The following is a 144,179-nucleotide window of genomic DNA, read 5'->3' as shown; positions in this document are numbered from 1 at the left end:
CCATCAGAGGGCATTGTTCTATAATTTCAGGCTCACTTAAACTTTTGGAATAAGATTGTCAAATGATTTATTATTTTTTGATAAAATATTCAAGTGATTTGTGTACACACAACTGTTACAAAAACAAGTTGACCTAAAAAAGTGAATGACTGGATCATGAAACATAATTCTAATATTTGCACAACAGAACATTAATTGACTTGTGCCACCAAACTTTATAGAAGCCAAACATAATGTGAGTCAGTTAAAGTTTCAGATGACAAGTTCCTAAATATTTGGGAAAGCCATTAAGGTGTTTATTTGCCAGAAAAGCAAATCAATATCCAAATTGCAAAATTTAGGCTAAAGCTAATTTGGAAAAATTCTACAACTCAGCAATCAGCAATACTAACAGTTTAGCTGTTTTAGCTATAACTTTCAGATGAGTGAAGAAACCAAAAAAAAAAAAAAAACTGAAACAAAGGAATTGCTTTGAATGTATTGACAATAGTATTATTGCAGAAAGATTTCGCTTATACATATGACCCAAGGGTTTATGTTTCAATATTTTTATTTTTCATTTTGTTTTATGTCCTATTAGGTATTGATAATGGGATGTGTGGCTTCTAGAAGGCACTGTTCCATCACAAAGAAGAAGTATACCAAACTTTAATCCGCTATTTTTACAATTGGCATTATTAAAGTTGACTAGAATTTGCATATAATAGACTAGTAGTAATCATTTGCTCCAATTAAGGTGGTATAAGGGCACCAAAATTAGAAGAAAGGATCACTTTCCACAGAACAGGCTGGAGGAATGACCAAATGAAGCATTTCCTGACCACCATCCCAATGATTTTAAACTACACACCAATGATAGGTAGGAATAGATGGTCCTGCAGTGCTATGCTATAGTTAATAGTGAAACCTGGTGGGACTTATTTACTTATTTTTTCTCATTCACCTGCAAAACCTTAGATGGTAAAAAGAGAAGTAATTTTGTGCCATTGTAGGATCTCAGAGAAGCTCATATTTATTAGTATTTTAACACATTAATTAAGAGAAGAAGAGTGATCTGGTCTTGTAACAATGAGTATATAATGTGGTCTTTGGGAACCTTAATAAAAAGTTTTGTTTGTTCTGATTATATTTATATATTTTTGTCTGTGAAAGGAAAATGAATATTAATAGCTGAATGCACCTGTACCCTAACTTAGTATTATGTAAAATGTAGTTTACAAAAATCTGCAATGTTAAAGTCATTCATTGCTGTTGTAGATCAAATAAATTGACTTAACTGTGAACATAAATGTGACGGAGCTCCAGTACTCCGACCGAGTACCTCCACCAAGTCTGCTTCCTTGTAGCTACCAGGGACCCTGGAGCAATTCATACCCAGTCGCCGAGGCTTGACTGGGATCGCTGAGGGTCTTTTTTACCAGGGCAAAACTGGGACAAAAATTCAGCCAGCGCAAATAAAGACAGAGCAGCCCACTAGGAAGGGCAGGGCCAGAAAGGAGGCGTGTAATGTCACCACCATTAACACGCACCCCCACCAAATGACTATTTGTGTTGTATTGTGTGTGTAAAGTTGTCTGTTTGTGGTGTACTACATGTGGCTTGGGGTTATAGTGTGATTGTGTGTGTGCTTATACGGCCTGTGGTGTTTGTGGGCTTAGGGGAAGTAGTGTGTGCATGCAAGGGCTGTACTGTACGTTTGTGAGTGTATCTAGGGTCTCTAGTGTGAGTATGCATATAGGGGTTGTAGAGCACATGTGTATAGGTGTGGTAATGTATGCATAGGTGGTGTAGTGTGTGTATTTATGGTGGATATACTTGAGTGTGTGTGCATGCAGGGGGTGTAAAGTGTGTGTTTATAGGGGAATAAAGTATGTGAGTGCAGGGAGAGTAGTGTATGTTTTGGGGGTATAAAGTGTGTTTACTGTGTGTATGTGAGTGCAGGGGGTATAGTGTGTGTATATAAGGGGTTTAGAGTGTGTGTAGGGTGTTTGTGCGAGTGTGTGTAGTAATTATAGAGGGATATAGCGCCTGTGCAGTGTGTTTGTGTGTAAGTGCAGGGGAGAAGTATGTTTGTGTGTTAGTGCAGGGGGTGCAGTTTGTAGTGTGTTTGTGTGTTAGTGCAGGGGAACAGTATGTTTGTGTGTTAGTGCAGGGGGTGCAGTGTGTGTAGTGTGTGTGTTACGCAGGGGGTGCAGTGTGTTGTGTGTTAGTGCAGGGGGTGTAGTGTGTGTAGTGTGTGTAGTGTGTTAGTGCAGGAGGGCAGTATGTTTGTGTGTTAGTGCAGTGTGTGTAGTGTGTTAGTGCAGGGGTGAAGAGTGTTTGTCTGTTAGTACAGGGTAGTGTGTTTGTGTGTAAGTGCAGGGGGTGTAGTGTGTGTAGTGTGTTTGTGTGTTAGTGCAGGGGAACAGTATGGTTGTGTGTTAGTGCAGGGGGTGCAGTGTGCAGTGTGTTTGTGTGTAAGTGCAGGGGGTGTAGTGTGTGTAGTGTGTTTGTGTGTTAGTGCAGGGGAGCAGTATGTTTGTGTGTTAGTGCAGAGGGTGCAGTGTGTAGTGTGTTTGTGTGTAAGTGCAGGGGGTGTAGTGTGTGTAGTGTGTTTCTGTGTTAGTGCAGGGGAGCAGTATGTTTGTGTGTTAGTGCAGAGGGTGCAGTGTGTATGTGTGTGTATGTGAGGGGGGTGTTTATAGTGACTGAATTTGAGCTTAAATTAATCAGTTAATATATATATTTTTTTTAAAGTAGAACAAAACAAACAAAAAGTCCCATTTATAACTTTTATAACTTTGCAGGGGGGAGAGGGAGCATGCAGATAACTTGTGGTCCAGTGAGAGAGGGGCACGCCTCACACAGATCACTGGTGGTCCAGCTGGCAGGTAATTCAGTCTGTATCTCCGAGGGTACGAACCACGTCTCACTCCCCCTAGCGAGCACCGTTTTTTCCATGGCCATGGGAGAGAAGGAAGCTGCTCGGCATGCATGGAGGGTGACCGGCTCACTGCCCATTCTCCACTCCAGCCCATGATGGGACAGAACTCCATCTTGGGGTTGGTGCTGCCCTGCATGGGCTGGCATGGGAGATCTCTTGATTTTACCTGCCGGTCTCGGGCCATGGCCATCATGGCCCATCAAACATTTACCACCCTGGACCAGGCTACTGTGTTTATAGCCCTGGACACACTTCCCATCAGCAGATTTCTCCAAACACCAGGCGACACTTGGTAAAGGTTAAAACAGCAACTTTAATAGACAAAGCACACATATTTAAGCCCCCATCAGCCTCATTTACATCCAGTAGAGTGCATAGAGTACTATAGTACAAGGTAGGGTGGGGTCAAACAATAGCAAGGGCTGATGGGAGATTGAAGAGGGACAGGGCAGCTAGTTTAAACTGGTCTGCCAGTATCCCTGGGACAATGCCCTGCTGGGGAAACAATAGTACAGGAAAAAGGGGGAGGGTAAAAGGCACATTTCATTCAACATACCCTGCAACAATAATGGGCACAGGGTGACCAAAACTCAAAAGGGACACACACATAGTGTCTGTCTTCCTACCCCAGTGACAGTGACTATAGTCACAATAAATATATTATGTCACTGGATTATGACAGACATACAGGCATGAACTTTGAAGATACAAAGGAGTTAAACAGTATCACAAATACAACAATTATGTTCATTTAAGAATTGTAGTGAATCAAAAATTACAAATGTAAAACTAAAAGGCACTGCCGAAACACAATACACATCTTCCTCAGCCTAAATGTTCTGTGGCTGTCCAATCCCAGACTTCTCAATACAGCTCAATGAGACGTCTTTGCAAGGAAGATGTTCTTGACAATTAGTTGTCTTTTGAGTTTAGTTTCACTGAGCTAAACAGCCCAGGAAATAACAGGACCAGTTGTCTGAATGGGGTGTTACAATTTGTATTAAAAGTTGCAATTTTTGTAAAATTAAAAAAGAGGATATACTCTTCACAAATAAAACACTTTAACAAGCTAAACTGTGTTAGGAGTGTGTAGTTGTCATTTAAGGCAAAACTAGGCAGACTGTGACCAAGGTTCAATGGAAAAAGTTTTTGGCCTTGCCATTTTTTGATCACATTGGCCAAGTGGGAAGGGGGTTTGGGCAATGGGGGGCTTTTGTGTCATCACCAATGACAAGCATGCCCCCTCAAAGTGAGCATGTTGGTTCCATGGTTTAATGTTGTTCCAGGGCTTCCCATGTGTAGGGCACAGCCGAAGTGCTGTCACATGAGAAAAGGCCCTGTATTTGTTCTGTGCAGCGCAAGTGGACACTCTTGCACTGTATTTGCTTGTGGCTTGTCTCTGGTGTCTTCATAAGTGGGATACCAGAGTACAAAAGGAACAGGAAAGAGTAGTGTTTAGAGGCTTCTTGTAGGATTGCATGAGTAAGCAGATGTAATGTTTTGTGTAAATAGGTTGGATTCTGTTATGTTGTGTTTGTGGTGTAATATGTGTGGCTACAGGTTGTAGTGTGTGAGACTAGTTGCTGTAGAATGTGTTTGTGTGTGTGTGTATAGGTAGCATTCTGTGTGTACAGGGGATGCAGCAAGTGCATGCATAGGGGCGTTTAGCGTATGTGTGTATAGGTGATTTAGAGTGTATACGGGCTGTAGAGTGTGTGTTTAGGGAATGTAGTGTGTGTTTTTACATACTAAGATCTAGTGTGTGCATAGTACATACAGCGTTTTTATTGGGGATACAGAGTGTGCGTATAAAGAATGTAGTGTCTGCAGTGTATAGAGGGGTGCAGAGTGTATGAAGGTTGCAGTGTGTGTAGAGGTGCAGTGTGTGTAAGATGTGCAGTATGTGTAGGAGTCTAGCATGTGTTAGGACTGCAGTGTGTATGAAGGGTTCAGTGTGTGTGAGGGGTGCATTGCATGTGTGAGGGAAGCAGTGCGTGTGAGGGCTGCAATGTTTGTATGAGGAGAGCAGTGTGTGTGTGTGAGGGATGCAGTGTGTGTGAGAGAGGTGCAATGAGTGTGGGTGATGGGTACAGGGTGCGCAGGGGGTGTAATGTGTGTTTAGGGGCTGCTTAGGGTGTGTTTAGGGTGTGTGTGGAGTGATGTATGTGAGGGGTTCAATGTGTGTAAGGGTTGTGTAACGGAACCTTCCGTTAATGGACGCTTCCTAGCTTGTGCCGAGGACCACAAGCACCGCACTGGACACCACAACCACCGCAGACTCCACAACCGCCGTAGCTTAACTGGAGCCTCGTCGTCTTTCGTCCACCCTGGATCAGCTTCTGTCATCCAGGACCATGTGGGGAAGACCTCTCCTCCAGGAGAGCGTATCAGGAACAAGCTCTTAAAAGAGCTAAGTGATTCAAGCTCAGGGGAGTATGCAGAGCATATCCCCAGCAATCCCCAGTGTGATTATAGCAGCTCCCTCCAATAACGAGACAAGGCTACGTATTGAGGGTCAAACAGGATCTCATTTACTTGGCACCAAAGGGCAATCTTTTATGCAAGTTTTCCCTGCATAGGACCACCCACAGGGTTTTACAGAACAACCAATAACACATGTACATTACAGAAAACACTCCCAACAATTATACACAAAATCCTCCCCTCTGCCTGTGATATAATTATGGTACACAGTAGGTTAACATAATTATCACAAGCAGGAAAAATACAGTTTTTATACATAATCAGCATACTTGAAATATGAACATACTCAAAAATCATGCAGATCCTTCCATTAGTTCAAAAGTTAGTCGGAAGTCCTTTGTGACCAACCGCAGGCACATTTTCCTGCCGAAAACAGTTGCATAGATTTGGGCTGTGCGGTCGGTCAATTTCACACTGAAAAAATGATTAAGTCCCATTTGAGTGTGTGTTCGAATCTTCGAACGGGACTTAGTCTCTGTGGCTGAAAACTCAGTGCAGAAGAAGGTAAGGGTCAGCGTTGTTCGTTGAAATGTGTAGCCGATTTCAGTTCCATGGATTTGGCTACACATACCGCTGACCTCGTTCGAATTAACAAAGATGGCCACCGCCACGTGTTAGTTTGTTGAATGGCGACTACTTTGGCACTTCGGCTGCATCTGAAGTGCCAATTTAAAGCTGCAGATACAATTTAAAGGAGCAGCAAGAGTCTTTTAAAATCCAATCTGCTAAAACAGTCTTTAACAGGCAATCTCTTCCAGGGGCCATAGTCTTAAAGGGGCATTGTTCTACAAAGTCACAATGTGCCCACCGACGGGTTTTAAAGGGCCATACACAGCATAATAAACTACAAAATGCCCAAATGCTGATTTAAGAGGGTACAATCTCCCCGGAGCCATAGTCGCAGGGGAGGAGGCAGGCAAGCAGGCCTCTCCAGGACAAAGTGGTGAAGGGCACTTCGTCACAGGTTGCAGTGTGTGTGAGAGTTGCAATGTGTGTGAGTGGTTCAGTGTGTGAGGGGGCAGTGAGTTTGTGTGGGATGCAATGTGTGTGTGAGGGGTGTAGTGTGAATGAGAAGTACAGTGAGTGTGAAAGGTTCAGTGTGTGACTGTATTCAATAGTATAGGACCTATATATTATGTGGTGGGTAGGGATTGGAGAAAATATGCATTATTTTTATTTTAAAAAGCAAACAAAGAACCCTTTTTGTCCCCTTACCTTACCTTACCTTTTTCTCAGGGAGGGATGAAATTGCCAGCCCTGGTAGTCCGGTGCCGGTAAATAACTGCAGCGCTTTCAGAGTTCACTTCTTTTAGAAGGAGATCGAAGGATTGCCATCATATCCCACGGCAACACTCTGAATTGTCCAGCTTGCATGAGGAACGTTTTGCCTCCAGGTCCTTGTCTTCTCTCACACTACTGTAGTGAAGTGCCTGTGGGCCGGTGAGGGAGATCTTTGAGCCACTGATGGCACACAGCGAGGCCAGTGCTTTGATAGTGCTGGCTTAGCCTATGGCCATTGAGGCCCAACGAGCATTTGCACGGTTTGCCGGATGGCCAACCCAGGCCTGGCTGTGAGTTTTTTTTAAATTAGATATTTTATCTTGAATTTTGCAGTCCTTTCAGTTCACTACAGTTTTCTGTTTAGTGAATGAAACCCATGGTTCATTGAACAACTTTTCAGATGCTTTCAGTGCATTAAATGTTAAGAGTATTGGTTATAACGCTGTGGTTAAACAGTATTGTAAAAAAAATATATGATTCTAGATTTGTAATTTTTTATTTGTCTCACTCTAGAACTTCTGTTAGAGCATTTATTTATTTTATTAAATAATATAAAACATTAGACAAAGTAACGTTTTGCAGCACATATAGGACATTTTTCTCACATTCTACGTTTGATTATTTGAAGTGCTGACTTGTTTATGTCTACAAGAAGATGGCACAAAAATCAATCCACACTATCACATACAATTTTTACCAGCCAAGCAGCTCTTTTAGTTACATCTCTAACCTTTCTCCTTTAAAGAGTTAAAAACCAGAATTATGAGTTATAAACAGCAAAGATGCATGTTTCCATCTCTGTAGCACTCAAAGATTCAATGCATACACAATCTTAGCAGAGTGAGACCGATCTATGGCTCCTTTTTAACCATTTCTAATTTTCTTACTGTCTAGCATCAGAAGGCTGTAACATAATGATCTCTAAATTAATCGGTAGTAATCATGTGCTGACACAATAATGGGATGCTGGGGAGATCAATCAGTGTGTCTCCTCTCACAGAATCTTTTGTGAAATGCAATTTAAAAATATCTTGCTCTGACTTATGAAACAGAAAGATGAACACATTAATATTTTCTAGAGCAATAAAGACAGCCAAGAATAAGGTGACCAGACCTTCACTTTAATTCAATGTGCTCATGAAAAATTAATTCAGCAAGACTGCATTTAAAACAATTCTCTTCTATAGCATGCTAACCTTGTGCTTATGGTCTGGTCACCCTAATAAAAGCGATGACATTCATATTATTTCTGTTCCCGGATGTTAACATTGTGATCGTCATCACAATAGCTTTGTACGTCCCCTGTAGTTTGCTGCAGATCAAAGTCTGAAATGTCAATAATCTGAAACCTGCAATATTTATACAACATGTTTACTCATCATCATCTGCCTCTATTATTTACATATCTAAAAGCAAAATGTTATCTTGTGTCATCTTGTGTACACATCATCTGTTTTCTGCAAAATCATATGGTAATATTTACCTATACTCTTGACAGAACAAAGTATCTCACCAGAACCAAATGACGTAATCTAAAATATATATTACTGTGTATACGGTATAGATGAGCCAGTAAAATAATTTAATTAACACATCATCCTAGAACAACCAGATCTAAGCTATTATTATTACTAATGCCACTTATTATTATAATTTACAATTACAGACTAATGTGAAAAGAGGTAATGAGGTCTGTTCAGTGAGTTTACAATCAAGAAGTGCTGTGGATGTGGGTGGGGAAGAGCATAGGTGTCCAGATTCCTTAGACAGCCTGCCAGCAAGGTATGGATCAGTCTTAGAACAGATGGAAAAGATAGAACCATGCTACCAAGCCTTAGGATGGTCAGACTTAACCCACAGAACCTATGAAGAGGTGAGAGGAATTATAGTTAACACACGCCTAGATCAATTGAAACTAGAAAATCACAATCATAAGTGTAAGAAAACCAATAGCATGGGAAAGGCTTTATAAGGAACAACTCAGTTTGTGGCAAGCAATTGTTTGATTATTATTATTATTATTATGTTATTTATATAGCACTATCAAATTCCATAGCACTTTACAATGGGTGGACGAACAGACATTTAGTTGTAACCAGACAAGTTGGACACACAGGAACAGAGGGGTTGAGGGCCCTGCTCAATGAGCTTACATGCTAGAGGGAGTGGGGTAAAATGACACAAAAAGGTAAGGATAATATTAGAAGAATGATAAATTAATTTTATTGCACCATGTTTTTCTTTTTTTTTGGCTTCTAGTTTGCAAATATTTTTTTTTCATTTTCATTAGTTTTGTCACCAATATTATTAGGGTGAAGGGGTAGGTAGGTAGAGGTATTTATTTTTAATGGAGACTGGTCATATTATAATAACCTCCACACAATGACCACTGGTGGGGGCAGGGGGGTGGCGAGTGATCTGTCCACCCACCATCATTTAAATTAAAATATTCTACCTAGAGTCCACATGCCCCCCAGATATTTAACAGGCCCCAGCCCCACAATTTTAAATATATAGTAGATATGTCCCCACCTACAACATCACATAGGAAGGTCTTATTGACCTCCGTAAAGTTTTTATGTATTTGTAACTTTTATTTTTTTTTGCAGTTTTTTCAAATGCACAGTACATGTAAAATATATAGCAGGTTTTGTACATCATACAGAGATAATTGTTTGTAGGAAAAGGCTGTTATGAACAGTGGTAACAGAACAGTCATCATATAATGCTTGTTTTGTTTTAATGCGTTGTACATAATCAATTGTACAGTTGCACTGTGCAGCCATTTCATGGGTAATAGGTCATGGGTGGATGTACATAGTTGTTTTTACATAAGCAGAACTTCCAAACAGCTGAATGTCAAAGCAGTAGCTCATGGAATTGCTGAAGCATGCCTGCCCAACCCTCGAATTGGCATCTGAATCCCTGTGTAGGGTCCAGTGATTTAGGCATTTTTTGCTCTTTGTACATTTATATCTACATTTTCAGTGATAGCTGGAGTTACAGTTGCATTTTCATGGGCACAGTTACAGTTGCGATTTTATGGGCACAGCTATCGGATCTGGGCAGTGGTATGACAAGTATATTGCTTTCTTGTCGATGTGTGGGGTTAGGAAGTAGGGCTCATGTGTGTTTCCCAGAGGTCCCAGGAGGGGCTCATGTGTGTTTCCCAGAATCTCTTTTGAGGTCTCACTTGATGAGCCATTATTTTGTATCTTTTTGATGTGTGTACATTTTGTCTACATGCCTCAATTCACAGGAGGGAGCTCTTCAGCCAGGATCTACTGATCTACTGATAGCAGTTAGTGCCGCTATAATAATATGGTATATCAAGTATTGTTTGGACTGTGGCATGTCTGCAGGGAGGAGGTGTAATAGATAAATCTCTGTGTCTTTTGGCAGTACTAGTTGAACTGAATGCGTAATAAGCTTTTTAACTTTGTCCCAGAATAGTGTTACCCGGGGACATGTCCACCAGATGTGGTACATGGTGCCGGGTTGTGTTAGGCATCTCCAGCAGACAACCAAAGAATTGGGGTTGATATGTTTCAGCCTGGAGGGCACGAGCGGTATAAAACTTTTCTCTAAAGTTCTATGTGGAATGCACAAAGTGTGACTTATTTATTTTCTAGAAAGATCCTGGACCACTGTGTGTCATTGAACTTTTTTTGGAAGTCTTTTTTCCGAGGCTGTAATAAACTGTGGTCGGATAGTATCTTTTTCTAGGCTTTCACTATTATAAATAAAGGATATGATTTTTGGGGGGACTGTCTGTTGTATGCATAAGTATTCCAAATCCGACAGCTGTTTCTTATTTACATATTGTGTCTCTTTATTGTTGTTTTTCCTGAACCAGGATTTCATTTGTAGGTATGAACATTTTGCTGAGTTGGGCAAGTGGTACGTAGTCGGTAGGTATTCAAAGGTGTGGAGACCCTGGTCTTGGGTTAAATGGTGAAGGAGGGAAATGCTGCATGTGGTCCACACAGCGACGTTAAAGTCTGGCATGAGGGTCATTAAGGCTTTTATTGGCATCGCAGGGGAGATTTTGTGACTAGCTTGTTTTGTGGTTTGATGTGCATCCCACACGATTAGGGTTAGGGATGTTGTTGGAAGGATGTGGTGGTATTTCTGCCTTAGGTGTTGCAGTGTCCATGCCAGTGCTGCTTTGTCTTGTCCCCATGTGTGTGTGGCCTATATTTGAAGCCAAGTAGGTGGGCTAAACTGGGCCGCTTTATAATATGTGGTGAGGTTAGGTAGACCCATCCCACCTTTTTTAAAGGGGCTGTATAGAATTAGAATGGATTCCGCTACCCTTGGTTTTTTATTATCCCATATGTACATATTGAGTAGCTTCTGAGTGTCTTTGATGTAGTGAGTTGAGAGTCTTATTAGGAGTATGCAGAACAGATATTGGAGCTTGGGGAGGATAAGCATTTTTACTGCCGCTATGCGTCCCATTCATGACACATATTTGCCTATTTGCCTTTCCAGCTGAGACATTGGTGTTTTATGGCTTTATATAGCTTAGTGTAGTTGGCATGAATCAGGTCCTGTGAGTTAGAAGTTAGTGCTATACACAGGAAGGTGAGGTTGTCAGTCCTCCAATCATAAGAGTAAATGTGTTGCTGTATGAATTCCACTAACAATTCTTTCCGATCGGCATGACTGGGTTTTCGCCGATCCAACTCCACCCATGCGTCTGACATCACACGCTTCCATGGTAAAAGGAAGCCATGGGAAATATGAAATTGCTCAATCAATTTGTTTCCACGTTGTTGCCAAGTGCCGTCTGAGCTCGTTCTCTCGCTAGCTGTGTACCGAACCTTTGAAATCACTTACCGACCTTGCTGCCTTCTCAACCCCCCAGAACACGGAATGGACTTTGGCTCTAATTCCCAAATTACTTTCGGTGAACTACAATCTTCATGATTCTGGAAAGGACTTTCACTTATAACCAGCTTCCACCATCAAGCTAAGTCCTCCAGTTTTCTGGGGTTACTATTTAGTTCATACTTTCAGTTATTTGGAGGTATTCTAGGTAATACTTAAGTCTTCCTCATATATATACTCCTTATACTGATTGCTTTACTGAGAATAACCTGCACAGCTGATGTATGTTTACTTTAACGTTTCTACAGAAGTCTATGGACTGTGTTATACTATCCTAATCAGGATCTGCTTTACATTGATGTTTCTACTGAAGTCTATGTACTGTGTTAAACTACCCTATCAGGATCTGCCTTCTTTAATATTCCTATTGAAGTCATTGGACTGAGTTAATCCATCCTAATAAAGATCTGCATTTACTTTATGGAATATTGTTTACAATTCATATTGCTTCAGAAGATTGTTAAATTCAAAATACCTAAAAAAAAAAAAAAAATCAAATATTCTTAAAGTGACAGTATTAAACATTTTTACTCATCTGCAGTTGAGTTCCAAATGCACTTTCATTTCAGAATATTACATATTGATTGAGCCTAAAAATGGAACCAGCGGAACTTAACTCACAAATAATGTCACTAACCCAGAGAGCTGAATTCTTAACCCAAGGAATACAAGATCTACAAATCACTAATGAAAGGCTCCTTAATTACGTAAGGGAGACACAAAACCAGATCGTAACAACTGCATCCTTTGTCTCTGCTCATCAAGACTCATTTGAAGCTGTTGCTTGCAATCCTGAAAAATGTTCTGGTGATCGTTCTAAATACAGAGAATTTTATAATTCATGTAATCTACTGTTTTATTTAAAACCAAGATCATAACCCAATGACAAGGATAAAGTTTATACAGTAATTTCCTTCCTTAGAGGTGAACCTCTGGCTTGGGCACACACCTTCCTGGAAAACAACAATACTCAATTCCATCACTGAATTGTTCAAAGCCATGGCCCTTTTATATGGGGACCCTAATAAACAAGCCACTGCGCATATGAAAATCAGGAGTCTTACACAAGGTAAACGTTCGTTGGAAGATTATATAGCAGAGTGTAAAAGATGGGCATTGGAAACTCAATGGAACAATATTACTTTAAAAAATCAATTCCGTTTAGGTCTCTCTGATGCTGTTAAAGACAAACTCTCATGCGCTGAACTTCCACCTTCATTGGACGACCTCATAAAACTTTTAATCTCCATTGACAGGAGAATTAGAGAAAGACAAGCAGAAAAAGCTACCAACCTTTCTATTCAGAAAAAAAACATGATTCCTTCAAAAACCGCTGGGAAAACAAAACACTCATCTAAACCTATGGAGTTAGCTATATTCAGAAATCCTCTAACCCCTGCGTAAAAAGACAGAAGAAGAAACCTGTGACGTCACCCCAAGTGAGGAGGGGTATCTACCACCAGAGACATCCTTTCCCCCTATTCTGAGTAGTGCTGTAGCTGTCACGGTTCTCATTGTGACATCCAGGTATGGTCACTCGAGAGGTGTCCAGCAGGAGATTTGAACCTGAGGCCTAGCTTGTTTTGTGGTTTGATGTGCATCCCACACGATTAGGGTTAGGGATGTTGTTGGAAGGATGTGGTGGTATTTCTGCCTTAGGTGTTGCAGTGTCCATGCCAGTGCTGCTTTGTCTTGTCCCCATGTGTGTGTGTCCCAAGCCTGCATTCCTGCCTCTAAGCTACTATTTCAGCTCATGTATCAGCCTGACGTCCAATCTTGTCTATTCTGCAGCACTAGGGGGCTGGACTTCACCAGTAGCTCTCACCTGCCTATCTAAGCTCACCTGAAGCAAATCAGTATTAGCTGGGTATTTAAGCACTGCCTCTCACCTGCCTATCTAAGCTTACCTGAAGCAGATCAGTATTAGCTGGGTATTTAGGCACTGCCTAAATACCCAGCTTTGTCAGTTAGTTGTTTCCTGTATCCTAAGACTGACTTGGCTTGTGACCCCTGCTTTTGGATTATTTTGTTATTTCCTGTTTGCTGCCTGCCCTGACTTTTGGAACCATGTCTGACTATTCTCCTTGATTTGCCCTTGTCTGTTTCCACATACCCGGTTACTGTTCCTGCCTCAGCCCCCGTTCACAGTCCTGGTGGTTTCTAACCTTATCACCTTGGACTGATATCTGCAAGGGTGAGCACAAATCTCTGCCTACCTGACTCCCAATGAACATGACAGTAGTATTCTCCAGTTGATATCCAAGCCAACAAGGAATCCAATATAGCTGTAGAGCTCTTATAAGAGCTAGTGGTTATAGCAGTATAGCGGTTTCCTACAATCACGAGACGAGGCTACTTGTTGAGGGTTAATTGAACTGGTTTAATGGTAGCCACACTGGCTTTTTATGTAATTCCCCATGCAAGGGGCACTCCCACATGGACCTTGTTGGGGACTACAATACAAACTTACAAACCAATATGGCACTCCTTCACATGGCTCTGCCTGGGAGATAATTGAGCCAATTACTGTCAACTCAATTATCACCAGGCGAAAAAAGAACATAATTTACAGACAATCTGAAAGTACCCAAAAAAACATAAACCCCATAAAAGGTATATCCCCTGATAGCTCCGATCTGGGTGAGCAACATATAAAAAAAATAATGTGTATGGAAGTCTTATTTATGACCGATCGCACACGCGGCTCCTGCCCAAAATAGTTCCATAGAATCAAGCTGTGCGGCTGGTCTCTTTCACAGGCTTCAAATGTAACAAAATATCCCAAATAACTGTTTGTGGGAAAGCTAGACGTGTGCCACTCGTTCGGGAGTTTGGTTTCACTGATCGCCGCCTCTTTCGGATGACTTGCAACGAACTTAGGTGATCCTGGAAGTCTCAGCATTGTTCAGGTCGTTGAGTGTCCGAAAGTAAATCCATTCACTCATCGACCAAACCCAGCTGGACGCGTTCGACCAAACAAAATGGCCACCACCACATGTTCGGACATACGAATGACGGCCAGTAGTTCCCAACCCAGTCTTCAAGTACCCCTTAACAGTCCAGGATTTAAGGATTATCCAATTGTGTCTAAAGTTTTTTTTTTTTTAAATAAACACTTAAATCCTGGACTGTTAGGTGGTATTTGATGACTGGGTTGGGAACTCCTGACTTAGAACATCCATTGTTGTGGTTAGAGCAAGTGTTAGTAAGGTCAATTGGAGGCACACAACTGCTTTGGGTGGTCAAAGTGTTAGGTATACGAAATCTGTTAGGTTGGATTCGTATACCGATCCAGGCAAAGTAAACAATAATCTCCAGGAACAGGGCATCTGTTACAAAATATTAACCTTTGTACGTATTGTGCTTCAAATTAAAATCTCATTGACTCCTGTCATCTCCTCAAAAGTTCAAAGAAGGGTAAGAAAAATATGAATCCAATATATTGAATGTGTCTCCTAAACCAACTCCTCATTGTGTTGTCTCTATCATTTTACAGTGGGACCTAGAAATAATTCAAACTGAAGCGATCATTGACTCCGGTGCAGCAGGAGTATTTAATGATTCATCTCTCATATCAAAAAATAAAATTCCTTCAATTCGAAAAACTTCCTTTGTCTCCATTAGAGTGGTTGATGGTTCTACCATTCCATCTGGTCCTATTAAATATGAAACCATCCCTCTAAAGATTACTTTATACATTTTACTGATACCAATCACAATGACTGTTTAAAATTTGATATAGTGAAATCTCCTCTATTTCCCATCATACTTGGTATGAATTAGTTACAACTGCACAATCCTCGTATTCAATGGTCTCCTATTACTGGTCAATTTAATTCCAATTTTTGTCAAGATAATTGTAATAGAAAAAGGAGATCCACAAAAAGGCAGCGGATCCGCCACGCAGCTCCCCTTTAACCACAAGCCGGCATACACAGTCTGATCACAACGGATTGGCTTGAGGATGTCTGGGGGAGTACTCTGGGATCACTTCTCCAGGGCCGTCTGTCTTGACAACACGTTGGAGTTCGCATTTTGCTTACCAGGTCTATAGTCCATATGGTTACAGGGCCAGGCTCCACCTTAACAGCCGGGGATTGTCTCCAGAAACCCAACTAAGCCACACCAACAGGTTGTGAAGTATTAACAAGCAAGGTGAATTGCTGTCAATAGAGGTAGGGCTGCAGTTTTTTGAGCACCCACACCACAGCCAGGCACTCCTTTTTGATGGCGGTGTAACTCACCTCCCGTGGTAACAGCTTTATGCTGAGGTAAGCCACGGGATATTCTCTGCCATCGTCCCCAACCTGGCTCAGCACCGCCCCTAATCCAAACATAGAGGCATCTGTGTGGAACGAGAATTGTTTTTGGATTAGGAGCAGCCAGGACAGGGGCATTTACCAAGGCGTTCTTAAGGGCCAGTCCAGTCTACCTGTCTGGGCAAGGTTTTTCGAGTCAAAGGGGCTTAGCTAGGGCTTAGCTAGGGCACTGTAATAGGGGACACTTTTCCTGTAATAGCCAGCAGTCCCTAGGAAGGACATCACCTGGGTCTTAGTGCGGGGGTGAGGCCAGCTAGCTACTGCCTCAACCTTGGATGGCTTGGGCTTCTGTGTTCCACACCCTACCCGGTGTCCTAGGTCCCTCATACCTAGGTCCCTAATCCAGTCTAGTACAGCTCCTACATGTACCATACTTTCCTCCCAAGTGTCGCTGTATATGACTATGTTGTCCAGGTACGCGCAGGCATAATCCTGGAGGCGCTCCAACAGTCGGTCCACCATCCTTTGGAAAGTGGCTAGGGCATTCTTCATCCCAAGGGGCATCACCCTAAATTGGTACAAGCCAAACAGGGTGATGAAAGCCGACTTGGGAACAGCATCAGTCGCTAGGGGAATCTGCCAGTACCCCTTATACAGATCTACAGTGGTGAGGTACCGGCCACCAGCCATCCTATCTAGCAGCTCATCTATAAGGGGCATGGGGTATGCATTCAAGACCATCTTGTCATTGAGCCTCCGGTAGTCTACACAGAACCTGGTGGCTCCATATCATTTCGGGATCAGTACTACTGGGGAGGCCCAAGGAATCTTGACCCCTAGCCGGAGCATCACCTGGATCTCCTGCCTCATATTCTACTGTACCAACTCTGGTATTTGGTATGGGGTTTGCCTCAGGGGTTCATGGTAGGGCTTCAGCATGTTGACATGTAACAGGCTACTAGCCCCGGGACCTGAGCAAGGACCAATCCCATAGGTAGTGTCACATTTTTGTTCCACTACCCAGCAAGGGCCCTGCCAGGTAGACTGTAGCCTGTCCAACCTGAAAGCTACTGCTCCTGGCTCCTCGATCATACCAAGTGTGCTGGCACTTCTGGTCCACCTGGAGGTTTCCACGCACCAGGTGAGTTCCACCAGCTGGTCCCTAAACTCCAGCACATATGGGATGATGGGGGTCCCTTACTGTTTCCCAGTGCTCCCTGATAAGGTCTAGGGGCCCTCTAAGAATCTGACCCAACATTAATTCAAACTGAGAAAATCCTTGGGCACCTCACGATATGCGAACAGGGGATGCGGCAGGGATCTTTCCCAATCCTTGCGAGTCGCTGCAAAGGTAGTAAGCATCTGCTTTAACGTGCCATTGAAGTGATCACACAGGCCATTAGTCTGGGAGTGATAGGGGGAACTTAGGATCGGTTGAATGCCGCATAACCTCCACAGTTGGCTAGTCATTTTGGCAGTAAACGGGGTGCCTCGATCTGAGATGATCTCCCGAGGAAAGCCAATCTGGTAAAACACTCACATCAGTGCTTCAGCCACAGTCTCTGACGAAATGTTGCTCAGGGCGACTGCCTCGAGGTACCGAGTCACGTAATCCACAATGGTCAGAATATACTTCTTTCCAGAGGGGCTAATCTTCAATGATGGGGAGGAGCTGGAGCTTGGCCTTGTATTAGGGAGGATAATGTAAATATCAAATGCAGTGCCAAGTAACTATACATCTGTATAATCGTTATGACTTGTATTTACTGGATATTTAACGCTCAAACCCAAGTTTAAGCATGTTGCCATTTCAATCCTACACACTGGTCTTTTCTATGTGTCAGAGTGGACATCAACTTGCACAAACTTTGTCTAGCATATGCTGTAACAATGGAGAAACACATATTATAGACATTTAATGGCGTTGAAGAGTTATCCAATCGTTTTAATTTCCAGTTTTTATTTGTAATGTACTGTTTGGCATTTTATATTTTGTTCCCTTCAAGTGTAAAAAAAGTTTAAAAGGGTAGAATAAAAATATAAATAAAAACTAAAACACAGGGACGGGGCCTGACTGCCAAGCTGAGCGGTCGACCTCTGCAAGAGCTCCATGCAAAATTGTGATTACCTACTTTGCAGAAACTTATACCCTGACAGCATAGGCTGTGACACCAGATGACATACCCCAGCGATCACAAGAAGGTGTTGCACAAGAGGGCATGAGAGTGGAGACGAAAGATATCCAGCAATGACGTACTCTCTCTTCAGAGGATCCAAACTTCTCAATCAGGTTCAATCAGGGCCTCGCTGTGGGAGAAAACATGCTGGCAACTTGAGATGGAAGCTTGGAGGTCTTGGTTTCAGATGTGGAACTCTGTATTACCAGTCATGGGTCTGGGCTGACTGCATAAGCATTTTTTTAAGGCATTAGGCCATGCTTGGAAGGGATAATACCGTTAAACTGATTTTAGGTCCCAATGGCCTGTCTTCCTGGCAATACATAAAACATATATATAATAATATATAAATATTTGGTGTGAAATGAAAACCCTGTTTCTCCTGAACAAAATGATATATAATAAGTGTGGGTCCATTTAATATGAAAGAGGAAAATTATGGTTGAACAACATGTAGCGCAAATTCCAGGTTTTGTTTACGTTTTATTTTGGTCTAAACTTGTACAGCTGCCTCAGTCCTTACGGGGTTAAAGAAAGGTGTAAACCTCTCACAATGTTGTCCAATCATTAGTCCTCTAAACATTTTCTCTTCTAATACATTCTGTATAATATATGTTATTAATATAAATATAATTGTATACAATATTCATATATTTTATAATATATGTAAATACATCATTATTATATTTACCTCTAATATAAAATTATATGGACAAATCGAATAGCCACATTCTTTAAAAACCATATGGCCTGAATTATAGCAAGCTAATCAGTCAGTTTATTGACATATGTTAAGCATTTCGCATGTGCTGTATATTTAATGTGTACTACACCATTGGAAATGTATATAATTTACATGACAGCTGTCTTGTCCAAACTTTTTTTCTTAATGTAAATATCAATGCATTCCTCTAAATAATATTCTTGAGAAACATATTTTTAAACAAACTTGTTTATTAGAAAAATATGAAATAGTATTATTTTCTCAGCAGTGTTAATGGATTTGGCATGCATTCTTATTTAAGAGCCTTAAATTCACTGATAAAAAAAGAGAATCAAATAACTTTCAAAGTGTATTTCTCACAGAAACTCTGCATGAACTGTCTCAATGTGATAATCCTTTAAATCCTTTTAAAGTCTAATTGTTTTATGTCCAAGTCTAGCTTTAAGCTTTATCATTTTGGGTAACAATTATTAAAATCCCTGGCTTTGTAAGCTCTGTATTCTCTAATAAGCATGCTGACACTCTGCAGAATGTTTGCTAAATTATATTGGCTGTGTATGCTTTGCGTACTGCATATGTTTTACCTAAAGGTGCCCTTTAAATCATATGGTATGCATTATTTAAGGCTTATATTTAATTTTTTTCAATAGCTTCTGAAAAGCCTAAACATATCTGAGTCTAAAAGCTAAAGCATGGTACCTAACTACTGTAATTTTTACATCAATAAAATAAACTAATTCTAGGGAGTGTATGAATGTGTGCCATGTACTAATTTAAAAAAATGATTGAGAACAGAGTAAGTGTATATTATTTGCATATATTACAATTTTAACAGTTTAACATACCACATGATTTTCATGTAATGTATTATTTTAAAAATTCTATTATTAAAGCATACGCCTTAGTCAAAACATACTCTGTCAGGTGTTTATTATTACATAACCTAGCACTCATTAGAAGGCTCTAGACTCATGTTTCTGTTTAAACCAAAGAAAATGTACCTGCGCTCTTCCCAAATCCCTATTCATATTTAAACAATTAGAGGTTATTTAGCTTCTCCAATGGCCATAAGAGACTTTAGCACACCTGCCACATCAAAGCAAACTTCTCAGGTGGGTCCTACACTAACCTTTCACCTTGCTGCCGCCACAGGAGTGATGGGAGTTTGAGCGCAGGACTTGTTTTTTTGTTTTTCTTGTCTGTGTCTGTTTGGCAATGCTTTCAAACAGGTTTCCAAAATGTCTTAGTCGTTGTTATACGGCTCCTAAGAAATTCCACTGAGGATGATGTATTGCATGAACATGTGGTATCATTGTGAACTGCATTTCTAATCTTGATCAATGTTCTACTACTCATAGCTTTTCCACAGTTACATATATGTTTAATTTACCCAGTGGACAGCATGAATTAATTAGTTGGTTCTTTACAAGTACTACTAGTAATTATTATAATAAGAATAATAACAATACGTTCTATTATTCTCATGCCACATTTAATCACTTGGCCCTAATGGGAAGAAATGTATTAGATTAAATTCACCACGGATGTGGTACCTTTCATTAGAAGAAGTTAGGAAATTGTGTTTTTCCATATTAAGTTTTGGGATATAAATGTATGCCTTCTAGAGTAAAGCTTGGATGCTTGCACAGAGTTTTCTGTGCATGCATATTTGGTTTGTATTCCTAACACTCTTACGTCTCTTTTATATGAGACCAAAAGCATAAATATGCTTAAGTTGTGTTGGTTCCCTGCGTGTTCCTTCATTCAATAACATCTAGTCTCTGATGACATTTGGTATATATGTAACAGTATTAATATGCTGACACAGTAACCATAAAATATATTGCAGTTTCTGCCAGTTTTAACTACAAACTGAGATGCCTTAATGCTGTTTTTTTGTGTGTGTTTTTTTTTTTTTGTTTATTGGAGACATATGTCTAAAGAATACAATTAACTTGAATCAAATAATATGTGTTGGCATGTTTAGTAATTAATTAATATCTGCCAACACAGTCTCACAGCCCACTCCAGCAACTCAAAATGTATCTCAAACAAAAAGCTAGACTTGGCATAATTTTGTTGCTTGCAGAGTGAAAAAAGAATGATTTCAAGTAGACATACGGCACATTATTTAGGCAAACATATATGATCCCCAAAAGTGTTTTAAATGGGATACTATCAAAAGAACATTTACCTATCAATGGCAGAGTTAAATTATTAGTCAGTGGCCTTTAAGTTGTAGGTTTAATTTGGTACATGTCCAACAATATTTGAAGGAACACTTCAGCTTAGTCAAATCAAGGTCAGATACCCCAACAATCTTCTTTAGGGACCTGAAAATAAACAATTTAAAAAGTGAGCATGATTTTTTTTAATGTTTTTGTGAAAGTTACTTTAGTTCAGGTACAAGTTTATTATATATGTACAAACATAAATTAATTTAGTACATCACAAACTCACACAGTAAAGGTGTTAGAATTTAAGAAAGAAAAGTCTGTATGAAGATTTTTTTTGACAGAAATTACATAATATTTGGAGTCTACTTGTATTTTATATACATTCAAAGCAATAATCAATATAAGGCTTCTGACTCATAAGCAATATAGAGTGTACACAGTTTGTGGCATGCATTTATTGTACGCCACCAATGATGCATGAAAATCTTCCACATATTCTATTGCTGGAGAGAAAAGAACACTGAGTTTACATTAACTACTTGGAACAGAAATAAGTGAATTAGATGCAGGGTTCTGACACCATGTTTGCTTGTAATATAGGTTCACGCTGTGACAGCTATTGTATGATTGAAACTCTAGTTACCCATTTGCACATATTAGTCAGAACCTTTTGTAAGGCCTGCTAGATATACAATATGGTGTGATTACCAATACTTATTTTATTTTTGCCATTTACTACCATATAGTTAACTATGTTTCCCATTATAGAAGTTTTTACGTTTTCTGAAAAAGTCTGTGAATCTAATGACATTTTTGTTTTGTTCATATTACATGAACTAGCTTTGTATATGATTTGATCAGTTTCTTAACCACTTCAATGTCTAAATAAAATGTAAACATTTTTGGTTGCATGCATTTTGCAGAAGGAAATCTAGTTCATTAACCCCTTAAGGACCAAACTTCTGGAATAAAAGGGAATCATGACATGTCACACATGTCATGTGTCCTTAAGGGGTTAAACCTAATTCATACTCTAGGTATGATTACCAACTTTCTCTGTCAGAAGTCACTAATCTTTAATATATTGCCTGCAAATGTGTTATTTTCAAACAGTACAGGAAGTTTCAATGGGTTATATCATTCCTAAACTCAGGTAGGAGGAGGAGGAGTGAAAGTACTGTAGCCATTACATTAGCATTATATTGTAAAAGCTAGATATAGCAGTTTAAATACATTGTTTATTAAAACAATATGACTTACCTGTGTTTACTGGGCATTATACTCAAATGTAGACATTCTTTTTACATTCTGTTGCCATTCTTGTAACCTGTAATACTAGTTATCCCTCTTTGGTCCTAACAAATACCAAATACAAGTAAAGCCTGAACGAATAGGTCTCCCTCACTGTGTTTGCAAAAATTCATTAAAATATACTCATTGGCCTAATCTACAAAAATATTTTAGAGCTAGTATTTTGCCGTAGAGGCTATTTTTAATAATGCATACGTATGAAATTGTGTTTAAATACATTATTATATCATTATTTACTAATCTCAAGAATAAATATGAATGATGCTTTACCAGTGCCACTTTTCAATATATAACTGGTGTTTAATTATATGGGAACATATGGGTACACATGCGTGCAGATGCTTCAATTCAGCCAGCTCTAGTAGAGTTGGTCTTTAACCCCCATCCCAATTTTAGGGCATGCTATGAAGTCCTAAAAAAGGAGGGTTTTAAGGCTTTTTGGGTGGCTTAGTATACCTCAATGATCTGTCCCTCCCTCCTGCCCAAATACTTACCTTCCACTCTGATCACGATCGAGGCACCTGCCTGACAACCCATGACAACTCAATCACATGACATGGATCAGCTGAATTGGCTGCAAGGGGACTGGCTGGGTTGCCAGGCAGGTCATAATACTCAAAAAAACAATATAGCCATCTATAATGCAGTGATATAAATAGGTGAAATTGTATTTACCATTTCATGTTCCAAATGTAGATATAACAAAGGATTCCTCTTTATCCTCAAATATACAGAACCAAATAATATATATCTGCAAAAATATAGAACACAGAATACAACCCATAGAGTAGTATATTGGAAAACTTTCTGTATAGTAAATTTCAAGGTTACACTCACAAAATTGAGGTACATTCAGGCGATGTACATGATGTAGATGTCAAAGGTTGATTGAACCCATATGGTCAAAGGCACATGTGGAGAGAAAGCTGAACAAACATAGTGCAACACTATAATATGAAAAGTCCTGAAGTACCAGGTCCAAATAGTCTGATTTTATGGAAGAATAATTCTGGAAAAAGTCCTCCGCTCCAATAATTTGATGGCGGCAAACAAAAATAGTAAAATTAAATAATGTGACAAGGTTCAAATTGGAACTTTGAATAATAGCCCTATGCATTTAGTCTTGATAAGAAGATTTCCTCCGAGGCAGGGAAAGTGTCAGTGACTGCTGTCCAAATGCTTCTGTGTGCTCATTTATAAGTCTCTAGTTTCATTGGTGGATCGCCATCAGCCCATTCACTATGGGGGTACCATCTGTGAGTTATTCTCAGTCAAGTTCCATCTTCGGAATTTCTGCCGGGAACCGTTCGCTGGCGAACATAACGTGTTCGCGGTCGCGAACATAACGTGTTCGCGGTCGCGAACACGCGCGATGTTCGGTCTGCCCTCTGTTCGTCATCATTGAGTAAACTTTGACCCTGTACCTCAGAGTCAGCAGACACATTCCAGCCAATCAGCAGCAGACCCTCCCTCCCAGACCCTCCCACCTCCATGACGAATAGGGGGCGGACCGAACATTGCGCGTTCCCGGGGAACTGTTCGGGACATCACTATTTCCGAGTCATTACCTTATTAGGAGTTCTGGATTTTAAATCTTCTTGGAATGCACATGCGTTCCACTGCCCTTGTGGAACGCATATGCTTCCCACCTCCATTACGTGTCTTCTCCTCATTTAAATGGAGTGCACATACATTCCCCTAGCATCTGTTTTTGGTGATGGCTCTTGTTCTTCTCGGAATGCATATGCGTTCCAGCAACTCTCTGGCGAGTCTATGTCCACAATATTGGCTAGAAATTGGAACAAAGAGTTGTAAAAGCTATAGTCCCCATTTGTCTTCTTGTGCAAAAGATCAGTCTCATAAGTCCCAATGTGTGAACATGGAGGAAAGTAAAAAAGAAATAAACAGGATGGAAAAATAATTCAAGACTTTTTAACTAAGGCTTATAAAAATACCTCAAAATGGTCTCTATTAAATTAAGATAATCATATAAACCAACAGATGATTCTATATTATAATGTAATATCTGTCAAACCTTAAGTTGAATACAATGAAACATCTGTATAAAAATGGGGAATATACATTAACACCTTAAGGACAGCAGGTGTGCTATGCCGTCCTTGGGGACCCTCGCTCTAAACGCCGGTGGCATAGCATGTCCCCACTGTCCTATTTACTTACCCACTCGCAGCGATCCCACACTGGCGATGGCGGTGGGGGGACTCACGTGGCATCCCAGGGAGTCCCCCTGCTCCCATTCCAGCTCTCCTGGGCCATGTGATCGCGAAGTCCTTGCGAGGACCTCACGATCACAAGGACGGCATAGCTGTCATAGCCGTCCATTGCAGTGCCAGCAGGGGGAGTGTCTGGAATGACAGGTAGTCCCCCTGCTGCTTGTAAAATGTAAAAAAAAATGTTAAACACAGTTTAAAATAAAACAATACATACTTAGATCAGATATATATGATTTAAGTGTGTGTGTATGTGTATATATATATATGTATATATATATACACATACACTAAGTGTATTTTGATATTAATAGTTATTGAAAAAGACCTCATTGAGGTCGAAACGTTGCAATAAACCTGCTTGAAGAACAATCACAGTGAGTGCCTGGGATTCTTTCTATATGTATACATTTCTTGGGGTTTTTTTGCTGACCCTTGCCCAGTAGCACCCTGTGTTTAAATTGATGTGATTGAGTGCAACCCTATCTCCTTTTTTCAATTAATAGTTATTGAGTCAAATATAAGGCTTGTGTTTCAGTGTTTTCATGTTGAAATTCGCCAGATTGGTTACGTTGCCTTTGAGACCGTATGGTAGCCCAGGAATGAAAAGACTGGCCAAAATTGGTGTTCAAATTGTTTTTTTTGCATTTTTACACACAAAACATATATTAACACTAACTTTGGCCAATGTTTTTTGACTAAGTGGCTACTAAAAAAGACTAGACACACCCCATTTGCAATACCTTGGGTTGTCTTCTATTGCAAATGGCATGTTATCATGGGGGTAATTCTCATTCCTGGGCTACCATACGGACTCAAAGCCAACATAACCAATCTGGCGAATTTCAATGTGAAAAAACTGAAAAATGTAACATGCTATATTTGACCCTGTAACTTCCCAAAACACCATAAAACCTGTGCATAGGGGGTGCTGTTTTGTATGTGAGACATTGCTGAATACAAATATGTGTATTTTATTGCAGTAGAATCAAACTGTTTTATGACATTCACAGTTAAAATGTCACTAAAAAAATAAAATAAATTATTTTATATATTTTATTAATATTAAATTAGATTTCATACCTAAATAGTTGATGTTAAGTGAAAGCCCTGTTTCCCCTAAATACAATGATATCTAATAAGTGTGGGTGCACTTAATATGAAAGAGGTGAATTACGGTTGAACAGACATATAGTCAAATTCCAGATTTTGTTTACGTTTTTTTTTTTTATCACAACGCGTACATTTGGCTCAGTCCTTAAGGTGGTGATATAGATTAAAAACAATAACAAACATATGATAGATATAAGATAGGAGCCAAGGGGGGAAAATGAGGACTGAGATTGAAATGTTGACTGTACCTTTGCACAAATAAATACAAGCCCTCTGAGTACATTTCTCTGGGATGTTGTATTGGGGCATGAAATAGCACGAAGGCACGAACGGGACAGGAATGTGAGTGCCAAGCCCATGTTGTATAGTGTGTTTGTGTGTGTGTGTATATATGTATATATATATATATATATATATATATTACTATAATTCATAACAACCCAGCAGAAATACCAGATAATTTAATTTCCAAGTCCTACATTGGACCCTGTAATGTTCCAAAACCCCATAAAATCTGCACATGGAAGGCATCATTGTACTTGGCAAACATCACAGCATACAAATATGTGGGTTTTATTGCAGTAAAAGCTAACAGTATTATGAGATTCACAACATATTTTAATTTCTCATACTTTTTTAGATATCTGTAAAAGAGATAAAATGGATAGAGGAAAATATAAATTCAAAATGCTGAACTCAGAATTCTAACAGGAAGTAGCAGACAAACAGTTAAAATTCTTCGGCTTCATGTATTTTGCATGCATTCAAATATACTGTGTCTATTGTCCACTTTTAGAAATTTAGATCAAAGTACAAGTTTTGAGCTACCATATGAATTTGATAAATGGCATTTCATTTAGGAATATATTTATTTCACTTTATCTTCTTCTTAAATTGTGCATGGACACTGTCTTCTGCAGCTCATATGATGTATTACTCATTGTAAACATTCCTAATTTAAACTTTTGAAATGACTTTATATGCATCTATCAACATCACTATATTAACTGCTAAAATACAAATTTAACAATAATTTAGTTTTTGATTTAGTAAATAGGTATATTTTACTACTTATAACATATAGATAAATTCTCACTGAAAATAGTACATTATAATGATTGCTTATGCTAAAATTATATTAGTTAAAATGGGACACAACAGTTTTCTCCTGCGATTGTTTTCAGTAAGTAAAGAAATATGGAGTGTCCATGGACAACAATAAAGCAACAGTGGAAATCAATGTTAGGTTCAGAAGAACATTTTTAAGCTACTTATGGAACATTTAGCCACCTGTCTTGCAAATATTGCACTATGCTAAAGGGTAATGTGGCTGAAGATTCATATAGTTTTACAAAGTTTGAATAGTGCACACATTAGTAAGAGAGTAATCAAGGATGCTCCAGGAATGGAAGGAAAACCCTCAAAACTCACTGGTAAGTTTCACAAAAACCCAGACACACCAGGTAGTTTCCTCAAATTGGCAGTACTTTATTAAGGAACAGTGTACAGCAGCAGCTTTTACTCGAGCTTTTGTCAAGCTTTGTCCAGACAGTTATTGACTACACAGAATGATATTAAATAAGATCAGTTTACCGTCAAACAGTGAATGTAGACTGACTATAAACATTGGTGCGGTACATCTAAATTCAAATTAAGTACTTGTAAAGTTGGAATTCCTTTTTCTTTTGTTAGGTATGATGGCAGGATGGAAGATGAGTCACCAAAGGTGAAAGCAAAATAATGGTCAGTCTCATCCAAAACATTTAAAAACGTTTTTTGATAAAAAAGTCCAATTGGCCACTCACACTTTTAATGTCAACTTCAAGCTTTCAGATAATATTTAAAGAGATCACTCTCTTGCTTCAGAGCCTTGACACTCTCAGGATCAGCTATGGGAAGGGAAAGTGCCTTTCTTATTTCCCCTTGCATTATCACCACTACATTCTTGTTTTATGTCTATGGCTAAACATTAAAGGGAATCTTTGGGGTCATTGCTGAAAGGAAGTTTTACTGATTTCATATTCATCATTTTTGCACATAGTATTTGCAACTTTTGCACATATATGTATTTGCACTTGCATAAGTAATAGGTTGTGATTGTCACCGCAAATATTGAAATATTCATCCAAAGCATTTAACTGATATCCTAACTGACTTTGAGGTGTAGAGAGTGAAAGATAAACGAATGTTCAATGTTTTTGGGTACTTTAGCTTTTCTATATTTCATTTATCTACTTCACCTATATGGTAAATTGGCATCATTTACCTTATCATTTCAATTTGACTTGAGCTCCTGACTTGTTTTGGTTTTACATTGTCTATGTCTGCACTGATCATGTGGTTAGTTTTAATATTTATGCTGATTTCTGGTTCCCAAGCTCATCCATATTAATCAATTTGTTACACGATGCCACGTATTTTGTTATTGCATTTTATGTGATATTTGTTTTTCTAAAGTATTAATTTTTTTCTTATAAGGTTGAAAAAAAAAGGAAGGTTGGAATAGGTGAGTAAGTCATTCATTTTGTCCTTTAATTTTTTTTTTTTTTTTTTATTCCAGTTTTAAAATTAAATTATTTGTGCTGCTCTCCCTTATTTCAAATGCCTTTCATGCTTGGCTGAGTTCTGTGGTGCCTGCTACCTCCACAGACAGTTGGGAGAAGCTGATGATGGGCAGGGCACTGCTTTTTTTTTTTTTTACACACTGAAAGAGGTTCACTCATGTATGAGAAAAAGATGTTCATTTCAGGGTTGGAAAGGTTCAGTGGGACATTAATTGCCCATGTCCACTTATTTTTTCCTAGAAAAACAAATGACCGTCCTTTAATGTGGAAAAAATAAAGTGCTAATGGCAGTATTAGCTGCTAGATAAAGCAATAAGTTAAAGCTAGTCTCACACCAGATTCATTTACTAAGGTCAGGGCAGGCAACCTTTGGCACTCCAGATGTTTTGGATTACATCTCTCATAATGCTCTTAGACCAAAGCTTGAAGATTATTGAAGATGTTGTCCATAGCATCTGGAGTGCCGAACGTTGCCTACCCCTGACCCAGGCTATCTGCTACTCCAACACAGGCACAGCAAGGTAAACTTGTAGGATCACTGCTGGTCTGTGTACCTCAGTAGCTGAAGTCAAAGTGTCTGGAGAATCCAGCTTGGATGCATAGTTGTTTTATTGCTTCTCCTCCCACCCAATATTGGTCACTTTACTTTATCTGTGAATAAATATAAAATTTTGCAGCTGTCCCCTAACCATCAATCATCTTTTTTGGTATATTTTAATTGGACAGGAGATCCAGCCCACATGATTAGGCAGGCATCTTGTCCATCAGTGGAAACTCAGCTGCTTATTGACCAACACTCAAATAAAATCAGCCTCTTTTCCATTCGATCTCCTGTTTTTCTGGTGCCATTAATGACATTCAGAAACAAGAGCAGAACATGTCAAATTTGGTGCAAGTCAGATCCTCTGAGATCCTGCAACATGGCAATACGAAAATAAGAAATTTTTCCAATAACCTGATCAATCCAAATTTGATTGAATGTCTGTTTTGCCCAAAATAAGTCTCCAAGTCTAGAAATTTGCTCTTTAATTGTCAGGGTACCTGTAGTCTCTACCTCTGAGAAAGGTAGAGACTTAGACGTTTATCCTTCCAGAAGGGCTGTTTCCCCCGTTCCTCGCGGTTCTCTCGGCCATTTACACGCCGGCCGCGAGGGATCCACTTCCATTTATGACGCGACGCTCAGTAGCCGACGTCATGACGCCAGTCCAGCTCGATCTGTCAGTCAAGTCCTGAACACTAATCAGGACTCGTCGGGGGTGTGATTACCTCCTAGAACCGGGGTATTTAATAGAGCTTCCCGCTTTTGCTCATTGCCCTGTCGTGGTTCTAGCTTGTCTAGTCACTCAGTGCTCTTGTATTCTAGTTGTCTCCTTGTTTCTGACCCGGCTTGTTTGTAATACCCTGTTACCCTTTGACTCGGCTTGTCTCTCGCTTACCTGTCTTCTCGTTCCCTCGACCTCGGCTTGTCTCTGACCATTCTCTACTTACTCCTTACGTTAGTCCGGCCATTCTAAGGTCCGGTATACGTACCTTACTATCTGTTTGTACTCTGCGTGTTGGATCCCTGACCCGATCCTGACATTACGACAGGGGCAATGGATCCTGCAGGTACAAACATTCAGCTTGCTCCTTCCGATCCTAGGTTTGACGCCATGGATCACAGAATGGACCAGATGGCTCTAGCGCTACAGGCGTTATTATCTCGTTCTAATAATCCACCAGAGGAGATGCGTACTACTTCTATCTCTCCTGTGAGTACAGGTCTAGAGGTAGCCACTGTAGGTGCTTCTTCCCGTATCACCCCACCTGTACGTTATGCTGGTTCTCCTGAGAAGTGTCGTGTTTTTTTAAACCAAATCAGTATCCACTTCGAATTACAACCACGCTCCTATCCTACAGATAGGGCGAAGGTTGGATTTATCATCACATTACTCGTTGAGAAGGCTCTGAGATGGGCCAATCCATTGTGGGAGAATGATAATCCGTTAGTATATAATTATAATGCCTTTGTAGTTGCTTTTAGAAGAACTTTTGACCCTCCTGGTAGAAAGGTCAATGCAGCTAGATTACTGTTGCGCCTTAGACAAGATAACCGAACACTTGTGGATTATGCACTAGAGTTCAGGTCCTTGGCGGCAGAAGTTAAGTGGAATGAACAGGCTTATATAGACGTATTTTTAAACGGATTATCAGATGTAATACTTGACGAAGTCGCTACTAGAGAGCTTCCTGAGAATTTGGAGGATCTAATTTCCTTTATTTCTCGCATTGATGAACGCTTAAGAGAGAGGCAGAACACTCGAGATAGAACCTGTAGGCCTTCCCTTAAACTAGCTCCCTCATTCCAAAGTCCTGAAACCAAAACCTTACTTTTTCCAGAACCTATGCAGATAGGCAATACTCGCCTCTCAGAAGAGGAGAGACAGTACAGGAGAAGGGAGGGTCTATGTATGTACTGTGGAGTCAGAGGTCACTTACGCCTAAATTGTCCTAATCGCTCGGGAAACGCTCGCACCTAAGTTTCTCTAGAGGACAGGCCTTGGGTGTTTCTATTTTGTCCTCTACTCATAATTATAAAGATCACAGGCTTCTGCTACCCGTTTCTTTAACTTGGGAGAAGGGAGTACTAAAAACTATGGCGTTGATAGATTCCGGAGCTGCTGAGAGCTTTATCGACCAAGTTTTTGTTACCAAACACGCTATCCCATCCCAGTTAAGGGAGACACCCTTGGCCGTTGAGGCCATAGATGGTAGACCTTTAGTTGAGCCTGTTATTTTCCGTGAAACCATACCTGTTAACTTAACTGTTGGTATCTTACACGAGGAAGACATATCTTTATTGCTTATTTCGTCTCCTTCTGTTCCCATAGTCCTGGGGTATTCTTGGTTAAAGAAACATAACCCTACTATTGATTGGGAATTAGGGGAGATAGTCTCATGGGGTCAGAGTTGTCAAGAGAGGTGTTTACGGAAGGTCTCGCCGCTTTACTTAGCTAACACATCGACTAATTCTACCGACTCTACAGAGGTACAAATACCGCCTCTGTACCTGGATTTAAAGGCGGTATTTGACAAAAAGAATGCCTATACTTTACCTCCACACAGGTCCTTTGATTGTAAGATTAATCTACTTCCTGGTACTATGCCTCCCAGGGGTCATGTATACCCTTTGTCTACTAAAGAGAACTTAGTCCTAGAGGAGTATATTCATGAAAACCTAGACAAAGGATTCATTAGGAGATCCTCCTCTCCTGCCGGGGCTGGGTTTTTTTTTTGTTAAAAAGAAGGATGGCACACTGAGACCTTGCATTGACTACCAAGGTTTGAACAAGATAACCATTAGAAATGCTTACCCTATTCCTTTGATTACCGAACTCTTTGATCGTTTAAAGGGTTCCAAAATTTTCACCAAGTTGGATCTCAGAGGGGCATATAACTTGGTGAGAATCCAGCAGGGACACGAGTGGATGACGGCATTCAATACTCGATATGGGCACTATGAATATACAGTAATGCCTTTTGGTCTATGTAATGCACCGGCTGTATTTCAGGATTTGATCAATGAAGTTCTTAGGGAATTTCAACATGACTGTGTTATTGTATACCTGGATGATATACTTATACATTCTAGGGAAATTGAGACTCACCACGAACAAGTCAGAAGGGTTTTGCGCAAACTCCTTCAACATGGCTTGTACTGCAAATTGGAGAAATGTAGCTTTGATCAATCCCAGATAAACTTTCTTGGTTATGTGATTTCTGGGGAGGGATTTAAGATGGACCCGGATAAACTCCAGTCCATTTTAGATTGGCCTTTACCCAAGGGTCTCAAGGCCATTCAGAGATTTATTGGATTCTCCTATTATTATAGGCGCTTCATTAAGGGATACTCTTCAATTATTGCGCCTATCACCAATATGACCAGACAGGGGGCTGACACTAAGAATTGGTCTACTGAGGCTCTTCTTGCTTTTAAAACTCTCAAGGAACTTTTTGCCTCTGCACCAATTTTAGTTCACCCTGATACGACTCTGCCTTTCCTACTCGAGGTAGACGCCTCAGAGACGGGTATAGGTGCTATCCTGTCTCAAAGGTTAGGTGTGGATAAACCATTACACCCATGTGGATTTTTTTCCAAAAAATTATCTGGTTCTGAGAGCAGATATGACATTGGTGACAGGGAACTACTAGCGGTTATCATGGCTTTAAAGGAGTGGAGACATTTATTGGAAGGGACCTTACATCCTATTACTATTTTGACGGACCACAAGAACTTGTCCTATATTGGGGAGGCCAAGCGATTGTCTTCCAGGCAAGCTTTTTGGTCTTTATTCCTCACTCATTTCAATTACGTTCTCACTTATAGACCTGGTTCGAAGAATTCTAAAGCCGATGCGTTGTCTCGCCAATATGAACCTTCTGCTTTATCTGAGCCGATTTTGTCCTCTATAGTACCCAAGTGCAATATTATCGCTTACACGAGTCTCAAAATCCATTCTCCGTTGCTTGCCCAGATCATGAAGTCACAATATCTGGCACCTAAAGAGACTCCTGAGGGAAGAGACTTCGTTCCTCCTGAACTCCAACTGGAGCTCTTACAGTGTTTTCACGAAAGTAAGGTGGCTGGTCATCCTGGCATTCGCAAGACATATTCCTTAATCTCTAAAGATTTCTGGTGGCCTTCTTTACGGAAGGATATTAAGGAGTTCATCGGAGCGTGTGAGATCTGTACCAAGACTAAACAACCTCATACGTCTCCATGTGGTCTATTACTTCCCTTGGACATTCCAGAGAGACCATGGTCCTGTTTGGCTATGGACTTTATTGTGGATTTGCCTGTTTCTAAAAGACAGACTGTTATTCTCATGGTGGTTGATAGATTTACTAAGATGGCTCATTTCGTGCCTTTACCTAAACTTCCGACTTCTCCTGAATTGGCGGAGATATTCGCGAGAGAAATTTTTCGCTTACATGGGATACCTTCCGAAATTGTTTCTGATAGAGGTTCTCAATTTGTTTCACGTTTCTGGAGATCCTTCTGTTCTCAACTAGGCATCAAATTGAATTTTTCTTCTGCCTATCATCCTCAGTCTAACGGAGCTGCTGAACGTACCAATCAAAAGATTGAACAATATTTGCGTTGTTTTGTTTCCGAACACCAGGACGATTGGGTCGGTTTGATTCCTTGGGCGGAGTTCGCACACAATAATCTCGTTTGTGATTCTACTCGTTCTAGTCCCTTTTTCATGAATTATGGCTTTCATCCTTCCATTCTTCCTTTGGTCTCTTCTTCCCAAGGAGTACCGTCGGTCGATGTTCATGTTGCCAATCTGAAGAAGTTGTGGGATCAGACTCGACAAATTCTCCTACATAATTCCATGTTGTTCAAGAAACACGCTGATAAGCACAGAAGGGCGGCTCCAGTTTTTGTCCCTGGTGATAGGGTATGGTTGAGTACAAAGAACATTCGTTTAAAGGTTCCCTCTATGAAATTCGCCCCTCGTTACATTGGCCCTTACAGGGTTCTGACTCGTATTAACCCGGTTGCGTATCGCCTAGCTCTTCCACCTGCCTTACGCATCCCTAACTCCTTTCATGTTTCCTTGCTGAAACCGCTTATTTGCAACAGATTTTCCACTACGGTTTCCTCTCCTCCTTCTGTTCAGGTTGAGGGTCAGGAGGAGTACGAGATCAACTCCATCATCGATTCCCGATTCTCCCGGGGGAGGTTACAATATCTGGTCGACTGGAAGGGATATGGTCCTGAAGAGAGGACTTGGGTACCTCAGGAGGATGTACATGCTCCTCGTCTCCGCAGGGCTTTTCACTCCCGCTTTCCATCTCGTCCCGGTTCCTTCCGCCCGGTGGGCGTTTCTGAGAGGGGGGGTACTGTCAGGGTACCTGTAGTCTCTACCTCTGAGAAAGGTAGAGACTTAGACGTTTATCCTTCCAGAAGGGCTGTTTCCCCCGTTCCTCGCGGTTCTCTCGGCCATTTACACGCCGGCCGCGAGGGATCCACTTCCATTTATGACGCGACGCTCAGTAGCCGACGTCATGACGCCAGTCCAGCTCGATCTGTCAGTCAAGTCCTGAACACTAATCAGGACTCGTCGGGGGTGTGATTACCTCCTAGAACCGGGGTATTTAATAGAGCTTCCCGCTTTTGCTCATTGCCCTGTCGTGGTTCTAGCTTGTCTAGTCACTCAGTGCTCTTGTATTTTAGTTGTCTCCTTGTTTCTGACCCGGCTTGTTTGTATTACCCTGCTTATCCCTGTTACCCTTTGACTCGGCTTGTCTCTTGCTTACCTGTCTTCTCGTTCCCTCGACCTCGGCTTGTCTCTGACCATTCTCTACTTACTCCTTACGTTAGTCCGGCCATTCTAAGGTCCGGTATACGTACCTTACTATCTGTTTGTACTCTGCGTGTTGGATCCCTGACCCGATCCTGACATTAATCTTATTTTGAAAATAAATAAACACACATTGTCAGGTACTATATGTTATGCTTTCACTTTAATGGGCAATATCTCTTTAAATTTATGTTTAGTTTAATTAGGTAATGATGGATTCTTTTCTTCTTTTTTGGGGGGCTTGGTTTGTGAAATTTCAAATTGACATTAAACATTTTTAATGTATCTAGAAAGACAGTTGCCAAAATTCTCTATTGTAAAATTCCTAGATTATAATGATACTTACCTGTTTCTCTCTAATTAATTATCTCTGCCACAGCTTTTTTGTTTAATTTCTTCAATCGCACTTTAGATTCCAAATTCCACCTATCTGTAACAGTTTTACAAACTTGTCTTACTCAAAACCAATAAATCTGATATTAATCCATGGTGTAGACTTCCGAAATAGGTTGTAAAAACAACCACTATAAAAAAATTCAAGAATTAATTGGATGTATGTACACATAAAGCTATCCTAAGAACATATTGAGTTTAATATTCACATGTAAGATGGGCAGACTTGATATCTCAAATGGCTAGGTGTGTGCTCCTCCCATAAATATAACTTGAAAAATACAAGATGTCACTGTAGATGAAAACTCTTTACTGCTCAGTGGTTAAAAACTCCACTATTTATTCATGAAAAATGAAAAGTTAAAAATTCAAATTCACTGTGTGGCGTGCAATTAATTCATAAGTCAAGAATGTCGGTAAAGTATGGAGCAGTAAAAGCGTTTTCATCTACAGTGGCTTTATTTTACTTAAACAACAAATCTTTCAAAATAAAACAATGTTCATGATTTTAACCAAGGGTTTTGTCTGATGGTTCTTAAACTTCATTGATGAGGACCAAGATTTACATGACATTAGCTGGGTGACCCATTCTTTAATTTTAAAATTACTTCAGTGACCCACGGAATGTCATTAATGCATTCTATGACAAAATCAATTCTCAAAATCAACTTGATTTTGCTCCCCAGTATTGCATGTTTTTTTTGTTTCACTGCGTTAAGCAGTATTGCTACCAGGGCCGGTGCAAGGATTTTTGCCGCCCTAGGCAAAAGTAAAGTTTGCCCCCCCTCCCCTATGACATCACAATGCCCCATGTTAACTAACGCAAGTGCTGCAGTGCCACCTTGTTTACATTAAAAGGCCTGCAGGGACAGGCTATAGACACCAGAACCACTACATTAAGCTGCAGTGGTTCTGGGGACTAAAGTGTCCCTTTAATGTGAGGTAAATTAGAGATTAGTGCCACGAATAATATACTAGATTGCCTACTTACAATCAGATGAGGATGGTGATGGGCTCTAGCTGCAGTCTGGCTCCACTCGTCTGGTGTAGAACAGGCTCTCTGGAGGCTGTTTGTGTTCTGGGAGAACGGAAAGCAGCTCCATTTTTTTTAAAGGCCCTTTACACAGCTCATGGTCTGGGCCCCAGGGTCCACCTTCATGTTCCACCAAATAGTTTGTTCACAGGAGTAGGGGATGTCCTGATATGTGTGTAAGGAATGCATTGTGTGAATCTGTGTTTGTATGTGTAAGGGCTGCAATGTGTGTTTCTGTGTATGTACGGGATGCAGTGTGTGCGTCTGTAAGGGGTGCATTGAGTGTGTGTAAGGGGTGCATTGAGTGTGTGTAAGGAATGCATTGTGTGTTTCTGTGTGTGTAAGGGATGCATTGTATGTAAGGGTTGAATTGCTTGTGTGTGTGTGTCTGTGTGTGTAATGCATTGTGTGTTTTTCTGTGTGCAAGGGGTGCATTGTGTGTGTGTGATGGATGTCAATCTCTCCCTCCTCCCTTGTCACTCTCTTCTCCCCCTCTCCCTCCCTCGTCACTCTTCTCTCCCCCCCTTGTCCCTCTCTTCTCTCCCCCCCTTGTCCCTCTCTTCTCCCCCCTCTTGTCCCTCTCTTCTCCCCCCTCTTGTCCCTCTCTTCTCCCCCCTCCCTTGTCACTCTCTTCTCCCCTGCGTGTCCCTCTCTTCTCCCCCTCCCTTGTCACTCTCTTCTCCCCTCCCCACTCTCATTCCCCCTCCTAACCCCGTCAATTCCACTCCCTGTAAATTACTTCCCCCCACCTTGTCAATGTATTTCCCTCCCTTTCAATTTATTCCCCCCACCCTGCCTGTCCATTTATTCCCTCACCCTCCCTGTCCATTTATCCCCTCCCTCCCTGTCCACTTATCCCCCCCTCCCTGTCCATTTATTCCCCCCCTCCCTGTCCATTTATCCCCCCTCCCTGTCCATTTATTCCCCCCCTCCCTGTCCATTTATTTCTCCCCCCTCCCTGTCCATTTATTTCTCCCCCCCTCCCTCTCCATTTATTTCCCCCCCCTCCCTCCCTCTCCATTTATTTCTCCTGCCCACCCCCTCCCTCCCCCTCCATTTATTCCCCCCCCTCCATTTATTTCTCCCCCCTCCCTCCCTCTCCATTTATTTCTCCCCCCTCCCTCCCTCTCCATTTATTTCTCCCCCCTCCCTCCCTCTCCATTTATTTCTCCCCCCCTCCCTCCCTCTCCATTTATTTCTCCCCCCTCCCTTTATTCCCCCCACCCTCCCCTACCTATGTTGTAGCGTGGCCGAGCTCTGTACTGTCTGCGGGTACAGGGAGCTTTTGTTTCCTGTACCCGGCCGGACTAAAAGGAAGTGAACACTCAGTGTTCACTTCCTGTTAGTCCGTCCGGGTACAAGAGACAAATGCTCCCTGTACCGGCAGACCATACAGGGCTCGGCCACGCTACAGTGAGGGAGTGACAGGAGGGAGCGCTGAGCGCTTCCCTCCTGTCTGCCCCTCTCCTCATGCTGAGCCCGGGCGGTGCGCCCTCATGTACGCACCAGCCCGGGCGAAGCTGCAGCCACCTGAGGCGCTCTACAGAGCGCTCGGGCGGCTGCTGCATTAGGGGGGCCGGCGCTCCTGGCGGCGCCCCTTCCCAAGGGGCGCCCTAGGCGGCTGCCTAGTCCGCCTTAATGGTAGCGCCGGCCCTGATTGCTACAGTTTGCAATAGAATTGGTGGTGTGGCTAGGGCTGCTTGATCAGAAAGAAAAGGGAATTAAAGGGACACTCCAGGAACCCAGACAACTTCTGCCCATTGGAGTGGTCTGGGTGCCAACTCCCATCACCCTTAACCCTGAAAGTGTAATTATTGCAGTATTTATAATTAATTTTTTTAATTTTTCATTGACATATTGTTTTTACTCAAAATAAATTTTGATAAGATTTAAGTCACTGTTTTGACTATTTCAGTAGTCATTGTACCTCAGTTTGTTTAGCGCCCTCACTTGGAGGAGCCAACTATCTGGCAGCATGTTGCCCTGAAAAGTTGCATACCAAAGGGCTAACTTGAACATCTCTAATATTGCTTGCGCATATTGCTGTTTTTCAATCAGTCAGAAGTGACATAACTTTGCAGTAAAAATGTTAATTGTAGTCTAGTCACTCTAACGTTATACTCCTAATTACTATAACTCAAGGGTGTCTATTATATGCATTTTATTATTACTATTAAATATGTAAAATGTTATTAAGTGCAGCATAATATTTACTTTTAGAATATATTACTAAAATGTAATTAGATATAATTTGTCTGCAATTAGTACATTACATACATGTTCATATTTTTTTATCCTGTCATTTATAGCACAATATACTAATCAACTGCCCAAATGTAGCAACCATTTAAGGGGTATGTCACTCATTTTGCCTATTTATAATATTTGATGTAATACAAGGTCTTAGGGATCTGGCAGTTTAAAAGAACTCTAAACAGCTGCCATGATGTCCCATGTGATCTCTCTAAATAGCGTTGAGCTTGTAGCACAAATGAGCCTAATATCTTCTGTGCATTTTGCAAAGCAATTATGCAAGAATTGTGCCTGTTTCCTTTCTGTAGTGGGTGATAATGATGATAAACTTGCCACTCAATATTTAAAGTCGGCTGACAGTGGCGGGGGAGGAGTGTGGGCGGAACCTGACCCAACGCTGAGGGACATCGGCGCTGGATTCAGGTAAGTCACTGAAGTTGTTTTAACCCCTTCAGCAACATGGGATGGGGGCCCTGCAGGATTCTGCAGTGCCAGGAAAACATAATTGTTTTCCTGGCACTGGAGAGTCCCTTTAGCTTATAAATGACAGAGAATTTAGCAGTGAGACTACAAGGGGCATGATCTAAACTCCAAAACTGCTTCAATAAGTTAAAGTTGCTTAATGCCTATAGTATTTATTTAAGAATTATGTGCTAGCAGATGAAACTTTTAAAATTAAATTCTATTAGAAATGATAAAATATACTATGAGATTGTGTCTCCTCTTAAATAATTTCTTACATCAAAATACTCTGAAATCATTCTTAGCATAGCAAGAACTCATCATGCACATAATAATAATATTTAACCAGGAAAGGTACATTCAGATTACTCTGGTTTTGTTTCTATTTCCCATCTAATAATACTCATTGTGTCTAATTTGGAAAGATGAAGGGCTAAATCAAAGCTGTTGGAATTTGAACCTGTGACCCCAGGGTTGAACAGATTCTAGGGATGATGCATTGGCTATCTCACAGGCCACCAGGCCCGGACTGGCCATCGGGCACACCGGGCAAATGCCCGGTGGGCCGCGGTGGCCATGGGCCGAGGCCGGCAGGGAGATCACAGGATCTCCCCTGCCGGTCTGTGCAGGGCCGGCACTATCCGAGCGCTGGCCCTGCAGTAGTCCATGGCAGGCCGGTGGGGAGATCAGAGATCTCCCTCACCGGCCCACATACAGTATCCTGCGGCCGCCGGCGGGGATAGAGAGGAGGGAGCCAGGCGAGGACCCGGCGGAGCTCCTACTTACAGCTCCGTCGGGTTCCTCTCGCGAGATTCGGAGCGTTGCCATGGCAACGCTCCAGGTCTCGCGAGAGTGAACTCTAGCCTCACAGGCTAGAGTTCACGCACCACTGGACCACCAGGGATGGAAGCCAGCAGCAGGATCCCCCCTCTCAGGCAAGCAGGGAGGGGGGAAATAATCACACATTTGTCAGGATTTAAATTATGTTATGTCATCTTAATGCATTTTAGTCAAAAACACAAATAAACATATAATTTATTATTACAGTGGTGATTGTGCTATGTATGTTACAGACATGAAGACCTTTTCCTCCAGCATGATTTTGGACATGTACAAAGCAGATGAGTGATCAGACACTCCATCTTTGAATTACTTAAATGTTCACTATAAGAACTATAGGCTACTAGCATGACACATGAGGATGGAGAGGCTGTTCATGCACTCATAGCATAGTATTTCTAGTCTGTACTGCTATGCCATTAGTATTTTGGTAGAACAGAAAAAGTGGTCACACACTCACAGCACACACCCACACACACCCTGCACCCCTAACACTCACAGCACACACACACACTGCACCCCTAACACCCACAGCACACACACACACACACACACACACTGCACCCCTAACACTCACAGCACACACACACACACACACTGCACCCCTTACACTCACAGCACACACACACTGCACCCCTGACACTCACAGCACCCTCACTCACACACACTGCACCCCTGACACACACAGCTTCCTCACATGCAGACACTGCACCCTCACACACAGCTTCCTCACACGCACATAGCACCCTGATGCAAACACAGCACCCGCTCACACACAGCACACACACACTGCACCCATCACACACACAGCACCCTTACGCAAACACAGCACCCATCACTCACACACACACACTACACCCCTCACACACACTGCACTCCTCTCGCACACAGACTACACCCCTTACACACACCCTCACACACACTGCACAATATGCTTTCCTAGCATTTTTGTCTCCTGGTATCCCAACTATGGAGACACCAGAGACAAATTTCAAGCAAACACAGTGCAAGAATGTTATTAAATTTGCTTGCGCTGTGCATAACAAATACAGGGTCTTTTTCTCATGCCAGAGCCCTTCAGCAGAGCTCTGCGCATGGTCTACCCTGGAAGAGCATTGAACCAACATGCTCACATTGTGATGGGGCGTGCTTGTCATTGGTGATGACAAAACACACCCTATCTGGCCCCGCCCCCTTTTTAATGGGCCGCTGTAATTAAAAAATGCCCGGGCTGAATTTTCTTCCCAGTCCGGCCCTGCAAGCCACAGTCAATATTATACATTTTGTAAGTGCAAGATTACAGGGTTAGACATAGTGATTTGTTTCAGACAGAACTGAATTTGTCAGATTTTGGGCTAATTGTCTTAATCAGAATAATTTCTAAACAGCTACGTGAGGGAACTGACTTGCATGAGTCCAAACAATTTCATTCACTATTTGGAGTGCAGTTCATGTCACTAAAAAAATTTAAAGTATAATGGAATGGAGAAGAAGCTATTTTGGGGGGGGAGAGGGGGGTAAGGAATAAGTAGCTTAATTTTCCATTATGCCCAATCATGTGGGTTGGCTCTCTATTTCAATCAAGAAGTAGCAAAATAAAAGATTGTTGGCTAGAAGAATAATGCTTTCCACTCGCTTGGTCTGTAGTTTAATTGACCATCTTTCATTGTGGAAAAAAAATGTGTCTGCAGACTCAGCGAGGTAGGGCAAAACAACTACAATGAAAGCCATTTGAAAAAAGGGGGTGCAGCAGCAGGTGTAATTTAATTTGAAAATAGGGTTTTAAAAAATAAAAAGACAAAGCTATTGATGACCCATTCACCCATTCCACCCTTTAATTTTTTTGTTTTCAGCTGTTCTGGCTGTCCAAATGGTTTTGCCAAATATTTTTAGTTACCAAAATTTGGCCAAAACAAACAGCTACATTAACCAAATTCTTTCAACCCAAATGTTTTTTGCTTTTTTCTGCTGAAGAGTTGAACTTTTTCACACTGCAAAAAAATCTATCAGACATTCCTGAAGATTTCCTTCCAACATGTAGGGACCATGAACACATGAACAATACCCCCCCCCCCCCCCCCTTACACTCCATACAACAGTGTAAGGGTTAATAATTAAAAAGAAGCATGTTTTAAACGATGCTGGACGTCCATAGGAAAGCATTGAATAATACATTCCTAAAGGGAGGTCTAATGCGTGCGCGCTGCCATTGCAGCGCATGCGCATTAGGTCTCCCCCGCCGGCTGACGGAGCCTGATCCAGCGCCGAGGGACATCGCACTGGATTCAAGTAAGTAGCTGAAGGAGTTTTAACGGATTTGTTTTCCTGGCACTGGAGAGCCCCTTTAATCGCCTTCTAGATTATTAATTTGCCTCCTCTGTGTGATTAAAGTTTACTTTACAGAGAAGAAGATAAAATCTTCTAAAGAAAGTTATCATCTGATAGAAAATGATACAATTTTTTTCATGCATGATGTGTCAGTCACAGCGAGGGGAAATGTGGCTAGGGTTTCACAAATAGGAACAAAAGTGATATAACACCTAATTGCAGAGAATTGATCAGTGACACGTAAGTAAAATGAGCTACACACAAAAACTGCTTCATTAAGCTAAAGTTAGTTTGGTGCCTATAGTGTCCCTTTAAAGATCGACTGTGATAAAATGGTTACATCATTACCCCTGATTCATTCCACAGAGATAATATAAGATAAATTGTATGCTATAAAGCACACTCACATCTGCAACTGATAAACTGTAGTTGTCTATAACCACCTTATGGCTTACTATGATGAGATAGTGAGGCAAAACACTTCACAGACAATTCATATGCTCTAATATTCAAAAACAGAATGTGTCTTGTATAACTGACACACCATATAATAACCTTAATTCCCTTAAACACCATAGTCCCTTTCTGGAGTCCATCAATCTTCATTGTGTCTTCATTAAATTCTCATGTTCGCAGTGCCATTTTATTTGCTGTTCAGTACCTTTATACAAGTAAACTGCCTGAAGGAGAGAAAATTATTATGCCTGACAGGATGAAAGCTTTTCTGATATTTTTCTGTCAGTAACTTTATGGAAGAGATAAAATTGTACTATACCACCAGCTTGCTTTGAGGTCCACACTGATACATTGATTGTTCGTCTCTAATGAAAGCAGTATAGCAGATGACTTTGCTCAAATCTGAAGATAAAACTGGCCAAGATGTCAAATCACATCTCTAAGATGAGCGTGTGACAAGTGTCTCTTGCAAGATGTCAAAAAAATATTTCAAAGAAAAACTATATAACTTCAACTGTAACAGCTTCATAGTATAAAATATTTTCCACAGTATTTAAAGTGAAATATATGGTGGTAGTCTATGGTTGTTTTACTGACATTTTAAATATTACCATGCTATGACTTTATTATTATTTGTTTTCATATTACATGGTAATTTACATATTATCATGCTATGCAGTTTATCATCAAGCTTTTTTACCTGCTTTTTTTTTAACGTTTCTAGAATTGCCATTCTTATAAAAAAAGACAAAAAAAAAAACATACATCAAACGTACACAGTTACTTCCCGTGATTCCTTCCTGCTCTTGATGTTGTGGCCTGACACTTACCTGCTTTTTCTCTCTTTTGATTTGATATTTTTATAAAAGAAACCATACATCAGATGTACACATTTACTTCCATTTGATTCTTTTACATTTGTATTTTTTTTTCTCATCCATTGTACAGTGATGGATAATATGTTGGTGCTTTATCAATAATAATAATCGTGCAAGGTTAATTTTTGGCCATGATACAGCATTTGACATTTCTGATATGTTTTCAAAATCAGCTGTGGCTGAATTTTTTCTTACAAGTACAATAAATATACTTTTGAGATATATTTATTGAAAAGCAAACTGATACAAATTACAATCTTCCAAACCAAGTAAAGAAAAAAGCAATTGAAATTATATTTTTCCCTGTAAAGTGATATTTTGATGAAATGTAACACCTTGATTTTTGTGTAACATCTACTGTATGCATGTATGCAATTAGTGTGTAATTTAGAAATGTAACAGCTGCCAACAGGTACATAAAAATTTTAAACAGAGAAATCAATAATATATATATTTTTTTATTTTTTAGATGCAGTTTTCGTTTGGTGGATAGCTGTTTTTGGAAGCAGCAGTGTAAAAAAATAAAAATAAAAAAAACTACTAAAAATGTGTTTTCTTTTTTTTGTGTTTCCCAACACTGAGCCCTAGTGGAACAACAAGGATGTCAGAAACATAAGAATAAGAAACATACTGTAGGAAAAAATGTCTTGGCTCTGAAAAGGCCATTGGCACATTAACAAATGTAACTCTACAGCCAAAAATATGAGTCAGTCCTGGGCATAGAACAATTTGTTAGTGCCATTGTGGACGATGATTTATGACTTTGCCTTAAGTGGAAGATCTTAGCAATCTGTTGCCTTAGAGCATGTGTATATCTAATTAGCTATCTGGGTGGATTCTTCAAGATGGTGCACCATCTGGCCATGCTAACAAGCAATACAATCATCCATTGAAATGGGATAGCAAAATAAATAATAATGAATCCCTGAGACCAGTTGATAAAACAGGTCAAAACAGTCAAGCTACAGGATATAAATGATTGCTGCTGATTAGAGCAAAAAAAGGCAATAGGTATGACATATGGTCGATGGGATCAGGTGCGCAGAATTGTTAACGGTTGGTGCATAATAAATATAGTCTTCCTAAAAATAAAGTTTTGTGAAGTTATACTTTTTATGGGATTTCTTGAATTTTTAAATGTTATTATATATTTTAGTCTATAAAATGTTGTTGTTTTATTTTTCTTTGTTTCTTTTAACTTTCGAATGTACCTTACATTGTACATCCACGACACGTGTACAGTACCCCATCAGGTAAGCATTAATAACAACTTTCATTCTTACTTGCTGGTTTTATCTGTGGGCTCTTTGTGTATCTGTGAACACCCAAAATGCCAATCAATAAGCTTTGTTGAATGTCACATAGAGTATTGTGGGAGATTACAGTTGGTAGGATAGTCATGGTAGCGTATACATTTTTACTCTATATCAAAAGCAGAGGTGTGAAAGCTATTGTCTTATATATAACATTTAGATGTAATAGATTTTTTTATTTTATCATATCTTATGTAGCTTCGGTGCTCTTGCTTCAGAGCCTGAGGGATCATCCTCATTCTCTGATTGTTTGTATATGCTGATGAGATTAACATTATTTAATAGACATAAACTGCTGTAAAGTTGGCGAGATTCATATTTTTAATGCATGGAAACTAATGCAATTATTAACTTTTTATGCTGATAGCACTGATTTAATCAAAAACATAACACATATTTAGGCATTTTTTCAAAAGTTCAAGCTGTAGCAAAGATCACTGCCATTGTGACTTGGTGTATCTAAAATAGAGTATTTAATACCGACAGGTGAGTTTTAACTATCCCTAACTCTAATATAGCATAAACCACTGATCTGATGCCACGTGCTTCATAGGGGTTTCTCCTCACTAAGACTAACATTTTAAAGACTGTTATGTCAGTTCATTACAACAACTTCAACATTCTCTGAACCGGCATTAACATTGTTATATGTGTGACATGGATAATTAAGTACATATACATTTGCTAAAGGATGTTTACTATTTGAAGTATAATACTAACTTATATCAGAAAAAAAGCTTTACTTTTTTAATACAGTTTTTGGATTTATGTCCAGTCTTCTAGGTATCACAGTTTTAACAGTTCTTTTCATCTTTTTATGAGCATTATTTCAACATTGTTCATTGAGGTACTGCGAGGATTTTCCTATATTTAAGATCCTTTGTAGTTTGCCTTTGCAAACTAAAATACACAATATGTTATTTGTCATAAAAGAGGAATGTGCAAAGCACAGGGACTTCAAAAGGAGGTTCAAACAGGAAAGACAAAAGCAGGTTTCAATCGTCTAAAAGGCAAAATTAATTACTATATATACCCATGTGTACTCTGTTATTGAACTGATATCTGTTGCTTCTGATAAACATGAAGCATTTCTTATAAAATGTAAGAAGAAAGGAAGCAAATAATATTGCTGATTTGATATTTAAATTGTAAATAATTTAATAAAATAGTGTGGCGCTTGTTTTTTTTTCTATGTTTTAACCCCTTAGTGACAGGGCCAGATTAATAGCCCAGTGGGCCTGGTGCTGACAATTATGATGGGGCCTAATTACAGAATCTTATCGACCAAAAACACTAAAACAGTCATACCTACCAATCGTCATGTATCTGGTGGAAGTGGCGCTGAAGGGAAACTCATAGGATGCAGCTATGAGACAACACACACTCTATGCTAATTTCTCTCTAATTTATGCTTTAATCTTTCAAGTAAATCCATACCCCTATCAGCAGTGTCCAGTGAAGCAGGCAGTCAATGGGCAGGGTAAACAGGTGGGCCACTGACGCAAATCATGTAATCAGAACTGCCGAAAGAGACGAACATGCCTTAAATAGGGGGCGTGTCTTCCTAAAGAATTGGAAGGCATGCATGGCATGAATGCATGTCAGGCTGCCTGCCAATCATGCAGGCTGGCCAACTAAGGGCATACTATGCAGACAGCACCCTGAGCTTGGCATAATTGCATCTAATGATGAGTTCACTCCACGCTTTCTAAGGACTGTCCCCTAGCACTCGCTGGTCCATTCCTCTCCTAACCTCCTTACTAGCAGGCAGAAGCTCCTGGTATATAGTCTGTGACAGAGAAAAGCTGTATGTAGTGAGTGAAGAAGAAAGGGAACATGCCACAGTGTTAGAGAGACTGAAGCAGAAGGAGTATTTGCACTGTGCACAAAGTCAGCTTTACCTTAACTAATTTCATTGTCAGCTAGTCCACACAAGTTGTGTTCCCATACATCCCTCTAAAGTTTCCATGCTTAAGCAAGAGTATGTGAAGGATAGTTAGGGTTGCCACCTTTCTTGGAAAAAAATACCGGCCTTACTAATTTGCATAATGAATTATGTATGCGTGTAAATCACAAGGACTTACCTAAGAGAAAATTCTGTAAAATCACCAAAAAACTACTTACATTTAGTCTGCTGAATAAAAGATGGATTGTTCCTAGTGTCTCCCTGTATCCCAGTGTCTTAGTGTCCCCTAGTCTCCTAGTCTTCCAGTGTCCTCATGTCTCCCAGTATCCCCGAGTGTCTGAGTCCCCTATGTATCACAGTGTTTCAGTGCCCCATGTGTCCCAGTGTCCCCTCATGTCCCCATGTCTCAGTGTCTTCTATGTATCATAGCGTCCCTATGCATCACAATGTCTCAGTGCCCCATGTGTCTCAGTGCCCCATGTCTCCCAGTGTCCCCTCGTGTCCCCATGTTGCCCAGTGTCACTTGGACACTAGGGGACACTTAAGAGACATTAGGGGACACTAGGGGACACTGTGAGACATTGGGACACTAGGGGATACTGGGTGACATTGAGACATAGGGACACTGAGACACTAGGGACGCTGGCTGGGAGACATGGAGACACTAAGAGACTTGGGGACATTGGGAGACATGGGGACACAGACGCTAGGGACACAGTGTCTCAGTTTCCCCATGTCTACCAATGTCCCCAAGTGCCTAGTGACTCACAGCATCCCCTAGTGTCCCAGTGTCCCTTGATCTTCCAGTGTCCGCAGGTCTCTCAGTGTCCCCAAGTGTCTCAGTGTTCCCAGCTCACCCAGGGTCCAAAGCGTCTCCCAGTGTCCCCATGTCTCCCTGCATCCTTTACCCCATCCCTCACTTCCCTGAGCTGTAGGCTGCCTCTGCAGGCTGGGAGCTGCTGTCTGGACTCTGTGTGCTGTGTAGCTGCTCCCCCACACATCAGTGAGTAGAGAGAGGCAGGGATATGCTGTAACTTCCTATCCCTGCCTCTCTCCACACACAGTGACCCCTACTGGCCGGCGCAGGTATTGCAGAGTAATCTCTGTTTATACATAGAAATATGCCGGCATTTGTATTCCCGGTTTTATTGCAATACTGGAGCTGGCCAGGCAGCCTCAAATACCATAAAATACCAGAGAGGTGGCAATCCTAAGAGTAATGTGGAAAAAAAGAAAAGTAAAAAAAAAAAAATATATATATATATTTTTTTTTTTTTTTTTTTCCAAATCAATTGGCCATTTTCCATGGGCCTGGGCCTGGGCCTGGAGCTGCAGCTCTATCAGCCCCTATGTTAATCCGGCCCAGACTGGTTTTCAATTTTCTTACCGTTAAGGACCAGGGCTGTTTTTACATTTCTGCGGTGTGTTTAGCTGCAATTTTCCTCTTACTCATTTACTCTACCCACACCTTTTATATACATACCATTTTCTCACCATTCAATGGTCTTTCTAAAGTTACCATTATTTTCATCATATCATAATTTACTATAAAAAATTTATAAAATATGATTTTTATTTTTAAAAACACAATTTTTTTTAACTTTGACACCCAAAATCTGTTACGCATTTACAGCCGCCAAAAAACACCCATGCTAAATAGTTTCAAAATGTTGTCCTGAGTTTAGAAATTCACACTGTTAACATGTTCTTAGGTCTTTTTGCAAGTTATAGGGCAATAAGTACCAGTAGCACTTTTCCAAACCATTTTTTTAACACTGATATCTGTCAGGAATCTCTGAATAACCCTTCACATGTATATATTTTTTTAAAAAGAAGACAACCTAAGGTATTAAACTTGGGGTATTTTGACTATTTTCATGCAACCGTTTTTCCACCAATCTATGCCAAATTAAAAAAAAAAAAATAATGGGGATTTTATGACACACATAACAATTTAAGAAAACATGTACTGAGAACTTTAAAGGACCACTATAGTGCCAGGAAAACGAGTATGTGCCAGGAAAACGTGTATGCCCCCACCCTCAGGGTCCCACTCCGGCCGTGCTCTAGGGGGTGGAATGGGTTAAACACTTACCTTTCTCCAGCGCCGGGCGGGGAGCTTTCCTCCTCCTCCCTTCCTTCCTCGTGACATCATCGGCTGAATGCGCATGTGCGGCAGGTCACAGTGAGAAGCACGCAAGCGCCTCTAGCGGTTGTCAATGAGACAGCCACTAGAGGCTCTGGAGGCTGGATTAACCCTCAGTATAAACATAGCAGTTTCTCTGAAACTGCTATGTTTATTTAAAAAAAGGGTTAATCCTAGAGGGACCAGGCACCCAGACCACTTCATTAAGCTGAAGTGGTCTGGGTGCCTAGAGTGGTCCTTTAAGGGTTACTGCCAAACACCCCAATATGCGTTCAGCAACATCTCCTGAGTACAGTGATACCACCCATATATAGGTGTGTCGGGTTCTCTAGGGGCTAAAATACCTTATTTGGAAGGTGCGCATTCCAGTTTTCCAACTTGGAATTTCCACAGCTGGTCATCATGCATCGGACATCATGCATGGAACATCATGGGACATTTCTGAAGCCGGCCAATGTAATTTACCCCCATCAAACCATATATTTTTGAAAAGTAGACACCCTAGGGTATTTCAAATGGTGGTATTTTTTTAATTTTTTTATTATTTATTTTATTTGTGCATAGGAGATACAGACAGGTTTAAACTGCCACAACAGCTGGTGCAAACTAATCAGCAAACAAGATATAACAGCCAGGGCTCGAGTCCTGCAGGAACGCGTGGGAACGGCGTTCCTGCACTTTTTCCACAGCAGGAACGCAGTTCCCATTACTAGTCCTGCAGGACCCAGGGCTGGCACAAGCGGCTGCGAGAGCAGGGGGAGCACAAATCCGAATCCCCTGCCTCTGACTGGGGACTCGGATTTCTAAACTCACCTCTCCCCCTGCAGTCAGTGGAGTCGTCCAGCCTCTCCTGATGATGTCAGTAGGAGGGGGCGTGACTTTCTCTGCTCTTCTCACAGGACCGCTGGGGAGCAGAGGAAGCCACGCCCCCTCCTCCTGACATCATCAGGAGTGGCCGGCTTACTCCACTGACTGCAGGCTGCAGGTTCCAGATCCTGTCCCACCCCTCCTGGCCCAAGGTAAGCCTCAGGGAGGGGGGAAGGCACTTTAGGTTTTTTATTTTTTTATCCCTACCTCAGTCCCTGTCCCCCTCCCCAGTCCCTGTCCCCTTAGTTAAGGCCCTGTCCCCCCTCCTCAGTCCCTGTCCCCCTATTTAAGGCCCTGTCCCCCCTCCTCAGTTCCTGCCCCCCTCCTCAGTCCCTGTCCCCCTATTTAAGGCCCTGTCCCCCCTCCTCAGTCCCTGTCCCCCTATTTAAGGCCCTGTCCCTGTCTCCCTCCTTAGTCCTTTTCCCCAGTCCATGCCCCCCTCCTCAAGCCCTATCCCCTTACTCAGTCCCTGTCCCCCTCCTCAGGCCTGTCCCTTTCCTGAGTCCCTGTCCCCCTATTTAAGGTCCTGTCCCCCCTCCTCAGTCCCTGTCCCCCTATTTAAGGCCCTGCCCCCCCTCCTCAGTCCCTGTCCCCCTATTTAAGGCCCTGTCCCTGTCTCCCTCCTTAGTCCTTTTCCCCAGTCCATGCCCCCCTCCTCAAGCCCTATCCCCTTACTCAGTCCCTGTCCCCCTCCTCAGTTCCTGCCCCCCTCCTCAGTCCCTGTCCCCTTATTTAAGGCCCTGTCCCCCTATTTAAGGCCCTGTCCCTGTCTCCCTCCTTAGTCCTTTTCCCCAGTCCATGCCCCCCTCCTCAAGCCCTATCCCCTTACTCAGTCCCTATCCCCTTACTCAGTCCCTGTCCCCCTCCTCAGTCCCTGTCCCCCTCCTCAGTCCCTGTCTCCCTCCTCAGTCCCTTTCCCGAGTCCCTGTCCCCCTATTTAAGGCCCTGTCCCGTTACTCAGTCCCTGTGTCCCTCCTCAGTCCCTGTGTCCCTCCTCAGTCCCTGTCTCCCTCCTCAGTCCCTGTCTCCCTCCTCAGTCCCTGCCCCCCTCCTCAGTCCCTGCTCCCCTCCTCAGTCCCTGCCCCCCTCCTCAGTCCCTGCCCCCCTCCTCAGTCCCTGCTCCCCTCCTCAGTCCCTGCCCCCCTCCTCAGTCCCTGCCCCCCTCCTCAGTCCCTGCCCCCCTCCTCAGTCCCTGCCCCCCTCCTCAGTCCCTGCCCCCCTCCTCAGTCCCTGCCCCCCTCCTCAGTCCCTGTCCCCCTCCTCAGTCCCTGTCTCCCTCCTCAGTCCCTGTCTCCCTCCTCAGTCCCTGTCTCCCTCCTCAGTCCCTGTCTCCGTCTCCCTCCTCAGTCCCTGTCCCCCTCCTAAGTCCCTTTCCCGAGTCCCTGTCCCCCTATTTAAGGCCCTGTCTCCCTCCTCAGTCCCTGTCTCCCTCCTCAGTCCCTGTCTCCCTCCTCAGTCCTTGCCCCCCTCCTCAGTCCTTGCCCCCCTCCTCAGTCCCTGTCCCCCTCCTCAGTCCCTGTACCCCTCCTCAAACCCTGTCCCCCTCCTCAAGCCCTGTCCCCTTACTCAGTCTCTGTCTCCCCCCTCAGTCCCTGTCTTCTTACTCAGGCCCTGTCCCCCTCCTCAGCCCCTGCCCCCCTCCTCAGCCTCTGCCCCCCTCCACAGCCTCTGCCCCCCTCCTCAGCCTCTGCCCCCCTCCTCAGCCTCTGCCCCCCTCCTCAGCCTCTGTCCCCCTCCTCAGCCCATGGCCCCTTCCTCAGCCCATGGCCCCTTCCTCAGCCCATGGCCCCTTCCTCAGCCCATGCCCCCCCCTCCACCTAAGCTCCTGTCCCTCTTCCTCAGCCCTGCCACCTTACTCAGCCCATGGCCCCTTCCTCAACCCATGCCCCCCCCCCTCCTCCTAAGCTCCTGTCCCTTTTCCACAGCACTGTCACCTTACTTAGCCCCTGTCCCCCTCCTCAGCCCCTGTCCCCCTCCTCAGCCCCTGTCCCCCTCCTCAGCCCCTGTCCCCCTCCTCAGCCCCTGTCCACCTTACTCAGCCCCTGTCCACCTTACTCAGCCCAGTGCTCTTACTCAGCCCCTGCATACGAGCATCAGCCCCTGCCCCTCTTCCTCAGCCCCTGCCCCTCTTCCTCAGCCCCTGCCCCTCTTCCTCAGCCCCTGCCCCTCTTCCTCAGCCCCTGCCCCTCTTCCTCAGCCCCTGCCCCTCTTCCTCAGTCCCTGCCCCCCTCCTCAAGCCCTGTCTCCCTCCTCAGTCCTTGCCCCCCTCCTCAGTCCTTGCCCCCCTCCTCAGTCCCTGTCCCCCTCCTCAGTCCCTGTCCCCCTCCTCAAACCCTGTCCCCTCCTCAAGCCCTGTCCCCTTACTCAGTCCCTGTCTCCCTCCTCAGTCCCTGTCTTCTTACTCAGGCCCTGTCCCCCTCCTCAGGCCCTGTCCCCCTCCTCAGCCCCTGTCCCCCTCCTCAGCCCCTGCCCCCCTCCTCAGCCTCTGCCCCCCTCCTCAGCCTCTGCCCCCCTCCTCAGCCTCTGCCCCCCTCCTCAGCCTCTGCCCCCCTCCTCAGCCTCTGCCCCCTCCTCAGCCTCTGCCCCCCTCCTCAGCCTCTGCCCCCCTCCTCAGCCTCTGCCCCCCTCCTCAGCCTCTGCCCCCCTCCTCAGCCTCTGTCCCCCTCCTCAGCCTCTGTCCCCCTCCTCAGCCCATGGCCCCTTCCTCAGCCCATGGCCCCTTCCTCAGCCCATGCCCCCCCCCTCCACCTAAGCTCCTGTCCCTCTTCCTCAGCCCTGCCACCTTACTCAGCCCATGGCCCCTTCCTCAACCCATGTCCCCCCCCTCCTCCTAAGCTCCTGTCCCTTTTCCACAGCACTGTCACCTTACTTAGCCCCTGTCCCCCTCCTCAGCCCCTGTCCCCCTCCTCAGCCCCTGTCCCCCTCCTCAGCCCCTGTCCCCCTCCTCAGCCCCTGTCCACCTTACTCAGCCCCTGTCCACCTTACTCAGCCCAGTGCTCTTACTCAGCCCCTGCATACGAGCATCAGCCCCTGCCCCTCTTCCTCAGCCCCTGCCCCTCTTCCTCAGCCCCTGCCCTTCTTCCTCAGCCCCTGCCCCTCTTCCTCAGCCCCTGCCCCTCTTCCTCAGCCCCTGCCCCTCTTCCTCAGCCCCTGCCCCTCTTCCTCAGCCCCTGCCCCTCTTCCTCAGCCCCTGCCCCTCTTCCTCAGCCCCTGCCCCTCTTCCTCAGCCCCTGCCCCTCTTCCTCAGCCCCTGCCCCTCTTCCTCAGCCCCTGCCCCTCTTCCTCAGCCCCTGACCCTCTTCCTCAGCCCCTGTCCCTCTTCCTCAGCCCCTGTCCCTCTCCTCAGCCCCTCAGTTCCTGTCCCTTTCCTCAGCCCCTATCCCTTACCTCAGCCCATGTCCCCTTCCTCAGCCCATGCCCCCCCTCCCCCCCCCCACCCTCCTAAGCTCCTGTCCCTCTTCCTCAGCTCCTGTCCCCCTCCTCAGCCCCGTGCCCTTACTCAGCCCCTGCATACAAGCGTATAATTTTTTTGGGGGGAGGGGGCGGGGAGTGGATCTGGGGTGAGTTCCTGCACTTTTTTACCCAGGACTTGACCCCTGATAACAGCTGTGTGGTATTGAAGAAACACTACACATTTTTAATAATTAATATAAAGCAAGAGTATGGTAGAGTAGTTTCATTGCAAAGCTAGATACAGAATTATGCAATTACTTAAGGTTTGTAATAGATTGAGATGAAGACAAGGTTAGGCTGCGAAAATAGTGCAGGTGGGTGCCTAGTGAGGGCTACATGAAGTGAACAAGCGGCTATGTTATGCGTCAAGTTCAGGGTGTTAGATTAAGCATATCTAGGGGTGGTTTGATCGAGGCTAAGCAACTACAAGTTGGGAGGTGAAGCAGAGAGTATGGGTGCTCAGCCTATGCCTATACGACCCCCCGGAATGAGTGTGCCCCGGAATGAGGTGCCAGCCATGTCCCACAGTCCAGCTCGACGGTCTCACTGATCCTGTTGGTTGTGGCTTCCTGGTTCAAAGCTCGTGAGCGGTCATCAGGCTCCTCGGTGTGGTGTCAAATTTTCTGAGCATGTGAGCAGCACCCATGGGAATTACCCTTTGTGGATTGAGGTGTAAGATTGTAGTGTGCGCCGATGGAACCGGGCTTTTGGTGAGTGCTGGCACTTCTCTGCTCTCTCTTACGCCTTTTCCAAAGCGGCACCTGGACACAGTCTATCATGTCAGAATCGTGATTCTGCTGTTTGTTGGTGTACTGGGCAGAGCTGGGGCTTGTTTTACAGTCATCTTGCTCGGAGGCCCTCTGGTTGCCATAGCCAGAGCCACCCCTATCTCTTTTGAGGCCCCAGATGGGAGCGGCTGATGGTGAGTTGTTTAGCTCCGTCGGCTATCTTGGTCCACACGCCGCCCGTTTTTATCTTCGCAGGATTGTCTGCCCTTGCAGTATTAAGCAGGTCAGCACTCCAGTGTGGACCGGGATGACCCCCACCAGTCCAGAGGGGGATTAACGGAGCCGCGGATAGGCTTCAGCCATGTGTGCTCACCGGTTGAGGAGATCGGCCATTTCCCCAGTTGCGGGGCACGCTAGGCAGCAGATGTGCTTTAACGTTTATGCTGGTCAGACCATCACTGCACAGACCGCCTACGGTACAGGCAATTTCAGTGTCGGTCTGCAGCGGGTTCAGGAGTGTTTCTGCGTCGCCATTAGGCATTTTAGCCTCGCTTTGTTGCTTAACTGGACGGAGCTTCACAAAAATGCGTCCAGCCATTTTGGGCGACAGCACTAATTCTACCACCAGTCTATGTCAAACTGTTGGGTAGTCATTTTTTTCTGTTATTTTTCTCTCACATTGTTCTTTAGGCACTGATTCTAAATTCTTGATATGTGTTACTGAAAAAGAACTCCCCAATATGTGTTCAGCTACATCTCATGAGTACAACAGTGTCCCCAATGTACAGGTTTTATAGATTTGGCTTGCTGGGCCTATATTGCCTTTGAGATCGTATAGCAGCCCAGGAATAAAAATAACCTCATCATGGCATACCATTTGTAAAAGTAGACAACTCACGGTATTCAAAATGGGGTATGTCCAGTCTTTTTTAGTAGCTACTTAGTCCCAAACCCTGGCCAAAATTAGCATTTATATTTTTTTATTTTTTATTTTTCACACAAACTGCCATTTCACCGATGATATTATCAGTATAATACATTTTGCTGCTCTAAAACGCTCATATTTGTGTAGAGTAATAACAGGTTTAATTGCTGTTTGCCAGATTGGCTATGTTGCCTTTGAGACGGTATGGTAGCCCAAAAATTAAAATGAACCCCACCAAGTTAGCATTCATATTTGTTTTTTGCATTTTTTTTACACAAAAACTGCACTTTTACTGGTGATTTCATCGTCGTGATAAGTTTTAGTGTTTTAAACACTCATATTTGTGTTCAGCGAAGTCTCCCAAGTATAACAATACCCCTCATGTACAGGTTTTATGGTGTTTTGCAAAGTTACAGGGTCAATATAAGACTTGCCAAATTCAGTTTGCCATATTGGTTGGGTCTGTGTTGCCTTTTGAGACCATATGGTAGCCCAGGAATATGAAATAACCTCATCATGGTATACCATTTTCAAATGTAGACAACCCAGGGTATTCCAAATGGGGTATTTCCAGTCTTTTGTAGTAGCCACTTAATCACAAACGCTGGCCAAAGTTAGTGTTTACATTTGTTTTTTTCTAAATTTTATATATATATATATATATATATATATATATATATATATCCTCAACGATCGCTTTTTGTCGGACGTACCTAGTACGTCCACGATCGTTAAGGGGATATTTGTATTTATAACGTCATTCTAAATGTGTTTTGATTTAAATATATATGTATTTTAATATCAAAATACATCTTAAAGTGATCCTTTATGATCCTGAAGAAAGTCCTCTTAGAAGGACTGAAACGTTGATCGCAAATTCTTTTATGTTTCTTCAATAAACTTTGGACTTTTATACAAAACCGTGAGTGCAGCCATCTACTTGGATTATCTGGATACACTAGCTACGCATGGCTGGCACCCGGTCACTAAGGGATGCAATAGCGTGAGTGCAGGAATTATTTGGTTTATATATATATATATATATATATATATATATATTTATATATATATATGGAAAAACAAGCAGGCTTATGCAATGTATGATCATATAATGTAACTAACCCCCCATTATTTTTTGCCTAGATTAGGTGTTTTTAATGAAACTAGTCAAATCTGTCAGCATCAAAATAGCTGTTTAGTAGATAAGGGAGTGCGCTGGATTTCTATTTTTACTATATATATATATATATATATATATATATATACATATATAATATGCAGTGTTACCCAGCACACACACTCAAAGTTTTGAAAATGCCGGGTGCTTAAAAAGCCATAGCCAAAAAATTATAATAAGTAATAAATGTAGGCTTGCACTCACGGTCTGTAGATAGATAACATTTCTTGTTTATTTCAATTCATTTAAAATATGGTTGCTGCCATTATCGTCAACGTTTCAGCCACTCCTGTGGCTTTCATCAGGACCAATTCAGCATAAAAACGCTATGCTGAATTGGTCCTGATGAAAGCCACAGGAGTGGCTGAAACGTTGACGATAATGGCAGCAACCATATTTTAAATGAATTGAAATAAACAAGAAATTTTATCTATCTACAGACCGTGAGTGCAAGCCTACATTTATTACTTATTATATACATATATATATATATATATATATATATATATATATATATATATAAAATTATATAGATTAACATTAAAATACACTTTTAATAATGATTTATGTATATGTATGCATATATAAAAGTACTTAGATCATATATATATATACATATATATATATATATATATATATATATATATATATATATATATATATATATATGATCTAAGTACTTTAATTTACTTTTTTAAGCATTTATTACACTTTTAAAACTTTTTTGCAGGCATTCGAGGAACTGCCTGAGAGCTCAGGCAATCCCCCTGCAGGCACTGCACAAGCTATTCCGCCCATGAGATCGTGAGGACCCCGCGATCACATGGCCCGGGAGGGCCGGATCAGGCAGAGGGGGTCTGCCTAGGTTCCCAGTTAGACCTCAGGATCACGATCTCTGTCGGGGGATTGCCAGCAATAAGGTAAGTCACGATCTACTAAATGACATACCAGGTACGTTTGCAGTCGTTATCGGCCATCTTTTGGCGGACATACCTTGTACATAATTGGTCACTAAGGGGTTAAATATCTACAATGCGTTCTTTATGTGGGACCAGTTGTTTCCATTTGAAAAAGGTGTAAATGGATACATTACAAACCACACAAATAACACACAAGAGTACAAAACAAAATAAAAATAATGATGTCCTCAAATTACATTTCAGAGATCTTACGGTATACAGGCTTTGAGACTATTAGAAAAGTAACAAAATAATAAATTGTGTAATGTGGTACTTATTTTCAGCTTGGGTATTTTGTACCTGCATGAATGATAAACCATAGTTTTTTGTTCTCAAAGAAATACCTTATATAAAAGGTGATTTCTTGCAGGTGGCATGAGGATACCTTCTGTGATGGACCGCCTGGCACCCTGACTAAGTACCTCAGTCAAGCTCGCTTCCTAGCTATCACCAGGACACCAGTAGTGCTTCAGCTCCTAGCTGCTGCAGCTTGGCTGGGATCTCTCCATTGCAACCCACCATGGATTATGGTCCTGGGTACAGCTTCAAGTGATTAAGCTCTCCTGCAGAGAGTATAGCTGATTCACCAAAACACTAGCCCAGACTGAGTGAAGGATGAGAAGGAATTTGTTTAATATGGCTAAGTTGCCTGTTTATATACACAATCCCCAGCAGTGGGTTTCCACACAATTCAATGGAAGCCCCTCCCAAAGATCTCTGTGCCTGTGAGATAATTGAGTTGAAGATTGGTAAGCTAATTATCTCCAAGGAACAGAGAGGCAAACACAAAAATATAAAAACATAAAAATACCCCAAAACACCATAAAAATACTCAATATCCCCACAAATACATCCCCCAATAGCCCTGATCTGAGCACCAAAGTTCTCCAAATAGTGCTCAGATTCTTGCAGTGTAGGGTAAATAACACCATGTTAAAGTTCTGATCGGCCGCACACGTGGTCCTTTGCTCAAAATAGTTCCAGGGTGTTTGGTGCTTTTGCCAGTTTACTTTCGGGAGCTCCTGCGGCTGAAATAGAGGGTGCTCCGCCTGGCTCTTAGGTAGCGTTTGTGCCCCTTAGTCTCAGACACCTTCCCTAAAAAAAGCGCTCTCCTGGCGTCATTCAAAACCTCGGACCAAGTTGTCCAGGAACTGCATGGTCACCTTAAGCCGAAAACAGTTCTATAACATTCACGGCTAAGTACTGCTGAGGTGACCAGGGACCCACAAAGTTCTCATGCCGAATTTAGTTCCATAATGAATAAGATCGTGGTTAAGTACCGCTGAGGACAATTTGTGGGTTTCTTCATGCAAACGTCCGCCAGGGAGCTAGTGTTCGGTTCCATTCGAATGAAGGGAAAGTGCCAAACCAGGGGCACCCAGGGAAAGCTGCTAATGGCGGCTGGGCAGGGTTAACTCTTGAACAGGGTCTTTGTATATGGCCCATAATCCTTGGGCAGGAGGCTAGCTAGCAGGCTCCTCCAGGAGCTCATGGCATAGGCACGTTTGTCACACCAATGTTCTGTGTTTTCAAGATCAGGCAAATGGCAATCCTCTGGCTATTCTTAATTAAGAATGAAAAAATACCCTAATTTGAAGGCTCCAGATATAATTGAAGAATATATTAGCTTTAGTGTTCTAATAATCTTAATTGTAGTAATGACAGGAGGCGAATATTTGCATATCTTTCTTTACTGAAAACTCCAGCAGCATAGAAACATAACAACCAATCAGAAAAAAGTTATGATGCCCATAAAAGGCCCTGTCTATGACATCACTTCCTCTTTGGCATGATAATTTGTCCGCATACAATAAACATTAAGCATCTGACATAACAATGGATGCCTGAATGGGTATTAAATCAATATATTAATTCTAAATTAATGTTATTTAATAAATATATACACAACATATTCCAAGGTACATGTCTAATTATTCACCCTATACAATCCTCTCAAGATACATGTCTAAATATTAAACATACAACCATATATCGTACGTGTCTTCCTGAACATAAAAGACGTATTCTGTTCAACTTGAGTAAGACATGGGAGGGATCCTATAGGGCAGGAAATATTCGCCTCCTGTCATTACTAAAATTAAGATTATTAGTACACTAAAACTAATATAATCTTCAATTTTACCACATGACAGGAGGCTTCATATTTACATTTTTTAAAGCTTCGAATTGACTAATGTGAAGGAAGCATGAGATGTTTGCCGAAAGTAAAACGTCCTAAATGTACTCTCTCGCGTCCAATCCGCACAGCGCATAATGTCGGTTAGGGAGGCGCCTGCCGTTAAGGCTTAGGAGGCTGCCGCCCCTCTTTGACCGAGTGTGATCTGAAGCAAGGTTCAACGCCCGTTAACGATAATAGCCAGCGGACCCATCTAGCCAGTGTTGTCATAGACACTGGTCCATGAGGCCTTACGTAAGAAATCAGGAGTTGACCCATCAAATTAGTTTGAAGGGGAGCTGTGATTTCTGTATACCTCATTAGTGTCCTGACAACACATAGTTTGGGGTCTGACCCAAAATACGGGTATGACACTAAAGATGAATCTGACTTAGTTCGTCTCGATATGGAAAAGGTAACTCCATCCGGTGTGAGAGATAAACCATCCACATCGAACGCTCTAACGTCTGCCACCCGTCAAAATGAGACGATGCATAACCAGAGGGCCAGTTTGGCTGAGAGTTGTTTCAGCAACAGATAGGGGTTGTCCAGCCATTCCCTAAGGAATTTCAGCACCACATCCACCTTCCAGGGGCGTGAATACTTGGGTGCTGAGGGTCTCGTCAATTTGGCACCCCGCAGTAGCCGACAAACCAGTGGATCTTGACCTTCTGGTCTGCCTTGTACCGGAACGTGTGCCGCTGATATGGCAGATCTGATCACATTGAGGGATCAATATGATCGCCCCAGAGAGAACAGGTGAGATAGGTAGTTAAGGATCAGTGAGACAGGGGTAGTAAAGGGATCGGAATCCCTTTCCACACACCAATCACTCCAGGTCGACAAGGCGGAAATATAGCATTTCCTGGTGCAGGAAGCCCATGAGTCCCATAGGAGGTTTTTAGTTGATTGTGATAGGCCATGGACTGACCAGGATCCCCTGAATTCGTCCAGGCCACTAGCGCCAGTTGTCCTTCCAAGACGAGGGAATGGGCTTCCCCTCGAGTTCCCGTCAGAAGTAGACGATAGGTAGGGAGTAGAAGGGGGTTTTCGTGAGACATCTCCAGGAGATCCGGGAACCACGGTTGGCTCTGCCAGAGGGGTGTTATGAGCAGGAGCGATATCTTGTGGGTGCGTGTGTATCGAAGCACCCTTGTTATCGTGGAGAATGGCTGGGCCACGTTTGCAGGGATTCATCCAACGCTTCGCAGTTCAGATCCGGAGGAAGAGCCAAAGATCGCTTTGCCAATCCAAGCTTGTATGTGAAGTAACCATCATCGAAATTCCGTCCTCACTTCTGCTGACAGTGGGATCCAGTGGTCGTATGAGTGACTGGTGTGTAGGTATCTCGCCTTCAGTCGTTGCATTGCCCTGTAGTGTAGTGGGCCTGGGAATATCGCTTGTATGGAGGAGGAGAGGAGTCCCACAATCCGGGCGAGTATCTTAAGAGAAATCGTATCCAACCTCAAAGCGCGTAGGATATCTTTCCTTATAGAGGCGATCTTTGCAGTAGACAGACGCAGAACGCAGTTCTCCAAGTCGATGTCGAAACCGAGGAACTGGCCCGACTCGGAGGGAGAAGCTATCTTTGTCTGTGTACTACAAAACCCATGGATTCCAGAAAGTGAACGACAAATTTTGTCTGCAATCGTAGCCTGGATTCGCAAAGGATCAGCAAGTCTTCCTGGGATACGAGGCATCGCACGCCCAAATTTTCGGGTACGTGCCCTCACTGGTTTCAGTAGCTTCGTGAGCACCACAGAGTCGTAAACTGCCATATGTGTCCTCTCCACTGGAATCGGAGGAAACGTCGGCAGTCTAGGGCAACGGATACTGACAAGTATGCGTCCTTGAGGTCCAGATGTGTAAACCAGTTGTTATCGCTTATGACGTCTTGTAGAAGATGAATTTCCTCCAACTTGAAGTGTTTGTATACCACGTAGGAGTTCAATTGATGTAGTCTCCTGGCTTCTTCTTGACCAGGAAAATATTGCTGAGGAAGCCTTCCCCACCGGTGCATATTGAATTGCGCCCTTCTTGAAGAGGGTGCAGATTTCCTTGTCCACGAGGCGTTCCTGTTCTGCCAGCATGCGTATTGGAGGTGAAGGGGTGACCTGAACGGCTGTGATAAAAAACTCTATGACTTAGCCTTGTACTGTCTGGAGAACCCAGGCGTCTTTGGTAATTGTCTCCCAATTCTGTAAAACAGAGACAGGCTGCTGGTCATAAAATTTGAAACAGTTAGGTATGTAGGTGGACTCACTAGTAGAGAAGCGGCCACGGCCCCGACCTCTGAAGCCTCTGGTTCTATCCGCGCCTCTGTAGGATGAGGTCCTTTGTGTAGTAGATGGGAGACATATGAGGACTGTGTATCCGATCTGGAACCTGACGCCTAGAAGCGGCTGGTGGCTCGGTTCCGTTACCGACCAGTCCTCCCAAAAATACCTCTCCCCGTAGGGGTGTGGAAGACTTGTTTTAGTGAGGTTTGGGCTTAATTTAGTGTGGTGAATAAATTCACGAGTTTCTTGAGTTCTGTAATGAACGCTTCATCAAATAGTAGGCCTTGTGCTTTTGGACCTAATTCTTTCGTTCCTAAGTCCAAGAGTGTGTTGTCGATGCGGACCAGTGCAGATTTGCATCTTTCGACGCAATGAAGACTACCACAGTGTTGTTGAACTCGGACGTAACTGCCACTTTGTCTGGTAGCAGTGGTCTGGGGTATTTGGCCTTGAGGCGTGCGCGTACTTCCATCTCCAGAGGGTTGCGCTGCCAATAGTGCACAAAATGTGCTAGGTGGTCCGGGAGGCTCCACTCTGAAGACCGCGGATGCAGGATGTTGCGGGGGTCGAAGACTGGGGCCCCTTGTTCGTCCAGGAACATTCTGTCTTCGGCTACTCTGGTTTAGTGCCGCTACTGCTATCTCTGCCTCAGCCGTCGTCACCGAGTAAGGTTTCCCTAGCGTACTTTGAGGAAGTGTGGGGTAGGTCTTGCCATTCCTCTTCCTCAGATGACGAGTCGTCTTCGTGCCACTCATCTACCATGTCCAAAGTGCGTGGTGGGTAATCGTCTTTGTCGGAAGATTGTGTTGGACAGGGTTTGGATTCCCGGTGCTCCATCCACTTGGCCTGTTTGATGGGCGACTTGCCCTTGACCTTAGTGGCAGGGGGGCTGGTGCCCTTCCCTTGCCGTTTTGACTTGGAGACTTTTGGGCCTGAGGCCTCCATCAAGCAGTTTGGGCAGAGCTCATAACATAACATTCTCCACTGAGGCCGCTACTGCGGCGTTTATCATTGCCTGGAAATCTTGGGGAGGTTGAGAGTGTCCTCCATGACTCGTTCCTGTCCTGTTGGGAGATAGTGGCAGTCAGTGGGAGTAGTGTTGGAGGGTCAGCACATAGGGGTGCTACACTCCTGGTAGAACTGGGGATCATTCAGGTTAAATGGCTTGAAACGGCCTCCATCAAGCAGTTTGGGGCAGAGCTCATAACATAACATTCTCCACTGAGGCCGCTACTGCGGCGTTTATCATTGCCTGGAAATCTTGGGGAGGTTGAGAGTGTCCTCCATGACTCGTTCCTGTCCTGTTGGGAGATAGTGGCAGTCAGTGGGAGTAGTGTTGGAGGGTCAGCACATAGGGGTGCTACACTCCTGGTAGAACTGGGGATCACTCAGGTTAAACGGCTTGAATTGCCTGCTTTAGTGAGTGTATGAATACTTGTGCCAAGTGGAGAGGGGTCACCTCTATTAGTTTAATCTGGCTACTGAGAGCCGTGGTGCAGGCATGACTGACTGGCAGTGGTGTTGGTCTGGTTAGCCAGGTTCACCACAAATGTACGCCAGAGCTGTATGCACGGTTTTTAACAATCAGGCTTATTATAGAAGCGTGTTGGGTTTGTCTCCTTAAGGTCTGCAGCCGCAGGACCCTCGTGCATTCGGCTTGGGTTCATCCCAGGTGGTGTGCCATGGTAACCCAGAGGACACCCACGTTATAATTATTGGCACCTTACAAGCATTGCATGCATATCTGGGGGTCACCCCAGGTGGTGTGCCATGAAAAATTACCCAAAGGACACCCACGTTATAATTATTGGCACCTTACAAGCATTGCATGCATATCTGGGGTCACCCCAGGTGGTGTGCCATGAAAAATTACCCAGAGGACACCCACGTTCAATATGTACACTAGGTACAGTAAATATACATATATGTATCCCTGTGAAGGGTACTCTGCAATACACTCAGTTTCCTTAATGATCCTGCATTCAAATCCTATCCAGCAAGTGGAGTGGTACTGTTGCTTTAATGTAAAACTGACAGGCAGTGTTTAAACATCCATATATGTATGTGGAGATCAGTTTGAGCTGAGCTGATTTACTGTGGAGGCGATCCTGAGAAAGGAAACCAATGCTAAGGTGCAGATCGGGTGGTGTGCCATGAAGAAAATACCCAGAGGACACCCATGCTTAGAACGTACACTAGGTACAGTAAATATATATGTATCCCTGTGCAGGTTAATCTTTAATACACTCAGTCTCCTTTAATGATTTGCATGCTCAAATATCCAGCAAGTGGATTGTTTATTAGTTCCTATATGTGAAACTGACAGGCAGTGTAAAACACTTATCACCAGTACATGGAGCAGTTTGATATAGTGAGGGCAATCCTGAGGGAAAGTGTATTGGAAAACTGACAGGTAGTGTTACACATTCATCATAAGTATATTTGGTGATGTTAGATTTATAACAGTGAGTAGCAATCCTGAGGAAAAGGCAACACTAAAGGTGCAGATCGAATGATTCTTGATCTGTAGAGCAAGAGGGAAGGCGACCGTCGTGGATCTTGCGAGACGCGAGATCCAAGATGGCAGCCTTTCACGCGCAAATGTCCGCAACTGTGAAAAAAAACGCCCCGGCCTCCCTCCACCCGTCCCCACACATTCCCAACCAGTGGCGGAAAATGAAATACAAGGAGAACCGGTCCGCGGAGCGGGTGCGGCGCGGGCAGCTGTGACGCCTGCGGACCGAGCAAAGGAAACAAAAACATCTACAGGTAAAGCACCAGTATACCAGGGGACAGTGAGAAAACAGTCATGGATACAGTATAAGTCTAGGAGTCATGGATACAGTATAAGTCCTGTCCTAATGTGTTTTACACCCCACCTCCTATAGAATGTAAGCTCGATTGAGCAGGGTCCTCTTCAACCTATTGTTCCTGTAAGTTTATTTGTAATTGTCCTATTTATAGTTAAATCCCCTCTCATAATATTGTAAAGCGCTACGGAATCTGTTGGCGCTATATAAATGGCAATAATAATAATAATAGGAGGGACAGGTATAGGAGAGCCAGGAGTATATTAGCAAGAAGTATGAAAGGAAAAACGAATACAAATAGTCTGTAAACATAAGGTTACACAGGAGAGGCAAAATACTCTGACCTGTTGTAGGCTGGAGCAGCAAAGAAAGAGGAAATTATGTTATGGACAGGGCCTTTTATGCGCATCATAACTTTTTGCTGATTGGTTGTTATGTTTCTATGCTGCTGGAGTTTTCAGTAAAGAAAGATATGCAAATATGAAGCCTCCTGTCATGTGGTAAAATAAAAAATAAATATGCAACACATGAATCCTATGCTAGCATCTATAAAGGAACATTGTGTTTTAGAACCAGCAAGATGTCAGTTAACCTGGTTTGTGTAACCAGTCTTTGATTTTCAATAATAGATACTGAAAATGGAGAAAACTACATAACTTTTGGATTTATGGATATTATCAGAAAGCAACAAATGGATGTCATAAATCATATAGATCCTTCACACAGGTGAAGATCACTAGTAAAAAGTAAACAATATAGAGAAGTATTACTGAGCCTTAGTTTGGTTTGGCTCAATGCACAGTGTTTTCATGGAGATGAGTAAAAAAGTAGTCAGACAAAGCCAATCATAAGCCAAGTCAAAACCAAAAATTAATTATAAGGGGTGCAGTTCCTACGCAGCGGAGAGTTTAAATAAGAATATATTGATCACTCTTGCTTTTCGGGAACATCAATGTGTGTAAAGATCTGGCGTATATTGGCCTAATTGAATTAAGGATATTATGCAAATGCTGTAGATAATTAAAAGGTGTTGCAGCTCAGCATTTTCATCAGAATTGATGTGAGCAATGGTATTGGTGGTATAAGTGATTAACAAGTGCAAGATCTCTGATAGACTTGGGACAACAGCACCCACTGACAGAAATATTCTGAACAGTGCACGAGCCTCTCAGATCCCTAACTGGTAATATTACACTAGAGCACTGTATGATAATTCATGTCTTTTACATATAAACATTCAGAAGGAAAACAACTAGAAACACATTAATCATATTTATATATATATATATATATATATATATATATATATATATATATATATATATATATATATATATATACGTACACACATATTTATGATGATAACAAAATTTATGCTCTGTATTAATAATGTAGAAACAGTATAATCTAAATTACAATTTTCCCTTTGTTTTTTATGGTCAAAATACTATGCAGGTCTAATAAAACCAGTGAAGTATTATTTAAATTAAGTTGATATTCCAATGCAACAATATGTAACGAGGCTCAAGCCACTTTCAATGGGCAACGTTAGGAGTTTAATTATATAAACATTCTGTAAAGCAAAGCCCTTGTGGATACATTTCATGTACAATTTAGAAATAGAGAATCAAAGTAATGAATAAGTTAGGTGTTGCCTGAACTGACTTGTTTTAGTTTGGCAACCAACTTCAATAAAACAGTTTTAGAACATTACTGTAAAGAGCATTTGTGAAATGTAAAGCAAGAGCTAATGCACAAATTTAGTACTGACAGATATTTGTTCCCGGATGTGCACCAGCAATCGGAAACAATTTCTTGCAATTATATAAATCAACTATATTCCTGTTATTGAGCCTTATGGAATGGATGCCATTGCTTTTTCTTGGTAAAATGTACTGTAGACATCCCGGAGGACGAATGGAACAACTTTCATGCATATTAACCTTATGACAACTTACTTAACAAGCATACTAGTCATCCTGTGGTTTTTCCTAAATAAATAACTAACTAATTCACTTTTCAGGTAAAACTTGTATAATTAAGCTCTTCTTTCAGATACCACTTCAAAAAAGGAAATGTAATGCTGGAAGTAATTGTAAATGCCATGACATAGCATCCTTAGTAACTCTGTGAGGCCTTGCCTGAAGCCAGAGGAATTTTGAGAGAGAGAGAACGTGATCTGTCCCAATAGTGCAGAAAGTATCATAGGAATAAATTTAAAAAATAACCTTTATTGAAATAAGAATAAAAAAGAGGTATAACCTAAAAATCAGAGGAAAGGAAAAAGGAATATGAAAGTGATTCGCTCAGCCTTAACACCCAACCTGACTCTACTATTCTAACTCTCCTTCACTGGCATCACAATCCTGTTGCTGTATTACAACATATTTATTTTTCATGACTTTATGGATTTCAGTAAAGACTACCAGGAAAGGTGTAGACTATCTATCAGCTCAGTGAAAGATAGCAGTGATCTATAAGCTAGGTGCCTTTGAAGGCACAGATTCAGGGACTTTGTTACTTAGACGCTAGGTGCCCTTGAAGGCACAGACTCAGGGACTTTGTTACTTAGACGCTAGGTGCCCTTGAAGGCACAGACTCAGGGGCAGTTAGGACGCTACTATTGGCAGTTTAGAACTTTAAAGACTTTCAGGTGCCCTCGAAGGCAACTTTTCCAGAGGGCTTATTCAGCATATATTTGCACTCAGACTGGAGTGTTGCTCTCCCTGCATACCTATATTATCTATATTGTTCTATATGGCATCCTAATCCATATGCTGCACTTCCTTCATTTTTTATTTACATTTACTTTTCTTTAACCCTAACACTGCTCATTTTTCTTGCACGTTCGCTATATTAATTTTTTTCTTATATAGAGATATACTGTTGCTGTACGTATTACTGTAGGATGCTGCCCATGTGTCTACTCAACATTTAGACAACATTCCCCCCCTTTACCAAGGGTTCCTTATTTTTCAGTGTTCTGTTAACACCTGATAGTTAGTAGCTGTTCCAATTATTGTTACAGCTTGCTCTATTACTTCAGATTGCTCTATTACTTCCGATTCAGGGACTCTGACACATTGTTACTATTTCGGGTTAACAACACATCATGTTATTAGCTATTTATACACCAGTGTCTCTATATATTATTTGTAGTAGTCATTGCCTGATTATCTTTACCACTGCGATTAGTGTGTCGTATCGTAATTTCTTTCATATTCCCTTTTCCCTTTCCTCTGATTTTTAGGTTATACCTCTTTTTTATTCTTATTCCAATAAAGGTTAATTTTTCCTTTATTCCTGTGATACTTTCTGCACTATTGGGACAGATCACGTTTTCTCTCTCTCAAAATTACTATTTTCCTTAAAGAGTTACCCCCTAGTGACTGTCCTAGATTTTGTCTACACAGAATTAGCTTCCCACTTGTGTTTTTTTTTCTTGTAGTCAAAGGAGGCTCATATTTAAATGTAACCAGGGAGAAATAGTCCTTCACACAAACATTCAGTAACATGTTAAATAAGCAGTGACATGGAATGTAACTTGCAATGTCTACATTTAAACATTTAAATGCATGCAACATAATAACTCAATGATTAAGGCACTTGGCAAAATCAATTTGTTCTCCATAGGAAGGGATTTTGAAAAGGAAGGAGAATTAATTATATGTAGAGAATTAGAAATGAGAAGAAAGGAATAAACAAATTCAGTGTAAAGAGGGCAATTGTAGAAACGGGTAAGTGAGCATAGTGTCAATTTACTTTGATAAGGCTTTGATTCAACAAGGCATTCTGCAGTTCATGGATACAGAGTCCATTAACAATGGAATCCAGAATACCTAGACCAAAATACATATACATATAAATGATAAACATTAAGTTTCTTCTTTAAGTAAGTGGGGCTATTCTAGTTTATTTTTGCTCATTTGGGTTATATTGGCTCATTTGAGTAGGGTACTCCAACTCATGATGGCATTGAGCTTCAACTTGTTCCATTTGTTTGTTGTTTTTGTATCCAATTTTAAAGTTGTGATAGCTTTATATAATAATGATAGTAGTTAAAAACAATGTACACTGCTCTCAATTTCTCACACTTCACACTCTCCTAGCTCCTTCATTTTATAGTTAACCCCTTAAGGATTGAGCCAAATGTACACGATTCCATCATAAGAGGTGTGGAGATGGACAATGGTGGTCTTGTGAGGTGTCTTCCCGGAGCTACTACTCACAGAGCTCCTGTATCGGTAATATTGTTAAGCAAGCAAAGCAGGAAGGGGAATTTGATGTACTTGTCCATTTAGGGACAAATGACTTGGCTTGCAATGAGGTTTCAGAGGTTAAGGAAGTTTTTAGTGTTCTTGCCAATGATATACGGCAGGTTGCTTCCACATTGTCATTCTCTGAAGTTCTGTCTGTGCATAACACTCAGAATGACAGGCGGATGCGTATTAGGGACTTTAACTTGTGGCTTGGTGAATGGTGTCGGGAGCAAGGATTTGGCTTTATTGCTCATGGTAGCTCTGTTTGGAATGGAAATAAACTGTACAAAAAAGATGGTTTGCATCTTTCTCAAAAGGGAACAAATGTTCTCAGTGAGCAGTTCAGAGGTTTTGCTAGGATGTATTTAAACTAGGAGGGGGGGGGGGGGGGGGCAAAAGGGTGATAAAACATCAATCCAATTGTCCCCCAAAACAAGGACAGAAGGTGCCTGTAGCAAGTGTGTTAAAAAATGATAAGCTTAGAGTCATGTCTACAAATGCTCGCAGTTTAGGGAATAAGATCCATGAACTTGTGGCAATAATGGCAACTGATAGTGTAGATTTAGTCGCTGTTACTGAGACATGGTATAATGAGAAAAATGACTGGGACATAGCAATACCAGGGTACTCTTTATATAGAAAAGACAGGGAAGGCAAGAAAGGGGGAGGGGTGGCCCTGTATGTAAAGAATAGCATAAAATCTAGCCTAATAAAGGTTAGTGAGGCGAACATAGAGTCAGTTTGGGTTACGTTAGAATTTGGTAATCACACAGTAACTCGTGTAGGTGTGATTTATAGGCCCCCAGGACAAATTGAAGAGTTAGATAATCTACTAGTTGAAGAAATAGCTAAAATGACAATGAAGGGGGAAGTTATCATCATGGGTGACTTTAATCTTCCTGATATAAATTGGAAAACAAAAATAGCTACTTGTGCCAGGAGCACACATATTCTAAACTCCCTACTGGGATTGTCTCTAAAACAAGTCGTTGAGGAGCCAACTCGTAAAGAGGCCATACTAGATTTAGTGTTAACAAATGGAGATTTGGTATCAGATATTACTGTAGGTGAAAGTTTAGGATCCAGTGATCATCAGTCAGTGTGGTTTAATATAAGAACAGTGACTGAGTCACACCACACAAAAACAAAAGTTTTAGACTTTAGAAAAACAGACTTTTCCAAAATTAGAATATGTGTAAAGGAGTCATTATCAGACTGGAGCAATTTAAATGGAGTCCAAAAGAAATGGGATTATTTAAAAGTTGCACTACTGAAGGCAACAGAAAATTGCATTAGGCTTGTCAGTAAAAGCAAAAAATTCAAGAAACCACTGTGGTACTCCACAGATGTAGCCAAAATAGTAAAAAACAAAAAGTTAGCATTTAGTAATTATAAAAAAACCCAGAGTGAGGAAGACAGAATGACCTATAAGATTAGGCAGAAAGAGGCTAAGCAAGTTATAAGAGCTTCCAAATCACACACAGAAGAGAAAATAGCACAGTCAGTAAAAAAGAGGGACAAAACCTTTTTTAGATACATAAATGAGAAAAGAAAAGTAAAACAAGGATTAGTTAGATTAAAAACAAAAGAAGGAAGGTATGTAGATGAGGATAAAGGTCTAGCTGACTGCCTCAATGAATATTTTTGTTCGGTATTTACAGATGAAAATGAAGGAAAGGGACCTCAGTTAAGAAAAAGGATAAATGAGTCATTTATTACACGTGAGTTTACAGAGGAAGAGGTTCTATTTCAACTGTCAAAAGTAAAGACAAATAAGTCAATGGGACCTGATGGAATGCACCCAAAGCTATTAAAATAGCTTAGTGGTGTACTAGCAAAACCATTAACAGATTTATTTAACCAATCATTGATAACAGGAGTAGTCCCAGAAGATTGGAAGTTAGCGAATGTTGTGCCCATTCACAAGAAAGGTAATAGGGAGGAGTCGGGCAACTATAGGCCAGTAAGCCTAACTTCAGTAGTGGGGAAAGTGATGGAAACCATGTTAAAGGATAGGATTGTTGAACATCTAAAAACACATGGATTTCAAGATCAGAGACAACATGGGTTTACTTCAGGGAGATCATGCCAAACTAATCTTATTGATTTTTTTGATTGGGTAACTAAAATTATAGATCAGGGTGGTGCAGTAGACATTGCTTACCTCGATTTCAGTAAGGCTTTTGACACTGTTGCACATAGAAGGCTTATCAACAAACTACAATCTTTGAGTTTGGATTCCAATATTGTTGAATGGGTAAGGCAGTGGCTGAGTGACAGGCAACAGAGGGTTGTAGTCAATGGAGTATATTCGAAGCTTGGGCTTGTCACCAGTGGGGTACCTCAGGGATCTGTACTTGGACCCATTCTCTTTAATATTTTTATTAGTATATTGCAGAAGGTCTTGATGGTAAGGTGTGTCTTTTTGCGGATGATACTAAGATATGTAACAGGGTTGATGTTCCAGGAGGGATAAGCCAAATGGAAAATGATTTAGGTAAACTAGAAAAATGGTCAGAGTTGTGGCAACTGACATTTAATGTGGATAAGTGCAAGATAATGCATCTTGGGCAGAGTACAGAATATTTGATAGAGTCCTAACCTCAACATCTGAGGAAAGGGATTTAGGGGTGATTATTTCTGATGACTTAACCCCTTAAGGACACATGACATGTGTGACACATCATGATTCCATTTTATTCCAGAAGTTTGGTCCTTAAGGGGTTAAAGGTAGGCAGACAATGTAATAGAGCAGCAGGAAATGCTAGCAGAATGCTTGGTTGTATTGGGAGAGGTATTAGCAGTAGAAAGAGGGAAGTGCTCATGCCATTGTACAGAACACTGGTGAGACCTCACTTGGAGTACTGTACACAGTACTGGAGACCCTATCTTCAGAAGGATATTGATACCTTAGAGAGAGTTCAAAGAAGGGCTACTAAACTGGTTCATGGATTGCAGGATAAAACTTACCAGGAAAGGTTAAAGGATCTTAACATGTATAGCATGGAGGAAAGACGAGACAGGGGGGATATGATAGAAACATTTAAATACATAAAGGGAATCAACACAGTAAAGGAGGAGACTATATTTAAAAGAAGAAAAACTACCACGACAAGAGGACATAGTCTTAAATTAGAGGGACAAAGGTTTAAAAATAATATCAGGAAGTATTACTTTACTGAGAGGGTAGTGGATGCATGGAATAGCCTTCCAGCTGAAGTGGTAGAGGTTAACACAGTAAAGGAGTTTAAGCATGCGTGGGATAGGCATAAGGCTATCCTAACTATAAGATAAGGCCAGGGACTAATGAAAGTATTTAGAAAACTGGGCAGACTAGATGGGCCGAATGGTTCTTATCTGCCGTCACATTCTATGTTTCTATGTTTCTAAACAAAACCTGGAATTTGCGCTATGGGATGAAAGGGACTTCGCCACTGGGTTTTGGAGAGGCCTGCTTGCCAGCCTCCTGCTGGGTGACTATGGCCCTTGGGATGTATTGCCCTTTAAATTCGTTATTTGGGCAGATTGGATTTTTTTGCACTGTTTCTGTCCCTTTAAATACTCTGGGAAGGGATCTGTACTTTTGCTATGGCACTTCGAATGCAGCCAAAGTAGTCGAAGTGGCAGCCATTTTAATTCAGCCGAACGCGGTCAGCTGTGTTTTGCCGTCGAGTTCATGGAACTAAAATCGGATGCTCAACGGCACGAACACCACTGAAGTTTTACCTTCTTTTGGAACTTTCACATGTCGAATGGAGTCGAACGGAGTTCGACAATTCGAACGCTACATTAAGCATTCGTGCATTCAAATGATATTTGAACTGGGATGAATAGACCGGCTGCACAGCACATATCTGTGGAACTGTTTTGGGCATGAAAATGTGCATGCGGTCGGTCAAAGGAGACTTCCAGCTAACTCCCGAACGGCTGAACAGATTTTCATGATTTTTGAGTATGTTTTTTCCCTTATTATGCTGTTTCTGAAAATGTAAGTATTATGCGCATGTGATGTGTAATTTTAAAGTTATAGAAAATGTGTAAAACGTATATTTTTCTGCCTGTGATAATTGAGTTAGTCCATTGTGTTGAGGTAATTGTATCACAGGCAGAAGGGAGGGTTTGTGTGCATTAGCTTGACGTGTCTGACTGTACTGTACATTGTTGATTGGCTGTTGCAACTTTGTGTCCTGTGTACCACAAGGTCCACGTGGGTGGTAACCTTGTGGGGAAATGTGTATAAAAGAAGCAATAAAGCCCCAGCTCAGTCTGTTCCTGTTTACACTCCAAAACTGTGTGTTGTCCTGTTATTGGAGGGAAGAAGATTTGCTCCTGTGTCTGCTGTACCAGCTTGCAGGAGATTCAACGGGGAAAGTCCTTGTAAGGATTAGAGCTAATTCCCCCATTCGGTTCCAGAGTTCCCAGGACTGAGTGTCGTCCAGTGTCTGGAGGTGTCAAGTGGAGGATCAGTGCAGTGCTTATGGTCCTTGGTAAGCGCTGGAGCATTCATCAACGGATGTACCCAGTTGGGGTGCCAGGTAATCCGTTACACGCTATTTGTCTGTTCAGGCGTAATTCACCTCTGTCATATTATGTGCACCCACACTTATTATATATAATTTTATTCAGGGGAAACAGGGCATTCATTTAACATCAAATATTTAGGTATGAAACATAATTTAATATGGATAAAATAAAAAAATGGGAGAAAATAAGATTTTTTTTTGTTTGTTCTACGTGACAATTTAACTGTGAATGTCATAATACTGTTTGCTTTTACTGCAATAAAATACACACATTTGCATTCAGACAAGTTTCAAATATAAAACACCACCCCCTATGTACAGGTTTTATGGTGTTTTGGGAAGTTACAGGGTCAAATATTGCATGTTACATTTTTCAGTTTTTTCACATTGAAATTCACCAGATATGTTATGTTGCCTTTGAGACTGTATGGTAGCCCAGGAATGAGAATTGCCCCCATGATGGCATACCATTTGCAATAGTGGACAACCCAAGGTATTGCAAATAGGGTATGTCCAGTCTTTTTTAGTAGCCACTTAGTCACACACATTGGGCAAAGTTAGTGTTAATATTTGTTTTGTGTGTGAAAAATGCAAAAAAATACGACTGGAGAACCGACCACCTCAAATTCCTAGGAATTAACATCACACAGACACCAGCCCTACTATATAAAACAAACTACCAAAAAAAACATTATCTGATATAAAAACACTGTTAACAGGATGGAAAGGTAAATACACCTCGTGGTCAGGCAGAATAGCTGCGATCAAAATGATTATTTTACCGAAACTGCAATATTTATTCAGAACACTGCCAATAAAATTACCCCCCCCCCCCGTTTCCTTCAGGAAGCACAACAAACACTAATGGAATTTATATGGGACAAGAACAAGCCACGGGTAGCGAAAAGTACATTATACCTGCCGCGGGAGAAAGGAGGGATGGGTGTACCCAACTTAGACAGCTACTACCGTGCAGTCATCCTGGGCCCACTTTTAGCAGCATGCCACCGAACTCACCCAACTCCATGGGAAGAGATAGAGACATACCATGCAAACAACATCCCCATAAAAATATTGGCATGGCTCCCAAAAACCCACAGACCACCGACGAGCGTGATGCTTCCAGTCACAGCACTGACAAAAAAATTAATCTCTGAAATCTACCAATCAATACACACACACAACGATCATACAAAATTCTCTTTCACAACTGCATGGGAGAAATAATTCAAATATAACCTAACTCCGCAGCAGTGGAAAAACATTCTAAAGGCACATAACACCCTTTCTAAATGTGCCTCACACATGGAGCTCTCTCGCAAAATCCTATACAGGTGGTATTTAGTACCTACTCGCATTAAAGCGGCGCACCGCCAAGCATCTGACATATGCTGGAGATGCCATCAGCATAGAGGCATGATGCTCCATATTTGGTGGAACTGACCCATCCTAGCCACATTCTGGGACGCAGTTTCCACCATGATTCAAGAGAGCACAAAAACAATATTACCCAGAACACCCGAAACATACCTCCTCCAAATATTTCCAAAAGGAATGAGGTGGAAGCAAAAATACCTAACATATCAGATACTCATGGCGGCCCTTACGGTACTGAGTAGACACTGGAAATCACCTCTTCCTATGCCAATCACCGAATTTACACAACTATTAGAAACTACAATGCTATATGAAATAGCAGCCAGGCGAACCCCCCTTCCAAAGAAGGACTGGCGAGACGCATGGGACGATTGGCGCCAATACATGGAGCGCAATAATCACCCCCCAAAATGAACGGAGTTGCAGATGGCTAAAGCATGTATGTGGCAACCGACAGCTGTGTTCCTAAAGGCATGAACCAATGTACACACATGTAGAAAAACGGTACTAAATAAGGTCAGTGTAAGCCACTTCACGCCTTGGAGTGACACCTACTTCCCCGTTACCCTCCCCTCCCCCCCCCCCCCGCTACCCCCACAACTGATTTCCACCTTCTCCTAGTGGTATCCTAGATAGGGAATATCCAAATCACCAACGCCATACCTGAAGCAAGCATGACCTAATTTGTTGAACTAAGTACACTAATGTAGCATAATTCTTCAGATGGAAACTGTGTATTCAATCTGTATACTGCAAAACGCACATGTATTACTGACAATGAGGCACCAACGTGTGTGCTCATACCACTGTACTAAGTATATGTAAGCATGCCACTGTTTTCTAACTATTGTCCTTTTCTCCCACCCCTTCTTCTTTCTGTATCCCCCAAAAGATCAATAAAAATTGTCAAAGGTAAAAAAAAATAAAAAATAAAAAAATAATAATTTGAACACCAATTTTGGCCAGTGTTTTCATGAAACGCAAGCCTTATATTTGACTCTATAACTTTTGAAAACACCATCAAACCTGTACATGAGGGGTACTGTTATACTCAGGTGACTTCGCTAAACACAAATATTAGTGTTTCAAAACAGTAAAACGTATCACAACAATTATATCGCCCGTTTAAGTGCCATTTGTGTGTGGAAAAAATTCAAAAAATTTCACTTTCACTGATGATATCATCGTTGTAATACATTTTCATGTTTTGAAACACTAATATTTGTGTTCAGCGAAGTCTTATTTATTTATTTTTTGTTTATTTATTTTATTTTTTAACAGATTTACATATTTATTTATTTTATATTATATATAAATATATATAATGATAATTATATATATATATATATATATATATTTTTTTTTTTTTTTTAATTCTTTATTTTGTTTGTGCATATGGTTAACAAGCATGTTTGCCGTGCCACAATAGCTGGAGCAAACTGGACTGTATACATAAGAAAACATCATTATGGCATTTAAAACATTGCACATTTTTAAGTAAGTAATCAGGATGAACAAATATAGCATGTCACTGTGGAGTATGTGGTTATAATAGATTAATTAGTGGGTAAACTTGCAAGGCAGGTTGCGCTTAGTGGTATATGCTAGCTATCATCCTTGCTATTTGTTCTACTCCTTGTTGATGGTAGAAATGTATAGCACAATGTGTGATGAGAGACAGAGAATGAAATATTGCAATACTAATAAGATATCAACATTGTGAAGGTTACCAATTCGCTTGCGTGATGTGTGTAGCAGTAGCTGCTAGCAGTTGTTACTCTCGTGAACTATGTTCGCTGGGTGTGTGAGATGCGTGTAGGGAGTGTGTTTTCTGAACGCTAGTGTGCTAGTCTGCAAAATGTGAGTTAAGAGGTACATGGTCACATGTTTAGTGTTTGCTAGTCAAACGGGTAACCGCCTGGATACACTATGGAGGCATATACATAGCAAGTACATTTTGTTTAGTCACTTCAGCTTAGTCAGTGAGCTCGATAGGAAACAAAACACAAAAAGAAAAAGCAGTGAATATCTAAAAGGAAATCATAGTAGGTTATCCAAAGCTAGTGTAGTCGCCCTGGGGCTTGTTGTTAAAGCATAGTACATGTTAAACATGCACTTCACCATCCGCTCCTTCCCCTCATTGACACCTCTCCCAGACCGCGCCGGGCGGGCCTGAGTCAAGCAGTCACTTTTTCCAAGCCTGTTGCTGCAGTTGCTGAAAGCCTTCTTGATGTCTGGAATCGATAGGTAGCCCAAATCCCTGGTGCACGTGAGTGTCGCTGGTGAGGGAGAGCCGGCTTAAGGACTGTGCCATCAAGGTTGTTGCTCGGGTTGCGCCGTCCGTCCGTGTCTACACCTCGGCGGTATCGCCCGAGGGACACACATCCGGGGTTGCTCCCTGCCTCGTTCTCCAGTAAGTCGGCATTATTGTTTTAAAAAGTGACCGCAAGTTATTGACAGGCGGTAATGCTCCTGGGCAGGTTGTCATGATGGTCGGTCAAAGTTAGGTAATCTCTCCTGTGTACCGCTTGTTCGCGCTCGCTGGTCGCGCACATGGTTAACGTGCGGCGGCCATCTTGAGGACCCCTGCTCTGCAAGCTCTCTTCGATGGGGTGGTTGTTTAGGCCCTGTTGGTGTATCCGTAGCGGCCCACGGGGACCGGGATAACCCCCCCCGGTCCAGAGGGGGGGGGGGAGGCAAGACGCCGGCCGGAGACCCGGGAGAGCGGCCGTCTCTGCCCGGCTCAAGCTCCGGCGAGCTTCGGGCCTCGTCGGGTTACTTTGGGCGCCAGTTAGGGTCATGAGAGGTATCCCCGTGTGCCCCATCCGTTGGGGGTCCCGGTGGGCACCAGTATGGACCTGTGGTTGCCTTTGGCTCCTAGTTGGCTCCGATTCTTCAGGCCCTGAAGCGGGAGCTCAGACAGAGCACGTCTGATCCCGCCGGCGGTCAGGCCCCGCCCCCTATATATATATATTTAATCAATATCATTCTATGTGTATTTTGATATTATTTATATATACATTTAGACAGCGTATGTTTATTTATGTGTATGTATGTGTGTATACACTTAGATCATATATATATAATAAATATATATGATCTAAATATATATAATTTAATTTTAAATATTTTTTTTAAACTTTTTTTCTTTTTTTGACATTATAGGCACTCCCCCTGCTGGCAATGCTGTGGGCGGCTATTCTGTCCATGTGATCGCAAGGTCCTCCCAAGGACCTCACGATCACATGGCCCAGGAACAGAAGGAGTGGGACTCCCTGGGATGCCAGGTGAGTGCACACACCGCGATCGCCGGCGTGGGATCACCGGCGACCAGGTAAGTACAATGCTATTACACCTACCGGCGTTTAGAGCCGGGTCCCCAAGGACGTCTTAGCACGCCCACCTTCTTTAAGGGGTTAAAGATTACAGATCATTTATTAAGAATTGTGTTTTGTACTTCATATGTGAATAAGAAAGACTACTGCAATGGTGAAAACAAATAAATGTATCACATAGTTATCCTTATACTCTTTTAAGGGAAATAACACTCATGTGATTATATTGTTCGTTGACATTTTCAGGACACATTTTAACTGCATGCAAATATAGGAAGTTGGTAAGGAATGGTGGTAAAAAAACTTATTTTAGGAATGCTTGATATAGTGCTAGATATACACCCCATTCACCCTGACATGATACTGTTAAATGGTTTATTGACAGATTATGGTCAGTGTCAATGATATGTTATGTTATAACTGAGAAGACAATTAATGCAACTATGTAAATGTACCTCTAGTGACATACCTATTATTATTATTAATACTATTTATATAGCGCCAACTTTTTCTGCAGTGCTTTACAATATTATAAAGGGGGACATTTGACAATAAACTAGACAATTACAAACTGTTACAGTAATAATAGGTTTATGAGGGCCCTGCTCAACACGATAGGAAGGGCAGAGTGTGGGATAGCAACCAAGCGACAAGGTAGGAAAGTAGCAGAACTGGAAAATGAGAGTGGAATATGACCTTTTAAGAGGAAGCAAGAGACAGGAGAAAACCTATTTTTATCCAATACAGCACATGTAAAAAAAATAGATACCGTATATACTCGAGTATAAGACAAGTTTTTCAGCACATTTTTTGTGCTGAAAAAACCCCACTCGTCTTATACTCGAGTCAATTGTCTGTATTATGGCAATTTACATTGCCATAATACAGACAAGGACCGGGGGCTGGCAGGAAGGTGTAACTTACCTTTCCTGCAGCTCCTGTCAGCTTCCTTCTCTCTCCTCCGGTCCGTGGAGCTCCCAGGTCAGCTCCCTCTGCAACGCTCCGCGCGGCCGCGAGTCTTGCAGAGGGAGCTGACCTGGGAGCTGCACGGACTGGAGGAGAGAGAAGGGAGCTGACAGGAGCTGCTGTGAAGGTAAGTAAGAGCTCTCTGCCAGCCCCCCTCCTACAGCCCATCCACTGGACCACCAGTGAGTGAGAGCCCCCCTCCCTGGCCAGCTAACAAGCAGGGAGGGGGGACGAAAAAAAAAATATTAATAATAAAAAATAATAAAAAAAAATAATAATAATAATTAAATAATAATAAAAAATGCCCACCCCCTACCAATGCTCTCCATCACACACACACACACACACTGCACTCATACACACACACTGCACTCATACACACACACTGCATTCATACACACACTGCATTCATACACACACACTGCATTCATACACCCTGCACTCATACACACACACTGCACTCATACACACACACTGCACTCATACACACACACTGCACTCATACACACACACTGCACTCATACACACACACTGCATTCATACACACACACTGCATGCATACACACACACTGCACTCATATACACACTGCACTCATACACACACACTGCATTCATACACACTGCACTCATACACACACTGCATACACACACACTGCATACACACACACTGCATACACACGCACACTGCACTGCATTCATTATATACACACTGCATTCATACACACACACTGCATTTATACACACACACTGCATTTATACACACACACTGCACTCATATACACACTGCATTCATACACACACTGCACTCATATACACACTGCATTCATATACACACTGCACTCATACACACACTGCACTGCATTCATTATATACACACTGCATTTATGCACACACACTGCACTCATACACACACTGCATTCATATACACACTGCACTCATACACACACACACTGCATTCATTATATACACACACTGTAAATAAATATTCAATTAATATAATTTTATTAGGATCTAATTTTATTTAAAAATTTACCAGTAGCTGCTGCATTTCCCACCCTAGTCTTATACTTGAGTCAATAATTTTCCCAGTTTTTTGGGGTAAAATTAGGGGCCTCGGCTTATATTCGGGTCGGCTTATGCTCACAGTGCATTCATTCAGAAGCAAAGGTATGTAAAAACAATGTGGACATTGTGTATGACTTGATATTTTTTGTACTATTGTTTTCCATTCCTTTATATTACATAATTAAAGTTAACTCAATGTATAAATGTTTTTTAGGAAGGAATGTAATTTTGCATTTTCATGATCAGCAAGATAACAGATACAAAGTTTGGTTTATTTCTTAGTTATATTAACAGTCTGTATAGATAACATTGCAACCAGCAACAGAGTGTACATTCTAACTTAAAATATCCCATCTCTGACCGTTTACAGATTAACTGTTTAGTAGATAAACAACCTTAATGGAAATTACCATTCCCCAAACAGTTTGTTTCTAAAATAGTGAGAAAAAAAGAGTGGAGCAGTAATTGTCAGTAAAGTGGCTGTTTAGGTGATAAGCCCAAACTAAGTGCAAATAGTGAAATTTTCTTAAGAGATAATACTTAGTATAATTTGTCCTCCAATCGGCTTCCTCTCAGCACATATAGAGAAATATATTCAAGAAACACATGATAGTGTAAATTGCAAAACCACAATGCAGTAATCAAAGTATTCCCACAAATATACCCAGAAATTATGGGGCTAAGAAAATACCTAAATTAAATGATATAGGCTATGAAAGGCTCTAGCAATACAAAGGCTTATTACAAATTACGAATTAAAAATGACATGGAATTACAAAGAAAACTTGTCAGAACATATATATATATATATATATATACACTATAAAAACTGCCTCTTACAAGAGAGTATTGTGAGTAAGGCACGGCATACGCCGCTACTCACTGCCCAGCTTTAGTAAACGGGTGTAGGAGACTGTGGCTTCGTTATTGGAGCTGCAAGAACACTTTCAAATGCTGGATTGCAGAGTTGCTTCCCGAGCCTCTGTTGTCTCCTTCCCACGGAGTATTATCTCTTAAGAAAATTTCACTATTTGCACTTAGTTTGGGCTGATCACCTAAACAGCCACTTTACTGACAATTACTGCTCCACTCTTTTTTCTCACTCTTTTTTCTTGCACTGAATTTGTGTGTTTGAGGGTATCACACCTAGAGTGTACTAGCAGCAGTCAACTACAATTGGATTGGAAACAGCAATATAATTGTATTTATAATAACAATAGAAATTCTGAGAAAGAGCGCTCCAAAACTAGTATTTTTTTTTTGTTTCTAAAAGCTGAAATTAGAAAAACCCTCAATATGCGTACTTCAGCAGTTTTGATTTAAAGAATGTCTTCATTACTAGTGGCATTGAATCAAGGTGTTGCTCTTTGATATTGATGACAGACTCATGAGCCTCCTTGAACAGATCTGACCCAATTGCTTCTTTCACGCGGTTTTTCCAGGCATCAAGCTTTGGGAAGTCTTCAAAAACAGTGACCCCACTTGCTACTACCTGTGGGAAAAAGGGAATTAGTGGGTGATAAATAAAAATTTTTGCTTAGAGAGAGAGAGAGTAAAGACATCGACATGCTTCATCAGAGGATTCCTGAATACTAAGTACTTTCTTGCTTGAGTTGGTGTGTTGGCCAGACCAACTCAAGCACTTTTAGGACAACAATTAAAATTATATTTAGTAAACTGTGAGTTAGATGAATTGACAACCACATTGATTAATTTAGACTAAGACTAAGTGCTGAGATAAAAAAAACAAGTCCATCTAAGGGCTTATTTCTAATAGCAGTAAACTGTGGTTATTACCATTACCTCCAAACCCATGTTTTGCAGCCTACTAGGCTACATCTCAGCATTTACCTATTAGGATCTGGAATGTAAAGTACTGATACAGTGGCTTGTTTAAAGTCATGGCTATAACAACCACAACTGAACAGGATAAAAGGCACATGCTATGCATGAGCACTTTACCTGGTTTTCGCTGATCACACTGGTAGCAGAATAGTCAAAGTCATTTCTATGTATATGTAAGCAGAACCTGTTCAGATGATAATTTGTGCATATTTCTTTATGTGACATCAAAGTGTCTGTCCACAATACAAGTAACATATCTTTTCATTAATGGGTTATATATGTGTGTCCTGTGCCTGCCATGATGGCAGGATACCTTGTGGTGCTGCACCATCCTCTAGAGATAGGTTCGAAATATTGAATAATCCTAGTCATTTCCATTCTGAGTTTTTTCCTGTTGTAATTTTTTTTTATGATTGCTCAACCTTCATGTGGATTACCACTATATCATTAACTAATGCATATTCCATATCTTTACACAGGTGCCTTAAAAGTGAAGCTTCATTTTTGTATGTAACACTATGAATTTGAAATTCAAAACTAGCTGGTTAAGATCTTTAGAAGTTTACTATATTGTTTTTGTTTTGAGATCTTTTGCCACATTGACTCTACGACTCGTAACTTCGCCTGTTTGACTCTTTGTTATCCTGTTTTTACCAATACCAATCTTTACTTTATTTTATTACATTGTGTAATTTATCAACTGTTAGAGATACAGTGGCTGGGCCACTTAACCACAGGCTATCTCGCAGGACCATAAAAGGGAGGAGGTGATTTAATTAATACAATTCTTTTAATGGCTGAAAACAGGTGTCAAGATAATAAGGATGTCTTATTAATGAACATTTTCCCAGGAAGTTATCTAGCGCTTATCATCTATACATTATAAGAATGTAACATTAGTAAAAGTTGAAGACAGTGGAATGATAAAAAAAGCAATTATAATGTGCAATATTTCATTCACAAATTCTAGTTTTTATTCTTTGAAAGCAATTTTGTACATTCCCAATTATGTTTAATCACTTCAATGCAAAGATTATTTAGCAATAGCGCCTTTTTATGTATTAATATAGCACTGAACAGTTATTACATTGAACTTAAATTGGACCTTTAAACTAATTAGCATTTCTGCTTGTTGAGCAGCCTTTGACAGTCTATAATATTAAATCAGTGTATCATATAAATCACTGGTAAGACCACACATTGAATATCCTGTGCAATTTTGGGAACCTGATCTAAAGATATTATGGCACTAGAAAAAGTGCAGAGATGGACTACAAAATAAAAATAAAATAAAAAAAGGAATGGAGCATTTTAGTTATGAAAGGTTAACAAATTTAAATATCTTTAGTTTGGAAAACCAGCACTTTAGAGGGGATATGATAGCATTATACAAATATACAGTGAGGGAAAAAAAGTATTTGATCCCCTGCTGATTTTGAACATTTGCCCACTGACAAAGAAATTATCAATCTTTAATTTTAATAGTAGGTGTATTTTAACAGTGAGAGAAAGAATAACAAAACAAAAAAAAAATCCAGAAAAACGCATGTCAAAAAGGTTATAAATTGATTTGCATGTCATTGAGTGAAATAAGTATTTGACCCCTTTGACTTAGTACTTGGTGGCAAAACCCATGCTGGCAATCACAGAGGTCAGACGTTTCTTTTAGTTGGACACCAGGTTTGCATACAGTCCAGGAGGGAATTTGTCCCACTCCTCTTTGAAGATCCTCTCCAAGTCATTAAGGTTTCAAGACTGATGTTTGGCAACTCGTACCTTCAGCTCCCTTCACAGATTTTCTATGGGATTAAGGTCTGGAGACTGGCTAGGCCACTCCAGGATCTTAATGTGCTTCTTCTTGAGGCACTCCTTTGTTGCCTTGGCAGTGTGTTTTTGGTAAGTGTCATGCTGGGATACCCATCCATGACCCATTTTCAATGCCCTGGCTGAGGGAAGGAGCTTCTCACCCAGGATTTGACGGTACATGGCCCCGTCCATAGTCCCTTTGATGCTGTGCAGTTGTCCTGTCCCCTTAGCAGAAAAACACCCCCAAAGAATGTTTTCACCTCCATGTTTGACAGTGGGGATGGTATTCTTGGGGTCATAGGCAGCATTCCTCCTCTTCTAAACACGGCGAGTTGAGTTGATGCCAAAGAGCTCGATTTTGGTCTCATCTGACCACAACACTTTTACCAAGTTCTCCCCTGAATCATTCAGATGTTCATTGGCAAACTTCAGATGGACCTGTACATGTGCTTTCTTGAGCAGGGGAATGTTGCAGGCACTGCAGGATTTCAGTCCTTCATGGCGTAGTGTGTTACCAATTGTGACTATGGTCCCAGCTGCCTTGAGATCATTAACAAGATCTGGACTGATTCCTCACCGCAAAGTAGTTCTGGGCTGATTCCTCAATGTTCTCATGGTCAGTGAAACTCCACGAGGTGAGATCTTACATGGAGCACCAAACTGAGGGAGACTGACAGTTATTTTGTGTTTCTTCCATTTGCGAATAATCGCACCAACTGTTGTCACCTTCTGCTTGGCGATGTTTTGTATCCCATTACATCCTTGTGTAGGTCTACAATCTTATCCCTGACATCCTTGGACAGCTCTTTGGTCTTGGCCATGGTGGAGAGTTTGAAATCTGATTGATTACTTCTGTGGACAGATGTATTTTATACAGGTAACTGAGATTAGGAGCACTCCCTTTAAGAACGTGCTCCTAATCTCAACGTGTTACCTTTATAAAAGACATCTGGGAGACAGAAATATTGTGGACTGATAGGGGATCAAATACTTATTTAACTCATTATCATGCAAATCAATTTATAGCTTTGTTGACATGCGTTTTTCTGGATTTCTTTTCTTATTCTGTCTCTCACTGTTAAAATACACCTACTATTAAAATTATAGACTGATCATTTCTTTGTCAGCAGACAAATGTTTAAAATCAGAAGGGGATCAAATACTTTTTTCCCCTACTGTATTTAGAGCCAATATAAACCATTGTCTGTAAATCTGTTCATAAACAGGACTGCACGTAGGACACAAGGTCACACATTTAGAATGGAAGAAAGTAGATTTAGTCTAAGTCAAAGGAAAGGTTTTTTTTACAGTAAGAACAATGAGGATATGGCATTATCTGCATGAAGAGGTGGTTTTATCAGAGGCTTTAAACAGCAATTGGATAAATACTTGCAAAAATATAATATATTGGAATATAATTTTAATTAGTAGGGTAATAACTTCTTGATCCAAGGAGATATCTAACTGCCATTCTGTGGACAAGAAGGCTTTTTTTCCTATCTTGTTGTAAAATGAAGTTCACGATATGTCATATAAACCCTCTAATAAAAGTGGGGCAGAACACATTAGCTACCACATGAAATGCATATAGAGCAGCACTTCTCAAATTATATGCTCTAAGCACTATAGAAAAACACTTTGAATATCATTGTTCTCGATTGTGCTAAAATCCTTTGGGTGCTATTTCCCAGAAAACCATCTATTCAGTTTGTGTCATAACATTTTGACCCGTTTGACAACTTTTTTTGGTCTCTTCTGGCTGTAAAGCCAGGTTTCTCTCGTATAGTTCCTCTCTTTGGGACAGCAGTGATGGGATATGCACCTGTTATCTCAGTGCTCTTAGCATATGGTTAATGTCCAGAGCTGGATGGCAGAAGCGACTCTCTAATTATGTGAGTTACATGGCTGCTTAGGGCCTCTTACTTGGATCTTGCAGCCTCTTTGGTCTCCTGTTTATCAATGGAACTGATTAAATGATCTCCCCTGCTAGCCCATGCAGGACCATCACTAATTGAATAATACCCCAAATATAAAGTTTTAACACTCTCAGGCTGTTGGAGAGCTCAAAGATCAATCTCACTAGCCAGCACAGCATGTGGCGTGTACTTTTTTTTTTATAACACCCCTATAAAACTGCACCCACTACAGCCCATAACCCCTGGATCCACCATCTCTCCATATACTCACTACAGTCCATGGGCTCATGGACTAATAGAAGCCCATGGCCATCTCAACCTCATACACACAGATCTAGTGTGTAAGGGCGCAGTGTATGTGAAAGCTGCTGTGTGTGTGTTTAAAGGGTGCACTGTGTGTGAGTTTCAGTGTGTATGTTTTAGTGGTGCAATGTGTGAATGTGTTTGGAAGTATTGTGAGGGAGGAGCAGATGAGAGCAAAGTAAATCTGTGCATCTATTTTTTAATTATTTACGTATTTTTTTTAAATTAAAACCAATTCATAAATGTTATATCCCCCTCCCTTCTTACCTTTGGCCCAGGAAGGGGGACCTTTCTAGTATTCTAGACTACAGCTCATCCGGCTAGAGTTCACTCTTGCGAGATCTGGTTAGAGCATTGCCATGGTAACCCCGGCAAGGCTCCAAACTCGCAAGAGAACCTAACAAAGCTGCAAGTTAGAACCCCATTCTGCCACAGTTAAGTGTCAGTGGGCCAGTGAGGGAGATCTGAAATTACAAACCAGACAAGAGGTATACTGAGACAAAGTAGGGACTACCTTGTCTCTGTGTATTTACTACAACTAACACTTCTAAACTGGTCGGAAATACTGCCATTTAGATATGGAAGTCCCTGCAGCCATCACCAGTGAAGGCTGCAGAGAATTGACTTTATATGGATGATGTTGCAGTCTCATGTGACCAGGGCCGGACTGGCCCACCGGGATACCGGGAAATTTCCTGGTGGGCTGTCAGCACCTGGGGCCGGGCAGGCAACTGGCTGACCTGCGGCCGCAGGGGAAGCTCTTCTGGCGGCCCCATGGGGGAGCTGGTTCTTCTTGCGGCCACAGGGGGGAGCTGGCTGTTCTGTCTCTGCTTCCCCGCCCCAGCGCGCAGCTTAATGAGACCGGGGCCAGAATATGATGTCATATACCGGCCCCGGTCTCTTTCTAGCGCGCGGGTGGGGGAGCAAAGACAGAACAGCTAGCTCCCCCTGGGGCTGCAAGAAGAGCCAGCTCCCCCATTGCGGCCGCCAGAAGAGCCAGCTCCCCCATGCGGCCGCCAGCACAAAGGTAAAAATTATGTGTGTCAGTGTGAGTGTATGTGTGTATGTCTGTGTCACGGTGTGTGTGTGTCTGTCTGTCTGTCATGGTGTATGTGTGTCTGTCTGTGTAATTGTGTGTGTGTGTCTCTGTCTGTCATGGTGTGTCTGTCTGTTTCATGGTGTGTGTGTATGTGTATCTCTGTGTCATGGTGTGTGTGTGTGTGTGTGTGTGTCATGGTGTGCGTGTGTCTCTCTCTGTCATGGTGTGTGTGTCTGCCTGTGTCATGCAATGTGTGTCTGTGTCATTGTGTGTGTGTGTGTCTGTCATGTAATGTGTGTCTGTGTCACGGTCTGTCTGTGTCATGATGTATGTGTGTTTATCATGGAATGTGTGTTTCTGTCTGTGTCATGTAATGTGTGTCTGTCTGTGTCACGTTGTGTGTGTGTGTCCGTCACGGTCTCTCTGTGTCATAGTGTGTGTGTCTGCATGTGTCATGTAATGTGTGTCTGTGTCACAGTGTGTGTGTGTTTGAGCCATTGTCTGTCTGTGTTATGGTGTGTGTGTGTGTGTGTGTAAAGGTGTGTGTGTGTCTTTTTTAAGGTGTGTGTCTGTCATGGTATGTGTGTGTCTGTCATGGTATGTGTGTGTCTGTCATGGTATGTGCATCTGTCTGTGTCATGGTGTGTCTGTCTGTCATGGTGTTTCTGTCTGTGTCACGGTGTGTGTGTGTCTGTGTCACGGTCTGTCTGTGTCATGGTGTGTGTCTGTCATGCTATGTGTGTGTGTGTATGTGTGTTTTTACTCACCTTTTTTCCACCCACGTCGTGCTGGTCTCCCCTCGACTGGCCCTGCCTCTATGGCTGAGATCATCAAGCTTGATGATCTCAGCCAATCCGCACTGACACAGGAAAACCTATATTTTATATTGGAAAAAGCAATATATATATATATATATATATATTTATCAATCATCTAGGGTGGCAAGACATAGCCTTACATATTACATGGGACAATATATGGCGCAATGACTTATGGGGCTGGCATAGGTTTTTTTTCCAGGGCTGCTTTGGAATCCCCAGTCCGGCCCTGCATGTGACCCTCTATAGACCTCAATGCTGTACTCTCGCACTGTCACGGTAATATACCCCAACACGCAGGAATAGTTCACAGTCAAGAGACAAGAAACAGTGTTCGTCTTACCGGACCTTAGAATGGCCGGACTAGGACGAGAGAAAGACAGAGTCAGAACAAGCCGAGGTCAAGGGAACTGAGAGACAGCGTAACGTAGAACAAGCCGAGGACTGGTACACAGAGGACAAAACAGCGGATAAGCAAGCAAGGATAAGGAGAGAGCGGAGTCAGGAACAAAGCCAAGGTCAAGCACCAAAAAACCAACTGAACGATACAAGCACTAAAGGGAACTGGACAGAAACCACGATAGGGCAAAGAGCAAGGGAAACAGGTGAGTATAAATACCCTTAAGGTTCACTTTGATTGGCCCCTGTCATATCCACGCCCCCAAAACGTGAGTGTATGGGGAATGTGGCCTGACAGGGGCCAATGGGAGACTGATTCTAATTTAGTCTCCCACTGTCCCTTTAAGAGCGCGCCCGAGACGCGCGGCGCACTCTTAGTGTCGGGCGGGACATGTGACCGCTTCTCGCGGTCACTGCCCGCCTGACTGATCCCATCGTTGGCTGAGCCGCGCGCGGCTCGTGCAGGAGCAGGACCGCGCGCGGCGAGAAGGGAGGACCCCGGCCGGCCCCTGGAGAGGGTAAGTACCGCTACAGTACCCCCCCCTGAAGACACGCCCACCGGGCGGGGAGGAGCAGGCCTGGCAGGAAAACGAGCGTGGAAAGAACGCACAAGGCGAGGAGCGTGAACAGCGTCAGCGGAAATCCAACTGCGTTCCTCAGGCCCATAGCCCTTCCAATGTACCAGATATTGGAGGCGACCCCGAAGCAAGCGAGAGTCAATTACAGCCGCCACTTCAAACTCCTCATGGCCCTCCACCGAAACCGGAGGAGGAGGGGGGACATGCCGAGTAAAACGGTTGCACAGGAGGGGTTTTAACAAGGAGGTATGAAACACGTTAGGAATGCGTAAATTTTTTGGAAGATCCAATGCATACGAGACAGGATTAACCACATGCAAGATACGAAAAGGACCAATAAAACGAGGGGCCAACTTCATAGAAGGCACACGAAGACGAATATTGCGAGTAGAAAGCCAAACCCGGTCTCCCACAGCATAGGATGGAGCCGCCCTGCGATGCTTGTCAGCGTGAACCTTCTGGCGAGCAGCTGAGGCCACCAAAGAACACTGAACCTGCTCCCAAGTATTACGTAGACTAGCCAAATGTTCGTCCAGAGCTGGCATGCCCTGTAAGGAGAATGCAGCTGGAAGAACCACGGGATGCCGGCCATAAACAACGTAAAAAGGGCTGTTCCCAGAGGATTCATGAGCAGCATTATTACGAGCAAACTCAGCCCAAGGAAGCAGGTCAGCCCAATTGTTCTGATGGTGGGACACGAAACAGCGAAGATACTGCTCCAGAGATTGGTTGGCACGTTCAGCAGCTCCATTACACTGGGGGTGGTAGGCTGAAGAAAACGAGAGGGAGATACCCATCTCTGCACAAAACGCTCTCCAGAATCTGGAAATAAACTGGCTACCCCTATCGGACACGATCGAAGTGGGAATACCATGCAACCGAAACACCTCCCCGGCAAAGATAGAGGCAAGTTCCTTGGATGATGGCAATTTGAGAAGAGACACAAAATGAGCCATCTTAGAAAAACGATCCACAATCATCAGGATGACAGTTTTACCATTAGAGGGAGGTAATTCAACAATAAAATCCATGGATATATTGGACCATGGCCTCTCGGGTATGGGCAACGGATGCAACAACCCACAAGGAACTCTGTGGGAGGACTTCATACTGGCACAAGTGCTACAGGCATTAACGTAATCGGTGACGTCCTTGCGCAAGGAAGCCCACCAGAAATATCTAGAAACTGCTGAGACTGTCTTAGAAATACCAGGGTGTCCAGCAGTTCTAGTGTCATGATATAATGACAAGATGTCTCGTCTCTCTGGTATATCAACGAATAACTTATCAGCAGGCCTCTCCTCAGGAGCCAAGTTTTGTTTAGCCTGAATAGTTTGTAAGAGAGAAGACGAAATAGAAAGAACAGTAGTCGCTATTATTCTGTCAGGCGGAATGACAGGGGTAACATCGACCTCGAGTTTGTCAGTAGTCTCGAATTGTCTGGACAGAGCGTCAGCTTTAGTATTACGATCACCCGGTCTGTAAGTGATTATGTAATTAAAACGAGACAAAAAGAGAGACCACCTGGCCTGCCTAGAAGACAATCTTTTTGCTTCACTAAGGTATGAGAGGTTTTTGTGATCCGTTAAAATGAGGATAGGATCCCTGGTACCCTCCAGCAGATGTCTCCATTCCTTGAGCGCCAAAATGATAGCAAGGAGTTCACGATTGCCTACATCATAATTCCTCTCTGCTTTGGACATCTGTCTGGAAAAGAAGCCACAAGGGTGTAACTGTCAGGGTACCTGAGGCCTCTACCTCTAAGGGAGGTAGAGACTTAGTAATTTATCCGTCCAAACGAGCTGTTTCCTTCGTTCCTCGCGGTTCATCCAGTCACTTAAACACCGACCGCGAGGAATCCACGTCCTTTTCTAGCGGGACGCTCAATACGTGACGTCATGGCGCTATCACGAGCAACCTGCCACTCAAGTGTCCGATATCCAATCGGTACTTGTCTGAGGCGTGTCCTTCATCCGGAGCCAGGGTATTTAAGCTTACTTCTCACTTCAGCTCATTGCCCTGTCGTGGTTCTAGCTTGTCTAGTCACTCAGTGCTCTGGTATTCTAGTTTGCTCTATTTGGTTTTGACTCGGCTTGTTGTACTACCCTGCTTCTCTGTTATCCCTTGACCCGGCTTGTCTCTCGCTTATCTGTCTTCTCGTTCCCTCGACCTCGGCTTGTCTCTGACTATTCTCTATTACTCTCGGTACGTTAGTCCGGCCATTCTAAGGCCCGGTATACGTACCTTTCCACTCTTTGTACCCTGCGTGTTGGATCCCTGTCCCGATCCTGACATTACGACAGGGCCAATGGATCCTGCAGGTACAAACAGTCAGCTTGGTTCTTCGGATCCCAGGTTTGACGCCATGGAGCATAGGATGGATCAGATGGCTTTGGCACTACAGGCACTTTTGTCTCGTGCTAGTAATCCACCTGAGGAGACACGTACTCCTTCTATTTCTCCTGCAGTCTCAGGTCTAGAGGTAGCCACTGTAGGTGCTTCTTCCCGTATTACCCCACCAGTACGTTATGGCGGGTCACCGGAGAAGTGTCGTGGTTTTCTGAACCAGATTAGCATCCATTTCGAATTACAACCCCGCTCTTATCCTACAGATAGAGCGAAGGTTGGATTTGTTATTACTTTACTCATTGAGAAAGCTCTGAGATGGGCCAATCCTTTATGGGAGAATGATAATCCACTAGTCTATAATTATAATGCCTTTGTAGCTGCGTTTAGAAGAACTTTTGACCCTCCTGGTAGAAAGGTCAATGCAGCTAGATTACTGTTGCGCCTTAGACAGGACAATCGAACACTTGTGGATTATGCACTAGAGTTCAGGTCCTTGGCGGCAGAAGTTAAGTGGAACGAACAGGCTTATATAGATGTGTTTCTGAATGGGTTATCAGATGTAATTCTTGACGAGGTCGCTACTAGAGAACTCCCTGAAAATTTGGAGGATTTAATTTCTTTTATATCTCGTATTGATGAACGCCTAAGAGAGAGGCAGAACACTCGAGATAGGACCCGTAGACCCTCCTTTAAACTAGCGCCTACCTTTCAAAATTCTGAGTTCGAAGACTTACGTATTTCTGAACCTATGCAGATAGGCAGTACTCATCTCACAGAGAGGGAGAGACAGTACAGGAGAAGGGAGGGTTTATGTATGTATTGTGGAGTCAGAGGTCATTTACGCCTAAATTGTCCCAATCGTTCGGGAAACGCTCGCACCTAAGTTTCTCTAGAGGACAGTCCTTGGGTGTTTCTACTTTGTCCTCTATTCACAACTACAAAGAGCTCAGGCTTCTGTTACCCGTTTCTTTAAAGTGGGAGAAGGGAGTAGTTAAGACTATGGCACTAATCGATTCTGGAGCTGCTGAGAGCTTTATAGATCAGGGTTTTGCTGCCAAGCATGCTATTCCATCCCAGTTAAAAGAGACACCACTGGCTGTTGAGGCCATCGATGGTAGACCGTTACTTGAGCCTGTTATTTTCCATGAGACCATGCCGATTAACTTAACTGTTGGCATCCTACATAGAGAGGACATATCCTTACTGCTCATTTCTTCTCCGTCTATTCCCATAGTCCTGGGGTACTCCTGGTTGAGGAGACATAACCCTATTATTAATTGGGAGTCAGGGGAGATAGTTTCGTGGGGACAGAATTGTCAAGAAAAATGCTTGCGGAAGGTCTCACCTCTCGGATTAACCAACACATCGGCTAACTCTGACAATCCTACAGAGACACAAATTCCGTCTCAGTATCTAGATTTAAAGGCAGTATTTGACAAAAAGAAAGCCGATACCTTACCCCCACACAGGTCCTTTGATTGCAAAATTAACCTACTCCCTGGTACCATGCCCCCCAGAGGTCATGTATACCCGTTATCTATGAAAGAGAACTCAGTTCTAGAGGAGTATATTCACGAAAATTTAGACAAGGGATTCATTAGGAGGTCCTCCTCCCCTGCCGGGGCTGGATTTTTTTTTGTTAAAAAGAAGGATGGTTCTTTGAGACCTTGTATTGATTATCGAGGCCTAAATAAGATAACCATTAAAAATGCCTACCCGATTCCCTTGATCACCGAACTCTTCGATCGTTTGAAGGGCTCTACAATTTTCACCAAGTTAGACCTCAGAGGGGCATATAACTTGGTGAGAATCCAGCAGGGACATGAGTGGAAGACGGCATTCAATACTCGATGTGGCCACTATGAATATACTGTTATGCCTTTTGGGTTATGCAATGCACCAGCTGTATTCCAGGATCTGATAAATGAGGTTCTTAGGGAATTTCAGCAAGATTGCGTCATTGTATACCTAGATGATATACTCATACATTCTAGTGAGATTGAGACTCATCACAAGCAAGTCAGGAGGGTTTTGCACAAGCTTCTCCAGCATGGCTTGTACTGCAAGTTGGAGAAATGTAGCTTTGATCAAACCCAGGTAACCTTTCTCGGCTATGTGATCTCTGGGGAAGGATTTAAGATGGATCCGGATAAGCTCCAGTCCATTCTAGAGTGGCCTTTACCCAAAGGTCTTAAAGCCGTACAGAGATTTATTGGTTTTTCTAATTATTATAGGCGCTTTATTAAGGGCTATTCTTCAATTATCGCACCTATCACTAATATGACCAAACAGGGGGCTGATACTAAGAATTGGACTACTGAAGCTCTTCTTGCGTTCAAGACTCTCAAGGAGCTTTTCGCTTCCGCTCCAATTTTAGTTCACCCCGACACTTCCCTGCCTTTTCTACTTGAGGTAGACGCATCAGAGACTGGTTTAGGTGCTGTCCTATCTCAGAGGTTGGGTGTTGATAAACCATTACATCCATGTGGATTTTTCTCTAAAAAATTGTCCGGTACTGAGAGCAGATATGACATTGGTGACAGAGAGTTACTAGCGGTTATCAAGGCTTTGAAAGAGTGGAGACATTTATTGGAAGGTACATTACATCCTGTTACCATTCTTACAGACCACAAAAATTTGTCTTATATCGGAGAGGCCAAGCGTTTGTCCTCCAGGCAGGCTCGTTGGTCGTTGTTTCTTACCCATTTCAATTACGTTCTGACTTACAGACCTGGCTCAAGGAATTCTAAAGCCGATGCGCTATCTCGCCAATATGAGCCTTCTGCTTCAGTCGAACCACTTTTGTCCTCCATTGTACCTAAATGCAATATTATTGCTAATACCAGTCTCAAAATTCATTCTCCGCTACTTGACCAGATCTTGAAGTCACAACATCTAGCTCCCGGAAACACTCCTGAGGGAAGAAACTTTGTTCCCCCTGAACTTCAACTGGAGCTCTTACAATGTTTTCACGAAAGTAAAGTAGCTGGCCATCCTGGTATTCGCAAGACATACTCTCTGATATCCAAGGATTTCTGGTGGCCTTCACTACGAAAGGATATTGAGGAGTTCGTCGCAGCTTGTGAGACTTGTGCCAAGACTAAACAACCTCATGCATCTCCATGTGGTCTGTTACACCCCTTGGACATTCCTGAGAAACCTTGGTCCTGTTTGTCCATAGACTTTATCGTTGATTTGCCTGCTTCCAAGAGACAGACTGTTATTCTCACGGTGGTGGATAGATTTACTAAGATGGCCCATTTCGTGCCATTACCTAAACTTCCGACTTCTCCTGAATTGGCGGAAATTTTTGCGAGAGAGGTTTTTCGCCTACATGGGATTCCTTCGGAGATTGTTTCTGATAGAGGTTCTCAATTTGTCTCACGTTTCTGGAGATCCTTTTGTTCTCAAATGGGTATCAAATTGAACTTCTCCTCTGCCTATCACCCTCAGTCTAACGGAGCTGCTGAACGTACCAATCAAAAGATCGAACAGTATCTACGTTGCTTTGTTTCCGAACACCAGGACGATTGGGTCGGTCTGATTCCTTGGGCGGAGTTCGCACACAATAACCTTGTTTGTGATTCAACTCGCTCTAGCCCTTTCTTCATGAACTATGGCTTTCATCCTTCGATTTTTCCTTCGGTTTCCTCTTCTCAGGGGATACCGTCGGTTGATGATCATGTCGCCAACCTGAAGAAATTATGGGATCAGACTCGGCAAATTCTGTTACATAATTCCTCGTTGTTCAAGAAACACGCTGACAAGCATAGAAGAGCGGCTCCTGTCTTTGTTCCTGGGGATAGGGTATGGTTGAGTACTAAGAATATTCGCCTAAAAGTTCCATCTATGAAATTTGCTCCTCGCTACATAGGTCCTTACAGGGTCCTCACTCGTATCAACCCGGTTGCGTATCGCCTTGCTCTGCCACCTGCCTTACGCATTCCTAACTCTTTTCATGTCTCCCTGTTGAAACCTCTTATTTGCAACAAGTTCTCCTCTAAGGTTTCCTCACCTCGCCCTGTCCAGGTGGAGGGTCGGGAAGAGTACGAGGTCAGCTCCATCATTGATTCCAGAATTTCAAGGGGAAAATTGCAATATCTGGTCAACTGGAGGGGATATGGTCCTGAGGAGAGGAGTTGGGTACCTCAGGAGGACGTTCATGCTTCTCGCCTTCGCAGAGCATTTCACCTCCGCTTTCCATCTCGTCCCGGTTCCTTCCGCCCGGTGGGCGTATCTGAGAGGGGGGGTACTGTCAGGGTACCTGAGGCCTCTACCTCTAAGGGAGGTAGAGACTTAGTAATTTATCCGTCCAAACGAGCTGTTTCCTTCGTTCCTCGCGGTTCATCCAGTCACTTAAACACCGACCGCGAGGAATCCACGTCCTTTTCTAGCGGGACGCTCAATACGTGACGTCATGGCGCTATCACGAGCAACCTGCCACTCAAGTGTCCGATATCCAATCGGTACTTGTCTGAGGCGTGTCCTTCATCCGGAGCCAGGGTATTTAAGCTTACTTCTCACTTCAGCTCATTGCCCTGTCGTGGTTCTAGCTTGTCTAGTCACTCAGTGCTCTGGTATTCTAGTTTGCTCTATTTGGTTTTGACTCGGCTTGTTGTACTACCCTGCTTCTCTGTTATCCCTTGACCCGGCTTGTCTCTCGCTTATCTGTCTTCTCGTTCCCTCGACCTCGGCTTGTCTCTGACTATTCTCTATTACTCTCGGTACGTTAGTCCGGCCATTCTAAGGCCCGGTATACGTACCTTTCCACTCTTTGTACCCTGCGTGTTGGATCCCTGTCCCGATCCTGACAGTAACAGCTTTTCAGGTGAATCTCTTTGAGACAAGATAGCACCTACCCCTATCTCAGAAGCATCAACCTCAAGAATAAAGGGCAGTGAAGGGACAGGATGCTGTAAAACAGGAGCAGAGGCAAATGTAGCTTTCAAGAATTCAAAGGCCTCGAGTGCTTCTGGTTTCCAGACATGAGTATTACCATCCTTCTTGGTCATTCTGGTTATAGGCGCTACAATGGCAGAAAATCCTTTAATAAAACGCCTATAATAATTAGAGAACCCCAGAAAACGCTGAATGGCTTTCAAACCCTGGGGCAGAGGCCATTCCATAATGGCAGACAGTTTCTTGGGATCCATACGAAAACCCTTGGCAGAGATTATATAACCCAAGAATTGGACTTCAGATTGATCAAATGAACATTTTTCGAGTTTGCAATAGAGACCGTTAACCAGAAGAGTTCTCAACACTAATTTAACATGCATGTGATGAGTCTGTAAATCATTAGAATAAATTAATATGTCGTCCAAGTATACTATAACGAATGTATGTATAAATTGACGTAGGACATCATTAATAAATTCTTGAAAAACTGCTGGGGCGTTACAAAGACCAAAGGGCATCACAGTGTACTCGTAGTGGCCACTCCTGGTATTGAAAGCAGTCTTCCACTCATGATCCTTTTTGATACGTATGAGGTTGTAAGCACCCCTAAGGTCCAATTTAGTAAAAACTGTGGCCTGTTTAAGCCTATCAAAAAGTTCTGTGATCAAAGGTATGGGGTACGCATTTTTGACGGTGATTTTATTAAGGCCCCTATAGTCAATACAAGGCCTTAATTCGCCATCTTTCTTAGACACAAAGAAGAACCCAGCCCCTGCCGGGGAAGAGGATCTTCTTATAAATCCCTTCTCTAGAGATTCCTTGATATATTCCTCCATAACCAGATTCTCCTGAGGAGATAAAGGATATATTCTCCCTTTGGGAGGCATCGTACCAGGTAATAAATTAATTGCACAATCGTAAGGCCTGTGAGGTGGCAATCTTTCAGCCTCCCTTTTATCAAAAACAGATTTAAGAGACAGGTACTGAGAGGGTATGACCGTAGGCACGGGAGGAATATGAGTAGAATTCAAAGGGGTGACTTTAACAACACAAGACTCTTGGCAAGAATCACTCCAAGAAACTATTTGTCCTGACTCCCAATCAATGGTGGGATTATGAGTACGTAACCAAGGATACCCTAACACGAGGTGAGAGGAAGGAGAAGTAATGATCTGAAACCGAATGGTCTCAGAGTGTAACACCCCTGTAGACATATGTAGGGGAACAGTCTCATGTGTGATAATTGGAGAGCATAATGGTCTACCATCTATGGCCTCAACGGCCAAGGGTGTCTCCTTCTCTCTGGTGGGTATGTTATTCTCCTTGACAAAACTGGAATCAATAAAGTTTTCGGCCGCTCCGGAATCAACCAGGGCTAGTATATTCCCTGCTATGCAGTCACTATCAAGGTGCAGGGAAACGGGAAGAAGTAACTTATTAAGAGGCAAATGTGAGGACTGTGATGTCACACCCAAGGCCAGTCCTCTATACGGTCTTAGGTGCGATAGTTTCCCGGACGCACGGGACATTCTTGTCTCATATGACCCCTCCTACCACAATAAAGACAAAGTCCCTCCTTTCTCCTATAAAGCTTTTCAGCGTCGGTAAGTTTAGCAACCCCTAACTGCATAGGTTCCTCCTCAGAACCTTTAGATCCCTCGGGAGTCTCAGCTCTAGGGGAGTTAAAGGGAACAAAATGTCTATTTCTGGACCTGGTATATAACCTGTCACGGATCCTGTTATCTATATCGATAAGATAGTCAATCAGGTCCTCCAGGGGTACAGGGAGGTCCTTAGCTGCTACCTCATCTAAGATAGTATCAGACAGACCTTCCATAAAGGCAGTAGTAAGGCCATTATTAGTCCAATCTACCTGTGAGGCAAGGGTCCGGAACTGAATAGCATAATCGGCTACAGATTTAGATCCTTGCTTTATTCTCATTAATGCCCTGGCGGCATTTTTTGACCTTTTAGTCGTGTCAAATGTTCTACGGAACGCTGTGAGGAAGCTATTGAAGTCGTGTACCATAGGCCCATTAGCCTCCCAAATAGGATTTGCCCATTCTAGTGCCTTATCCGTAAGCTGGTGCATAAGAAAACCCACCTTAGATCTGTCAGTGGGAAATGAACGTGGGTACATTTCGAAGTGGAATTCCACTTGATTAAGGAATCCCCTACATGTCTTAGCGTCCCCTCCATACCTAGGTGGCGGGGTTAGATGTGCAGAAGCATTAGACATATTAGCTGTGTCCGGTATAGGGTTTACAGGAGGCGTAGGTACAGGTACCGGAACAGATCTGGATAACAGTGTCTGGATGGCTTGAGCCATTTGATCCATACGGTGATCCTGTTCTGCGAATCTAGCCTCATGAGTGGCCATCTGTTGACCTAAACCTGCGGGGTCCATGGCCCTATCGTAATGTCACGGTAATATACCCCAACACGCAGGAATAGTTCACAGTCAAGAGACAAGAAACAGTGTTCGTCTTACCGGACCTTAGAATGGCCGGACTAGGACGAGAGAAAGACAGAGTCAGAACAAGCCGAGGTCAAGGGAACTGAGAGACAGCGTAACGTAGAACAAGCCGAGGACTGGTACACAGAGGACAAAACAGCGGATAAGCAAGCAAGGATAAGGAGAGAGCGGAGTCAGGAACAAAGCCAAGGTCAAGCACCAAAAAACCAACTGAACGATACAAGCACTAAAGGGAACTGGACAGAAACCACGATAGGGCAAAGAGCAAGGGAAACAGGTGAGTATAAATACCCTTAAGGTTCACTTTGATTGGCCCCTGTCATATCCACGCCCCCAAAACGTGAGTGTATGGGGAATGTGGCCTGACAGGGGCCAATGGGAGACTGATTCTAATTTAGTCTCCCACTGTCCCTTTAAGAGCGCGCCCGAGACGCGCGGCGCGCTCTTAGTGTCGGGCGGGACATGTGACCGCTTCTCGCGGTCACTGCCCGCCTGACTGATCCCATCGTTGGCTGAGCCGCGCGCGGCTCGTGCAGGAGCAGGACCGCGCGCGGCGAGAAGGGAGGACCCCGGCCGGCCCCTGGAGAGGGTAAGTACCGCTACACGCACATGCTGATGAGGATCCACAGAAGGTTTGTAAATTCTGCAAAATCCCCAGACAGTGCTGCTTTAACAAGGTACACTCTATTGTCCAAAAACATATTGCAAAAATTAAATAAATCAATATTTAGTAAATACAACTCCAATGAGCACAATGCAGATTTCTTGTATACAGCTTTTACAAGTCCTACACCACAAATTTCAATGCTTTCATTAAGCTGAAATTAGAAATGGGGGAAGGTAAGTGTTCACAAGCACAGAGCACCTGCCACTTCTGTTAGCCCTTGGAGCCAACGTAAGCAGAAGAATATCTCCCTGGAATTTTTATTGATGGCTTGGGAGATGTTTTTCTCCAGTTATAAAAGAACTGATTCCTACTGAAATTGGCACTTTTATGCACTATCAAAAAAATGTATGGAGTGGTCCTTGAACAAATACATGCCAGATGCCTTAAGCTGACCTAGATGGGCTCTAAACGCACAAGCCCACTTACCCTATAGGGCACATATCCATATAAAACAGATATTTCAGTATTAAAATCAGTGGGTACCTAGACACCTTTTTCTTAAACTATTATTATTATTATTATTATTATAAAAATATTTCTAGGCAAGGGACCTTCAATGTTTTAAATATTTGCATAAGGCCATGCAACGTTTAGACCCAACTCCATTGGGTGGCTAAGTAAACTTTCCATTAACCAAGCTGCAGGAAAAGGGATAGGAGATCCATCTTCAAAAATAGAAAAAGATTATTTGCACCATAACCTGAAGACTAAAATGTAATGATTATTGGTAAGAAACATGCCTTTTTGATGTTACAGATTTGACATCACAAACAGTTTTGAGATATGTGTTAATATAAAAAAGAACATTGTGATAATACAATCTGATTCATGGAAATCTCTCTGTTTGGGCACTCTGTTGATTCTTTCCACTTTTGCTAAAAATGACAACTACACAGACAGACATTGACAATCAGACCCATTCTGTTATGTAACAGTGAAATTGGCTTGCTGACTAACCAGCACTATATTTTTAGATACACATTGTTCTAGTCAATGTATTCTTTTTTTTGGATACACTACTCCCAAATTTAAAAAAAAAAAAATAATTCTGAATATAAATCAACCTTACACATATTTAACTGTATTATAAAGATAGTTAAAAAAAAAAAAAGTAAAAATGCATTAAAAAAAAAAGATAATCACCTCGTTTGATGCAACTCTCATGGTCTGCAAGAAACGGGTGAGATTTCTCAGTGCTCCAGCTATTTCTAGCGCATCTCCCATAAGCATCTCTGCAGCAGAGGTTTACAGGATAAATAGTTCTGCTATCAGGTTTTTAATGAAAGCTATATAGCATGCACCATTACTAACCATGATAAGCTTGGATTCTTTAGTCATTAGTCATTTATCATCATTATTGTCATTTATTTTCATGAACGACAACCTAAGTATATAACTGCTGTAAGATAGTATTCCCAATGGCACGGGATAGAAGTGAGGATTCTTCTCTGACAACAACAATAACCTATGCATATACAGTTTGCAAGAAATATAAGTGCTTATGATGTTGGATGAATCTACAGTATATATATATATATATATATATATATATATATATATATATATATATATAGTTTTAGCCAAGGCCGGACTGGGGATCCAAAGCAGCCCTGAAAAAAAAAAAAATCTATGCCAGCCCTATAGGTCATTGTACCATGTATTGTGTGTACATATACTGCACACACTCTGAAAGGACCAATCTATTGAATTAGAAACAGAAATATACCAAATATAAGAAAGACAGACAGACTCATTGATATACATATGCTCTTTGACATAAAAACACAAGCTCACTGATACACAAAAATAGGCTCACTGACAGACAATCTCATTGACACACACAGACAAACACATTTAGTGCAGACAATCTCTGACATGGTGAAAAATAAGGGTGTATACAATATAAAAAATGCAAACAAGTGTGGTAGCTAAAGTGCTACAGACCACCTGAGTGGGAAACCCCTCACACCACTCAATATAACATAAATGAATACATACAATAGATGGTACGTCACACTTCTGGATATATAAACATGGAGCCAATTATATGTGGCTCTCACTGTTATCGCCTTGGGACGTTTTTGGAAGGATGTCCCTCTCCTAGCTGGATCACTGGTCCCACTTGCTTTTCAGACGGTTCCCAGGTGAACGGAATAAATGTTCCCAGCTTTTCAGGTAAATAGAGCCTGTACAATGTGATGTTTTTCTCCCTCCATCTTCCTCAAGCAGTAAACTCTGACATGCACAAGCTTAATACAGACAAGCTAACACACACATGCTTCCAGCAGACAAGCCCACTGACACACACATTCTTACTACAGACAAGCTCACAGCCACACACACATACAAGCTCACTCACAAGCAGGCACACACACAAGCTCACTCACGAGCAGACACACACACACACATACAAGCTCACTCACTACCAGACACACACACACACACACACACAAGCTGACTCAGAAGCAGGCACACACACACAAACATGTTCACTCACTGTTCACTCACTAGCAGGCACACAAGCTCACTCACTAGCAGGCACACACATGAACAAGCTCACTCACAAGCAGCCACACACATAAAAGCTCACTCACTAGCAGTGACACACACACACACACAAACAAACACACACACAGAAACATGTGACGGCAGATAACAACCATTCAGCCCATCTAGTCTGCCCAATTTTCTAAATACTTTCATTAGTCCCTGGCCTTATCTTATAGTTAGGATATCCTTATGCCTACCCCACACATGCTTAAACTCCTTTACTGTGTTAGCCTCTACCACTTCAGCTGGAAGGCTATTTTATGCATCCGCTACCCTCACAGTAAATTAATACTACCTGATTTTATTATTAAACCTTTGCCCCTCTATTTTAAGACTATGTCCTCTTGTTGTGGTAGATTTTCTTCTTTTAACCCCTTAAGGACCAAACTTCTGGAATAAAAGGGAATTCTGACATGTCACACATGTCATGTGTCCTTAAGGGGTTAAATATAGTCTCCTCCTTTACTGTGTTGATTCCACACAGGTTCCCTTACTAGCAGCCACACACACACACACACACACACCTCATGCACTAGCAGCCACGCAGCCACCCACAAACACACACACACACACACACACACAACTCACTGACTAGCAGCCACCCACAAACACACAAGTTCACTCACTATCAGGCACACACACATGCATAGACCTCACTAGCAGCCACATACACAAAACTCACTGACTAGCAGCCACCCACACAAACACAAGTTCACTCACTATCAGGCGCACACACACACCTCACTCGCTAGCAGCCACACACACACATACACACTAGTTGACTCACTTTCAGGCACACACACACACACACACACACACACAATATCACTCACTAGCAGTCACACACACACACAGCCATGTCTTAATCCTATAGAATACATACCATCTCTCCCTACATATAGCTATATATCGCACACCAATATTATATACTTTTATTTTTATTTATTTTTCACTATTTGTGTTTTGTTTTCATCTACACACCTCATACCACTAACATGAATCCAAATATAACCATACTGTTATTCTTAATAACCCTTTTCTCACTTCAATTTTGTTCACATCACTACCACCATAAGCACACACCTCAAACTGGTGCTTGTGGAAAGTTATATAAAATAGCCCTCCTACTCCCCCCTCACAAAATTATAAAGCATCCCATTCACTATATGGACAAACAAAAATTCCTATTCCTTATGTTACTTGCCCTTTCAAATGATGTGGAGTCTAATTCTAGTCCTAATCTCCCCACCAAAAAAGGCCTCTCTTTTGTGCACTTTAACATCCATAGCTTGCTACCTAAACTGGATGCACTACAAACTTGGTGTTCCCATTACAAACCAAAAATCTTTGTGCTCTCGGAATCATGGTTAACAACTAAAATACCAGATTCCACCATTGCAATACAGGGTTATTCATGTTTTAGAAATGACAGAGCAAATAGAGGAGGAGGCATTATTTATGCTGACAAGTCCATAAAATTTACTCCTTTTAAAAAAAAAAAAACATTAACTCCCCTTCTACCTTTGATTTCATTTCTGGCACAACTGAGATGCCTTTCAGTAAAACTATCATTATTGCTGGAATCTATCACCCACCTAGCTCTCTGGTGCACTCCCTTTCTGACATAGCCCAACTTAGCGAAAAAAAAAAAGGGAACTGTTTTTGGAGATTTTTATATTGATTGGCTGAATCCTAAAAATAATAAATCATGTACACTGTTTTAAGACTTTGCAGCTAACACAATTAATTTCCTTCCCAACTCGCAGTAATATTAAAAGCAAGAACCGTACCTTGCTATATTGGATTCCCTCCTGTTGTCCTGACAGAATCCAGGAGGCAGGCGTTTTCCCTAACAGTTTCAGTGACCACTGTCTAGAGTAGTGCATACGCAAAACAAAGGCCACTAAATCCTCTCCCAAGATTATAATCACCGGGTCTTTCAAAAAATGTAATCTTGAATCCGTTTTAAATGATCTCAAGAACATACCATGGCACAGATTAGGTCTAATACCAGATCTAGACTCTGCAATTGCATTTTTCTTGCATGTTTGAAATTTGCATGCCCCTCTGCGTAAAATGCGACTAAAAGGGACACACCTGCCCTGGGTTACAGCTGACCTCATTCAAATGTGCCAGTTTAGAGATTCACTTTGTTCAAAGTTCAAGTGTACTGGCTCTATGAACGATCACTGTACTTACAGACAATGGCAAAATGCATGCACAAAACAAACAAAAATGGTAAAGGCCTAATTTTTCGGGGAAAATTGGAACAACAACCTATCAAACCCAAGAAACTTCTGGAAAATCATAAATAGCATACAAACCCCCCTAATCAACTCCCAACCCTCCACTGTCAAAATGGACAACCAAACACTGCAAAACCCCCTAGATGTAGCAAATGCCTTTAAAAATTATTTTGTTGGTTGTGCTACCACCCTGGTTGCTATAACAAATTACACTTATTTTCAGACCACAAATAAAGATCAGGCCCTGCGAATCTTCAAAATCCTCTTAAAAAGAAATTCAGTTTTAGACCTGTGCCTGTTAAAAATGAAAAACCAGTGTGGACCAGATAAAATCCCACCAATGTTGAAGCTCAGTGCGCCAGCAATTGCTAATCCTGTCACTACCCTTATCAATGAATCCCTGGTGTCAGGATACATACCCAAGCTTTGGAAGACTGAAAAAGTTGTAAATATCCATAAAAGTGGTGACAATACTTTAGTATCTAAATATCGCCCGATATCATTGCTCCTAGTATTGTCAAAAATCTTGGAAAAATGCGTCCACACGCAACTATTTGAATATTATCAATGATCAAATTACCTGACCCCTGATCGACTGCCCTCTTAAAAGTTTGCAATTACATCCAATTTGGCATGGAACAAGGATACTTAACTGGAGCTATTTCCTTGATTTTGCCAAGGTCTTTGACACAGTAGATCATGGCATTCTTTTGTAAAAACTTAAAGGGACACTATAGTCACCCAGACCACTTCAGCTCAATGAAGTGGTCTGGGTGCCAGGTCCCTCAGCTTTTAACCCTTCAGATGCAAACATAGCAGTTTCAGAGAAACTGCTATGTTTACATAGCAGGGTTAATCCAACCTCTAGTGGCTGTCTTCCGGACAGCCACTAAAGGCGCATCTGCGACGCTGGAGGCATATTATGCCTCCATCGCGCAGAGCATCCATAGGAAAGCATTGAAAAAAAGCTTTCCTATGGACACTTTGAATACGCATTCGGCTCCGCTGACATTGGACGGGGGAGCTGACGTCGGCAGGGGAGGAGAGGTCACTAGTGCCGAGGGAGCCCGGCGCTGGATTAAGGTAAGTGTCTGAAGGGATTTTAACCCCTTCAGCGCCACAGGAGGGGGACCCTGAGGGTGGGGGCAACCTTTAGGGCAATATAGTGTCAGGAAAATTGCTTTGTTTTCCTGACACTATAGTGATCCTTTAAAAACTGCGGCATTGGTGATCGTCCGCTAACCTGGTTTTGATCGTATGTCGTCCATTTCTGATAGCGCTTCCCTCCCTCTTCCAGTCATGTGTGTTGTTCCCCAAGGCTCCATAGTCGGCCCCCTGCTTTTCACACTATTTGTAAATGATCTGCCTAACGTTTGCAAATCCTCAACTGTACACATGTATGCAGACGACACTGTAATCTACGCTAGTAAACCTAAACTACCGCAGCTTGAGGCTGTGCTCAAAAACCAATTCACAGAGGTAGAAAAGTGGATAGCAGATAACAAACTCTTCCTAAACACTGACAAAACTGTTTCAATGATCTTTGGAACTGTACCTAAATTACGTAAACTACAAAATCAAAACCTGTGTATCAGAACAAAATATATATATATATATATATATATATATATATATATATATATATATATATACACACACACAGTTGCAAGAAACAGTATGTGAACCCTTTGGAATGATATGGATATCTGCACAAATTGGTCATAAAATGTGATCTGCTCATCATCTAAGTCACAACAATAGACAATCACAGTCTGCTTAAACTAATAACACACAAAGAATGAAATGTTGCCATGTTTTTATTGAACACACTATGTAAACATTCACAGTGCAGGTGGAAAAAGTATGTGAACCCCTAGACTAATGACATCTACAAGAGCTAATTGGAGTGAGATGTCAGCTAACTGGAGTCCAATCAATGAGATGAGATTGGAAGTGTTGGTTACAGCTGCCCTGCCCTATAAAAAACACACACCAGTTCTGGGTTTGCTATCACAAGAAGCATTGCCTGATGTGAATGATGCGTCGCACAAAAGAGCTCTCAGAAGACCTACGATTAAGAATTGTTGACTTGCATAAAGCTGGAAAGGGTTATAAAAGTATCTCCAAAAGCCTTGCTGTCCATCAGTCCACAGTAAGACAAATTGTCTATAAATGGAGAAAGTTCAGCACTGCTGCTACTCTCCCTAGGACTATGACTGCAAGAGCACAGCGCAGACTGCTCAATGAGGTGAAGAAGAACCTAGAGTGTCAGCTAAAGATTTACAAAAGTCACTGTCAAATGCTAACATCCCTGTTAGCGAATCTACAATACGTAAAACACTTAACAAGAATGGATTTCATGGGAGGATACCACAGAGGAAGCCACTGCTGTCCAAACAAAACATTGCTGCACGTTTACAGTTTGCACAAGAGCACCTGGATGTTCCACAGCAGTACTGGCAAAATATTCTGTGGACAGATGAAACCAAAGTGGATTTTTTTGGAAGAAACACACAACACTGTGTGTGGCGAAAAAGAGGCACAGCACACCAACATCAAAACCTCATCCCAACTGTGAAGTATGGTGGTGGGGGCATCATGGTTTGGGGCTGCTTTGCTGCGTCAGGGCCTGGATGGATTGTTATCATCGAAGGAAAAACGAATTCCCAAGTTTATCAAGACATTTTGCAGGAGAACTTAAGGCCATCTGTCTGCCAGTTGAAGCTCAACAGAAGATTAATGTTGCAACAGGACAATGACCCAAAGCATAGAAGTAGATCAACAACAGAATGGCTTAAACAAAAGAAAATACGCCTTCTGAAGTGGCCCTGTCAGAGTCCTGACCTCAACCCGATTGAGATGCTGTGGCATGACCTCAAGAAAGCGATTCACACCAGACATCCCAAGAATATTGCTGAACTGAAACAGTTTTGTAAAGAGGAACGGTCAAGAATTACTCCTGACCGTTGTGCACGTCTGATCTGCCACTACAGGAAACGTTTGGTTGAAGTTATTGCTGCCAAATGAGGTTCAACCAGTTATTAAATCCAAGAGTTCACATACTTTTTCCACCTGCACTGTGAATGTTTACATGGTGTGTTCAATAAAAACATGGCAACATTTCATTCTTTGTGTGTTATTAGTTTAAGCAGACTGTGATTGTCTATTGTTGTGACTTAGATGATGATCAGATCACATTTTATGACCAATTTGTGCAGAAATCCATATCATTCCAAAGGGTTCACATACTTTTTCTTGCAACTGTATATATATATATATATATATATATATATATATATATATATATAGTTTGTATATTGTTTTTTTGTAATATTGTATCCTATTAACCATGCAATGTAACAATGCAATGTTTTGTGGACCCAGGACATACTTGAAAACGAGATAAATCTCAATGTATCCATCCTGGTAAAATATTTTATAAATGAATAAGCTTACCTGGCACTGGTGGGTGAATTTGCAATTTTGTGACCTCTTCCTCCCAGAGAGGTCAGCAACTTGCGTGTGGGGGGCGGAGCTTGTGCGCTTGCATTCGGAGGCAAGGCATGCGGCCAAAATTTTGGTAAATAGTTCCCTCCGGCCATGGGCAGACTAGTTGCGGCCGCACCAGCCCCCACCTCCCCCCTCTTTCCTCCCCTCGGACTGACAAGCTGGCACAGTCCGAGGGGAAATTCATTTAACTTACAGTAGCCTTATGATTTAAGCTGCCTGCCTGGCCCCAGGTGCCGTGGCCCACCAGGAAAGTACCCAGTATCCCGGTGGGCCAGTCAGGCCCTGGTTTTAGCATGATGTTCATTATATGTACAAGCTAACTTAAAGGGACACTCTGGACACCAATACAACTTTTTTTTTTTTTTTTAGATGTTGGCTTTATTAACATTCTGCATTTTTTTTGCATGCTCAACTCTTTATAGTTTTTGCGAAGAAAAAAACGAAATGTTTAGCAGAATGCTGCACCATAACCCTGCCTCCTTAGCTCCATCCCCTTGCACCAGAAATAATTAATTTTCAAAGGTATGCACTCAGTACCAACAGCACTGAGTGAACTGCTTTCAATTCACAACCAGGATGAACAAACTTTAAACAGGTAGTGAAAGCTATGCTCAGATCCTTCAGTAATGTCAGTGACTGAGCTGTGTGCATACATTTGAAAAGGAAGTCTTTTTCAGGAGTTAAGGGGCGTCTCTTAAGAGGCAGGCATATGGTGCTGCATTCTGAAAAACATTATTTTTTTCATATAAAAACCATAAAGCTTTGAGCATGCAAAATATTAATATTAATGAGGCCAACACCTATGAAATGCATTAAAATTGTATTGGGGTCACTTTAAGTGAAAATTGTGTGTATGTGTGTTTTTGTGGGGTTGCGAAGGGGCCTATTAAATCAGTAGAATTTCTCATTCAAAATTGGATTGTTCCAAGTTGACAAACAATATACAATTTTTTATTCACGATACTAATTTCAGAAAAAATATCCAAATGAATCAAGTTTTCAACTATCCACAATTCACTGTGTATATAATCTCACCTGCATGATCTCCACAATGGCCACCAGATCTGCCACTGAGATTTCATCACCAACTAGGAAGAGTTGGTCTTTCAGGAAAAGAGTTTCTATATGGGTTAAAATGATCTTGAACTCTGCCACGCATTGGTTTATCTTTTCAGGTTCAGCTTCATGGCCCACAAGAGTTGGTGTCATGCACTGTTAGAAAGGACAGGACATTCACTTTAATGAAAGCAATAAATAGTGACATACATAAATGCTGTGCAAATCTCGTTTTTATCATGTGGCTGAATGTGCATGTGTTGTGTATATTTATTACAATTTCTTTAACACTACCGTATGTTTTATCAGCACTTTTTACCCTTAAACCAATTCATAAGTCAATACAAATACAAAAAGAGAAGTCCTGCGCTTAGTCCCATTACTACTGGGCCAGCAGCAACGACTACAATACACATCAGCCCCAATATATAGTAAAAACCAAAGAAAAAAAAATGTTACCTGCGCTTTCTCCTTAATCCCTATGTATATTTAGACAAATGGAGGTCATTTAGTTGCTCCAATGGCCATTGGAGGGAATGCCCGCCTGCCAACGTCAAGGCAGACCCCCCTAAGCGGGTCCTAACACTGACCTTTCAGCCTGCTTCCTTGAGCTTCTGGCAAAGATATCTCTAATGAGACAGAAAGGGGTATTTTTTATATACACCCCTATACTTATTAACCCTTAATAGGGAACACATGGGATGGGCAGCAGCATTGTAACCAGGCTGTGTGATACAAAGTAAATACAAATACAAAAAGAGAATTCCTGCGCTTAGTCCCATTACTACTGGGCCAGCAGCAACGACTTCAATACACATCAGCCCCAATATATAGTAAAAACCAAAGAAAAGAAAATGTTACCTGCGCTTTCTCCTTAATCCCTATGTATATTTAGACAAATGGAGGTCATTTAGTTGCTCCAATGGCCATTGGAGGGAATGCCCGCCTGCCAACGTCAAGGCAATTCATAAGTCATTTGAGGACTGTTAATCTCTTTACGAATTTTATTTTATTTTCTGTTTTATTATTTTATTTTTACTTGTTAAAAAAAAATTTACTTTTACATTTTTTTGTTTTACAGTGACTATGTCTGATTAAAGCCTCAATCTAATATTCTTGGATAAGCTTTTCAAATAACGTAATTAAATTAATATTTAGATGGTTTTTTAGATTTTGATAATTTTGATATTGATATATTCAACAAAGAACCACATTTTTGCCTCATCATTTCACTTTATACATTGGTTCCTTGAAGTATGTTTCTGCTGAATACAACAACTTTGAAACACAACTCAGGAAGAATAACCAATCTCATGCTGATGAGTTGCATTATCAAAGAAACAGCTGTCCATAAGTGGTTCACTGGCTTTGCTCCTTGTAACAGAACCAATTTATTGCCTGGTCAACAGACTTGAAACATTGTAACCCCTGGATTTGTTACCATTGTTATATTTAACATACGAATGGGAAATCGAATGGCACTGCTAACCCATTAGTATGAACGAACAAACTGCCGAACCACAGACCACCCAGCCTAGGCGTGTGTTGCCAATTAACTCCTTGACTCTGTGCCAGACCGCAAACCACACACATTCTAAGTGGTTCACTGGGTGGCCGTCGATTCGTATGCACAAACATGTGGTGGCGGCCATCTTGTTTTGTTGAATGCGTCCAGCGGTGTTTGGTCGTCTAGTGTCTGGAACTATTTTCGGACACTCAAACTCCCGAACACAGCTGAGACTTCCAGCACCACTTAGCTTTGCACAGATTCATACGAACAAGGCGGCGTTCGGTAGAAGTATTCCACAAACGAGGCGGCACACGACCAGCAAAGTCACGAACAATAAAAGGCATAACTGTTTGGTATTTTAATTGTATGAAAAGGGACCGGCCACACTAGCTGAACGCATGGAACAATTTTGGGCAAGAGCCTCGTGTGCGACTGGGCAGGGATGGGACTTCCTTCTATCTCCTGAACCCATGAACCAATTAATATGATTTTTGAATATGTTTGTTTCCTAATTATGCTTGTTCAGAAAATGTAAGTTTTAATTAAATTGTATGTATAGTTTTGATGTTATAAAAACTGAGTAAAAAGTATATTTTTTGCTTGGCGATAATTGAGTTTAACTCAATTATCTCCCAAGCAAAGGGGAGGAATTTACTGTAATGAATGGGAGTGCATAACTGTGTAACTGTAAATGATTGTTGCTAAGTTTGTGTCTTCGGTGCCCAACAAGATTCACGTTGGTGGTAACCTTGTGGGAAAAGTTGTATAAAATAAATGCTTGTATGCCCATTAAATCAGTTCTGCTTAACCGTCAATACGTAGCCTTGTCTCGTTATTAAAGGGAACCTGCATCCAGCTAAATCACTAGCTCTTGTAAGAGCTCTGCCTCTCTCTCTCTACACTGATCCAGCGGATGGGATATCGGGAATACACTGCAGCACAGCCTCTCGCCAGGGAAAAGGACGTCTCCAACAGCATACACCCCTCTAACAACCTGGGTGGCCGTTACACTCCTCTTCCTGAGTTGTGTTTCAAAGCTGTTGTATACAGCAGACACATACTCCAAGGATCCATGTATAAAGTGGAATTATGAGGCAAAAGTTTGGTTCATTGTTGAACTCATTTGCATATGCCTACCCAGAATCCCTTGCAGTAGTGAAAAAGTACTGTTAAAGTGAGATTTCTGTGGGAAAAGCAAGTCTTATGGCTTGACTGGTGTGTGTATTTGTGTTAAGCAATGTATTAACTATATCTATCTATCTATCTATATATATAATAAATACACAAGATCCAGCGCACTCTCCTATCTACTAAACAGCAACTTCAATGTTGACAGATTTTATTAGTTTGTAAAAGTTTTTTTTAAAAACACCTAATCTAGGCAAAAAAATGGGGATTTAGTTACATTATATGATCATACATTGCATAAGCCTGCCACAACGTCAATGTACCCCATCTTTGGCAGGTCCTACTCTCACAGTCTAATGTCTGCTCTTATGAGATTAACCACTTACTTGGGAAAAAATTCCATCTGAGGCTCTCTGCAGTACAAGGCTAAATAGGGACCTGAGATGAGGCACCTGTAACAGGGAGGGGTGCAGAACCAAGGAGTTGGCTAGACTCCCAAATATATATAGGAAACATGGGGGGATGGTTGCACTCACCTAAACATGCTTAAATGGGGTGCTGCTGGGGGCCATATTATACAATAAATACACAAGATCCAGCGCACTCTCCTATCTACTAAACAGCAACTTCAATGTTGACAGATTTTATTAGTTTGTAAAAGTTTTTTTTAAAAACACCTAATCTAGGCAAAAAAATGGGGATTTAGTTACATTATATGATCATACATTGCATAAGCCTGCCACAACGTCAATGTACCCCATCTTTGGCAGGTCCTACTCTCACAGTCTAATGTCTGCTCTTATGAGATTAACCACTTACTTGGGAAAAAATTCCATCTGAGGCTCTCTGCAGTACAAGGCTAAATAGGGACCTGAGATGAGGCACCTGTAACAGGGAGGGGTGCAGAACCAAGGAGTTGGCTAGACTCCCAAATATATATAGGAAACCCTGGTGCCTCATCTCAGGTCCCTATTTAGCCTTGTACTGCAGAGAGCCTCAGATGGAATTTTTTCCCAAGTAAGTGGTTAATCTCATAAGAGCAGACATTAGACTGTGAGAGTAGGACCTGCCAAAGATGGGGTACATTGACGTTGTGGCAGGCTTATGCAATGTATGATCATATAATGTAACTAAATCCCCATTTTTTTGCCTAGATTAGGTGTTTTTAAAAAAAACTTTTACAAACTAATAAAATCTGTCAACATTGAAGTTGCTGTTTAGTAGATAGGAGAGTGCGCTGGATCTTGTGTATTTATTGTATAATATGGCCCCCAGCAGCACCCCATTTAAGCATGTTTAGGTGAGTGCAACCATCCCCCCATGTTTCCTATATATATTTGGGAGTCTAGCCAACTCCTTGGTTCTGCACCCCTCCCTGTTACAGGTGCCTCATCTCAGGTCCCTATTTAGCCTTGTACTGCAGAGAGCCTCAGATGGAATTTTTTCCCAAGTAAGTGGTTAATCTCATAAGAGCAGACATTAGACTGTGAGAGTAGGACCTGCCAAAGATGGGGTACATTGACGTTGTGGCAGGCTTATGCAATGTATGATCATATAATGTAACTAAATCCCCATTTTTTTGCCTAGATTAGGTGTTTTTAAAAAAAACTTTTACAAACTAATAAAATCTGTCAACATTGAAGTTGCTGTTTAGTAGATAGGAGAGTGTGCTGGATCTTGTGTATTTATTGTATAATATGGCCCCCAGCAGCACCCCATTTAAGCATGTTTAGGTGAGTGCAACCATCCCCCCATGTTTCCTATATATATTTGGGAGTCTAGCCAACTCCTTGGTTCTGCACCCCTCCCTGTTACAGGTGCCTCATCTCAGGTCCCTATTTAGCCTTGTACTGCAGAGAGCCTCAGATGGAATTTTTTCCCAAGTAAGTGGTTAATCTCATAAGAGCAGACATTAGACTGTGAGAGTAGGACCTGCCAAAGATGGGGTACATTGACGTTGTGGCAGGCTTATGCAATGTATGATCATATAATGTAACTAAATCCCCATTTTTTTGCCTAGATTAGGTGTTTTTAAAAAAAACTTTTACAAACTAATAAAATCTGTCAACATTGAAGTTGCTGTTTAGTAGATAGGAGAGTGCGCTGGATCTTGTGTATTTATTGTATAATATGGCCCCCAGCAGCACCCCATTTAAGCATGTTTAGGTGAGTGCAACCATCCCCCCATGTTTCCTATATATATTTGGGAGTCTAGCCAACTCCTTGGTTCTGCACCCCTCCCTGTTACAGGTGCCTCATCTCAGGTCCCTATTTAGCCTTGTACTGCAGAGAGCCTCAGATGGAATTTTTTCCCAAGTAAGTGGTTAATCTCATAAGAGCAGACATTAGACTGTGAGAGTAGGACCTGCCAAAGATGGGGTACATTGACGTTGTGGCAGGCTTATGCAATGTATGATCATATAATGTAACTAAATCCCCATTTTTTTGCCTAGATTAGGTGTTTTTAAAAAAAAACTTTTACAAACTAATAAAATCTGTCAACATTGAAGTTGCTGTTTAGTAGATAGGAGAGTGCGCTGGATCTTGTGTATTTATTGTATAATATGGCCCCCAGCAGCACCCCATTTAAGCATGTTTAGGTGAGTGCAACCATCCCCCCATGTTTCCTATATCTATATATATATATATATATATATATATATATATATATATATATATATATATATATATATATATATATATATATATGTGCGGGATAATAGTGGAACGTAGGGTTGTAATTGAATGTAATTTGATAAGAACAAAGTTGGTTGAGGTGTTCCGAAACAAACGTGAGGTTAGACCTGTAAAAAAGAGGGCCCACCTAGATAAATTAATATGAAGTAATAAAGGGTGAGGTGGGAGGTGTGCCGAAACCGACGTGAGGTTAGACCTGTAAAAAAAGAGGGCAAAAATTATGAAAACGATTTTATTTATTTCAGAAAACATTATTTAGACATTTCATGGAAAGCAAGTTTTATATCCTTTTCTGGGTTTGGAATGTACCTGTTGTATGCAGAGGGTTTCCAGGGTCGCATATACTTAATTATATGTGTCGGAGCGTGATTACTGGATGCTGCTGTGGCTGCCCCAATACGGAATTAATGACCGGAGAAGGAATGTGTTTTCTGGCCTAGCCTGAGTAATAGTGTGTGTATGTATAGCATGAATGGTTTGGTGGTAAGAGGTTTCTCTTGAAGGGATACTAGTGGGTAATCAGGGTTTGTTGTGAACTGATTCTTAATTAAGTTATCCAATACTAGTATTTGACACCATTTGGAAAAGGTAGGATAATTCTTAATTTCTACTGGGGGGTTTGTCTGGCTAGTTTTGGTATGAGGGATTGACAGAATATAGTGGTTGTTCACTTTTGCTAAGTGTTTTTGCTTAAGGCATGACTTAAAGTTAGAAGCTTTCTCCACAGAAAATTCTTTGGGTCTCAAGAAACCAAAAAATGCCAAATAGGCCGCTGACTTGATTACCATATTAGTGCGATTGTCGAAAGGGTTGTTATCTAATAATTTAGAGATCTTCCTAAATATGTTACTGTCTATGGGAAGTCTTTTAAGGGGATTCTAATGTTTTAGTCTCTGAATACTTCTCAGGACACTTTTGACTGGATATGAAGATAAGATTGAAGTTTTGTTTGGGTATATAGTTAACATGTAATGTTGTATTCCTGTCAAGTAAAGTTTAATGGTATTGTATGCTAGTCTCAAAGAGATGTGGCAAAAAGCAGCGTAACCTAAAAATACCTGAAAATAGCAGCGTAACCTATGGCTCCTGCTGCGTCAGTCCATATTACAGGGCAATCGGCAGCGATGGGGGGAACGAATAAGGACCTGCCATCCCAAGAGGATAAAAAGAGATGCCACATTCTTAGGTTGGCCCTGGTTGGTTCATCTAAACTAGTTCTAGAGTTGTCGTCAGGGAGACCGTGTAGAAGAGAGACCTTCCTTGAGGAATAATCCTCATAGCAAAGTTGAGTAAACCTAAAAGTGACTGTAATTCCTTCCTGGTACAAGACCCATGAGTGGTGCAGACTTCAATATAGGTTAAAATCCTGTCTACCTTTTCCTGAGGAAGGCTAGCTTGCATGGATACTGAATTTAGAGTGATACCCAGGAAAGTTATTTTGGTGCTGGGACATTCTGTTTTGTCTGGGGCTACGGGAACTCCCAGATCTTTAAATAATGAGAGCCTGTGATGTAGACTGCATGGTATGTAGCAGTGTGGTTCAATGAAGAGAAAATTGTCAAGATAATGAATCACTACTGAACATCTGCTTTTGTTAAGTAAGAAAGTATAACTTCCACCTATTCACCCGTGGAAAATATCAATATAAACTTAGCTTTTTCGGATACTTGCTTACTTACTTCATACTACAGATAGGAAGCCCAATGAGAAGAGGATCTTGTACCAACGCCCACCACACCACCAATGAACTCCCAGCTTGAGCATATTTAAGGGTTTGAGAGGGGAGGGGGAAAATAGGCTTATTTGTACACTTGATGTTTTGACAGTGTATGTAAATTATATGTTTTAACTGAAATTTGATATTTGGTCCCTGAGGAAGTTTCCTAAGGGAGACGAAACGCGTAGGACCAGTAATATCATTTTATGATTTTATTTTTATACTTTAAAGCCAATACATTTTCTTTTTTACCAACCATTGGGAGTGTGTGGACTTCCTAAATTTGGAATTGGCGTGGCAACCAAACAAAAGGAGGAACCCCCCTAACTACAGGGGAGGCAACCTGAGGGCTTGAAAAAAACCATCAATTTGTGAGTGCAACCTTGAAATATGAAATGAATATTTAAATCTAACTTTATTACACTATGTTGTATTTTATGCTTATATTCTAGTGATACAAGCTGAATCCCTGGTCGATTTGTAGTTTGCAATATTTGTATATGGTCACCAAGTTGGGAGGTGACTAAAGGGGAGCAAGTATCCGAAAAAGCTAAGTTTATATTGATATTTTCCACGGGTGAATAGGTGGAAGTTATACTTTGTATTGTATCCCAACTTTTTGTTGTATATTGTATTTTGAGTAATATGGCAGAAAGTATGAGTTATCTGCAAAGGATTCAAAAAGCAAGAACACGTAAATTTGAGGCCCTATTTAAAGAAGGGGAACAACCACAGCCACTTAAAAAGTTTGATGAATACTTTAAGCAAAAAGAGAGGATTTTAAGTCTGGAAACAAAAAAATGGTGGGAAATTGCCTTTCTGGATAACTATTTGAAAGAAGGCTTAATCCCTAGGGGTCTCAGGATAGACAAAATACCAGCATTTGGTCAAGACAATGAAGAGTTCCTAAATAAATGGGATGAGATTTTGTATAAATGCTCATTTCAATTAATGGAGTTGATTGTTAAACATTCTAAAGAATCGAAAGAGAGATTAGAACAAGAGTTAGTGGAACTAGAAACCAATTATACATTGAAAATAGATAAGGAGGAGTTTAAACTTAAAGAGGAAACGATGCAAAAAAGGTTAAAAACTTTAGATGAAAAAATTGCAGACACTAAAAACAAAAAATACAAGAGAGATAGGGATGACAAAATAAGAAATACCTTTTCGACTAGGTTGAAAATTGTAAATAAGAGGAAACCAACAAAAATTATGTTCAATAACTATAAACCATATAGAACCCCGGACAAGAGGGTGAGGAGCAAAATAGGAGATAATCGAAAAGAATTTAAGGATAATAGGAAACCAGAACCAACAAGGGGCGCTAATTATACTCCAATTAGGAGCCCTAGATATAGATACAGAGAAGGGAGTCCATTAAATAATAAAAGGAGGAGTTTAACATAAGCCCAAGCAGCCAGTGAAGGTGCTGAGTACAGTAAGAGGAATTCATCCAATGAGGGAAATGAGAGAAATTTTATGGGGAGAACAAGAGTTCCAAAAGAGAGATCTATCACCAACTACTTCAAACCAAGGGAGGAGGTGATAACACACCCGAATTGGTTTGCACCTCTTTCGGTGGAAACACCACCGAAACGGAAGAGAATGGAGGAGTACACAAATCCTTTGAGAAGGGAACATATCTCCCCTCACAAGAGATAGAGAAAGGTATTTTTAACATCTCAGGAAAGCCACTATCTAAACAAGAGATTAATTTGTTAGAAAAAGGCATGAAATTTGCCCCAAATCAAAAAGCTAATGATTTAAATTTGTATATTGATTTAAAAAAATATGTTCGGAATCTAACAGTCAAAAGACACTTTTTGAAATATCCAATACATTATCAACAGGGGGAACCTAGAGATTCTAGTAGATCGAATTTTAAACCGAAATCTCATTTCTATCCTGTGTATAGTAAAGGATCACATCTAGAAACCTTTGAGCATATGGTGGAAAAAGAATTGCGAAAATCCACGCAGTCACATAAGAATCCGAAATATCAGAGGAGTGATAATCTAACGAAGGCAGATAGAGATGGTCTTAAAACCCTTAAAGAAAGAGATGATATTATCATCAAAGAAGCGGATAAGGGGGGGGGGGGGGATAGTGGTAATGTCCACTGAATATTATATGAAAGAAAGTAATAACATCTTACAAGATATAAAAACATATAGAAAATTGGACAGTGACCCCACTTCAATATTCAATTCCAAACTGAATGAACTACTAGTGATGGGAAAAAATGATGGAGTTATTTCACAAAAAAACTTTGAATTTTTATTTAATAAATATCCCACGATTCCAATATTTTATTTTATCCCCAAAATCCATAAAGATCTACATACTCCCCCGGAAAGACCCATTATTAGTGGGATCGATTCCATAACGGCCAATCTATCTGCCTTCGTGGACTCATACCTTCAACCATATGCCCAAGAGGCCTTATCTTACACGAAGGATACTAAATCTTTTTTACAGGAAATAGAAAATTTAGAGTGGCAGGATAATTATAGTTGGGCCACGTTGGACGTGGCATCTCTCTACACGGTGATAAGTCACACTTTGGGGTTGGAAGCGATCAACCATTTTATGAGTAAAGACAAAGATTTGTCTAATCGTACAAAATAATTCATTTGGAAAGCAGTTGAATTTATTTTGAAACACAATTATTTTTACTTTGATGGGTGCTTTTATTTACAAACCACGGGGACCTCCATGGGCACCAGGTTCGCCCCCAGTTATGCCAACACATACATGAGAAGATGGGAGGATCTTTCTGTGTGGCGTGGGCATGACTGGGTGGCGGATCTGGTGCTATGGCGGAGGTTTATTGATGATGTGCCAATTATTCGGAAGGTCACACACACGTCGTTTGTATCTTTTGTAGGTTATCTAAATGATAACGATTATAACTTACGTTTTTCACCAATTTGGAATAAAAATGAAATACATTTTTTTGATTTGATTTTATTTGGAGAGGGAAGAGAGATAAAAACCAAGTGTTATTTTAAGCCGACAGATGGGAACAGTTACGTCCACAAAAAAAGCTGCCACCATCAACCATGGTTGAGGGGGATTGCAAAAGGACAACTGACAAGGGTGAGACGTAACTGTTCCCATCCCGATGATTTCATACAACAGGCAGATCATATAAAGAAAAAGTTGGTTAAGAAAGGTTATAACAAAAATTCAATAGATAAGGAAATTAGAATCATGTCAGGAAGAGGAAGAGAGGAATTACTACAAGATAATATAACATTTAAGCAGGATAGAGAGAGATTTCGCACAGCCTTTATAACTCAATACAATACCGATCACTTTAAGATCAAAAAAAGTTTGGAAAAATTCTGGCCAATCCTGTTGGAAGACCCCCTCTTGGGAGAGATACTGCCGAAAAAAACAACATTAATATATAAAAAAAACAAAAATTTGAAAAATCTTTTGGCTCCAAGTTATGCCATAAAACAAAAACAAGAACTTTTAAAAAAGGAAGCAAATGGGTTTAAAGGATGTAAGAGATGTAAAGCATGCTCTACGGCTAATTTGGGAACCAATACACATTTTAAAAGTAATATCACAGGGGAAAATTTCCCGATAAAAAATAGTATTGGCTGCCTCACGGTCTATGTGGTTTATTTACTACAGTGTCCGTGTGGTAAGCAATACATAGGCCACACCAAAAGGGCTTTTAAAATCAGAGCAATGGAACACATTAATAACATCAAAAAAGATTTAAAATCTCATTCAGTACCGACCCACTGTAATACCTGCCCTTTGCTCAGTTTAAAAAAATTAATGTGCATAGCCATAGAAAAAATTTCCCCGCATTGGAGGGGAGGGAATAGAGATCAAAAACTGGCTCAGAGGGAGACATACTGGATCCACAAATTACAGACACTTAACCCTAAGGGATTGAATGTCGATGTGGACTTAGTGTGCTTCCTGAACTAACAGTTATAGGGTATCCATCCGGTCGGAAAGGTATTTCTTTAGAACTCAGAGAATAGGCATTAAATGGGCAACATCTGAAGGCAAAAATAGATCATATGAGAAAAATCATAAAAAACAAAAAAAGAAGAATGGGAAAATAAATAAAAAGGTTTTGGAGAAGTTATGCAAGACATACACGTAAATAATACACACATATATATTTTTTTCATTTATTAAATCTAATGTTTAGGATTCTTAATAGACAATAATACAACAATTGATTAAAATAAGTATTTAAAGGAGAGAGGCATAATATATACACAAAAGTAAGTTAATATTTGGGAAATAATAGTTCTTAGAAATGAAGACACTCACAACAATAAAAATATAAAAATATAAAAATATTGAGAAAAATTATCATATGAATAGGAGATAAGAGGGTTATTGAAAGTGAGATCATGGCTGTTAACTGTGTTCATTAAAAATATTCACCAGTATGCAATGTCCTGATTATATATATATAATGAAAATATGGTAGAATATGGATATATTTAGTGAAACACCTTTTAAAAGGGGTTATTTATAATAAACACTAAGATCCAATATTAATAATAGAATTAGAGGTTTACAGAAGGACAATTGCAAACTGATGAATTAAATGAAGAATAACTGTTGAAAATATGTTGAATATATGTATGATTTGAAGGAAAAAAGAATGTAAACCAACATGTTGTCTCCTTCCATCTATCTTTTCTTTTAAATGGACGTTAACATCATGCACATCCATGACATTACCTCTGGTGACCACCAGAGGGCAACACTTCAAATTTAAGCCACTGAATTCAATGGAACGCACAGCCATTTTAATGAAGTCACAGTGGAACGCACGGAAGTGCGCCGAACCGGAAGTGAAGACGGACAGGAAAATTTGACCACGAAAAAAGATTGAACGAAACAGAAACAGCTGGGACACCCTTCATACTACAGATAGGAAGCCCAATGAGAAGAGGATCTTGTACCAACGCCCACCACACCACCAATGAACTCCCAGCTTGAGCATATTTAAGGGTTTGAGAGGGGAGGGGGAAAATAGGCTTATTTGTACACTTGATGTTTTGACAGTGTATGTAAATTATATGTTTTAACTGAAATTTGATATTTGGTCCCTGAGGAAGTTTCCTAAGGGAGACGAAACGCGTAGGACCAGTAATATCATTTTATGATTTTATTTTTATACTTTAAAGCCAATACATTTTCTTTTTTACCAACCATTGGGAGTGTGTGGACTTCCTAAATTTGGAATTGGCGTGGCAACCAAACAAAAGGAGGAACCCCCCTAACTACAGGGGAGGCAACCTGAGGGCTTGAAAAAAACCATCAATTTGTGAGTGCAACCTTGAAATATGAAATGAATATTTAAATCTAACTTTATTACACTATGTTGTATTTTATGCTTATATTCTAGTGATACAAGCTGAATCCCTGGTCGATTTGTAGTTTGCAATATTTGTTAAGTAAGAGCCAGGTCGAGGTTTCTGCGAAAATATCGAAGATTTTTGGGCTACTTTTGGTATTAGTATTTATTCTCCCACTTAACGCCATGCAGATGCCAGAGTGATTGATGAATTGGTAATAATTTAAAAGCATTTGTGATGTCTGTTTTGCTTAACCAAGATGCCTTGCTGGAGTTAATAATAGCTTGTATGGCATTGTCTGTTTTTGCGTATTGTAAAGACAAATCCTCTGAAGGTATTAGTGCATTTAAACTAGGGGTAGTAGAAGAGTGAGGTGCTGAGGAATTGATACGTCTCTTTTTATTGTTAAATTTTCATGTAGCTATACCTAGAGGGTTCGTTCTCCAAGAAGTGAATGGTGGGGTAGTGAAAGGCCCTATCATGAAACCATTCTCAGTTTCTTTATTGAGGAGTTCCTACAGACTAGTTGGGTCTGCAGTGCAGATTGTAGGTTGGGGCATTCTAGAATACCTGTGGGAAATGCCACAAAACCAGTGTGAAATCCATTGAAGAAACCAGAGGTGAGAAAGTCTACAAGATTTGAAGAAGGCTAATCAGTCGGGTAACATTGCAAATTGGGTACGTTTTGTGGGGTTAATGATTTTTTGGGGAACAATTTGTTTGGACACATTGGTTTGACATAAAACAAAGTGAGCACACGTGAAGACGTCTGCAAGCACTGTAACTACATCCCCCTGCAGTTATTACATACTTGAGCTTTCCTGAGAAAAATGATAGGCCTGCCTAATTTAGCTTACAATTCTCTTTGAGCCATATTAGGTTGATACTCTGTGTTGGCATTGCTAGTGGAAGGTAGAGCCATGTTATTGGGACAGAAATTAACAGTATGTGAAGCTGAGGAACATATTGCACAAGCTGTTGTTTTAAGACCCGCAATATGTCTGCAAAACAACTCTGTGTCTAACTGACCTCAGTCAGTAGGAGTATTGAATTGGGCCAGCAACACAGCAGATCTTACTGAGAAGGACTTATGGTAATCGTAGAATGCGTAGCCTCTGTATTTATAAGCTAAGTCTACCAGCTTATGTAAGTATAAGTTTAATTACTCTCTACGGTGGGGAAAAGCAGAGAAAATAACGTCCCTATATAATCCGAAGGCTAGGACAAACTCTGGAATATTTAACTTCCTGTCAAGTCTGGGTCTCTAGACTTCATTACCATGGTTACATCGTCAAACGTGTATGGCCTGTTTTCAATTATATCTTGTGATGCTATGAGTAGAGAAGCCAGATTAAAATCTTTGCCTTCTAATATGTCACGTTTAAGGTTTTGTGAAATGAGATGTAACGGATTAATGACATTAGTATTTTTAGCGGGTAGAGGGTTAGCGTTACCTCCTGAGTTTGGTTATGACTAAGGGGTTTGGACATCCGGGCTGATTGGTTGGTTATTGGATTCCAGATTATCTAAACAGTTGTTAATAGTGGCTACGGAAGTCACTAGAGAGAAGATCATGTTATGTAGTTCTGACAAACTGTTTTGTATATTACATTCAGAACTAGGGCCAGGCCTTTCATTATCATCATGCGTGTTTAACAGGCAAAATAGTTTGGCTTTCCTGGCTGTGTCAAAGAGGCCTATGAAGAAATTATTCCTAATTGGCGAGGACTTTTATAAAAGGTAACTGCCTATCTGGGTTTTTTTTTTTTTTTTTTGCTAGTGGACTTGTAGGGCATATTTGGTAAGATGACCCCCACTTGTCCCTAAAACATATCATAATGAATGAGCTATAACACCCCCGAAGTAGTTGTAGATCAATGACGAGAATAATACATGGGAAAGAGAAACTAAATACTAACCAACTTTAACTATTTAGGTTGAATTTGGAGAGCTTGGATTTCTCCTTGGAAGCGTATTAACCTGAAATAATTTATAGAGGGAAACAAAACCGGAACTTGTCTTATTAATAATCCTTGATTATAACAGATAAAATGACTGTAGGGTAGACAAAATGAAGGGATAGGGAGATGGCAACCTAGAGACCTTCCTATTTAAATAATTTCTGAGTTAGTTTTAATGACTGGATGACGGCAAACCAATATCTGTAATTATAGTATTTCTGAGGGAAGAAGAAAATAAATCTTTAATCTATTTAACTAGAACTGGCATAATTAGAGTTGCGAAATGCTGTTCTGATTAATTTAACTATTTCTTTATGGAATGTATTAATACAGGCATCTAACCGAACATATAATAATAAAAGAAAAGAAAATCGTAATACATTTAAGAGAATGAAAATAGAATATATGCAACAGTTTATATTGTGAAATATATAATATGCACATGAATGAACTATGCTAATGTATTGAAATGAAAGAGACTAAGCCAGCAGATATTATGGATAGAGAAAAATTTAACACTCTAATGGAAATGAACTTATGAATAGTCTAACCGACCTAAATTGCAGCCAGCAAAATTCTAATACAACATGACTTTCACCTAAAATAGTCATACAGAAATGCTTATACTGTAATGTGTGAAAGAGAAACAAATTTCACTCCTGGGGAATGCATAGAAAGGAACTATTCGAACGGAAACTTTATACGAATTTAGTATTGTGATTTTGGTGCGAACGGCATTGCCTACTATTATGTGAAATACTTATATATCAGTACATGAGAACCCACAAAATGCCATTTGTCTGCTTCCCATATGAAAATTAAGCGTAGTTCATGAATGAAGCATACTGAAAACTTATTTAACCGAACGGAGAAACACACAAAATGTGTAACGAAATGAATGTGAATAACGAACGATATTAAGTGTGTTCGTATAACCAAAACTACGATGGCTGTGTTTGTTTTTTCTAATTCTCACGAAATTGCACAAAAGCAATTGGGATAGTTGTGTTCATACGGACTGCCGGCGGGTGGGAAATGACGTCAGAGTCTGGTGAACCCGAAGTAGAACAGAGGAACTTCCGAAATTGTCGACGGCAGGTGAGCAGGGGCTACTTGATTTAAATAGGACCAATAATCCCTCCCACAATTTCAGGCATATGCCTTCTACATATATATCTTGTGATGCTATGAGTAGAGAAGACAGATTAATATCTTTGCCTTCTAATATGTCACGTTTAAGGTTTTGTGGAATGAGATGTACCGGATTAATGATATTAGTACTTTTAGCGGGTAGAGGGTTAATGTTACCTCCTGAGTTTTGGTTCTGGCTGAGCTACGGGATTTGGACAGACATACATACATACATACATAAACACACACACACACACACACTATACTTTTAGATATTTAAAAATTGTGAAAAAAAATATTTAAGAAATGTATCCAAAAATATTAAATTAAGGCATGTATTTAAAAAGTATCCCTTCAAATTAACATTATATATTGTATTTGTCACCCTAAAAAAATAGCATCTATGAAATAGCTTTGACAATGTACTGGCAAACTAAAGCATAAAAGCAGCCTACATATTGTAAAATTATCTGGCATGTAGGTAAACAAAATAAATTGATAATATAAACAAAATAAACTATAATGAAATTCTATATATTATATAGCGCTACGGAATCTGTTGGCGCTATATAAATGGCAATAATAATAATAATAATAATAATAAGAGCAGGTTTTAACACAGAGCCATTTAAATGACGTTATTACACCTGCAATCTATGATTTAGCATTTCTTACCTAGAGCAGTGTTTACAACTAAATGCAGCATCAGGAACAATAATCCTATCACAATCTGGGGATTAAACCTACTAATAATTATTTGATAACATCATGTTTTGCTTCATTCATATTTTCTCGGGTCCTGATTTATTTTTAGCCACATGTCATAGAGATATAGTACTGATTTTCTGAAATGCTGCTATCTCCGCAGTTAAAATCTTACAGAGGAAAATAACTTAAGTGGTAATGGCCTATGTTAATTGCTGATTGAAAGCTACAATTATTTGTACTTTGAATTTCTTAAAAAAAACACACAAAAATAAATAAAATTGTGTGACTAATTCAATATATTTACTGTCACAGCATGACATCTGATGCAAATATGCAATATTTAGTCCATCACAGTCATTTATGGATATATTTTAATAATTGTAGACTCGAATGCTGGTATGAATAAGCAGAGATTAAACAGAGTGCAAAGTCAACAGCAAAATATTGTAAAAATATCTTCATTGTTTTGATCACATAGCCCAATCCTAAATCAACTAGCTGCGGGGATAGTGGAATTACGTTATATGTGTGCTGGAGCTGAACACATTTTTATACATGGGGAAGCAACACTCTAGGATTGTCTAGTTAAAGGGTTACTCCAAACATCATACCCACTCTCCACTCTAGTGGTTATGATGGTAGGAGTATCCTGGCCAGCTCCCCAGTAATGGGGTAAACTTTTTAGGAATGGGCTTACCTCTTTCTTAGGTCCCCACTTTTCTCCGATGCTTCCTGGTGGCCAGAAACGTGACGGCTCTCAGCCAGTGACTGATATTCTATGCAGCAAAAGTTGCACAGAATTGACATTAGCCATTCCACAACTCTAGTTCTAGGCTGACTGATGACACCCCAAAAAGGAATCCCTAATTATATCTTATTCTGTATGCAAAAAATGGCTTACTCTGAGTTATACTAATTGAACTCCGATACAATTCATTTTATAACATGACAAGTGGCTTCAACTGTTGCTTTACTTTATTTACTGAATTCCACAGCAACAAAGAAACATTCCAGAATATAACAACCAAAAAAAGAATAGTAGTTGGTAATATAATTCACTGGCAGCAAAGCAACATTCTATTTCTTTGTTGCTCCTGCATCAACACAGGTCAAAGTGTTTGTGTGTAATGAGATTGTATTGTATTTTTATTTCTTATTTGAAACCTATATCTTGTGATTTAACCCTTATATTATTCCCTTTCCCATTCTTTTTAGTGTCTTTCAAGCCCTTCTACTGATTTCTCCATATTTGCCACTAGTTTGTCCCTTTTTACTCATTTTACCCTATTGCTTCTTTTACTACCTCTGTGATCGCTAATACCATTCCTGTGGTATTTTACAGCCATTTCTGGGCTGTCAAGGATCTGGAGGACTTGCTAAGGCCTTTAGTTTGGTTTTTGGCCTAAATTACATGTATTAGGACTACAGAATTCTATACGTTTTTCTACCTTGCACTATACTGCTACACACAGGGGTGATCACCCACAAGTACGTCTACATTGCATTATACTGCAAAGCACATCAGTGAGCCCCTATAAATATTTCTGCATTGCATATTACTGTTAAGCATAGGGATAAGCCCGTATTTTATGATTCTGCTAATGCATTGCTATTACATTGCAATTTACTGTTAAGCACATGCTTGAGCCCATTTATGTACTTCTACATTGCACTTTATGGTTAGACACACGGATGAGCTCCCAGCAGGGAAACTGGGGTGAGCCTTCGCATTCAGGCTACAATTATTACTGTATCAGGTCAGAATGTTGCTTTCTGTAACATTGTGCTTTGAACTTTATTACCTTGTAGTACATCTGTGGTGAGCCTCTGACCCCCCTACAATTTCACATTTACTGGCCTGCATTATACTGCCTCCTAATGTGGGTCGTCACTTATATGTATGTGTTTGTTTATGATGATTTTCCTTGCATGGATTGGCAACTCATTGACCTGTATCATCAGTGCCCTAGCCTCCCTGTAATGCAAGGATGATTGATCCATTTGCTGTGCTATACCTAGGTCTATCCCATATTGATTTTCCCTTCATATTTTCTGGGTGAGCCCCAGACTGCTCTTCTGGTTGAATACAAGTTTTTTCTACTGTAACATTTATGACCCCAATTTTATTGTGCAGGTTACTCTTACACCTGCTTTGGCAGAACAAGACATGGTTTCTAGACCTCCTTGAATTAAGTTTTAAGGGTCCACTTCTGCTTCCACCATTCATCCACTCCTTCTCATGGACACTCAGGGGAATCTTCATCCTCACTCTTCAAGATCTGGTGGCTTGGACTTCTGGTTATCTTGGAATGACAATGGCGTATCACACATAGCTAAAGACCTTCTATGGGATTCAAGAGACCCAGGTGTGAGAAGATGCTACCTTTTCTTATGAAATTTCTGGAGTGGTTGGTGCATGGAGAGGGATCTTTCTATTGTATCCTATTTTCCTTATGGAGGACTTATCAGTCCATCATCATGTTTTGCCATTTTCCATCTCAGCCATTCACATTCTTTTCAGGATGCTCCTATCAGTCAGGATACTCCTAATTGCCATCTTTTGTGAGGTGTTAAGAATCTGACCCTGCAGTCACTATGTGTCTCGACCTTTGGAATGTTAACTTGGTTCTGTATTTCCTTTGCTTTTGGCCAGCCAATAAGGAACGGTCTCTTCGACAACTTTTAGCAAACTTCACTCTTTTGTTGTGTATTGTCTCTTTCTGACGTCCGTGCGTTTGATGTGGATGGTTTTTACTTTTTTTCCCTGAAGGGGTCACCTTTACCATTACATGAAGGACAAAATCAAATTCTTCTTCTGTGTTTTTTACTCATTATTTTTTTTTTAGCAATTTTCCCAAACTTTCTGTGGTTTCTGCTCTCCTTTGGTACATAGAGGTGACTACTCTGCTACATTCTTCTTGCTCAAGGCAGCTTCTGATTTCCTTCATGCATCCCCACAAGTCTGTTTCAACATTCACGTTGGCTCAGTGGGTACGTCAGCTTCTATCCTGTGCAGGCATTGATTTGTCTTTTGAAGCTCACTCAGTTCCGGGTGCGGCTGCTTCTACAGCCTTTTCTTTCATTGCTTCTCGGTTTGACATCTTGATTCAGCAGATTGGAGAAGGGAAGATTTTTTTTCTTTACATTTTTATGCCTCTTTTCTCTTTTTCTGAGCATTAAAACAGTAAAATATAAAGCCTCTTGTTATGTTATAAAATTGTAAATTATGCTAGCTTTAGTGTAACTATAATCTTAATTATATTAATGACAAGAGGCAAATATTTTCCCTCCCTTTCCTTCCTTTACTGTTTTGTTCTCATTAGATTTTGCTATATTTATTGTTATTGTACATATTATGTCATTTGCTTTTTTAGACATAAGAAACTGTTTTTTTCTTTGACATTGTTGATATCTAGATTTGAATACTCTGCTTCTACTGTTCACTTTAAGATACCTTTAATTTGTTTTCTCTTCTGTTTCAGAATCTGTTTTTTATAAGTGGATTGTCTTATGGAGACTTTGATGCTTCTGGTTCCTGCGATTTCTTGTTGTTTCTTTATTTTTTTATGCTAATCCATTGTAATTGTCTTTCTGTTTCATACTCATATCAAGAAAGCAGAGTTGGTTTTGCTGTAAGTTGCTTATATTACCTCTTACTACTCTTTTGATTGGTTATTATTTTCTGATCTGTTTCTTTGCTGCGGTCAAGTTCAGTAAAGAAAGTAAAGCAACATATGCTCCTCCTATCATGAATAAAGATTATAGGTACATTAAAGCTAGTATAATCTACAATTATTATTCAAGTCATCACAGAAAAACATAATTTTAAAAAAGAAGGTATCCAACTCAGACACCACTGGGGATTAAATGTGGCACATCAGGAAGCCCTTTAAAGGAGGAGGCTGAGCTTGTCTGAGGTAAATTCAGCATGTGCATTTTTCACAAACAACTTAAAGGAACACTGTAGAGTTTCGAATACATATGTTATCCCTAAAGATTTAGTACCCTAGTCACCATTAAGGTGATGGGCCCCCACCTACAGGGCTAAAAAATGAAGTTTACTCACCTTTTCTGGCACTCAGGACTGATCTCCTAAGTGCAACATTGGCTGTTTAGCTTAGATAATTCAGATCGATGAGCTCAGCCATTCCACTGCTTTCCCATAGGAAATTATCGGGGGCTAATGCACATGCGTGGCAAAATGTTGTAAACTGATGGTCTCCCTGAAATCTTCTGATTAAAATAGTTGTGTATTCATGAAAACACCACAGTGGCTCTCAGTATGACAGCCAGTAGAGGCAGCTTAACCCTGCAATGGAAACATCTGCAGATCCTGCAGATCGGAAATTTCAGCTGCAATTTTAAAATGAAGGCCTAAGAAGAAGTGATCTGGGTGCCTACAGAGATCCTTAAGTTCTATAAATGAGAAAGCCACTCTTAACAGCTTATTCATCGTTCATTGTCAGTGAGTCAGTCTGTGATGTGGTGGAAGATAGGGGAAGGAAACTAGAATATGTTTATAATTTCTAATGTAAAGTTTTACATTAACCCTTTCCTCCATGGAAACAATTCTATTACCACTGATAAATGATTTTTTCATTTATAATCGCTTTACCTTTTTGTCTTGTCCTGCATGCTAAAGTTAGCTTTATCAACCTTACTCCATATATTTGACGTGTTTACTTAATTGTTTATTAATTGTTTTATTCACCTATATGCATATCTTTAAAGACTTTTCTCTGTAATTTTTGCAACTGCCGTTCTTTTATTGATACATAACCAAATGTTTGTTTTTGCTTATCTAATCCTCATCTGTGCATATATGCATTTCCCCCCCCCCCCCCCATTCCATAGCTTTATTGCAGGCCTACTTGACCCTATCATCGCTCTCTCCCACAGTCTTAGATGAAACTTACCTTGCTTCAGATCAGAACAGAACTCTTCTTCTACCCATATCAAACATCACCTGCAACCTCCCTCTACAACTTCACCGTTCTACTAACTTGACTGCCACACATTTCACAACTCACTTCAGTGAGATTTCCATGATCAGGAAAGAGATCTCCAATCTCTCTCCTAGCCCTGCCAATACTTCCCCAAAACCTGACCTCTTGCTGTCCCTCTTGACTCATGTCTCTAACTGCCTCACTGCTATTTCAGACCTGATGGTCAGACCTGATGGCTGCTCATTTTCTTAAATGCAACCTGTCAAAAACAGAGTGTCTCCTCTTCCCTCCCTCCAAGTTAATGGCACTACCATCAGCTCTACCTTGCATGCTTGCTGCATGGTGTTCTCCTCAACTTTAATTTCTCCCTTACCCCTCATGTCCAGTCACTCGCCAAATCCTGCTGCTTTTATCTCAAAAACACAGCTTGCATCTACCCCTATCTAATACCGGAAGTAGCCAAGTTGCTGATCCATGCCACTATCATCTCTATATTATATATCTGCTCTATGAAAATTATAATTAAAGAGACATTACTATCCAAAATCTTCCTAAATTTATACTTCCCTGTGGTAACCTCCAAAGGGGCCTCTGAAGTGTGTGTGTGTGTGGGGGGGGGGGGGGGGGGGGGGGGGGTTTGCATTGTATACAATCACAATGCTCTTTCAACAGATTATTACAAATACACTTTAGCTTATTTAGAACTAGAATTATGTAATTTGTCTCCCACTTTGAATTAGTGTAGGACCCACAAATATTGGGGTACTGTGAACTAGGGGTGGGTTTAACACAATATGGCCATATGGTGGAACTGAATCCCCATATTTGTTTGCAGTGAGAGGTGATTTTAAGTAGCTAAATACAATTTAAAACTGTATTTTTATATGTGCGCTTTTATGTATAAATTTTGGTCACTACAGCAGCACCATTCCTGCAAAATGCATGTCCTGGGTGTGCCCCTAATTCCCTTTTGTCTTTTGAATGGCAATATATGACTGGGTGGGTTTAGCTGACTTGAAAGGTGACTGTGATAGTTGTGTGTATGATAGGGTAGGCATGCATGACTAGGAAATGTAGTATAGGGATATGTTACTACTAGTGGAACATTATGACAGAGTGAGTGGGATAGGTAACATGTGTGTATGTGACAAAATAGTGGCTATGAGGTAGGCTGAGAAGAGCTAAATGACAAGATAGATGGATGGATATAGGTGAGGTAGAAAGTATAGGATAATATTGGGTTGGGTATTGTAGAGAAAAGGAGGTACGGTGGGGTTGAGATTTAAATAAGATGTGAGGTGAGGGTAGGTGATGGTGTTGGGAGTGTTAATGGACAGGATGTTATTTGAGTGTAGGTAGCATAGTCTGGGATGATAATGGTGTGATTTATGGAATATAAGAAGCATCCTTTGAGTGTTTAAAAGTACTCACATCACATCTGGGTTAGATGTGGCAGAAATAAAATAGTGGTGGCAGACTGTCCAGGAAAGCCTTCTTGGAGACTTCCTGAGAAACTACTACTGGGAAGTATATAGAAAGCATTGTCAAAATCCCACTCTGTTAGCTTCACTTTGCCATGGCAAACTGCTTCAATATGTGGTTCATGTGTCACGCAGCACATTTGGGAGTCAGCAATAATAATAATGAGCAAGGGGTGGGGGTAATGTGTGGGAGAAAGATCTAAGTTAAGAAAAGCCATTTATTAATTTTGGTCTTTCAGCTGTGTCTAGTAAACAACTTCCTCATTTGGTACCCTTTTGTTGGTTTCACATTTTTAAGGATACCAAATTAAGGAGATATCTGCTCAAAACAGCAACAAGAGAGTAATAGGTGTCCACCTTTTGGAATCTTGCAAAAATTCTTTAAATTTACTTTCAGATTGAAATTAGAAAATATACAAAACATTATTTTTTACCATGAACATCCCTAGATATTAATTTGCCTAGTTTTGATATGCGTACTTTGAACATTTTTTTACCTTGTTCCAAAATACTTTGCAGCCATAGAAACGAGTATTAGTATGCTGCCAGGCAAGGTATTCATCGACTCGGGAGCGCTTCTGAATATCTGATGGATACCAGTGATCAGGGGTCTTATATTTTCGCACTAGGTAAAGCAGCATTGAAATGCTAAATGGAAACAAGAGGTTACATTTTTCAGAATCAAAATCGGGCATGTTGTTTAATATGTAGGAGCATAAATTACCTCTCAATCAATGTGAAATTCCCATCTTTCAGAGCTGGCACTTTGCGCATTGGATTGACTTTCAAAAACTCTCCAGTGAGGTGACCTCCTGCAATGATATGTGATGATGAATAAATACTTTACAGTTACTATACAAGAGTGGATTGAAATAGTGTTTCATAGCCAACAGCCTCCCAAACTCTAAACTTATCTTGTACAGTCAAGATGGATTAGATTGGTAGGTTAAGAGTGCACTAAAGTATATTGGTTCTCAGATTTAAGAATAATCATGCTACATAGTTTACTTATTGTATGAAGACCATTACCTCCACCTTGTCTAGTAATATAGGTCTTGATTCAATATTTATAGATAAGCTTTTCAAATGATTTAATATTTTTGGATAAACTTTTAAAACAATACAATATTTAAAAACATATATATAAAAAATATCTCAATGTCTAAAGAATATCAAGATGTATTTCAAAAGATTAAATAATTGAAAAATTTTACACACCATTATTAAATCATTACATCCTTGTGTCCTCCCCACCTCACCTCCCCCGTGGTCATCAGATGAGGGCTATTGTAATCGAGGGGGCTTAGTATCCCTCCACAGCCCCCATACATTGGTATTAGGTGAGGGTCTTAAACATATTCAGGGGAAGGAGAAATCACCAACCAACACATCCTTAGCAAATGATTATTGTGTATGATGGAAAAACCAGGCATTGCTGAGGTTCACACCAAGTGTAATATGCAAATTTAGGTTTACTAGAACAAATGCTTGGATTTTAAAAAAGAGTGTGTATATATATATATATATATATATATATATATATATATATATATATATATATATACACACTAGTCAATAACAAGCAATTCATAGCAGTTACTTATAGCAGATTTGGGTTTTATTCAGATAGTGAAATGTAAAGATGAGCTCTCTTGTGCCTCAGTGCTAGGAAAGAAAGTTATGTGTAATGTATATCTTATTGGGATAGACTGGATATTACAGAAAACGTTTTTAAATATAAGCAAACAGTTATGTGTGTCATACAGTAGTTTATAAATATAAATGATAAACAGAAACCAATGTACAGTTAAAATATGAAATATTCACTTGGACCAAATCTGCACACACATGCAGAGATGTATTCACTAAAGCAAAGAATTTTAACAAATTGTAAAGTGAGCTGTATAATTAAAAAATAAAAATGGTGATTTGCAAAAATCAAAGAAAAAAGTAGGCTAAAATAGCCAAGTTATGATTAAATGGCATTTTTTTTTTCCAGAATGTGTATTTTTGCCTAATTTTCGTATTTGGATTGACATTTTCTACAATTCAGGGTTTAGTGAATAAACCTCCACATATTAGTGAATATAACCTTTACAACGACTTTAAAAATATAGATAATGTTTATTTAAAATGTCTGAATGCAATAAACTCAGTTGTAAAATGTTTCATGATCTTTTAGGATTATCACAGATAGGTAAACCAATATTTTAGTGATTATAACATTATATAATAAAACTGAGGCATCCAAAAACACAGGGTGCACAAACAAAATAGGTTATACTCAGTCACTTTATTTATAGTGAAAACAATCACATTTATTTAGATAAAAGTCTTTGCTGTGGTATTTATCCTACAAAACAAACAGTGAATGTGTATCTGCGTGTAATATGGGTAGATGTGTACAAATTTACACTAAAAATCTATTTTTAATAATATTGTTTTAAAACTATATTGTAATGTTTTAATGAAAACATGTTAATAAAATAATTTAAAAACCTCTTTACACTAAACAAACAAAAACTACAGTAAAACAGTAAACTGTCTGAATATAATAGAAGTAATATTCATGTCGCCTACAACACTGTAATTATTGAAAAATCTGTTTTTAAAGGGGAACTGTCACTACTCTGGAAACTATACTATTGAATAAAACATTGAAGGTCACCTATACCATATATCAATTGTTAATCTTTTTCACGAGACACTCACATTTCTTAAACATGTATGTTAAAGATTAACAAATGACAACACATGCCAGTCTATGCCAGGTGTTACAAATGAAGAAGAAAAATAAAGAATCTTTGGAAATATATATTTCGCAAGATACAAAATGTTAAGAGACATTTTATCTTCATGGTTCTTTCTCCTTATTTAGCAATACATTTTTCCCCAGAATAGCACCTGTTTTTGCCTTGATAAATCATCCTCTTTGTTTAATATCTAATTTCTCTGTATATGTTTACTAAGCTGACTGTCAGGTGCAAAGGACAAAACGTATAACAATGATTGACAGGGAGTTAATATGAAGTTGCAGGATTTCCACATTGAATTTTATTTTTCACAGTTAAGAACTAAATATTTGTTAAATAAGCTCAATTTAAATTTTTTTTCAAAATTAGTAAAATTGTATCCAAACTATGCATACTTATCTACTGAATATCCTGAAAGATTAGTACTAAATGAAGTTGATGTATGTGTAGTATAAGCTGTATGGTGATGCAGACATTTTTTTCTTTTTTTAATATAAAACTATAATGAATAAGCAGCTGGTAATGAAAGACTTTTATGTATATTGCACCGTGATATAAGCAAGATACCATATGTGTCATTGCTTCAAGAATACCTTTGAAGAGACGGACTTCATGAAAGCTGAACGGGATCTCATTGAGCTTGACGAAAATATAAATAGCACGACAGGGCTGAGACAGAAGGTCCAGATATAATTCCAGGTTAGACATGGCACAGAGAAATGTGTTTCTAGATGAATGGCAAATTTCAGCAACGTGTCAGATATTCTACTTTGTAGCTAACAGGGAATCAGCACCTCCTAGTCTGAAAACACGTTGCCAATTCACACCCACTAGTTTGTGTACTCACAGCTTGAAGGCTGAACTTTTGCTCGGTTCCAGAATTTGGATTTTATGTACAGCCACGATTGTGTTTGCTCTCACTTACACAAGAACACATACATATGTAGACATAACTAATCTTTTTAATGAATCTTAACCCTATATTTTTCTTTCTTAATGTTATATCCAAATAAAGTCAGAAAAAAGAAGTGCTGAATACCAGATATTTTTATTTCAACTGAAAACATGTAACCGCAAATTATTCTTCCCATTATTATTGTAAAATAACTTTATTTCCAGTTACATATTCTTGATAATCAGGGCTGTTACTACAATAAAGCAACAAAGGTGATTGCCTTTGGACACACTGGCACGGAGGGGAAGAGTCCAAGGAGACTAACATCATCCACAAACTTGCAGCACACCTTAGGTGAAAGACAGGAATATGAACAGAGTACCCCCTCCTGACAGTCACTCTTATGTATCATGACCTTGCCCAGAGATGTAGCAAATCTTCATTATCCTCTACCCAGTCTGACAGGGAGCTGAATGCAGTGACTGGAGGGGGCAGAGAAATAAGCAGGACTCCCTATCAGATCCGGTATATCATAAAGATCATCTACCTCAGACCTTGAGATCATACTATACAAAAAGGTAAGAGCATCAAAGAGGAAGAGAGAAGAGACACCAAAGGGGGGTAAATGTAGCAAAACACAAGAGAGCGTAAGACAAAATGAAAAAAAAAATACAAAAAGCCAGTTGGGTTGAAGAAAGAAGGTATTAAAAGGCAAACAACATTACTGACGGCAATTAAAAACCATGTCCGAAGTAGACTATCGGTAACTTTTATCCCTCAGATCTGAACTAACCATCCTATTGCAATCTAAGGCCAAAAACGCTCTCTAGGACCGAACAGCCCAATTCCCCAGAACAGCCTGGAAGCTAATATAACCCTCCTTCACAAAACCGGGAAAAGCCTGGACTCATGTGGCAGTTACCGCTCGATCTCGTTGATTAATGTCGACATGAAAGTCTTTACGAAAATGTTAGCACTAAGATTAAAACCCTTACTCCCAAGTCTGATACACCAAGACCAGGCAGGATTTGTACCATTGTCAGGGTACCTGTTGTCTCTACCTCAGAGGAGGTGAGATACTTAGACGTTCATCCTCTCAGAGGGGTTGACTCACTCGTTCCTCGCAGTTCTCTCTGCCGTTTACACGCCGGCCGCGAGGGACCCGCTTCCTTTTATGACGCGGCGCTCAGTAGCCGACGTCATGACGACAATCCGTTCCGACCTGTCAATCAAGTCCCGACCACGAATCAGGACTCGTCGGGGGCGTGATTACCTATCTAGAACCAGGGTATAAAGTAGGGCTTTATGCATTTGCTCATTGCCCTGTCGTGGTTCTAGCTTGTCTAGTCACTCAGTGCTCTTGTTATCCATTTGTCTCTTTGGTTTTGACCCGGCTTGTTTGTTCTACCCTGCTTACCTCTATTACCCTTTGACTCGGCTTGTCTCTCGCTTATCTGCTCTCTCGTTCCCTCGACCTCGGCTTGTCTCTAGACCATTCTTTGTTTACTCCTTACGTTAGTCCGGCCATTCTAAGGTCCGGTATACGTACCTACCTCCTGTTTGTACTTTGCGTGTTGGATCCCTGTCCCGATCCTGACATTACGACAGGGCCAATGGATCCTGCAGGTACAAACACTCAGGTTGGTTCTTCCGACTCTAGATTTGAGGCCATGGATCGTAGAATGGATCAGATGGCTCTAGCGCTGCAGGCTTTATTATCTCGTTCTAATAATCAACCAGAAGAGATGCGTACTACATCCATCTCCCCTGTAAGTTCAGGTCTAGAGGTAGCCACAGTAGGTGCTTCTTCCCGTATTACTCCTCCTGTACGTTATGGTGGCTCTCCGGATAAGTGTCGTGGTTTTTTAAACCAGATAGGTATTCATTTCGAATTACAACCCCGCTCCTACCCTACAGATAGGGCGAAGGTTGGATTCATTATCACACTACTCATTGATAAGGCTCTGAGATGGGCCAATCCATTGTGGGAGAATGATAACCCGTTAGTCTATAATTATAATGCCTTTGTCGCTGCTTTTAGAAGAACTTTTGACCCTCCAGGTAGAAAGGTCAATGCAGCTAGATTATTGTTGCGCCTTAGACAAGATAACCGAACCCTTGTGGATTATGCACTAGAGTTCAGGTCCTTGGCGGCAGAAGTTAAGTGGAATGTACAGGCTTATATAGACGTATTTTTAAACGGACTATCAGATGAAATTCTAGACGAGGTTGCTACAAGAGAGCTTCCTGAAAATTTGGAGGATTTAATTTCTTTTATTTCTCGTATTGATGAACGTTTAAGAGAGAGGCAGAACACTCGAGATAGAACCCGTAGACCTTCCTTTAAACTAGCTCCCTCATTTCAAAGTCCTGAATCCACAACCTCAGCTTTTCCAGAACCTATGCAGATAGGCAATACTCGCCTCTCAGAAGAAGAGAGACAGTACAGGAGAAGGGAGGGGTTGTGTATGTATTGTGGAGTAAGAGGGCACCTACGCCTAAATTGTCCTAATCGCCCGGGAAACGCTCGCACCTAAGTTTCTCTAGAGGACAGGCCTTGGGTGTTTCTATTTTGTCCTCTATACATAATTATAAAGATCACAGGCTTCTGCTACCTGTTTCTTTAGCTTGGGAGAAGGGAGTACTAAAAACTATGGCGTTGGTAGATTCCGGAGCTGCTGAGAGCTTTATTGACCAAGTTTTTGTTACTAAACACTCTATTCCATCCCAGCTAAGGGATACAATCTTGGCCGTTGAGGCCATAGATGGTAGACCATTATCTGAACCTGTTATTTTTCGTGAGACCATACCTGTTAACTTAACTGTTGGTATCCTACACGAGGAAGGTATATCTCTTATGCTTATTTCGTCTCCTTCTGTTCCTATAGTCCTGGGGTATCCGTGGTTAAAGAAACATAACCCTATTATTGATTGGGAACTAGGGGAGATAGTCTCATGGGGTCAGGGTTGCCAGAGCAGGTGCTTACAGAAAGTCTCACCGGTTTGCGTAGTTAACGCACCGGCTAATTCTACCCAGTCTACAGACGTACAAATACCGCCTCTGTACCTGGATTTAAAGGCAGTCTTTGACAAAAAGAATGCTGACACTTTACCTCCACACAGGCCCTTTGACTGCAAGATCAGACTCCTGCCTGGGACCATGCCTCCGAGGGGTACGGTATACCCTTTATCCACTAAGGAGAACTTAGTCTTAGAGGAGTATATTCGTGAGAACCTAGACAAAGGATTCATTAGGAGATCCTCCTCCCCTGCCGGGGCTGTTTTTTTTTTTTGTGAATAAGAAGGATGGTACGTTAAGGCCTTGCATTGATTATCGAGGCTTGAATAAAATAACGATTAGAAATGCCTACCTGATTCCTTTGATTACTGAGCTCTTTGATCGTCTAAAAGGCTCCAAGATTTTCACCAAGTTAGATCTCAGAGGGGCGTATTACTTGGTGAGAATTCAGCAGGGTGACGAGTGGAAAACAGTGTTCAATACCGGATATGGGCACTATGAGTACACGGTAATGCCTTTTGGGCTCTGTAATGCACCGGCAGTATTTCAGGACCTGATCAATGAAGTTCTTAGGGAATTTCAACAGGATTGCGTTATTGTATATTTGGATGATATACTAATACACTCTAGAGAAATTAAGACCCACCACAGACAAGTCAGAAGGGTATTGCGCAAACTTCTACAACATGGGTTGTACTGCAAATTGGAGAAATGTAGTTTTGACCAATCTCAGATAAACTTTCTTGGTTACGTGATTTCTGGGGACGGGTTTAAAATGGATCCGGATAAACTCCAGTCTATTTTAGATTGGCCATTACCCAGGGGTCTCAAAGCCATTCAGAGGTTTATTGGATTCTCCAATTATTACAGGCGTTTCATTAAAGGATACTCTTCTATTATTGCTCCTATTACCAATATGACCAGACAGGGGGCTGACACTAAGACTTGGTCTACTGAAGCTCTCGTTGCTTTCAAGACACTCAAGGAACTTTTTGCTTCTGCACCAATTTTAGTTCACCCTGATACGACTTTGCCTTTTCTACTCGAGGTAGACGCCTCAGAGACAGGGGTAGGCGCTATCTTGTCTCAAAGGTTAGGTGTGGATAAACCGTTACATCCATGTGGTTTTTTTTCCAAGAAATTATCTGGGCCTGAAAGCAGATATGACATTGGTGACAGGGAACTACTAGCGGTCATCATGGCTTTAAAGGAGTGGAGACATTTATTGGAAGGGACCTTGCATCCTGTTACTATTTTGACGGATCACAAGAACTTGTCCTATATTGGGGAGGCCAAGCGCTTGTCCGCCAGGCAAGCTCGTTGGTCCTTGTTCCTCACTCATTTCAATTACGTGCTCACTTATAGACCTGGTTCTAAGAACTCTAAAGCCGATGCTTTGTCTCGCCAACATGAACCTTCTACTATATCTGAGGCGGTTTTGTCTTCTATAGTTCCCAAGTGCAATATTATCGCCAACACGAGTCTCAGGATTCATTCTCCGTTGCTGGCCGAGATCATGAAGTTACAGCATCTGGCTCCTAGACAGGGTCCTGGGGCAAGGTATTTCGTTCCTCCTGAACTCCAACTGGAACTGTTACAGTGCTTTCACAACAGTAAGGTGGCTGGGCATCCTGGCATTCGCAAGACGTGTGCCTTGATTTCCAAAGATTTCTGGTGGCCTACACTACGTAAGGATATTAGGGATTTCGTCGGAGCATGTGAGGTCTGTATGAAGACTAAACAACCTCATACGCTTCCATGTGGGCTTTTACATCCCTTGGAAATTCCCGAGAGACCGTGGTCCTGTCTGGCTATGGACTTCATTGTCGATTTGCCTGTTTCTAAAAAACAGACTGTTATCCTCACGGTGGTTGACAGGTTTACTAAGATGGCTCATTTCGTGCCCTTACCTAAACTGCCATCTTCTCCCGAATTGGCTGAGATATTCGCGAGAGAGATTTTTCGTTTACATGGGATACCCTCCGAAATTGTTTCTGATAGAGGTTCCCAATTTGTTTCCCGTTTTTGGAAATCCTTCTGTTCTCAACTGGGCATCAAATTGAATTTCTCTTCTGCCTATCATCCCCAGTCTAACGGAGCTGCTGAACGCACCAACCAAAAGATTGAACAATATTTACGTTGTTTTGTTTCCGAACACCAGGACGATTGGGTCGGTCTGATTCCTTGGGCGGAGTTTGCACACAACAATCTCGTTTGTGATTCTACTCGTTCTAGCCCCTTTTTCATGAATTATGGCTTTCATCCTTCTATTCTTCCCTCGGTTTCTCCTTCCCAAGGGGTACCGTCGGTTGATGTTCATGTTGCCAATTTGAGGAAGTTGTGGGATCAAACTCAACAAATTCTCCTGCATAATTCCGCGTTGTTCAAGAAACACGCTGATAAGCGTAGAAGGGCGGCTCCGGCTTTTGTTCCAGGTGATAGGGTATGGTTGAGTACCAGAAACATTCGCTTGAAGGTTCCTTCTATGAAATTCGCCCCTCGTTACATTGGCCCTTACAGGGTTCTGACTCGAATTAACCCAGTTGCGTATCGTCTGGCCCTTCCATCTGCCTTACGCATTCCTAACTCCTTTCATGTTTCCTTGTTGAAGCCTCTAGTATGTAACAAGTTTTCCTCCGCTGTATCCTCTCCTCGCGCTGTTCAGGTTGAGGGTCAGGAGGAGTATGAGATCGACTCCATCCTCGATTCTCGAATCTCTCGGGGGAGGTTACAATATCTTGTTGGCTGGAAGGGATATGGTCCTGAGGAGAGGACTTGGGTACCTCAGGAGGATGTGCATGCTCCTCGCCTCCGCAGGGCTTTTCATTCTCGTTTTCCATCTCGCCCCGGTTCCTTCCGCCCGGTGGGCGTTTCTGAGAGGGGGGGTACTGTCAGGGTACCTGCTGTCTCTACCTCAGAGGAGGTGAGATACTTAGACGTTCATCCTCTCAGAGGGGTTGACTCACTCGTTCCTCGCAGTTCTCTCGGGCGTTTACACGCCGGCCGCGAGGAACCCGCTTCCTTTTATGACGCGGCGCTCAGTAGCCGACGTCATGACGGCAATCCGTTCCGACCTGTCAATCAAGTCCCGACCACGAATCAGGACTCGTCGGGGGTGTGATTACCTATCTAGAACCAGGGTATAAAGTAGGGCTTTATGCATTTGTTAATTGCCCTGTTGTGGTTCTAGCTTGTCTAGTCACTCAGTGCTCTTGTTATCTATTTGTCTCTTTGGTTTTGACCCGGCTTGTTTGTTCTACCCTGCTTACCTTTATTACCCTTTGACTCGGCTTGTCTCTCGCTTATCTGCTCTCTCGTTCCCTCGACCTCGGCTTGTCTCTAGACCATTCTTTGCTTACTCCTTACGTTAGTCCGGCCATTCTAAGGTCCGGTATACGTACCTACCTCCTGTTTGTACTTTGCGTGTTGGATCCCTGTCCCGATCCTGACAACCATCTAGAGAGGCTAAGGACAATACTACGAAAATTATGAACCTCATCCACAGGGCACAAGAGATTAGAGCCCCATCTATCATGCTGGCTATTAATGCTTAAAAAGCATTCAACAGGGTGGATTGGACCTTCCTCCTGTCGATTCTGGAAATGCTGGGGTTAGGACAGAGGCGGATGCAGTGGATCCGAGCGATCTACTCTTGCCCCTCGGCGAAGCACAAAATCAATGGGCAGCTATCAGAACCCTTCAGCGTAACGAACGGGATGCAGCAGGGATGCCCCTTATCTCTGCTCCTGTTCATTCTAGGATTGGAACCCTTATTGAGCACAGTAAGACAACAGCCTCGAATAGAAGGTATGATGGTGGATCAAAACCAATACAAAGTCTCCGCCTTCACAGATGACTTATTGTTCACCCTTAGCAATCCAACTAACTCTCTCCCAACCCTAATGAACGAACAGTCCGAATATAGCGAATTGTCCAACTTGAACACTGATAAATGTGAAATTCTAAACCTTACATTGCGCGAATCGGACAAATTAAATTTGCAAGCACAATATATGTCTCAATGGGCCGATCGGTCTATAAAATACTTAGGTATCAACATAACCCCCACAGCAAAACACTGCATACAGCCAACTTCCCCCAATTACAGGGAGCCATTGGAAGGGAACTGTAGAACTGGAATAAGCCACACTTCCGCTGGTTCGGACGTGTTATTATTAAGATGAATATCCTCCCCAGACTACTCTATTTGCTAAACACTCTCCCGATCACAATTCCATGCACATTCTTTAGGAAGATTCAATCATTGTTTACCCAGTATATCTGGGCCAAAAAACAACAGAGAATAGGATACTCCATCCTCACTAGACCTAAAAATAACAGGGGCATGGGCCTCCCTAACATATCGTTATACTATCAGGCAATCCTCCTGGGGCAAATTGTCAACTGGTCTATTCAGTCACCGTCCAAGCTATGGATCCCAATAAAGCAGACTCAAGTAGGAGAATCACTGTCGGCCTTACCCTGGGTGCTGACATCACCAAATAATTAGTCTATTCCTCCTCATCCAGGAGTGGCAGCAACGCTCCATATTTGGGCAAAAGTGTGCCATATGCTGGAACTGGCACCAACCCCGTCTCCTAAATACCCCTTATCCCACAACCCCCTTTTTACCTCAGGAAGGGGTGGATTACAGCTATACATCTGCTTAGACCATGGAGAGAGGCTAAGCAGGCTGCATACACCATGTTACTGGAGGTCATGGGGAGGGGGGCCTGGTACCACTCACCACTCTAACTGCCAACACACTTCCAACCCTGATGCAAAGGTTCACATTATACACAAATTCAAAAACTAAAAAAATGAAATTAAAAAAAAAGCCGTTTGGAGACACAAAATAGGAAGAGTAAAATGAGGTAAAACACAACGAGGTAAGAGACAAACAGGGGAACGTAAGAGACACAAAATGGAGAGGGTAAGATATTCAAAAGGAGGGTGAGAGACAAGAGAGGTGTAAGGGCTTACCTTGCAGAGATGTTAGCTCACCCTTGCAGATAATTACTGCCCACGGTAACCAGGTAAGAAGCCACCTGGGCTGTGAATCTGTGCATGGGGGCTTGGCAAGAACAATTACCGGGTACATAGAAACAGACAAGGGCAAATCCAGGAGAGTAGTCAGTCACGGTTCCAAAGGTCAGGGCAGGCAGCAAACAGACAATAACGAAATATCCAAAAGCAGAGGTAACAAGCCAAGTCAGTCAAGGAAAATAGGCAACAGGAAACAATGAACTGACACTGCTTTCAGGGAGAGGCAGTGTTATATACCTGGCTAATGAGCAGCTAATTTGCAAGTTGCCTCAGGTTGACCTAAAGTGACAGTTAGTAGCCACAGGAGAAGTCCAGCCCCCTAGTACTGCAGGCAAGGTAAATAGGGCTAGAACAACAATAATCAGCAGTGGCTCTGACAGAGGAAAGCAGGCACAGGATATCGAAGGTCCCAGGATCAAATCCCCTGCAGGACACCTGTGGGGTGGCCATGCCTAGCCGTCTGGATTCACCTGAGGAAGACCCCTGTAGTGGTCGAACCGCGTTGTGCTAACCTACCTCATTTAGTTTTTTATGTTATAATTTATATCATAATAAAGTGTGTTTGTATACATCAACCTGGTTCCTGATCTTCTAAACAGAGGAGTTTGACTGGTGGAACCTGATACCTGAAGCCACGTATGCTGTATCCATCTGGGACTGTTGAAACAACTATAACAATTAGAGCAGACTATTAAGGGCTGTGAAATTTGTGAGTGTTCCATATTATTTTAACATTATAAAGTATATAATAGATTTTACACTATGATAGTTTGTCATTTGTTTACTGTATAGGTTTTATCTTGCCATGTATTTGCTGTAATGTACAATACCATTCATAAGCGCTATGAACTTATTTATATCCTTCCAGATTATACTGCGAATCTTAAATACACATAAAGATGGCCTATCATGTTACTATAGAGTCTGGTTATGTTGAGATTTGTTTTCAGAAAAGCTTCTAAAGACCAGGTTATACTGGTCATGCTGGTTTTAAATATGCCTATAATATCTATTTTATATATGCAGGCAGAAATGGTTTTAAATACACTTTAAATTACACAGTATAAAGTATGAATAAATATGCAATGATCATTTTGAAAGGAATGAACTGTCCATTGTACATATGCAAAAGTTTGTTTTGCATGATTTCAGTATGTAGTTTAATTTTACACATGGAGGTCATTTTGCATATGTTGGAAAAGTGCATTATGAATGCATGTCTACAAGGCTATGGCATGCATGGTGACTCTAGTGAGACATACAATGTTAAAAAAAATAACCACAGTAAGCTATTTGGAGCCAGAACCTGTTAATAACATAACTGCAATGTGCAATCTTGGATCTGAAGGTATATGTTTACAAAAGCACCAGTGGGATCCTTTTAACATCATAGGGCTGCTTGATGCCGAAACTGTTGTAACTTTTCAATAATCAAACTGAAATTCAAAGCAAGAGCTCATAACACTCATGATGTATGAACAGTAACTGAAGTGAGATGAACAGTGGACATGATAGAACCATATGTCCAGAGAAGCTAAGATCAAAGGAGATAAACACATCCATGGATGTAAGACCCAAGGATGCAGTTGTGTTACATTATATCTTTATATCTTTGGGTATTAATCTACGTTGTGCTTTCATAGTATTTTTAGCACCTTAGTATTTATATTATGATAACAATAAGAGTGGGTAAGAAGCGAAAAACCAGCAAGCAAACGACATTGTCAGAATTTACTTTGATATGTTCTGTTATTCAATGCAGCTTTTCTGAAATGTCAAATAGGGTTTAGGATGAGGTGTAAAATAAACTCCAGTTATTACTGTTGGGTGACTTTTGCCAAATATTTACCCTTTCCCTTTACTGCGATTTTATTTTTCATAGTATGGTTATGGTGTGGATTAATTTAGAAATAAACAAATATGTTTAAATGTCTATCTGTTCCTGTCCAAATCTGAGATGATTAAATTGCGTATACGCAGAAGTAAGC

General features: G+C 41.3%; 1 protein-coding gene across 1 annotated transcript; it reads right to left on the bottom strand.

Annotated features, from left to right (window-relative positions):
- Positions 1-80,420: 80,420 nt before the first annotated feature.
- LOC134612740 (glutathione S-transferase theta-1-like) lies at positions 80,421-134,019 on the bottom strand. The gene is made up of 5 exons (XM_063457173.1): positions 133,825-134,019; positions 131,203-131,290; positions 130,976-131,126; positions 107,831-108,007; positions 80,421-80,886 (listed from the first exon to the last, which is right to left on the bottom strand). The coding sequence occupies exons 1-5, from the start codon at positions 133,937-133,939 to the stop codon at positions 80,686-80,688; spliced, it is 732 nt and encodes a 243-aa protein (XP_063313243.1). The 5' UTR covers positions 133,940-134,019; the 3' UTR covers positions 80,421-80,685.
- Between the last annotated feature and the right edge of the window lie 10,160 nt (positions 134,020-144,179).

This window comes from Pelobates fuscus, chromosome 5 (genome assembly GCF_036172605.1).
Source record: "Pelobates fuscus isolate aPelFus1 chromosome 5, aPelFus1.pri, whole genome shotgun sequence".
Lineage (NCBI taxonomy): Eukaryota > Metazoa > Chordata > Amphibia > Anura > Pelobatidae > Pelobates > Pelobates fuscus.
This window is presented reverse-complemented; position numbering and strand designations above follow the sequence as displayed.

Bases quoted from the DNA above. Each gene is read 5' to 3' on its own strand.
- LOC134612740 (XM_063457173.1), bottom strand. From the start codon at position 133,939: ATGTCTAACCTGGAATTATATCTGGACCTTCTGTCTCAGCCCTGTCGT. The intron at 131,127-131,202 runs GTAATTTATGCT...GTTTCCATTTAG, and splicing joins AATTTCACATTGATTGAGAG to CATTTCAATGCTGCTTTACC. The intron at 80,887-107,830 runs GTGAGATTATAT...TTTTTCCCACAG, and splicing joins CCATTGTGGAGATCATGCAG to GTAGTAGCAAGTGGGGTCAC.